The sequence below is a fragment of the Monodon monoceros genome, unplaced genomic scaffold, assembly GCF_005190385.1.
Source record: "Monodon monoceros isolate NGI ecotype Baffin Bay Population unplaced genomic scaffold, NGI_Narwhal_1 Super_Scaffold_19, whole genome shotgun sequence".
NCBI lineage: Eukaryota > Metazoa > Chordata > Mammalia > Artiodactyla > Monodontidae > Monodon > Monodon monoceros.
Genome location: NW_021703775.1, coordinates 33,938,694 through 34,075,692, shown reverse-complemented (window position 1 = coordinate 34,075,692; position 136,999 = coordinate 33,938,694). Strand labels below are relative to the sequence as shown.

Genomic DNA, 136,999 nt, shown 5'->3' with positions numbered 1-136,999 from the left:
CTCCACCTTTAGAGGGAAAAGAAAACATACATCAATCTCAGAAGTGTTCCTTCTTTGAAAAAATTTTTTCAGCTAGTGTCCTGAGGTCAGTAGAGATTCAGTGTCTCTTCACTTTTGAAAAAAATAATACCTTTATTGAGATATAATCCACAAACCATAAAATTCACCCCTTCAAAGTATACAATTCAGTGGTTTTTAGTATATTCACAGAGCTGTATAACCATCAACAATCTAATTCCAGATTTTCATCAGCCCAGAAAATAAACCCAGGACCTCTGACAACCACTTACCTACTTTCTGTCTCTATGGATTTGCCTATTCTGGACATTTTGTATATGTAACAAAATGCTTCTTTTATAGATACATCCCAGATAAAGAGAATTGGTGTTCAAAATGTAAACTGCCCACCTTCCCACTACTTCCATTCTCCCCCCCCCACACCCACAGGAGAGCCTGTAAGATCTTGTTAATCATCAAATACTGATTCAGTCATTTTAGCCTATTGGGGCAAAAAAAACGGGGGGTGTGGATTCCTGGATTAATAATGGATTAACGGACTTCCCTGGTGGCACAGTGGTTAAGAATCAGCCTGCCAATGCTCGACATGGGTTCAAGCCCTGGTCTGGGAAGATCCCACATGCCGCGGAGCCACTAAGCCCATGCGCCGCAACTACTGAGCCCGCGTGCCACAACTGCTGAGCCCGTGCGCCTAGAGCCCGTGCTCTGCAACAAGAGAAGCCACCGCAATGAGAAGCCCGTGCACCACAACAAAGAGTAGCCCCTGCTCGCCACAACTAGAGAAAACCTGCACACGGCAACGAAGACCCAACACAGCCAAAAATAAAGTAATTAATTAATTAATAATAATGGATGAACCAGAACACAACTAATTTGAAGAACTTTTCCCCAAATGTATAACTGATGAAGGTCTAGGTACCCAGACCACATGTTAAGTTACAGTGTGGTCTGGATCCAGGCAACTGAGTCTGCTGACATTCTGCTCCCTGCACTGTGTGGTTCCATGCCCAGCACCAGGCACATCATATTCTTTGTCAATGATGCCCCCTGGAGTTATGCAGTGTGCAGACTTCATGGTTATACATGGCAGCCCTGAACTCGGGAGGTGAGTTGCAGTTGAAAGATTTGACTCACGCTCAAACATAAAGCATGTGGAATATGTCTGCCCTGTAAAAATATTTTTTTTCCTTTTAATAAGTAGTGGTTAATGAGTCTCAGAGGCAATGAGGCTGAAGTTAAGAGGAACATCCTTAATCAACTTCCCTGGTCAGGTTGGTTTTCCTGTTAGCGTGCCTGTCACAAGGGTTTGTTGCCAGCTACTTTGTAGCATGAATGTACATTTTATCTCTAGGCCACAGAGCACCCTGGGCTGGTTGGCTGGGCTGCTCACAGGCCCTCCTGACCTCCAGCCAAGCCCATTTAAGAGAAGCAATCTCAGGACAAAAGGATCTTGTGAGTGGTGGCCCACTCCACTCCATCCTTCCAGAAACACAAGAGCAACAATGGCCAGGACTGAAAGAGGCCAGACACCAAAGCGTGCAATGCTCTGTGTGGTGTTATTCCATTTACACCAACAAAACTGACCTACAGAGTTAGAAGTCAGTTGAGTAGCCTGTTCAGGTGGAGAGAGGGGGTGGTGATTAGAGGGGGACTAGAGAGGCCTCCAGAAGTGCTGGCTATGTTCTTGATCTGGACGGGTGTTTGCTTTGTGATAATGAATTAAGTTGACCCCATATATTTTATATACTTTTCCATAAGTGAGTAATACTTCATTAGGAAAAATTAATAGGGGTGGGTAGCAGGACCCAGCAGGAGATCCAACTCTCTGTAGGGGTTCCCAGTTACTTTGGGTGACCATGTCTTTTCTTAGGTGTCCTGTGGCCCACGGGAAATGCTCTCAGCTAATTGCATCTTGGTCATCTAGAGCAGGGGTTCAGCCAACCGGCCCCCAAGTCAAATCCAGCCTGCTTCTTGCTTTTGCGTGGCCCTCAGGCACTGCTCCAACAGACAAGCATTGTGAGCCATGGAGACCAAGCTTGGGTGGCCCCATCCACTGGGTCGGGGCCAACTCACCCATTGGCACAGTACACACAGGGCCTAGGGCCCACAATATGTGTAGGAGCCCGCAAAGATAATTTATTTTAAAATCAGAAGGAAAGCATATAGCCCATCCTGGATTATATTCGTGTTTATAAAATATAATCACAGTTATAAAATATAATCTTTAATACGTGCTTTTGGTGGAAGGGTCCATGTGACAGAAAGGCATGTGTGGCCCTGGTCCCCATTCCTCCCTCCACTCCCAGCACCAGCCTCCCTGGTTGGTGGCTGCATCTTACCCCTGCCCAGGGTCCACACTGGTCACCACCTGCATGTTGGGGACTTCACTGTTGGCAAATGCTGGGGACCAGGCAGTAGAAGCCCAGTCCAGGTGTTGGCAGCTTGGCAAACTGCCTCCCTCTGGCCAGTGGCCCAAGTTGAGATGACTGGACTTATGCTCCAAAGCTCAGGTGACATTGGCAGAATGAAACAGACTGTGGCAGCCCAGCCTCCTGCCCCGTCTATCAAGCCTCTCCCCATCAGGCCAGTGGCTCTCTGTCCTGAAAATGTCTCCAAGATGATGGCACCTGGGCGTCAAGGTATCCACTCCTGGGAATGGCCCACCCCAGGCAAATGGGGTAGGATGGAGCAGGGCAGGAATTTTCTCTTCTGTTATATAAGAACCTCCACTATATCCTCTATTTGGCTTTTCTCCCAGAAAGCCTAAATAACTTACCATCTGGTCCTTTATGGAAAAAGTTTGTCAACCCCTGCTCTGAAGAAAATATGTTCCCTCTCTCCTGACCGATTTGCCACTGGTATGGTTTGGTGGAAATTGGAAAGTCATGTAAACTGTGCTGTAGTGTTCAGCCCAGGAAAGAGGGCCCAGCCATCCCAACCCTAGGACAATGGCCTGAGGCTTGTTGGTTGGCTGGTTGGAGGTTTTACTAGCTGGAAGACAAACAAAGGCACGTATCTCCGGGAGACTCCAAGATGGCCCCCAGCAATCCCTGTCTGCAAGTATTCATGCCCTGGTGGAGCTCCCATCCACACCAAGTAGGCCTCATCTGCGAACGAGTCTTCTAACGGTAAGTTGGCCTCCAGCCACAAATGCTACTTACTAGAAAAACTTAAATCCTCAGATGCCTATAGTGAGAAGAGAAAAAAGCCACATTCATGAGAATAAATGAGGCAAAGTAGAAAGTCCTACCCAGTGGTTCTCATTAGAATCACCTGAGCTTAATAAATCCTTAAGCCCCACCCTCGAAGAGTCTGATTCGATTGGTCTAGGTTTGGACCTGAATAATTTTCATTTTTTAAGTCCCAGGTGATTCTAATGTGCAGCCAAGGCTGTGAACTGCTGAGCTAGTGATTTATAATAAATATAGATTTGGTCATTCAGGTGACCAAAATCTACTTCTCATATAGAGTTGGTCTTCATCCACAGTTCCTGGCTCACAGCTCCCCAAACGCTTGGAATTCCCTGAGTGCTAGGAGCATGGCAGCATCTTTTGTCATGGTATTTGATCTCTTGTGCTGAGTTCCTGAAGTTGCTTCAGAGCCATGAGGGTGAAATGACCGTCCTGTTGTTCATAACCAGCCCCTTTCTACAACTTGGTTTATGTTAATGAGGTGACTTTTGGAAAGCACCTAAGGATGCGAGCTGGTTGCCAGGGGAATCAACCGATATTAGAGGTTGGAAATTTCAATCCCACCCCCTAACTTCAAGGAGGGGAGACGGGCTGGAGGTTGAATTGATCACCAGTGGCCAATGATTTAATCATTTTTCTTTAAATAAATGCCATTTATTGTATGTCAGTATCACAGTAAAGGTGTTAATGAAATCTAAACGTCTTCCTCTACAAAAATCATATCTGGCAAGGTAGTATGTGATGAAGCCTGTTTAAAAACCCAAAAGGACAGGGTTCGGAGAGCCTCCGGATTGGTGAACACATGGAGATTTTGGGGGAGAATGGCACATTCAGAGAGCACAGAAGCTCCACGCCCCTTCCCACGTATCTTGCTCTATGCATCTCTTTCATCTGGCTGTTCCTGAATTATATCCTTTTATAATAAACCTGTAATCTGGTAAGTATTTTCTGTGAGCCCTAGCAAATTAATCAAACCCAAGGAGGGGACAAAGGGGAGCCCTGATTTATAACCAATCAGTCAGAAGCACAGGTGACAACCTGGACTTGCAATTGGCATCTGAAGTGGGGGCAGGCTTGTGGGAGTGAGCCCTTAACCTGTGGGATCTGATGTTCTCTCCTGGTGGCTAGTGTCAGAATTGAGCTGAATTTTAGGACACCCAGATGGTGTTGGAGAATTGATTGGTGGTGTGAGAAACCCAACCCCCCTCCCACCTGCACACTGGGATTTGTTGTTAGAGTTGGAGCTAGCCACTTTAGTCCTGTCTTCGCACAGGTGCCTTCTCTCAGTGTCTAGTCAGTGCTATTGACATGAAACATCTCTAGGCTGCCTTCAGTCCCTATATTCGATTTTCCTGCCGTGTGTCTTTTTGTACAATAAAAGTATACTACGTTTAGCATTGTTCCACGCAAAGCTGTTAGTGCCATTCACATGAGGAATTACAGTTTTGAAGAATAGGGTTAACATATATATATATTTTAACAATACCCATTAGCAAGTAGATGGAGTATTATACGCCCTCGGCTGACAGCTGTCATGGCATCCTGTACTGTAAGCCCTGATCAATGAGCACTTTGCTGTGTTTCTTCATTTTGAGTCATGAAAGTCAATGTGTTCACTTCTCCGTGGTGTTTATGTTCTCATGGTAATAGCTGTCAAAAAACATCCAAGTGACAGTGCTGGAGGTGCCACAAATGTGCCAAGGAAGAGTGTCAGCTGGTTTTCAAAACGAACACCTTCAGGGAACTGGATGAGGAAACAGCAGAATCTGCAGTCAGGTAGGGAGTGCTAGAACCTTCCTGACTGATACGCATCAGAGCACATGGGAGGAAGAGCTCCAAACTGTGAACAGGAACTAGAAGAAAGGGTAACAGGAGATTTGTCACAACTTCAGGGGATTTAAAGAGAATGATGTCACATTTCCTTGAGCCAGTCTGAATAGCTTTGATTTAGACAGAGTAACCTACTGGTAAGAGTTCCGAGTTACAGACAACAGAATCCACTCTAGTTACGAGAAGCATCGATTACCGGGTATTAGTAAGAAGCAGAATTTCTGAGAATAATAGGGAAACAGGTTACTAATAGCCAGTAGCCAGGAACAATGCAGCTAAGAGTTCTGAGTTCTAGAAGAACTGTTCTAACAGAAGTTCCATTGCTGGCACTGCCCACTGCCGCACACCTTGGATACAAGGAACCAGGCAGTAGAACCCCGTCCCCAGCTACTGCATCTCGACGTCCCAATATAGCTCTACCCTGTATTCCTCACTTGCACCTACCCAGGTGCACCTTTTAAGTGTCACACAGGGGCCTCTGCTTGGCAGAGCTTCGAAGGAGTCTGGGAAAGGGGTTTCTAGGTTTTCAGGCTTTACTCCTGAGGGAGTTACATTGAGACTTGAGGGGCCAGTGGCCAGGGTCTGCTACAGCTCCCATTTACAGGATATATCTCCCTACTCCAGACAAGGTCTGGATTCCCCTAAATGCCTGCATTATGATGCCTGCAGATCTCCATAAGTGAACAAATACCGCAAACCCTCTCGTGATGCTGCTGCCCACTAGCCAGTGGGTCTGTCTCTGTGGTGTCACCATCTTCGTTCAGCAATATCTGTTTTACAGCTATTTGAAGCTTTACTTCCCCTTGTTCTTTTTTCTCTCAAATGAGTAGAAAACAGAGATATGAGAGTAATGATATTTGTGGTAAGAAACAAAGTTCTCATAAATTTAATAAAACTGAAACAAAGACTAAAGATCACCAGTAGTCCCCAAAGAGGTCCACCTATAGCCTCAGTGAGACCCTTTTATGTGACAAAAAGATCAACATATAAAGAACACATCCTTTCTGGGAATGGAAACCCCCTTGTAATGTGGAAGGCTGTTTTTTGGTTTTGGGGTTTTTTTTTGGAGTTCTGAGTATTTATTTAGATAATACTGTATAATTCTAAATTATATATTATACATAAAAATTAATTTATAAAAATATAAGTTATTTAATTATAAGTTTTTGTAATTTAATTTTTTGAATTTTATTTTATTTTTTTATACAGCAGATTCTTATTAGTTACCTATTTTATACATATTAGTGTATATATGTCAGGAAGGCTGTTTTTAACTTTTGCACATTATCACTTGGCTGCATTTTCCAGGCTCCATGAATGTATGAAATGTATGTATGTTTCAGTCTACAAAGAAAGAGAAGCAAGAGAACAGGTGTGCATGGGAGAAGAGGGAGAGCCATACACTGAGTCCTTGCATGCTGCCCCGCCCAGCACTCTCCACTTTGGTCCATCAGCTGCCAGCCCAGCCCCTCCGCTGGTACCAACACCTCGCCCAGGAAAGGGATAAGCCCTGTTCTCAATCCTCCGTCCTTTTCTCTGACTCCTGCTGGTCCAGGGCCCCCTTGGCTGGCTGGGAGTGAAGTGAAGACGCCGGGCAAGGGCAGGTGGCCGCTGAAGGAAAGGCGCCCTCCTCACCCACAGTAAGGAGGTAGGTGGAGGGGTGTGAGGGGTTGAGAGGCTGATCAGCCTATGCGACGTCTACTGTGTGCAGGGCGCCTTGGGCTACACAGAGCTGGACGTCTGTCCTGTGTGTGTTTCCTTCCTTGTAGGCTCCAGTGAAATCTCCTTTCATTTTCTGATACAGTGTCTTCTCACACTTACACACCTATTTTCCCCTGTGTCATTTCCATGTGAAGGACAGTGGTGATTTCTAACAGAGCACAGAAGCTTACATTGTTGAGGAGGCCACCAACACGCCCCCCATGAGACAGCCTTTTGTGAACAGCAAACGACTGGCCCTACAGCTAAATTCACCAAAAAAAAAAAGGAAGGAAGGGAGGAAGGGAGGGAGGGAGGGAGGAAGGAAGGAAGGAAAAGAAAGAAAAGAAATGGTTAGGAACTTCTCCAGATAACAAAAGCTGGTTTAATTGGGGGCCAGTGGAGTCATTACCGGAGCTAGGGGGCCACCTTGTGGCTAAGTATTAAAAAAAATGAGGTCCGGGTTTTTTTTTTTCCCCATGCCCGAACACCAGGACAAAATTTGCCAAAATTCTGCTCAGAATGTTCAATTGACCTTCCAGGCTGGAATATTTAAGCCCAAGTATGTGCCTGGGTCGGAATCATCAGCATCACCTGGGAAGTTATTAGAAATGCAGATTTTTAGACCCACCCCAGATCTACTGAATCTGAAACTCCTCTAGGGGTGGAGCCAATCACCTGAGTTTTAACAAGCCCTTCAGGTGATTCGGATGCCAGGTAAAGTCTGAGAACCACCAGTTTAGACCAGTTGGATAAAAAAAAGCATCTCCCTGGGCTGGGCTAGCGTAACAGCTTGTACTAATTGTTATATTGATTACAATTATTATAGAATTTAATTCACTAATTCATGCATTCAGCAACTATTGGATTTCATTCATTCAACACAGATTTATTGCATGTTTAAAGAGCAGCAAGAAAGCTCATGTGATGGGAGCAGAGCCGCCAACAGGGAGAATGGAAGAAATGAGTTTGGAGAGGCAGGCAGGGGCTGGCTGTGTAGATAGTCGACCATGATGAGACGTGGTGTGTAATGGGAGCCACTGGAGAGTACAGAGCCGGGAAGAGACAGGATAAGACTGTCTTCTCATAAACAATCACTCCAGGTATAGATAGAGAACGGACAGTGGTGGAAGTAGGGGACAGATAAGGAGCTAAAACAAAACTCAGGAGAGGGAGAGAGGAGGTGACCTGGACTGGGGTGTAGTGGCAGAGGTGTCAGCTCAATCCTGGATGGATTTTGAAGGTAGGGTCAGCAGGATTTACAGATGGATTGGATGTGAGATGAGACCAAGGGAAATCTAGGATGACTCCAAGGTTTTGTGCCTGAACAAAACTATATTTAGTGAGAAATAAGGTGCCTACTAAAGATACACTTAAGATATATCTCAAAAAAAATAATAAAAAAACAAACAAACAAACAAAAAGATATATCTCATAGTTAAAGATCAAACGTTTTAGTAGGAAAGACAAACTGGAGATTATGCGTTTTTCCTTCCACACAATTTACCTAATTCTTTGTTTTAGTCAAAATATTTCCTCATCTTTTATAAAAAAGTGTTTTAATTTCAACAAGTAGCCTGGAATTTCAGACAATACTTTCGTACACTGGTATCTACAATGAAGGTAGGGGCTGTACTTAAGGTAATCAAGGGCTGTTCTTCATATTAGAAGTGGAACTAGAACTTTTTTATCAATTTGCTACTGTTGTTCTTCCTGCGGTACAAGTCAGCAGCAGTTACGTGTGCCCGCAAACATACATTTTGATGCATACTAGAGCCGCATCCCCCATTTAATTCCGCAGCCAGACTCCTGGCTACCTCAGCCATTTGGAACTCAGGTATGAATTCCCAAACCTCACTCGGCGGCTTAAGGGATGTGTCTAAAATTAAAGTTAATGATTTAGTAAGCTTAATCATTTGATTTCCGGTGGCAAACTTCCATTCTTCCCAGGTTTAATCCAATGCAGTAAATGGTTATTGGGTGCTTACTGTGAGCAGGGCCCCCTATTAGGCTGCTATGAGGAGTGTAAGAGGGATAGAGAACAGACTACAGTTACAAGGTGGGGACGTGGGGAGCAGATATGCTGACTGCAGCAAGGAGGAGGAAACGGAAGATCACCATCTAGAAGAGAAGCAAAGTCTCAGGGCTTTTGAATTAACACTAATAACAACAGGTAATTACATAGCCCCTTAGGCTATATTACAGCCAGCTCAGTGCCTGAGGTTTCCTAACAATGATTCTGAGTCATAAAATGTTTTTTAAAAAGTTGTTAGTGACTCAATTTCCTATGACAGGCAGTGATACAAGACATTAAAAAAAGTTTAATCAAAATAATTAGCATTTAACATAAAGGGGTTATTTTTTAGTCGCCTGAATGATTAATTAAATCTATCTAGCTTTCATAAGAATCAATAGGGGGACTTCCCTGGTGGCGCAGTGGTTGAGAGTCCACCTGCCGATGCAGGGGACGCGGGTTCGTGCCCCGGTCTGGGAGGATCCCACATTGCCGCGGGGCGGCTGGGCCCGTGAGCCATGGCCGCTGGGCCTGCGCGTCCGGAGCCTGTGCTCCGCAACGGGAGAGGCCACAACAGTGAGAGGCCCCTGTACCGCAAAAAAAAAAAAAAAAAGAATCCACCTGCCAATGCAGGGGACAAGGGTTCGAGCCCTGGTCCGGGAAGATCCCACATGCCGCAGAGCAACTAAGCCCATGCACCACAACTGCTGAGCCCGCATGCTGCAACTACTGAAACCCACACACCTAGAGCCCGTGCTCTGCAACGAGAGAAACTACCCCAATGAGAAGCCCATGCAGCACAATGAAGAGTAGCCCCCCCTCACCGCAACTAGAGAAAAGCCCGAGTGCAGCAGCAAAGACCCAACGCAGCCAAAAGTAAATAAATTTATTTATTACAAAAAAAAAGAATAAGATGTTATTACAAATGTGCCTGGAAAGTTCTATTAAGGAAAAATTTGAAAACTGAAATCTTGACTGGCCAAATATCAATAGATGGCTAGTCTTTGGATCTTTTCACATTAATGGGCTACAGGCTAGCCAGAGGTGTAGGTCTGGGAATAGAGAGGGTAATTGATAACTTGTTGTTGTCACCTTGTGTTCTTTCCTTTAAAACCTTTTTATTATGGAAAATTTTAAATACACACAAAAGTAACAGAATAGCATAAAGAACCTTCACGTGCTCATTACCCACTGACCAATTCCATTTTATCTATACTCATTCACATCCCCCTCCTGCATTATTTTGAAGCAAATACCAGACATCATATAATTAGCCATAAATGTTTCAGTATATATTTCTAACAAGTAAGGACTCTGAAAAAAGTCCCCCAAATTCCATTATTGTATCTAAAAAATTAACAATTCTTTAATGTAATCAAACTTCTAGTCAGAGATCAAATTTCCAATCACTTTGTAAAATTATAACTTTTACAAGGTTTATTTGAATTAGGATCTGTATCAGGTCTGCACTGATACCGATTGATAGGTATCCTCACCCCCCTCGCCTCTGCCCCATTTAATACTTTTTCATTGAAATGAATTTGTTGAATACAACAGGGCTTTTGGCCTGGAGAATTTCCCATAGTCTGGATTTTGCTGATTACAACCCTGTGGCGGCATCATATATTGTGTTTCACCTCGCCTTTGAATTTCTTATAAATTGGTTGTAGGCTCGTTCAGATTCAGGTTCAATGTTTTTGTAAAACGGCTTCCTAAGTAGTAGTATATTCTAGCAGGAGGCTGTCTGGCTGTCTCTTTTTGTTCTGACAAGAGGTGTCGACACTCAATACTTAGAACCTTTAATATATTAGGGCTTATCAAATGGTGATAGTCTAATTCCACCATTCCTTATATAGCACTGAAACAAAGAAAACTCCCTTCATTTACTATTTGGTTACCCAGTGGCACAGTTCAGAAAAACAGGATAAATGCTTGATTCTTTTTCTTTATTTACTGGTTTTCAAAACACTGAGTTGACTTCCTAGCATCCTCCAATCAGGAACAATACACTTCCTTTTAGTAGCATTGTTAACTTGTAGCTTTAAATATATGTGCCGTTTTTTAATCCACTGCAGTTTTTATCTTCATTGAGGCTGAAATCGTCCCATCTTTGGCCAGTGGGAGGCATCTCAAGTTGGCTTTTGAGTCCTTTTGGGATGACTCAAGCCATCTTTGAAAGCTTCCTTACTTTCTGGTATGACAAGACCTTCCAGGCTCATCTCATATATTTCCTGGAGCCAACAATTTCTCCAAGGGTGACTGGTTCCTTTCAGGGGGAAATGGTATTTTGAGATGTATTAATCATGTTTTAAATTTATGTGTTTATTTTATTTTATTTTATTTTATTTATTTATTTTTGGCTGTGTTGGGTCTTCGTTTCTGTGCATGGGCTTTCTCTAGTTGCGGTGAGCCGGGCCCACTCTTCATCACGGTGCGCGGGCCTCTCACTGTCGCGGCCTCTCTTGTTGCGGAGCACAAGCTCCAGATGCGCAGGCTCAGTAGTTGTGGCTCACAGGCCTAGTTGTTCCGCGGCATGTGGGATCTTCCCAGACCAGGGCTCGAACCCGTGTCCCCTGCATTAGGCAGGCAGATTCTCAACCACTGCGCCACCAGGGAAGCCCCTATGATGTTTTGACATCTTGGGGAGCCTTGCTGACTGGAAGGACACTGCCTCTCGCAGAGCTAGCTAATTCCTAAAATAATAAACAACTCACCTGCACTGTACCTTTCATACGCAAACCAACAAACCCTTAGTCCATACTCCCAACCACAGCCTTTATCTAACTCTCACACACCAAGCCAATATTTCCCCAGCCCCAAATCAACACAGGGCCAGGTACCGGACAGCTAGAGACCATCCCAGAGCCCACCAACATCATGCAGACTATTCAGTCCTAAACTGTTTATCCTGCTCTGACTGGCCTTTAGCACAGAAAACACAGTAAAGGCTCTGGACCATGCTGTCTCCTCACTCCTTATGCCTTCTGTCGAAACCTGGTGCTTCCCCACATGGCCCAGTGTGGTGTGGCATGCTCCGCTCTTGGAAAATGTTAGTAATAAATTCTTTTAATGGCGTTACCTCTCTGTGTCATCGCTCAGTCACCTCCATAAATTAATATCCTAATATTAATATGATATCATAATATTAATATAAAATGGGTACATTTTAACACATGAAGCCACAATCTGGAGGCTAGGAGTGCTCATTATTGGTATGGGTTGGTCATTATTTCTAGGTCTTTTCCATGGACAGAGCTAAGAAATACATTCTGAATTCATCCCAATAGTTCCTATTCAAATTCAGGACCATAGGGATTTTACTTGACCTCTTCTGCCTTATACCTATATCACCTTTCTCCCACACTGAGAATTCTGGCTCTCATTTACCCTGGGAGTGACAGAGTTGCAGTGTCACATATTGTATTGCTTTATCATACCGCAACAAACACAACAATCTGAGAATAATACTTCTGCTAGCAAAAACATGATTACTTTACACATCTTAATACTTTCATTTTGGCTGTTCTTTTTTTGTCCTCAGGGTATATTGGACCGGGGATATACACTTAAGCTTACTGTGTTTTGCAGTAAGCTTAAGAAAAGAATCCACCTGCCAACTTAGTAGAGTTCCTTCTCTGGGTAGTTATCCCCAAAACTGATTTATTTTTTACTTTTAGGGGTGACTTTAAAATTTTAGAATGTTATTTTATATTTATGTAAGTTATTTACATGGCTCCAAAGTCATATCTACAAATGAAGTTATGTTCAGAGAAGCCTGGCTTCTCTGTCTTTCTCCTCCCACATGACCCTGTTCCCTCTCTCCCCATAGGTAACCATTTTTAAATTTTATTGATTATTCTCCCATTATTTGGTTTTTAAATATAAGTATATGCATAATTATAGGTATATATATTTAATATTTTATATATTTAATACGGTTGTACACTTTTCTCTACCTTGCTTTTCTCCCTTCACAATACATGCTGGAGACCACACCATGGTAGCATTTAGAGATATTCTTTATTCCTTTCATGTGGAGAGCTGTCAGCTGTGATTGAGTGCTTAGTTTACCATGTGCCAGGCACTGTGCTAAGTGGCTTACACAGATTATCCCATTTAATCCTCAGAACAGCCCAGTGAGTTTGGCACTATTGCCATTTTACAAACAAAAAATTGAAGGTTAAGTGATTTGTCCAAGGTCACCCAGCTGAAAAGCGGTGAATAATCTTTTAAGATAGAAACAGGAAATGGGTAAATTTTAGGCCTACATTATACATGTATTTCTTTCTCTCTAGTAAAACATAGAGTTAGAGAAGCCATTTATACCAGTGAATTGGTAGACATCAGTGCCCCAGAATACTCAGGAGTCCTGAATCGTTTGTAAACAAGGATTCATGGAGAAGTTTCCATGGATGCAGAGCAGAAAGCAGGCAGAAAATTTAAATAGACCCATAAAATAACTTGAAAACCATTTTTTAAAGTTATCCTGGCATGTGAAAAAGAGCAACCTACTGTGTAGATTAATTATATATATAAATAATGAGGTAACTTGGAATCAGTGAGAAATCAAAGTAGACAAAAGTCATCTTGGAACGGTCAATTCTTTGGACACAAAACCAGAGATGTGTCTACAGACATGCTGCACCTCGTTCTTCATTTTACTGTTGTTCTTTGTTTTCTCATAGGGGAGTCTCTTTCTGCCATCAGCTGTAGTTGGCCTCTACCCAAGGGCGGGTGGGCCAGACTGTAGAGAAAGGGGAATGAATGGCCGGTGGGGTGCAAAGATACCCCACATGGTATCTGTCTCAGGCCTTACAATGCTTTGTATCCTAGTTATTTGTATGCTTATTTTCACCTTTTGGAAAAATTGTTAGCAAATTTAGGCAGTCCCTCATACACTCACTCCCATATACCTTCCCCCATCTCAGCATAGCTAGTGGACCAGGGCGGGGCACTTGACCCAAAGGGAGCCAATCAGACTCTTGCCAGACTTTGTGGTTAGGACCTGAGATGTGGAACGGCCTTTGCTGGACACTCCTGATTCTCACCCCCATCACCACGACTCAGTATTCAGGCCAGCAACTGAGGAGTCCCTCTACTTTTCTTCCTCACTCACCTCCTACTCACCCGCTTCCCACCCATCGGTAAATCGATCATGCTGATTCTGCCTCTAAAATAGGTCTCAGATTTGCTCGGTTTCTCCATCCCACGGTTGGCACCTGTCGGGGTCTCTGCCATCTTTCACCTGGACAATTGCAGCAAGTTCCAAATTAGTGCCCCTTTTTCTCGAGTGATCTTAAGATGTGAATTGGAGTAAGGCTCACCCCTGCTTCAAATCCTTCGGTGGCTCCTCTCTGCACCCAGAATGGAATCCACACCCTGATTCAGGAAGCCCTGCTACCTCTCCTGTCTCATTCAGGCAGCTGTGCCCTTTGCCCACCTCACTCCAGCCACCTGGCCTTGTGTAGTTTCCTCACGCACCTGGCACTTACCCACTCACAAGCCTGTGCACATCAGGATGCCTGGAATTCCTGCCTTCCCCCTGCCCTTGCTGGCTCCTCAACGCTCCAGCCTCGGCTAATGTCACCTCCTCTGAGAAGCTTTCCCTGACCACACCATCTAAAGTAGGTCATCAATATTTTTCTTCTCTCAGCACCTCATTTGTTTCCTTTCTGGCACTTAGCATAATGTAAATTGTCTCCTAACTACACTGTAAGCTCCATGAGGGCAAGAACCACACCTATCATGCTGGCCATTACATCATATCCTCTTGGGGAAATAAGGACAAACTTTGTATTCGTCAGAGTTCTCCAGAGAAACAGAACCAATAGGAGATAAAAGAATGTGTATTACTCAGTCTACCTATTCAAATGCTGGTCTCTTCCATAAACACCCTCCTAGACACACACCCAGAAATAATGTTTTACTAGCTCTCTGGGCATCCCTCAGCCCAGTCAAGTTGACGTGTAAATTTTACCATCACAGGCTTCAAAGAAAGAGATGGCACTTGGGGCGAGTGTGCTGCATCCCCTCCTCTTTCCATTTAGGACAGCCGCACCTTTGTTTTGTTTTGAGGGCATCACCCCTCATCTATTTCAGGCACAGGGTTTGGGTTGAAATGACCTCAACCTCAGCACCAGGGAAGACTCTTATTCGTTTAGCTGGATCAGCACATTTCCGTTCTCATCACCATCACCACCACCACCACAGTGATTGGTTCATGAGTGGATGAGTATACAGTGGAAGCCAAAGAATATGAAGATATGTGCTGGGCTTCCAGGCAAGAAGCTTCATCTTCCTTTTATTGAAGCAGCTAAACGAGAACTGCTCCCTCCCTTGAACCATGCAGGGTGAAGATGTATGATGTGGGACTGCTGCAAATCATTTTGCTACCATGGAAGGGGAAAGCCTGCTATATCAGTCAAGATCCCAGCAGGAAATAGAAGGCACACTCAGTGGGGCAGTTTGAGGAGCAATTAATTAATGGCCTATTTACAAAGGTAGGAGCAAAGTGCAGGGAAAACTCAAGGAGTAGTAAAGTATCTTGGAGCCATTACTACTCTAGACCCACAGAGGATGGTTACTGGAATGCAGAGGCAGCGAGTACTGTGTAGAGACCGTCACCTCATCGGGGAGGGATGTGCCCCATGAAAGACAGAGGTGTGACAGACACCCCAACCATCTTCTGAGTCCTTGCTGGTGCTCTACACTGGCCAAGCCCAAGTGGAAGGCAGAGAATACAGGAGCCCACTAATGTAATCCAGGTCAGCCTCCAAAGACATGGAGGACACCTACCACTGCTAGGAGAGGAGAGAGGGGAGCCAACAGGGAAGAGACGGCGTGTGAAGACAAGCTGATCCTGCAAGAGGCAGAAAAGAAGGATAGAGCAAAACCACGTCACTTGTGGGGCTGAGTTGCTGGATCAGGCACCACCTGAAGCTATATATCTCTGTGTTTCTCAGTTATATGAGCCAATAGATTCCCTTTATTGTTTGAGTGTCACCTGAAACGTAAAGAGCCCTCCCAGATGCAATGAGTCTTTGAATATGATTGAGATTTCAACAGCAGACATGGGCAAAGAACTTTCCAGAAATAGGGAACAGGATAAGCAAGACAAAGGTAGGAAAATGAGGAACATGTTTAGGGATCTATGTTTGGGTAGGCAGCTGGCTAGAACCTATAGGTCGAGTAGAAAAGTATTAGGAGAAGATACCGGAAAGGTCAGTTGGGATGATAGAGTGAAAGCCCTAGAACTTCCAGGTCAAGGGTCTGGGAGCTCCTGCAATTGGCAATGGTGAGGCATGAAAAGTTTAAATGTGCTTATAATAATTATTTTCTTTATGGTTTCTTTGGGGTGCTGTGGAGAGGGGGGCACTGAGGCTGGTACATGTCATTGTGATTAACTTGATAGCTTGAAAGATCAGTCACCACAAGGCAGGAGAAAGGCTAGATGCGACTCACCTGCAGAAGTAGGCTGAGGGCTCTGTGGCAGCCGTGGAATCTGATCCTGCACCCTGCTAAGCCCCTCTCCTGCCCAGGTTAAGCCGTTCCCACTTACGGTGTCCTCCCATGAAGCACCAAATGGTTGCCCACCTGCCCACTGCAACAGTCAGCAGCACATCCGAGTGCTACTCCGTGTGCTGAGGAAGCTGGGTGCTCCTAACAGACTGTCATAGAGGTCTGGACATAACCTCATCTCACACTCCCTTTCTCCTGGCAGTGACTCAGCTATTCCAGGAGTGGAAGGAAACAGTCTGACCATCAAAATATGAGGGACATGAAATTAGCTGGGGACTACTAATGATGCCTTATTTCGAATACATTAATTCCCTTGGAAACCAATAAACTCAAGTTACATAATAAAACTATCAGTCCATGTTAGTCTACTCAGGCTGCTATAACAAAATAGCACAGACTGGGTGGCTTAAATAACAGAAATTTACTTTCCTGATTATGGAGGCTGGGAAGTCCAAGATCAAGGTACTGGTCAATTTGGTTTCTGGTAAGTGTTCTCTTTCTGGCTTGTAGACAGTCGCCTTCTTGTTGTGTGCTCATCTGGTCCTTCCTTAGTGCATCCAGAAAGAGAGAGAGAGGGAGAGGGAGAGGGGGAGGGGGGGAGGGGGAGGGGGAGGGGGGGGGAGGGGAGGGGGAGGGGGAGAGAGGGACAGAGCTCTCCAGTGTCTCTTCTTATAAGGACACTAATCCTATCAGATCATCCTTATTATCCCATTCAACTGTTATCACTTTCTTTCACCAAGTACAGCCACACTGAGGGGTAGGGCTTCAACATATGAATTGGGGGTGGGGGAACAGATACATTCAGTCTACAACACAATCAACATAGTGACTAAGACTGCAGGTTGTGGAACCAGGTTGCTTGGATTTGAACCTTGGCTCCATCACTTACTTATTGTATGGTCTTAGGCACGTTACTTAATCTCTGTGCGCCTCAGTTTCTTCATCTATAAGATGGGGATGAAAAAGTACATGAATATCAATAATAGTATTTAATGATAATAGTAAAACTGTTGGTGATTAAATGAGATTTATTAATATGTAAATTCCTTAGTGCTGCTTGGTACCTTGTAGATGCCTATGAAATGTTAGCTACTATTATTGTAATGGACATTAAATTAGAAGTTTCAGCGGAGGCACCAAGATACAATAGATTTTGGATACTAATGTGAGTTGTGAGTTAGAATAATCTGTAGGATTTTCAAAGTAGAGGACTGAGATCTATTAGACAAATTACCCAGATCAAGTGTATCAGAGAGTACTGGTGGTTGGAAATGAGAATAATTTCTGGAGCATTTCTTTAGAGTAACAAAGAAAGGATGTGGCAGTGTTTAAGCTAGGGTCTCTCAGCTTCAGACCCACCCTCTGCACTAGGCTTTGTGATTCCTGGTGGGGACTCTCCTTTGCCAGCTGCTCCTTTTAGGTTCTGCCACTAGGGGGCGTTAGAGGAGCTTGCAAGGCTGGAGTGGGAGGAAGGGCTCTTCCCCTCCCTCTGCTTATTGTTTCTGTTGCCATCACCCTAACGATGCTTCTTCACCTTGGCAGCAGTAGTTCGTTCCAGTAGCAGCAGTTGGTTCCAACATACAGTTTTTCTACCTCTGATCCAGCTAATCACACCCCCTTGGACATGCAGCACCAGCTGGCTGGCACCCCGTCCTCAGAGGTCTGAGTTTCAGCTCTGCTGGCCCCTCCAACAAGCTTCTCCTTGTAAATAATTCCAACGGCCTCTCTGTGCTTCCAGCCTTAGGCATGGTAGTGGCTTCCTGTCGTTGCCACCTCCATGATATCTTCACGCTCTTTTGCTTTTTCGGTTCTTCAATACCTCGTTAACAATTCTTCACGTTAAATTCTCTCGGTTAAAATAACAGATGTGGTTTCTGACTCCTGACTGGACCCTGACTGATGGGGTAGGGCAGTGCCTGCCTTTGCCCAGGCTAAGCGACAGGGGCTTCAACTAGAGCCCTTAGAAACCCGGATCCGTGTGCCCTGCAGCTACGGAGGCAGAGCGGATGAGTGTCTCGCCCTCACTCAGGAAATCTAGAGGCAAGAGGTGGGCTGATGAGCTGCTTTGGGAGGAGAATGAAGAAGAGTTGCCTCTGCCCTGGGATGGACCTGCATGCCCAGTTTCTCAGGCCATGTAGAGTGAGAGTGTGTCTCGTGGACCTGATGGTAGCAGAGAGAAAGAGAGCCACTGGGGTTGTCTTAGACCGCCACCAATGGGGCCGTCTAGAGGAACATTGGACCCTCAGCCAAAAGAAGACTGAAGTGGATTCTTAGGGACTGTGGAGGGAGCAAAGAAACTGCTGAATTCCCAGGTCAAGAGAATTCAGGTGAAACCAGCAGTGTTGGGATTCTTGAAAGAGAACCCCATGAGAAAATCAGCTTTAAACACCTCCAGACCTGAAGAGCAGGAAGCCATCCTACTACAGTACCAGTTGAGTAAAAATGTACCTGGCCCCTTCCCACCTCCTGTAATCCTGAGGATCCAAAAGCAGAGTTAGAAAGTTGGGGTGGAGGGGGTTTGCTTGGAGCTGGGGACAGGAGGAGACAGACGCCTCCGTCCTCGATACACACTGCGTAGCGCGCGCCCTTGTAGGGAGAGGGGAGAAGGCTTGAAACAATGTTTGGAGTTCTGATTATTTAGGACTGACATCTCAATGGCTAAACTGAGCCTGTTTATGATGTAGAGTGATGACCTCTTTTTACTTAAAGTAACTAGGATAATACTGGGGATTGCAGGGTTTAATGCAGATGAAGGGGGAAAATTACTTACACCCCACTCCCAAAAGGGATAATGGGATTTAAAACTAAAGTTGCTGTTTGGATTATAACTCATAAATCCATCTTCTTCAACATACAGTTAGACTAATAATGCTGATAACACTGTACTTCCTATTAATAAGGCATTTTATTTTCTCTAGATAGGAGAGGTTTACTGTCCCCCAACACTCTCTACAGGGAAGATCTGTGCCTTTGGTCAGATTTGCACTTTTCAAATGGGTCAGTGTCCTGGTTTTTTTTTTTGGTTTTTTTTTAAAGGACTGGAAGGTAGGGAAGAGCTTTGGTAGAAAGCCCCAGGAAATCTCTTGAGTTCTGTTAAATGTTATCTTTTTTCTAAGTGCATTGTCAGAAACAAAAAAGTACTTCAGGCTTAGGGAACTCAGTTTTGCAGTTCACTCTACACCTGGTCAGATATATCAGTGACCAACCTGGAAGGAAAATTTCCCTGATTAGGTAAAGGTCTAAAAGCCTACAGTGGTAAAAAGAGAAACTCACTGCCCTCCCACCAAACTGAAGCCCCCACTATACAAGTCAGGAAGCTTCTGGAAGGCAGAGTCCAGTACAGAGAACATCTCCATGGTTGTTTGGCAGATGAATATGGCGCTCCCACCCCACCAGTCAACAGTCTAAGGAGCTTTTTGCACAAAAGGGCCTCCACCTTGTGGTCATACTTGAGAACTGCACCATTGCCCAAGGGTAGCAGGATCACCACCCCCTCTTTTCTAGTCCTTCTCATACACGTGGGTCTCTTAAAATAGTATACCAAGATAAACTCTACTGCATGGAACCCCCTGCAGACATCTTAAACACAATTTCTCTCAAACCACGTATATTCTTTATTCTCAAGTGATTATATCCTCTTCTATCTATATAATCGGTTTTCTTTCATTTCTTCAAAGCCACAATAGGCCAGGTGCTTTAGAAACATTTTCATATCTAATCCTTACAGTAAGCCAGGAGACTAACATATGTTACTATGGCCACTTTACAAGTGAGGAAATCTAGGCATGTGGGCTTAGAGAGTTTCAGTAACTTGCCCAAGGCCACACAGCTAATTAGTGGGGGGTGGAGGGCTGGGATTTGAGCTAAGTCCATTAGATCCATGACACAGGCTCTTTCCACCAAAGCTCACTGCTTCCTGATTGATAGGATTTTCGTCTACCCAGTTTTGAAACTGGAAATTAGTAAGTTGCTCTTGATTACTCTCTCTCCTTCACCGATAGGCAGAGATGGTTTACTGACATCACCTCCTAAATGGCACTGGAATTTGTCCCTTCCTCTTTCCCCACTGCCATAATATTACTTTGGCCCTTCCTCATGTCTCATATGAAATACTGCAAGAGCCTCCCAACAGGTTTCCCGTCCCTTCCCACCCAACCTCACTGAGGAGAGGTCCTAGTTTTAAAATCTAAATCTGAAAAGTCACAAAGATTCCAGAGGACATTTAGGTCATATGTATCAAGAGCCTTAAAAATGTCTATACCCTTTCAATCAGTAATTCTTCTACTTCTGTGAATCTACCTTTCAAAAAGCATCCCATAGATAGAAAAAACTAAGTGCACAAAGATGGTCAGGGCAGTATTATTGATGTAGTGCATTAATCCCCTCCAAGTTTTTAAAAACTCCATTATGGAATAAATTATCTAAATCAAGTTAATTTCACCTCCAAACAACAGGAAAGTCTGTCTCAGGCCATCCTTGGGAGGCCCTTGGAACACCCTGCCATTATGGGTCATCCCTCATCACTGCCAAGGCCCCCAGTCTCAGTTTACCAGGTTCCCTCAGTTCGAGGAGCCACTAGCTTACATGTCACCCTTGGCGCATGTGGAGATTTGGTGAGGTTGGAAACCCCTCACTGTTCCCTCCGAGGTCACCCAGCCCCTGGGGTGTTGTCAGGGAGCAGGGCACAGGTCCTGGCTGTCGCAGGAGCCTGGACCCTTCCCCCAGCCAGAGGACATCTTTTTTTTTTTTTTTTTTTTTTCCGGTACGCGGGCCTCTCACTGTTGTGGCCTCTCCCGTTGCGGAGCACAGGCTCTGGACGCGCAGGCTCAGCGGCCATGGTTCACGGGCCCAGCCGCTCCGCGGCATGTGGGATCTTCCCCAACTGGGACACGAACCCTGCATCGGCAGGCGGACCCTCAACCACTGCGCCAACAGGGAAGCCCAAGAAACCCCACCAGTGCCTCTGCTCCCGCAAAGCCATTTCCTGTCTCCTCTCCCCACTGTGCACTAAATCACCTCAGGGGGGCTAGACTTTTGAAAACAAAGCCAGGAATGGAATGTTTCCTAGGCAACTTCTTTCATCTCACCACAAACCTCCCCTGAGGAAAGTAAACACAGAGCCTGCTACCTGCTTGAGGAAGGGGAAGAGGTAAAAATGGTTGAAGGAATAGATATTATTACAACAGTGGCCCTCTGCATTTTCAGCTTTCTAATCTCTTCCACGCCTGTGGAAGTCTCTTTCCTGTCTGTAGCTTTTGCTATATCACGTCTGTTGATCTAAAACAAATAGACTGTCAGATTTTTCTCCAGCAAAGATGGGTTTATTCAGGATCAGTCAAAATTTGCAAGTCAGGGTCTGCAAACCTGCCATGCAAGTTTCCCACGGCAAGGGAAGGAGAACACTTTTATAGAAGGGAAAAGGAAGTGGGGAGAGCTATAGTAAACAGAGCCCATGGCTTTTCCTTCCTAGGAAAGAAGAGTAGTTTTTCTTCTTCCTGTTGGGCTCCGCTATGGTTGCAGGGTGTGAGAGCTCCCCATTCTGGTCTCCAAATTATTTAATTGAGGTTTCTGCTTATTAATTTTTACATGTGTATATGACCAATTATCCCATCTTCACCTCCAGCCCTGACCTCCAGATAAGCTTTCCAGACAGTTGGGGAGCAGAAGGAAGTACAGGAGGTGTTTTCTCTTCTCCTCTCTCTCTCCTCCCCCCCACCCATCTTCTTTTTTCCCTCCTTTCTCCTTTTCTTTCTTTTCCCCTTTTTTTTCCTCCACCTCCCCGTCATTATTATTTTTTGGTCTACCCAGCATCTGAATAACTTTCCCGTCTGAGAGGAATCCCCCATTGTATGAGTCCTGGCAGAAGGCAGGAACACAGTTCCCACTGCGGAAGCTGAGAAAGCCAGGTCGTTTCTGGCCCTACACCTGGAAGCCTGAGCTTGGGCACGGGACGATCCTGCTAGTGAATCCGTTGAGAAATAATTTACTGCAGGAACATCAAATGTCAGCAGTGGCTGGATTCAGTATGCAGGGCCATGGTGCCAACAGCAGTGTGCAGGCCAAAGTGTCCCTGTGGTGAGAAAAACTGCAAATGCACAGAAATATTAAAAGAGTGCAATAGATGTATCCTTTACTTAGTGAATTAGTTCTCTATCACTGTGAAACAAATTACTCCAAAACAGCTACTTAAAGGAACAAATATTTATCATGTCACAGTTTCTGTGGGTCAGGGCCCCAGGCACTGCTTAGCTGGGTGTCTCTGGCTCAGGGTGTCTCACGAGGCTGCAGTCAAGGTCTTCAGACTCACGTGAAGGCTGGTCTGGGGAAAGGTCTGTATTCAAGCTCACTCATGTGGTTGTTGGTCGGATTCTGTTCCTCATGGGCTGTTGGACTGAGGGTCGCAGGTCCTCACTGGCTGTTGGCTGGAGGCCTCCCTAAGTTTCTTGTCACGTGGACTTCTCCATGGAGTGGTTCACAGCATGGCAGCCAGCTTCAATCCGAGCCAGTGAGGGAGAGAGAATGTCCAAGACAGAAGCTGCAGTCTTTTTGTGACCCAAGCATAGAAGTGACATCCTATCATTTCTGCCACATGCAGAAGCCAATCACTAACTCTAGCTCATACTCAAGGAAAGAGATTACACAGGGTGTGAATTTCACGGGGGAAGGACAGGATTCATTGCATGCCATCTTAAAGGCTGCCAACCACAGATTCATTGATTGTTAACAGTTGCTATTTTTATATAGATATAGGTACACACATATACTTTTTTTGTTAACCAAAAATAAGTTATAGACATCAAGACATTTACCTCTAATTACTTCAGCATGTGTCTCCTAACAAGGAGGACATTTTCCTATATAACTACAATCTTAATAATAGTGCTATAATATAATCTAATATCAGCCCAAATTCAACTCTCTCCAACTTTCCCCCTAAAATCTTTTATAGCTCTTTTTTCTTTTTGCTCCAGTTTTCAGTTGAGGTTCCCATATTGTTTTTTGGTTATTTAATCTATTTAGTCTCTTTTAATCTAGAACAGTTCATCCCGATACCATCTGTTTCTATTTTTTCATACCTTTGACATTTCTGGAGAGTCTAGGCCAATTGTTTTGTAGAACATCCCATATTCTGGAGACAGTTATTTCCTTATGGTGGTATTAAACTTGTCCGAGTATCCACTGTATTTCCTGTAGTGGGAAGTTAGGTTAAATATTTTTGGAAAAAATACTTCTTAGGAGGCACATATTTGGTAGTCCCATTGTTAGTGATTTTGGTCACTTGGGTATGATGATTGCTTGACTTATCCTTTATGAATGCATAATTTTCCTCTTGTAATTAATAAGTAATCTGTGGGGTGATGCTTGGAGTCTGTGTGAATATCCTGTTCCCCAACAACTTTTCCCAATAGCTTTAGCATGCATTAATAATCCTTGACTTGGTTAATTATTACATTTGGGGTTGCAAATGGTGATTGTCTATTTTCTTATTCCTTGTACACTTACCACTTTGTAAAGATGAACTTTTCTTTTTCTTCCCCTTTTTCTTATGTTTTATTTGTTCAAGAATTACAATGGACGTATTTTTAAAATTATTATAATTGATTAACATTATTCTTTTTGATGTGCAAATTGTCCTAAATTTGGCCAATGACAAACTCTTTGAAGCTGACTCCTGTATCCATTTTTTTTTTAAAGCTTTACTGAGATGTAATTCACCTACCATACAGCTCACCCATTTACAATGTACAATTCCATGGTTTTTAGTTTATTCACAGAGTTGTGCAATCATCACCACAATCACTTTTAGAATATTTCACCACTCCACAAAGAAACTTGTTACCCATTAGTGGTCACTTCTAATTCTCCACAATTTCCTTAGCCCTAGGCAACTATTACTCTATTCTCTGCCTCTATAGATTTGCCTATTCTGAGCATGTCATATGAACGGAATCATATAATATGTGGGTTTTTTTGGTGACTGGCTTCTTCCAACTATGTTTTCAGGGTTCATCCATGTTGTGCAGCATACATCAGCACTTCATGCTTTTTATTGCCAGATAACATTCCATTTTATGGATATACCACATTTTATTTACCCACTCATCAGTTGATGGACATTTGAGTTGTTTCCACTTTTTGACTATTATGGATAACGCTGCGATGAACATTCATGTACAGGTGTTTATGTGAACATATTGTAAGCTCTCTTGGGAACATACCTAAGAATGGAACAGCTGGATCATATGGTAAATCTGTGTTTAACCTTTTGAGGAGCTGCCAGACTGTTTTCCCAAGTGGCTGCACCATTTTACATTTCTACTAGCAAGGTATGAGAGTTCCATTTTTTCACATCCTTACCAACACTTGTTATTACCTGCCTTTTTTATTGTAGCCAACCTAGTGGATGTGAAGTGATATTTCCTTGTGATTTTGGTTTGCATTTCCCTGAGGCTAATGATATTGAGTCCATTTTTTCCCCAGGTCCCTTTGGTCCCTTGGAGGAATTCATGTCTTATTTTATTTCCAGAAAATTGTCTTGTATTATAGTTTCATGGGTGTTTTCGTTTGTTTGTTTTTCTTTTTTGGGGACCCTGATGATACATATGTTGGCTCTTCTTTGTCTATCTTCTGTGTTTCTCACTTTTTCTCTGATTGTTTACTTCTTTTCCAAATTTATTTTTGGTTCTCCTGTGTTAATTTTTTTCCTCAATGTTCCTTACTGAATTCTTAGTCTAACCCATTTGTCCTTAGACACCATCTAATTTAGTTTTCATATCTCAAGATTATTATTTATTTATTTATTTTGCAGTATGCGAGCCTCTCACTGTTGTGGCCTCTCCCGTTGCGGAGCACAGGCTCTGGACGCGCAGGCTCAGCGGCCATGGCTCACGGGCCCAGCCACTCCGCGGCATGTGGGATCTTCCTGGACCGGGGCACAAACCCGTGTCCCCTGCATCGGCAGGCGGACTCTCAACCACTGCACCACCAGGGAAGCCCAAGATTATTATTTTGTTCTTCTTTTTCTTTTCTGAATCAGTCAATCCTCATTTCTCCACTTTCTGGTTTGTGTCCATTTCTATCTTGAGCTTTTCAGTGTATGATTTTTTATGTTCTTTTTAGCTGCAGTTGCTTACCAAATGATATTTAATTCATGTTGAGTGCTGTGTTGCAGTTTCCCCCTATCTTTTGGTTATATTTTCATTAGCTGAAAAGGGTTGTTATTTTCTTCTTATAGTTGATTTACATGGATGGTGTTTGCTGTTTTCTGTTTATTTCAGAAAGTCTTGGATCTTCATGAACCAGAAATAACAAATTTTTCTAGTGAGGGGAGATTACAGTATAGGAGACCTAAGGTAAAATAATAGGTCAAGGTTGGAGCAAGAGGTTGGAAGTAAACAAGCAAGCAAGGAAGAGAGGAAGATTTCTTAGGAAGAAAATCTCTAGGGGAAAATGGCCATGGAAGAATATGTGATGAGTGTGAGCATTTTAAAACAATGGTAGAAATATGACACATTTGATGGAAAAAATAAGTAGAGATACAATGAAATCTATGCAGGGAAAAAATCATTAGCTCCGGGGAAAATAAAAGTTTTAAGATAAAGAAAATATAACCATGGTATAGAACTTGGCTCAGCAGTAAACAATATTTACAAAGTCATAATGATATAAGTGGTGTCTATTCAAATGGTGTCTATCTTAAATTATAAAGATTGTGATATAGCAAATAAAAGGTGGATGAGAGAAAATGGGAAAGGGCTAAATTCTCATATAACAAAAAGTCAACAGATCAGGTATCAAATTCATAAATCAATAATAACACAATGAGTATGTTATTTATAAATATGAAGATAATAGAAGAGAAAGCTAAAATTTTGAAAATGAAAGCCTCTAATAAAGGAGACTAAGGAGGCGGAATGGGCAGTGGACTCCTTTGTCTTATTAATCTTCTAGTATTACATGATTTTTAAAAAGAATACGTGCATATATTACTTTAATAACATAAGAATGTAATTTCAAAAAAAGATCAGTTCAAGTGCCAGCCAGGAGACAGTACTCTGAGAGTTTGTAGTACTGTCCTGCTAGGTGAAGTGTATGTTCCGAACCAAGGACGAATAGAGTTTTCTTCCTCAGCAAAATGCAAATGTCAGTGAACCAACTGGTTCACTGGTGAAAGTGGGTGTGGCACCTCTCAGATTATACCTAATGATTCTCCAAAATTCATGCTTCCCTTTTACTCAAGTCAGCTGATTTAGATATTCAAGTGCAATACTTTCACCAGAGCCTTACAGCAATGGCTCCCATTAACTGGAAACTGATGTGGTCTCCTCATGCCACTGGAGGTTACAGTGTTGGCTGGTACCTGGTCCTGACTATCAAGGGGATAGAGGCAGGAGGGGTATGACTGGAACCCAGTAGGTCTCCTGGGACGCCTCATCACCCCCACACCAGGGATACAAGTTAATGGAAAGGTACTGTACTACATATAGGCAGGCTCACCAAGTAGGATTCCTCAAGAATGAAAGTTTAGTTAACCCCACCAGGAAAGAATCCTGGGCAGCTTGAAGGTAACTGGAAACCTGGAATAGGTATTGAAGATGGGGAATCATAAATGCCAATAAAGCCTCATTACTAGTTTCAAAAATGAGGATTGTAGTCTCTACTTGTATTTCCTTTCTTGCTGCATTTATAAATGTAAAGTTTTTAGTGACTCTTTTTCTTTCATCTTCCTTCTCTTCATTATTGTATTTAAAGTTTATTAGTGATAGTTAATTCCAAAATTAGGCTACATATTACAACACTGAGACAGGATGATGATGAAAACTTAGAAGAAGGGTGTGTTACCAACCTGGGTCCTTGGACTCTTCAATCAATAGAAATTGATAAGAGAACAGACGAGGAATTCAGGCAAGGCTTTACTGGGACTCCTGCTGTAGCACAAGGGAGCAAAAACAAGCAAAAGATTCCCTTGCTCACTCCCTGAGGTGGGGCGACCTGGTTTCTTAAATGGGGTGAGGATTGGAGTCGGTCGGTGGGAGCCGGAGGTGTGGCTTAGGTGGCCTGGCCACCCCCTTGGTGGTGCTGTGTGCAGGAATCATGCGTGGTACCCTGCTTTTGCTCCTGGCACCTCAGAAGAGGCAGTTGGGTTTGGGCCTTTTTTGTATTTTGTTGTTCATAATTTGCCCCAACTACTCATGCACACAGTTATTTTTAGTCCCTTATAGTTTCTTTGTATTCTGTTGCTCAAGGAGATGTCTAGGTGCCAGCATTGCAGTAAAGGGTCCCAAGTCCCAGGTCCCAGCCTGTCTCAAATGGACCGTCACCTGCAGACTTGGACTTGGGGCCAGATAAAATGACTGATGAGACTTTGAACTGTTCTCCTTTGTGGAGGGCATGAGTGCATTTTTGTTGTTGTAGGAGAGATGGTTACATTGTGCGGCCTAAGAGATGGACTATAGTGGAGGTCCTTTTGGCTACCAGCACCTGAATATCCTTCTAATTTGGAGGGGACCCCCCTACTCTGAGTCTTGGAAGGAAATTGGGCCCCTCCTCCCACACTAGAAGCCAACTGATCCAGTACAAGCCACAGTAGAAACCAGAACTCTCCTTGCTTGTTGGCAGTTAGAATACAGGAACATGACCTACAGTTAGACAAGTCAATGGTCCTGCCCAAAACTTGAATCTGGAGTGAATACCTAACATCACAGAAGAGTTGAAAAATAATTCACGGTGGCATTAAAAGTACAGGCATACACCCTAACCAGAGCAGCTCAAGCAGCTTGACTTGGGCTGAGTATCTTGCTGCCTGACCTTCCTGGATTTCTACCATTTCCAGACCTGGTCCCCCAGGTTTTCTGATAATAAGGAATATAACCATACACAGCTCTAGGTTTACTCTGCTTAAGCTTAGAGGCACCTGAGGAAATAAACTCTCTGCCAGCCTCATTCTTTAAAATCCCAGGCAAGGGTTCAGACCATCTCAGGTTGGGTCTCTGTGGAGAAGAGGAAGGAGACTATAGTTGGCCAGGCCTGGGCTCCACGCCTGCTCACTCTCCACCTTTCCTGCCTTGGAAGGAGAAATGAGAGAAATGAGACGCTCCTAAAGAATCATCTGGTCCAGGGGATTTCGGACAATTCCTCAAAGGAAAGATCACTTGTCAGGCAAAAGCAAAAGATGCTCACAACACAAAAGTACAGAATGTCATAGCTGAAAGGAACCTCAGGAGCCATCCATCCTATGCCATCTTACAGATAAGGAAACCATACAGGGTAGAAAATTATAAAGGTTATGGGAAAGGTGAACACAGATGCTGCAGAGTTCAAAGGAGGGAGAGTGCACATCTGGTTGAGGAGATCAGGATGGGATCTGACCTGGGATCTGACATACAGCAGGTATACTGGGCTGCTTTTTTGCTAACTTCAGAATTACTTTTTTTTTTTTTTTTTATCAGCTCAGCTTTATTTATTTATTTACTTATTTTTGGCTGTGTTGGGTCTTCGTTTCTGTGCGAGGGCTTTCTCTAGTTGCGGTGAGGGGGGCCACTCTTCATCGCGGTGCGCGGGCCTCTCACTATCGCGGCCTCTCTTGTTGCGGAGCACAGGCTCCAGACCGCAGGCTCAGTAGTTGTGGCTCACGGGACTAGTTGCTCCGCGGCGTGTGGGATCTTCCCGGACCGGGGCACGAACTCGTGTCCCCTGCATTGGCAGGCAGATTCTCAACCACTGCGCCACCAGGGAAGCCCCCAGAATTACTTTTATGTTCATAGTCTGCTTATCTCAAATTCCACCACCCATAACTTCCCTGGGTTTTTGAGAGCTTATTCATTTGGGCTTGATTTTGTTTTCAAGTTCCCTTCACTTGGATTTGGTGCCCTGGTTCCATGCTTGACCTGGTTACCCATTTGGACTTGGCCCCATTCTCTGTCCAGCTCGTTGTCTTGTCTGGGAAAGACCCAAGTCTCAACCAGTGGGATTAGGTGACACCGCCAGAGGTCTTCTGTGTACTCAGAGAAGATCAGGGGTCACAAACGTAAACATCTTTCAGTGTCAGGCAGGTAATAAATGTGTGAAGTGGGTGGCTGTTACTTAATACAGAAGTAGTGCTTGTGGGATTTAAATTCTTAATAAGAAAACAAAAGCAAATAAAATCAACATGCTTTCCAAATAAAAATATCTGTGGGCTAGTTTCTGCTCTTGCTGTCAAAGTTTGTGACCCTTGGATTAGACAAAACCTCCAGCTGTCATGACAGGTTCTGGAAAACCCAACAAGTCTTTTATTTCCTAAACCAGGGGTCCCCAACCCCCAGGCCACGGACGGGTACCGCAGAGCAGGAGGTGAGCAGCGGGCGAGCGAGCGAAGCTTGATCTGTATTTACATCCGCTCCCCATCGCTCGAATTACTGCCTGAGCTGTGCCGCCTGTCATATCAGCAGCGGCATTAGATTCTCATAGGAGCGCGAACCCTACTGTGAACTGCGCATGCGAGGGATCTAGGCTGCGTGCTCCTTATGAGACTCTAATGTCTGATGATTTGAGGTGGAGCTGAGGCGGTGATGCTAGCGCTGGGGAGCAGCTGCAAATACAGATTATTATTAGCAGAGAGGTTTGACTGCACCACAGACCATAATAAATCAATTGCTTGCAGACTCATATCAAAACCCTATCAATGAGTCGCAAGTGAAAACAAGCTCAGGGCTCCCACTGATTCCGCATTGTGGTGAGTTGTCTAATTATTTCATTATATATTACAATGTAATAATAATAGAAATAAAGTGCACAATAAATGTAATGCGCTTGAATCATCCCGAAACCACCACCCTCCCCCCCGCCCCGGAAATACTGTCTTCCACAAAACCAGTCCCTGGTGCCAAAAAGATTGGGGACTGCTGTCCTAAACTCTCTGACGCCCGAGAGCTCCACGGTAACTAATTTGTACTCTGGAATTCAAGTTGCCCACAGCTGGGGTTCAGACATTTACGGACATGTTTTACGAACTGGCTAGGCATTCAACGTAACCCAGATTGCTGAAAGTGTTGCTAGGTAAAAGCATCAGAAGGCAGGACCGGTCTGAGAGGGGTTACCTTGTGATCCTTTCCCCATTCCAGCCCGGTGGGACTCCACTGAGTGGTACAAGCTAAAGAGCTGTGCCAGTAGGCTCCCAGGCTTCATGCTGGCGGGAGCGGAGGGGAGGAGAAGGTGGAGGAAGGAGATGTGCATCATAGCCTCTCACGAGCTGGATCCCGCTTCCCCTCAAATTCCATTACCGATTTCCCGTCGGACCAGGGTGCTCCGAGAGCCGCTAAGCAGCTCCTGGCTCATTTATCCACACCCCTCCCATCCTTTCCGAGCCTGCCTAAGTCCCACCTGCCCCTAAGGCTGTCTCTAGCCACCCGGCCTGATGACCTCGCCCTCCTCCGGTGCTTGTGCCCCGTGGCACCTGTTCAGGCCTCGGTTCACGCCTGGTTGTTTACATGCGAATGTAAACAGACGCACAAAGACTGTGGATCCGCCTCCCTGGCAGCGTCGCGCCAGGAACACTGCCCGGCGCTCTGCGCAAAGTGAATCAACGAACGCATGCCTCCGGCTGCGGCCTGCTCGCAAGGAGAGCGCCCCAAGTCACCCTCCCCTCCTCGCTGCTCGGGACTACGCGCCCTCTTGCGACCCCATTGGCTCCAAACACGCAAAGCGAGCGGCGAGCGCGGAAGGCGAGGGAGGACTGCAGATAGAATAAAGTCAGACCTCCCATAGGCCAAGACGGTGCCAGGGGTGGGCTCTTCTTGCAGGAGTGGGTCGTACATTGGTCGACCCTCCGGACTGACGGCTGGGATTGGTCGCGCGGCTCTAAAGGCGCCCTCCGCGCGGAGGCAGGGCGGGCCCGAAGGGCGTGGTCATCACTCGGTCCCGCCCCAGGCGTTCAGGACTCCGGCGGGAGGGCGGCGGTGTCCACCTGGGAATCCCGTTTCGGGGCCGCTGCGTGCGGTTGCTTTCGACCCCGGCTCGGTCCGGGAGTCCGAAGGGTTTGAGGCGCGGTATGTAGCTGTCGGCGTACGGGCGCGGGGTTTGGGGGTCCGCGGCGCAGGGGGCTTTGGCCCGGCCCCCTCTGCCCTGCGTTCTCGGGGTCTGCGGAGGCGGGCCGGGCTGGCCTCTGGGCCTGGCGTCCTCCGCCTGGAAGGGCGCAGAGGCCTCGCGGAGGCGGGGGCGCCTCGTGCCTGAGACTCCATTTTGCAGGCGAAACGGCGGGTGAGGTTAGCGGCCGGGAGTCTAGGCGCGGAGGTGGGAGGCCGGCGTTGGAAAAGCCTGAGCGCCGCGAGGCCGGGCCGCGGGAGCGCGCGTGTCCGCGCATCCTCCGGTCGAAGCAGCTGCGCCGCGGGGCTGCCTCGGCTGCTGGGGACTCACTTTCCCTCGCGGCCTCGCCCTGGGCGGTATCTTGTTTACACTGCGCGCTCGCCAGGCCCAGGTTCCCCGGGAGTTAGGGGCCCGCGCTGCTCCCGTACCTGGTCTACCGCAGAGACCCTCTCTCACCCGCTCAGGATCATTACCACTGTTAAGATGGAGACGAACGATGCCTTCTGGTCACCTTGAATGCAGCAGCCCCGCTGCCGAGGGGAAAAAGCAATTTGTCTCACTTTTTTTGCCTGGAGGGGCCACCCTTTCCAACTGTCATCGCTAGAACGGTTCTCAGCCCAGGGGCACAAGTCCAAAACCTGTTTCAAGGCCTTTTATAATTATTAGGTTGGGTTCGGTGTATTGTTTGTAATAAAAATGAGCGGAAACCTGCTAGTGCCAGAGCAAATTTGGACCTCACTGGGAATTCATTGGAGTGGGTGGGGGAAGGCAGGCACAAAGATAGATGGCATTCATAAATACCCTTACGTTCCTGGACCTAGGGTGTAAAGGGTGTTGTTAAAATGCATGACAAAATGTGTTGGGTCAAGGAGTCAACGATACAGGGCTTGGTTAAAAGAGGTAGAGGTCACCCCTTCTCATCCTTGTTCCCTCCACTACCTGGGTCGATCAGTTCTGGGCCACCCGGTACAGAAAAGAGCAAATAATTCAGGTTTTATGTCTTCTGGAAAGCTTTTGCTCTACCCCACAACTAATAATCGCTCCCTCCTTTGCACAGCCGCCTTCCATAGCCTCTGATTTTATACATCACACTGTATTGTGGTTTCCCCAGCCCGTAGCATAGTGCTTGGAGCATAGAAGGCACTCAGTGATTGAAGGAAGCCAAAAGAAAACAAAAAATCAGCAGTGTAACCAAAAGTTGACAAAATAAAAACTTTAATTCCTTTAACTCGGCCCGATTATTCTTACAGGCGAGGGAGACAGTTGAGCTCTGGCTCTCAAGTCAAATCAGACTTTAGCTCCGCCATGTTCCTAACCCTGGACAAGTTACTTAACTTCCGTATGCCTCAGTCTCTATAAAGTGGGAGTGACAATAGGTCCTACTCCATTATTTCTGAGGTTTAAGTAAAACATTGACATAAAGTGCTTAGCATAGTTCCTGGCACAAAGAAAATGTTCAGTAGCTGTTAGCAGTTGTTAGGATAAAAATAAACGTACTTGAACAGATTCACTAGTGCTCAGTATCTGTATAGTATTTGACCCTTCAGGTTCTGTCTGCCTCTTGGTCCTTATCTGTTCCTTGATTTTAAAAAATCCCTTAAGCCATTCCAGACTTTTCCCCCCACTGGAAGATTACTCGTTTATGCCTTTAGAGTACCTCTACCCAGTGGAGATTGATGGAGTGCCGAATAACAATTTGGCCAAGTAGTATTTGATGCACTCTTCATGTGGTCTGTTACTCAGAATGGTCATGAGAAAGCAGAGGAGATGGGGGCTGATATGGCTGACAAAAATGTTGGTTCAGTTGGAGGCGGACTTGAAGTGGCTTCTCTCCTTTTAACTTAAATCTGTTCTCTGTTAAAAACTGTCTCCTGTCTTTAAAGTTGTTCACAAAAATTGTGAAAAGTGGAAGAAGTCTTCTGGTAGCTCTCAATCTATTTGCCAGACCTTGAGGTGGCATATACATCCCCTAGGAGGATGTTGCCTCACTTCCAGGTTTTCCTGTACCACTTTCTGGTCACAGGAAACAGGCTAAGTTGTCCATTTCCTTCCAGCTGTAGGTCCCCTTGGCATGTCAGTTTCTCTAAAATTATTTGGAGTCCCCAAAACAGAGACCGTACCTCTTCTCACTTATAGCTGTCTCAGGAGAATTCTGGTCTCTGATTCTGCTTTTAGTGTAGTCACATGAATCTTGAATCCTTTCTAGGGAATACTGTTCTTTCTGAAGATGCCCTTCCAGTTGTGACATTCTATAATTAACCATTAAAAACCTGCCACAAGGTGTGAGCTTTTTCTAGTGTCCTGTTGGAAAGACCTTGAGGACAAGGACCATAAATTTTCTTCTTTTGTGTGCCTTGCATAAGTAGGTGCTTGATGAATGGTTCAGGGCGCTGAAACAGGCTTACTAACCTGGTGGTTCTGAAACATTACTGTGCTTACCAGCCACCTCGAGAGCTTGCTAAAATGCAGATTCTGATCCCAAAGCTCTGGGGTAGTGCCTGAGAATCTGCGTTCCCAACAGGCTCTGAGGTGCTGCATATGCTGCTTTTCCGTGGACTTTGAGTAGAAAGGTACTAACATAAGTATCTACATTTGCTTTTTAGATGTACTGGTAAACAGGCTTTGTTTCCTTCTGGTATTGAGATGAAGTCTTGGATTTAGGAGTTGTTTTTTTTTTTTCCTTCTGTTTTTAACAGTTCCTCTATTTTGTTCCAAAAATGATTTGAGGAATCTTTCCAAAATAGTTTCAGTGTAACAAGATTTTTAATAAAAAGTGATTGAGGCAGATAGGGTAAAAGAAAATTAAGAGAAGTCAAAGATAAGTACAAAAGGTGAGTTCCTCGCTGTGCTATACATTTTACTTGGGTGGGACTACTGATTGGGTTCTGAGCTTCCAAGCAGCAAGAGCAAAGAGGAGAATATTTTTTGGAACCAGTTTTGCCAGTACCTATATAAAGTAAAAACAAACTGGCTACTCAGTGAAACAGCTGTTTCTATTACTGAGACCTGAGAATTCTTCTCCAAAGAGAAGTGTTCTGAATAGTATCTCCAGAAAATCAGTAAGATTCTTATCAATCTTCATACGATGTAGCCCAACAGACTCACAGAAAACTGTCAGTACAGTAAAACCAGTGGCCTGTGGAACTGCAGCCATGTGGTCCAGGGCCAGCTTCTTCAGACAGTAGGAATGATTTTTGTTACAGGGCAGCTGTTTTTCGGTCTTGCTCTTTGGTGGGAACAGAGTGTCCAGTTGACTGACATGTTCAGTCCCCATCATCCTCATACTTCGAGCTTTGTTGGATGGCAACGATCTAGTGACTGCTGAGGAGGCCAGAGAGCTTGGGGTTGAGGGGAGGGGTGGCTGGAAGCTCAGTTAAGATCCTCGTAGATGTGACAGTTGCACCTCTTTATAGGTCATCTAAAGACCTCTCATGACAAGTTAGAAGACTGGCCTTTCTGTGAGGTTCTCTGTGGCCCCAGTCAGTCAGCCAGCTATTGAGTGAGAGTGTGAAAGTAGGGGAGAGCAGCCTGGTGGCAGCCTTCCCACCACTTTATTAGAGGGACCCAGTGTGCCTCCTAGGGCCCTGGAGGACTCTTTGTCTCCAAGCAAAAGGTAAGGAAGCTGCCCCAGTTGCGGGGGAGGAAAAGGGCTGCTGGGGCCAAGGATCCTGAAGACGGCGTCGACCTATTGCCAAGCTGTGGGAGACACGTCTACCCCTTCATAGCTTTGAGCCTGTTCTCCCTTTTCATTTTGCTTGCTTTCACCTGCAAAGGAGGGGGACAGAACACTTGGGGTGACCTGCCCCACAGGGAAAGACAGGGCCAGTGTGGAGGACTGAGGGGCTGCAGGGCTTGTACATCCAAGGAAGGAGCAGGTGGAACGGCGGTTGCTCTCCGCCGTCGGCCTCCCAGTCTCAAACCTCCCGCCACAGCGTTCCCGGCACCACCCCCCTTTGAGGCGGGCCTGGCCCTCTTGTGACTGCCCCTTTTGTTGGCCTCCCCCGCGTAAGTCTTTACCTGCTTTCATGCTGCCTCCCATGCCTGGACTGGCTTCTGCCGTTGAGCTCCTTTCTGCTGTCCATCTAGTTCCCCCAGAAGCCTTCCAGCAACCTGACAGTGCTGGGTCCTCCCCACTGGCCCCCTTTCCTTGTGGGTAGCTTTATGTTCCTAGAGAAAGAGTGGCATTGAGAGCCTCTTTGTCTGCTTCTCTGGCCAGATTCTTCCACTGTGTGTGCACGCCGTGACCACTTACACCTGTGGCCTCCTGCAAAAACAGCACGGAGCTTCAAGACTTTGGACCCTGAACAGGTAGGGCTGGCTCTGTCAGGCAGCACCTGGCCTTCGTGGCCTGTACAGGTGCCGTCTGTGCACTTGGCTACAGAGACAGGCCCTGATCAGAACCCAGCTTCCTGGGCAGAGTTGGTAGTAATGAGATTGTTTGGAAGGGGAGCTTGTGATTTACAGAATCGTGGGGAAAGTCTTTCTGATCAGAGGAGGATTGCTCCCTAAGTCGATCATTTGTACGTTTGACTGGTTTAGTTAAGGGAGGGGCATCACCCCCCCCCCCATACACACGCACACCTCCCTGTCCTCTGTTCTCCATCCTGGACAGGAGCAAGTGGGAGGAAGTCCTGGTAGCTGTGACAGGCCTGCGCGAGGGTGGTGCAGCAGATAGCAGGAAGCGTCAGGAGTCCAGGCTTACCCAGTTAGTGTGACCCCATACTTCTGTAGGGCAAGAGTAAGCCAAGCCTGCATAACTCCTCATTGTATCTGGTAGGTCATATGGTCTCTGCAGGTCGTAGAAACTAATGGAGAATTTTAATACCAAACTCCAGGTGGTCCCTAGAACATCCTGAAGCTTATGTGTCTTGTCGCTTGGTCTGGCCAAGCACAGGGGTGAACTGGTGTGTGCAGACCTTTTTCAGATGGGAGGCTTGAATTCATTGTTCATCGTCTGTGCTCAGAGCTCTCCAGTCACTCTGTCCAATCTCCTGTTGCTTCCCGGTTAGGAAGGAGGCTGACTGAGGCCTCTGCCCACCAAGAAGCTGCTAGCCTCCAGAAACACTGTAAACTGTGTGATCAGAGAGCAGGGAGGACCCACGTAGAGTAGTAGGTTGTTTGAAGCTGCTGACAGCATAGCAAGTTGTTTTCATCTGAGCAGTCCATTGGGTGTTTAGGAAAGGAGTAAGCTGTCTCACTGGAAGGGTTCAAGCAGAATCCCCATCTCCATCCTCACCCTCAGAGGGTTAGAAGGAATGATGATGTGTAAAATCTAGAATCTGTGGAAATGAGGACTGGACTTTCATGCAGTATTACAGATGCCCACCTGACAGATGTAGACAGAGTTGAGCCCTAGAAATCCAAAGCTTATACATTCGCTACGCTGATGTTTTCTTCGACATGATTGATGTATTTCAGCAGTCATTACTTCAAGAAGTTTCCCCTGATTATCTCACTCCGAGTTGATTTCTCTTTTCTTTGTATTCTGTAGTACTTTACATAGAATTTGGAATGGACACTCATGGACTTTTTTTCTTTCACATGAATCTGTCTTAGTTCTCACATAAAACCCTGTGGCGCAGGGAAAATACAGCATGATTTGTTAGGCAGATTAATAAGTAAGATTATGAAGAGACTGCGTATCCAGACTGAGAAAATAACCACCTATAATCTGTCTCTTCAGAAGTACCATTTCCATGAAAATCACTGAATTTCAGACCTTCTTTGCTGGTTGCTGAAGGGCCTCTGGCGACACTGTTAACCTAGTTCAAGTTTGTATGTATACTTGAAAGTTATCTAGAGGTATATCTCCTGCATAGCTTATAATTCTAGCTCACCACTCACCCCCAGAATGAATGGATACCTTCTTTTTTGAATAACGAGATCCAGACAAGACAAATCAAAAATACATCATTAAAACAAAGGCAGAGATCATTTGTTTGCACCCCTCTTTTGCCCCAGCATCATCTTATTCCAGTCCTGTCTTATGACCACACGCTTTAGTGGAGGGGGAGGGGACTAGGAGAGTAAAAGGGGTATTAGCCACCCATCATGGCCCAACTCTGGCCATTGAGAGAATTTCTAGAGGTGGAGCAAGAAGTAGAAATTGGAGGCTGCAGGCTAGGTTCAGCTGTCACCCTAATATTTCCAGCTTGTGGGCTCAGCTTATTCCTATAATTGTGAAAACACAGTTTGCCTGAATCGTCTTCATGTGCAGTTCCTTAAATAGCCACTAGGTGAGGATGTGGCTCCATGAAAATCGTTCTCAGCAGGACTTGGTCACTCATCTCTTTGTTCCTGTACCAGTCTCTCCCCTCTTCTACTTTGTGTGTCTGTCTGTTTTGTAACTTGTTCCCCAGTTCATAAAGAGGTTGGGTTGTGGGGTCACACAGGCCTGGATTTGACTCTCTCTGAGGTTTTCCCCTCTGTGAAATGAGGATAGGAGGACCTGCCTTGTGCGGGAAACTGGCACTCTCTCAGGCCACTGGTGGGAGTATAAATTGATGCTACCCGGTAGAGGTAGAACATATGCCAGAAGTACACATGCGGGTCCCCTTCGCCTCAGCACTTCTCCTTCTGACTGTTGGTGCTGTGGGTGTGCTAGCACACGAGCAGTGGTGTGTGTACGTGGTTGTTGATCACAGCGTTGTTTGTAGTAGCAAAAGTTTGGCTCTAACGAAAATATCCACCAGTAGGGGACCAGTGGAATACGCTGGCGTGCATCCTTACAGTGGAGCACGGTGCTGGGCAGTGGTTAAAAAAGAGAGAGTGCTGTCTGTTTATTGCTAAGGAAGGATCTCCAAGATATTTCATTTAAAAAAAAGAAAGAAAAGCAAGGTTCTGAACAGTGTGTCCTGTAGTTTGCTACTTTCATGTAAAAAGAGGGGGAAGGATGAAATAGATTTTTGTGTTTGTATATACAATCAAGAGGTGAGAAACACACGACTTTAATTAGCATATTTACCTGTTTTTGTGGGAGTATGTAGTGGTAAGCATTTTGCTTGATTTATATGAAAAAATAACCTGCTTTTTCTTCCTCTGTTGGACTCCTTCGTTCCTTGCAAGGTGACTTTCTGCACTGATTCCGCCCCTCCTCCCCAAAACACTAGCTGACACTCAGCATGCACTGTGCACAGGCGCTGTCGTCATGCCCCGCATGCCCTGGCTCGTTTTAGGAATGGGGACAGGGCTGGAGGGAGACTTACATGTGCAGTGTATTTTATATTTGAACCACGTGTGACCGGTTCAAGACTGTCATTCTTCTGATTAGTCCCTGCGCACGTGCTGCTGGCGGTGAGAAGGCAATGAGAGTGCGTGTGACGTGTGTTGTGCTCTAGGCTCGCCTCTGATTGCCTGGAGACTCGCCAGGCAGGCAGGGCAGGACACTCTTGTTTTCCAGGCACACGGTCCGCACCAGTGGTGGTTCCCAGCGTGAGGGCCCAGCAGGATGAGCCCGCAGCCCCAGCCCTCCACCCTCTCAGGCTTCCTTGCTGCCACCAGCGCCTCCTCTTGCCGTCACCCGCCTTCTCGTCTCTGAGGAACGGGGCTGTTTCTGGCCAGGTTTTAGCTTTGAGGTTGACCCAGTGCATTCCAGGCGGCCGCCCAAATCCTGGGTGCTTGTGCTTCTCTCGCCTCCGTGTCCAGATCCTCCTGGAGTTCTCTTCCTGCCCGCTTTTTGTCCCACCCCATCCAGCCAGGGCTCCTGGTAGAGCCCCTGCCTGCACACTCAGGCTGGTGGGGGGGTCTCCCTCTGTGGTCCCTGAAGCTCCTGTTGGAACAGTTCTGTTTTCAGATCCAGCTCCCAGATTGTTCCTTCTCTTGCCCCGAGTGCTCACCCTGGTCCCCTGCCCCACCTGCCCGCCGCCTGCCCGCCGCCTGGCCGGTGTGCTTCTCTCTCACTGTCACGTGCATGCACACGGCGTGACCGTTGCTGTTGTTACCAGCCGGATTTCCACGGTTCCCTCAGTCGCCGGTTACCTGTAACCCAGTCAGCAGGAGGAGAGCTGCCTCTCCCTCCGGTCACGGGCCATCTTGGAGCCCCCCAGGCCGGGTGTGGGTACGAGGCTGCCTCTCGGCCGCCGGGTGTGTTGCGACGACAACTGCTGCAGGCTGGCACAGGGAGGGCCCAGGCCGGGCCCCTTACCCAGCGGGGCTAGGCCAAAGCGACAGGGGCGGAAAGGAGACTTGAGGCAGGACAGACCTTGACTCTAATTGGGGCCTGCACTGAGCCTCCTGGCACCTGCTGCTGGGACTGCTGCCAGCCACACAACAGCAGAGGACACAGTGACGTGCTCCCGTGTCCCCTGTGGAAGGGTCTGGAGCTGAGGAAAAGCCAGACCTCTCTGTTTTCCTTCGAGGAGGGAGCCATCATTTGCTCTTTTGGCCAAAAAAGTGTTTGTCTTAATCATTAAAAGGTAAAAAACAAGGTTTCTTAGCCGTAGATGCAGAAGGCTTCTCTTCTCTCCCCTTCCCATTTTGTAGGGAGCTGAAGCTTCAGCAGCCCTGATCTAGGGACATCTCAATGGCCCTGGGAGAAGAAAAGGCAGAGGCAGCCGCGGCCGCAAAGGCCTCGTGCCCTGGGGGGTGGAGCTGCCCGGATCAGGAGCTGGACCCCGCAGGGCCTGCGCGTGGGGAGCAGCCGCCCCACCTGCAAGCCGAGGGGGGCCTGCCTCCCCTGTCAGGGGTGCCCAGGGGCTTCCTGCCCCTGCCTGCCACGGTGGGACTGGCCCTGGCCCCTCGGGAGCCGGCAGTGGGTGGGTCTAAGCCGGCTCTCAGTTCCCTGCTTCCCCCTGCCAGCCTGGGGACTGGAGATTGGCACTCCGTGAGAAGCCAGGTAGGGGCTGAGGCAAGTGGGGCTGTAGCGTCACCTAAAGCTGTCCTGTGAGAGTACCTTCCAGCACTGTCTCAGCATCTGACACGCTTTCCCAGCCCCCGTACGAGGTGGGGAAGTCGGGGAGCTTGGGTGTGATGATTTCTGTTTTACAGGTTCACATGGAGAGTTGGGCCTTGGGGCCAGCAGGGGGCTCTGTCCACAGCATCTCCTCTTCCTCAGGAGTGTGACTGGTGACCTTTTGAGGATCAGGGAAGCTATGGCCAAGACCTGCTGTCCAGAGGGCTAGGCCAGGGGAGCCCTGACAGGGGGAGCCATGTCCTGTTTTTGACTCGGTGATGTGTAGGCTTTACGGGGCCCCTGAGGAGACGTGCGAAAGGAGGGTCCGGGGCTGTGGGCTCCTGAGGGCTCTGAGACTGTATCTCCTTGGGACCCAGGGAACCTGGCGGTACCTTAGAGCCCCTGTGGTGGGCAGCACCATCTCTGGGCAAGGAGAATTTTGGGGGCCTCCCTGATTACAGGGCAGCCTCGCCTAATGGGAGTCACGTGGAGCAGGGAGTCCTGCCTGTGTCTGTGACCTCAGGCAAGTCACCGGATCTTTCAGGCCCTCAGTATAGTTGGGAAGATTATCTGATGGACCCGCCCTTCCCATCTCTACGTCCTGTTGCGTTCTGCTTGCCAAGGCCTTTCACGGGAACGGCTTTGATCTCTTCCACGGCACTGTGGCATTGAGTGCCACATGCTGCCCCCAGAGCCCCATCCTGTGAGGAGGTGCTGAGCTGACTGGGAGAAAACAGGCTAGGCCCACCTGCCTGGGGGCTAGGGGCGGTGCCAGGCTCGGGTACCTGAGTCAGATTCAGTGAGGCCGGCAGCACGTGAGCCAACACAGAAATGGGCTGTTTCCTGAGTGCGAGTCTGGTGCTGTTATAACTCTGCTGTTTGTTGAGCTCTCACCCTGTGCTTTTCACCCTTGAGCTCATTTAATCCACATGTCCTGAGGAAGCGGTCCTGTCACTACCCCCATTTTACAGGTGAGAGAAGTGAGGCTCAAAGTCGTACATCTGCAAGCTGGCAGCTAGGGGCTGGCCTCAGGTCTGTCTGGTTCCAAAGCCCATGCCCTTAACCTCTGTGCTGTCCTGCCCGCCTTGGGGGCAGCCTCTTCATCGAGCATGTTAAAAACTTGAAGTGAAGAGGCTGAAGTGAATGACTCATTTTGCCACGCGTCACCGCTGGGTGTGAGCTGAGCCAGGTGGGCTGCCTGACTGCCAGGTTTGGATGTGAGTCAGCGACAGAATGGTTGAGGTTCTGCCTGCCCAGGACACGCTTCTCAAAGGTTAGGCAGTGTGTTCCAGCTTCAGCACGACAGAGCTATTTGAGTTCTGCTCACGAACTAGGCATCTGCGGAGGAAGAACTTTGGAAAGGACGGGGGTTAGGATCAGTTCGGGGCAGGCAGTCTGCTCCCCGGAACAGGCTGCGTCTCCAGTCACCAGCAGCACACTCTGTCTGATTCTTGCACCAGGTAGCAGGCTCTTCCTTTCAAGACCTTTCCTCAGTATCATCTGGGTCCCCAGAGAAAAGTGCCAACTTGTCATTGAGGAAAGAAATTTGGCGTGCTTATTTTCACCTTTTCCTTCCCTCCTGTCACTGCAGATGGAGGAGACTAGGCTTTCTGCCTCAGAGGAGCTACCTCAGACTCACACCGTTCCCAGAACCGCTGCCCTTTGCTCAGGACATGATGCTGACACTGAAGATGACCCGTCCCCAGTGGAGTCGCCACAGGCGCTAGACCACAGCCCACAGTCTCACGTCTCAGGGTTCCCGTTCCCGTCAAGGTGGAGGTCTGCGGTGAGCCCAGGTGCCACTGCGCCTCAGTCTTCCAGCTGCAGCGTCTGTGCCTCATCCCCGGGCAGCAGCCTCCAGGGTCACCAGGAAAAGGTGGAGCCTCAGAGTTGCTCCCTTGCCAAGGTCTCCTCCTCCCTGGAGCTGGCTGTCCCGCCGTCGGCCCCCTCGGTGGTGGGGCTGGGGCCTCGGCTCCAGTGGTCGCCCCAGCCGGTGTCCTCAGGGGGCGATGCTCCCGGGCTGGGCAGGAGGCGCCTCTCCTTCCAGGCTGAGTACTGGGCCTGCGTGCTGCCGGATTCCCTGCCTCCCTCCCCTGACCGCCACTCCCCACTCTGGAGCCCGAATAAAGAGTATGAAGACCTGCTGGACTATACTTACCCCCTCAGGCCCGGGCCTCAGCTCCCAAAACACCTTGACAGCCACCTGCTGGCTGAGCCCGTCCTGCAGGACTCAGGCATAGACCTGGATAGCTTCTCCGTCTCCCCAGCAAGCACCCTGAAGTCACCCACTAATGTTTCGCACAGTTGCCCACCAGCAGAGGCCGCTGCCCTGCCATTCTCAGGGCCCAGAGAGCCGCCGATCCTTAAGCGGTGGCCCTCTGGAGTACCCCAGAAGCAGGGCAGTGTGGGGTTGGCATGTTGTAGCCCCATTGCCTCTACCCCCAGAGCCCCAGGCAGTAGGGACACTCCTTGGGAGAGCAGAGAGCCAGCCCTGAGGGGCATGAAGCACTGGCCACCTGTGGGCAAGCACCTTGAGCTGGGCTCTCTCCACCTGAGAACACGGGACAGAGGGTGGCCCTCACCCAGGCTGGAAAGGGAGAAGGGGGCCAGCCAGGGTATCGAGCGCTTCGCCTGCACGGAGTCTGGATGGAAACCACAAGAGGAGGCAGAAAGTGATGACGAGTATCTGGCCCTGCCCTCTCGACTGACGCAGGTTTCTAGCTTGGTTTCGTATCTGGGTTGCATTCCCACCTTGGTCCCCCTGCCCACTGATGCTGCCGAAGGGCAGAGATCCCTGGATGTGTCAGACAGTGATGGGCCAGCTTCCCTCCCGTCAGACTCCAGCCAAAGCCAGCTTCCCTCTGGGGCTGCCCTCAGAGGGTCTCGAAGCCCTGAGGACCACAACCACCGTTTGCTATGCTCCTTCGTCCGCGCAAGGGGCTCAGCGGGAGAGGGCAGTCTGCTGAGCAGCCAGGCCCTGGGGGCCTCCTCTGGACCACTGAGAACACACGCCTCCGTGCCGGCGATGTTGGACCAGCGGGCATCCTCGGATCCAGATGCCGAAGGGCAGCCTCCCAGGAAAGGAGGAGAGCAGGGAAAAGAGTCGCTTGTGCAGTGTGTGAAGGTAAACTCAGCATTTCAGAGGAGTCTTTCTTCTTCCCCCAGTCCACTAGCCTCATAATAAAACCTAGTGACACTGAGTACTTATGCACCAGGCACGGTATTGCACCTTCTCCTGTCTAACCCTCATGACTTTTCTACTGGCGTTCTCATGTCACAGTTGGAGAAAAAGGCAGTCAGAGATGAGGTAACCTACCCGTTCACAGTTAGCAAGGCCTGGAGCCTGAGCTGCTAACCACTACCCAGGCTGTTCCCCAAGGCACTTGACCTTGAGGATTAACAGGTACTCTGCACAGGAAGGACCGGTGCTCAGATGCCTTCAGGAAATATGGGCTCAGTGAAAGTGCTTCTTGGCCGAAGGACTTCTCAGAGCTTCAGTTTGATAAAGCGGTGTAACTGCAGGGTTGGAGGTATCAGATGCGCCGTTTCCTGGGCTTCTCGGTCACTGAACCTTCTCTTGTGGACCACCTAAGACCACCAGGAGATGGAGCTAATACTCCGAGGAATCGGGTTGTCAGTGTCAGGCAGATGTGAACTTTGGCTCAGTCTCTTTAGTTTTGCTCGTTTGTAGAATGGGGAGCTTTGCCTCTGTGGGACTGTCTTGTGGATTAAATTAAGTAATTCATGCCGAGGGCTCTGCGTAGTCCCTGACACAAGGATGTTTGGAGTGTGGCTGTACACACACTTGGAGAGCTCACGGCCTGCCTTCCGGCTGAGCGCCCAGGTGCTGTGTCCACACGGCAGCAGGGCAGCCAGCCCGAGGGCTGTGTCCCCAGGCGCGACATCACAGAAATTTTCTAGCTCTCAAGGAGGGCTTTAACCTGCTCCCTGATGTCCCGTGGATGACTTCATTTGTACGGTGGAGCAGGTAGGACAGGTGTTAGCGTGTGCCCTTCTTTGTGATGAAAGACTGAGAGAGACCGTGGGGTGAAATGCTTGGGTCACGGCCACCCCTGATGAGTGAGTGGCAGGAGTCTAGGTCCCCAGCTCCCTGGGCGGGTGGGAGCAGAACAGGGACAAGCAGTTTTAATTCAGTCGTTTTCAGGCATAGGATCAGGTCAGTCACAATCACGGTCACGTATTTTACATCCACGTCTTCCCCAGGAGCAGCTCTAGAGTTGGCGGTAGTGCTGACCCAGGAACTGGTCTCTGTGCCAGGCAGGCCCCTTCTGGGCTGTCCCCGTCCCTGCCCTCACCTGAGCTCCTCTGTCCCTACCTGCGGGGCTGGATTTTCTCAGACTGAGGGGGCAACAGAACCGGGTGCGCTCTTCTTACTGCCCTGGCGGAGGTCTGGAGTCACGGGGTGGGCACAGGCATGGAGGAGAGAGGAGACAGCGCCTCAGTGGGGAATGCTCTCGAAAGGTGCACAGTCTGTATCCTGGGATTCCCCCAGGTATCTTTAGCCTTTGAAAATGTAAACAGCGGTTCCATGGGTAACACCACATGTTAATTTGTCTACACAGACATTTTGCTGTCAGCTGGAAGAACTGATCCGCTGGCTGTATGATGTAGCAGACGCTGCTGACCACCTGACTGCATCCAGGTCCAGCCTTACAGGCCTCAAGTCTTCTCTGCAGCTTTACCGGGTAATGTGTGGTCCTGGCATCTGACTGTTCACTCACGAGAGTGGTGGCTAAATTACTTGATTAGAAAGTAGAAGTTCAGAGAACTGACACTGTGTGTGTTGTGGTCCATTGACTTTTACCTGAAATCTAATCAGAGGTTCTTTTCAAATTCTTAGAGCTGAAAAACTGTTAACATGTATGAGTTATTTCCCAGACCAAATAGAATTTGAAGAAAGTGCATTTTATTTATCCTCAATCAAAAATACTTCAGGGTTATTTGTGATGTGATTTCCCAAATATCTCAGGGATTGATAGGCATAGATCTGCACTCTTCGGAAGTCATGAGTCACACGTGGCTATTGAAATTAAGTAAAATTAAAGATCAGATTTTTCAGTTATCTGGCCACGTTCCCAGTGTTCAGTCATCACATCTGTCTGGTGGCTACCACGTTGATTGAACAGAGCATTCAGAACCTTTCCAGCATCACAGAAAGCTCTTTTGGACAACACTGACTGGATTTAAGGATCTGAGCTGCAATTGTACTGACTCCAGAATATACACGAGGCATTTTGATGGTATTTAAACAAAAATAGGATCCAGTTTGCTTCTCAAGGTATTTTTTGGGGGTGGAGTTTGCCTCTTTTTAGATTTTGTTATTTTAAAAATCTCTTTGTGGGTTCCGGTTAACTTGACTTTAGAACAGGTGTATTTTGGGTGACAGTTTGTGCTGTTCTGGCGTAATTATCAGTAGGTCCCCCTTCATTCTCAAAAGTGTTCTGAATTGGATGATAATCAGTTACCCTAAGTATAAACATTAACTGTGACTGAAGTACCCACTGACTTCTGGCATGTCTGGTTGGCCAAGCCTTTCTCACCTCTTCTGAAGGAGCAGAGGTGGTATTTGTGGTCTGAACCTGATGCTAGTCTAGAAAGGGTTTTCTGGGACAGTTCTTTGAGTAGGAGAGCGTGTGATTTGCTTGTGCCTGAGCCAGGGCCGTACCACCCCACTCAGAGCTCGCACCACACCCAGGCAGGAGGGAGGGCCTTTGTTTTACAACTTGGAGCCTACTAAGGTTTAGGGGAGGGGGCTTGCCTGGGTGGGCCAGCTGCCCTACCCTAGTGGGAATGCTGTTTCCTGCTGTATGGAGAGAGGCTGCCAGAGTTCCTTTCCCAGAGTACGCTTGAGGAAGGAGAGGAAGGCCCGAGTGCAAGGGTCCTCTGTGTGGGACCCCCGGAGAGTATGTGCAGAGCTGGGCAGGGCCCACCCCCGGGAGGCCCAGGGGCAGCACCACTGTGAGGAGAGGACAGTGCCTGGAAATTGCCCTAGTTGGATCTACCTGGGTGGCCTTTCTGGAGTGCCCCAGCCCCGCTCCTGTCAGAGCAGGTGTCACGTAGAACAGCTCCATGCCCTCCGTTTTATCCCGCATTCTGTCCTCCTGCACCTCCACTTCCAGGGTGGTCGTAAGCAACTATCTTGCCCTGTGGGTAGAGCTGAGATCTGAGCTGGGAGTTACCCCTGCAGGTCAGCGAAGCCTAGCCCACTTGTGTCATCCACACAACTGTGTCACAGAGTGGGACCACACTGTCAATCCCTCCCTACACAGAATGGGGCTTGGCTCAGGCATATGTATGAGCTACCTTGACCTAATATAAGCACGCGTGCTTGTGTTCATGTATTTTCACTCGTGACTCTGTTTTATATACTTTCTCTTAATAACACGGTGGGTTCCTGGCAGCATATAAACTGCAGAGAGTGCTAAAGAATAAAATAATAAGTACAGGTAATAGGGAAAAGGAAAACTGAAGACAGGAATACAGTAAATCCAAAAGTAAAATTGTAACTTCAAAATTAAACTGCCAGTTTCTGCACCTTGTACTGAAGGTGGTCACGGATTTGACTTTACATCTTAGCAGCTAAAGGAAAAACCAGAAACGGCTACAAGGCTTGATGCTGCGAGGGGAAAAGAAATCAGCTGCCTAGGAGACCGTCAGCTTCCCTGACGCCTTCCCATGTCCTGAGGTCCACAGAAAGCAGGACCTTGAGGGGAGGACGTGGGGCGAGGCAGCAGCTCCCTGTGGTCATGTGAAAGGCGTTGCCCTTGTGGCTCTTACTTACCAGGTCCGTGTTTTGAGACTCTCACAGGCCTGTGAGTTTAAAGAGAACCCTGTGAGGTGTGGCACAAGCAGGAAACCCTGACTCCAGGCTGTTCGTGAGCCAGGCTCTGCCAGGGAAAAGAAAGCTTTTCTTTTGTCAAACTGTAAACAGAAAAAAGGATTGACTCTGTGTTTGCCTTGGGCTCAGAGAAGGTGAAGTTAAACTATCGTACTGTTTACTTGGATTCTGAAGACTGGGTGGGTTAAAAGGGGAATCCAGCTACTGAACGAGGGATCATTTTTAATAACTTCTATGAAATGGTAGTAATGAAACTTTTTTTTTTTTATATGCTTTAAGCAATTTAAGAAAGATATAGATGAACACCAGTCCCTGACGGAGAGCGTCTTACAGAAAGGGGAGATTCTACTTCAGTGCCTGTTGGATAATACCCCAGGTGAGACGCTTGAGGTTTTGAATTAAGCCAGGGCTTAATACCTCTCAGTGTAAGTCCGGGACCCACACTGTCACTGGGAAGGAGCCTAGTGCCAGAGTCCCTCCCATCCATACCCGTTGCCTTCGACTCCCACAGCCATCTGCCAGCCCGTCGAATCATCACGGCCCCGCAAACACATGATGAGGCAGTCACAGCCCTGCAGGTGCTAAGAAGTTAGGCACTGAACCTGCAAGAACCGTGCTCTCTAGTTTCTGCTTTTATCTTTCCTTGATGGTGTCCTGGATGGGAATGCTGGCTTTAGTCCTGTCCTTGGCTTTCGGCTAGGGTGCTCACAGCGGGGAGCCCCTAGGGTTCCCATCCTTTCGCAGTGCAGGCTGGACCCCTCTCAGGTTATCTGTTTGGGGAGGGATTTGTTCCAGGATCTGAGAGCAGTCAGTCTATTCTACAGGAAGAGACTGAAGGAAGAAGTGAACTGATGAGAGGGGACAAGTGGACAGCAGTGCACAAACTAAGCTCGAGCCCCTTTTGCAGGATGGGGTCCCAGATTAGAAAGGTGTGAAAATCACAGACTTCGAGAGTACATCTCAGCGGGCAGGGGTTTACGATTGGCCTTGACCTTGCTGGGGGCAGGTATGATAGGATGAGCTAGGAGAACGCTAGGTTAAAACAGTGAACCGATGGACCACCCCCGCCCCACCCCCGCCAAGAGCAGCCACTATTTTCCTGTAAGACTGAACCGCCAACTGCTGAAAGAGCCTGTCTATGTCTTGCCTCAGTTTTGGAGTGAAATGGGGTTTACGCTGGAAGCAAACAGCATAAGCAGAAGTGGGCAGGACCCACTGGCTTGAGATGGGAAGAGGTGGCGCTTTCCTGACCAGAAGCGGTGGGCGGTGGGCGGTAGGGAGGTGGTGGAGACCGGAGTTTCTCAGCCTGAGCACCGCTGACGCTCTGGGCCATGCGATGCTTTGCTGTGAGGGGGCCGTCCTATCGTTGCAGGGTGTTCAGCAGCGTCCCTGGCCTCTACCCATTAGACGCCAGCAGCACCTCCCCAGTTGTGACAACCCTGAACGTCTCCAGACATTGCCAAAAGTCCCCTGGGAAGAAAAAACCGAGATTGAAAACTGTGACTGGGCAGAGGGGTTTTGATGGGATGAGCAGCCACTGAAGGGTTTTCAGCAGGGCATGGCTTATCCAGTGTGAATTATGTGAGCCCTTGGTGATTCCCTGCCTGCGGGAGGCCTTTGTCTTGGCTCTTCTGATGTTCTCTTGCACTAGGGTTTTTAGGGATTTTTGGTTTTTATTGGGGCAGGAATTCAGTATGCCAGGCTCCTTTGCCACTTGTAATTACACCAGTATTTTCTGGAATACTGTGTGCTGAAGCAGTTGACATACCAGTTTTTTCATTCCATCACAGCCCTGTGAGATGGATACTATTATTACTCTTATTTCACAGAGCTGTGCATCTGCCTTGGGCCACACAAGGAGTGGCAGCCTGGCTCCAGCCCCTGTGTGCTGACCCTCCGGCTCAGGCTCCTGCACCTCCAGACTCAGCCGCACAGAAGAGCTCAATACCAGGACACTTCCTGGAGGCCACGTGTAACAGTGGGCTTCTTACAAGCTTCAGGTTCTTGGACCTTCATTTAACAAGTGATTCAGTAATACTTCTCAGCACTTAATCTGTAATAACAACCCACTTTGCCCTCCTCTCCAAAGGAGTCTAGAGGTATTTTACTGCCCAAATAAGGGCTTTCAGGGAATTCCCTGGTGGTCCAGTGGTTAAGACTTGGCCTTTTCGTTGCTGTGGGCCTGGGTTTGATCCCTGATTGGGGAACTAAGATCCCACAAGCTGCACAGCGCAGCCAAAAAAAAAGAGGCTTTTGGGTATTCTATGGTTTCAGAGTGACACCCTGCCCCTCCCGACCCTCTGCTTAGAATAATCAGAAACTTGGCTGTTTTGTGAAAATCACAACTTTCCCTAGACATTCACAGGGTCTCTCCAGCTAGGTGCACAACTCTTCTTTCCAGAGCATGCTGTCAGAGACAGTGGAGCCTGAGCACGGACACCTCCTATCCCGTCCCCTGCCCCCACCCCCCTCAAGCTTCTTCAGAGCCTGCTTTCTTCCTCAGCCACAAGTATAACTTTAGGGACAGGTCGTCAAATTAATTCCTTCAAAACCTGCCCATCTCGGCCTCCAGCCAAAGGCCTCCCCAATGGCTATCTGGCAGGTTTTCACACCATTTTGACCCAGTTACTTTGGTGCATGAGTTGATGGTCCTGTCTTACACCCTAATTTCTCGTTATACTGGATCAAATAACTAGAACCCATTGGCATCAAGCTGAACCAGGCCCCTGTATGCATGTATTCAATTAAAACATCAAAGTCTCAACTGAGAAAGATAATTTCGTCACTGTTCCCAGCTTTCCTTTTATTTGGAGCCAACCAGATGTTCTAACATTGTAAAATAAAAGTTCAAAAAATAAAGGTCCCCTGAATTCCACTGACCACTCACAGGAGGACTGGGCAAAGGTCTGGTGAATGTGGGAGGGGAGAACCCACCCTTTCCAGGTGAGCTGTGCCGCGTGCCCTGGCTGCATTCCTCGGCCTGCCTTGCTGGCTCTCATAAAAGTTGTCAGGTCGGCACTTTGCCCCGATGATGCTGCACTGACGTGGCTTCCCCAGGGGCTGATCTCAACACAGCCAGCCCCTGTTCCTTCTTCCACCCATCTGTCAGTATCCTTTGCAGATACGCAGCTTCCCCTTTCCCTTCCTCTGTTAGCAGATGTTGCAGCTGTGGCAGGAAACTAGGGAGAGTGTGAACACAGCTGATAAAGGCGCAGGAAGCAAAAGCAGCTTTTGTGTTTAACAAAGGAAGTAAAGTTTTTAAGAGAAAGAAACAAGCCTGCTGTGGGTGATGCGCTCTGAACCTAGCCCATCCCTTCCTCAAATGAACACTTGACCTGTAGGGGAGGGAATCTTGGCCTCACTAACCATCTTGTCTTAGCCTGCTTTCAGGTAATTTTCTTTTGAAGTCTGTTCATTTAGGACCCACAAAAAAGGGTTCACAAGCATTCCCATGTTACATTACCAGATCACCCATATATGTGCTAAATGACAGTCCCACAGCCAACAAGCTGATAGGACCTGGTAGCAGGACCCAGAGTCCTAATCTTGGCATGTTGTTTTGGTTCATTTCAGACTTCTGCCCCACAGGATCTGGGTGTGTGCCCTGGGTCTTATCTCTAAAAGTCAGATAATTCCTGTCACCAGACACCTATGTCTCTGTGCCTTTTTGTGGATTACGTTAACTCCAAAGTGGAGCCAGTGAAATAATTCTCTCAGCTTTAATCAGAAGCTAACAGCATAGATCCTCCAGTGCAATACAGTCCCTGGAGAGTCACTGTCAAAAAAAAAAGTGGACATTGTGAAACTATTGCCATGTTCCTGTCTTGTATAAAGTGCTACACCCTTATATGTTCTTTTGAAAACACACTTGCATTGTCTCTTTGGCCTGACTGCTTTAAACCTCATTTGTTAGTGTTAAAGGACATCCTCGGGAGGATCTCCAGGCAGCCCAGCGAGCTGGAGAGCCATGCAGATCACCTGTATGACACTATCTTAGCCTCTCTGGACACACTGGCTGGCTGCACCCTCATCCCCGAGAACACACCAATGGCACACAGGAACACCAGTGTGAAGGGGATTAGCCTGGTAAGTAGAGCAACCCAAGAGAACATCTGTCCTCGTGCCCAATTAGGGTACAGAGCTCCTGCTGTAACAGTTGGCTGTTTCTTAGAAGCTTGTCGAGCGAAGAGCTGATGAAACAAATAAGAGGCTGGGAGAAGCCCCTGAAACTGAAAAACGGAGATGCTGCCATTGCCAGGAAGGGTGGGGGGGTGTCTTCCAGTGATGATGAAAGCTCACTCTGGTGCTTCCCATTACTCAGTTTCAGCCCTGCACCTGCTGAGGACTAGGGTGCTCTAGCTTCCGTTGTCTATGCAGACCCGACACTGCCCCCACCCCCCACGAGAACAACTGCAAAATTTACCTGTACCTACTTTTTTATGTCTGCACATGTACACTTCTCCAGTACAAGCTGCCTCTGTTCTGCAGACTCTTCTCACCCAACTCATTTGGTGCCCCATCTCTAAGCAACTCTTAACAGCACCAAGTACCCACAGGGATCCAGAATTGCTGACCACTCTCCATACCTCCTTTTCCTGAAAAGGCTCCCTTCCAAAAAAGGCTAGGGGGATAAGATGGGAGTTCATGCCTTGGAGACTTAACAGTACAACTTCTTATCTCTGGAAAAGTCAAGCGGGAGTCATAGGGAAGGGAGGCCAAGAGAACAGAGGGATCACTGCTGGCTGTGGGGTTGCCGCTGCCCAACATGATGTTTCCACAACTGGAGCATACTTCCTCTGAAACTTACTGTCCTACAGCCAAAATCTGGCATTTAACTCATAGATTTTCTGGGTGAGAATTCACTGTAGACAAAAAGAAGGTAAAGGATAAATCCAGGTATATCAAGAGCAGGGGAGTCCCTTTATTTGCCTCAAAATAAATCTGAGCAGTAGTCATTTTAATTCTAAAGTGAATGCAGGTTGACTGCCCTGTCATTTCTTCCTCTGCAGCATTCTGCCTGTAACAGATGCTTCTCTTTCTCTTTCAGGCATCTTCTCAGGAAGAGATGTGATCTGTTAGCCCAAATATGGCTATTGGGAAACTTTCAGAAGTCCTTGTTAAGAGCCATTCAGTACTGAAATCAAGGGGGAAACTTTCATGTACTAGCTTTAAAATGCCTTTCTCTTCCCTGAAGTAAGGGCTGTTGAGTTAACTATTTTTATTTAAAATGAATCCTTCCAAATTAAGGTTTTCCTTTGGTGCTTCTCTACAAAGAGCATGTAGCTTTGCGGTTGTTGATAAAATAATGCAAATAAGGCTTACAGGTCTTTCCTCTGTCCCTTTAAAAAGAGGAGAGAGCGCTCCTAAACTAGTCCACCTGCTGAGATCATTTAAAGAAGGTACAAGAAAGCAGGTACCCGATACTTGGTATTCTCAGGCATAAAAGAGGATCCAAGAGACTGGTGGGCCAGGAACTTCGGTCTTTTCATAAAATGAAGCATAGGCTTATAAATCCCTCCTCTTTGAAGAGACTTTTAACTCTCCCAGTTAATAGAAGGTTCTGAACAAACAGAATCTCTGTCAGTTATTTTGGGCTGTTGTTAGGATATCTTTTATCATCCTAAGTGCCCAGGCCTCCATCTGCCTGCCTAACTAACATCTTAAAGGAGAATGTGTTAGGGACTTGGGGAACTGCCATTGAGCTTCAGCAGGACTATGGACTCATTATCTGCTTTAAGGGTACCTCCGGGAGGAGCCTTCCTCCATTCCTGCTCTCCCTTGTAAGAGTAGTCCAGGGTCAGAGAAGGGCATGGACAGGATCACACAGCCTGGTTAACTACAGAAGCTAAGGCTGTCGATAGTGAGGGGAAAAGGTAATTCTTCGTTGCTTTGGGAGTTGACATGTAAGTAAGTATCTTGTAGAGAAAAAAAAAAAAAAAAGTATGGATCAGCCATGTAAAGCCAATTCTATGGCTTCTTAAAGCAAAATGATCAGCTACTGCTGGTAACCACAGATTCTGCAAAAATAAAAAAGCACTTAAAAAAAAGTTTTATTGGGCTGTGAATGAACATAGAAGGAGGAAAGAAAGCACTTTCCCCGTTGACTTTTAGTGTTACCGTGGGCTAAGACTTGAGGAAAGGTTCTTCACACTTAAACATGTGAGATAAACACTTACAGATCTTTTTTTCAAACTGCAGATTCTCATTTGAGGAGGGTGCTTAAGAAAGGAAGATCTTTTAAGTTTATAAAGCAATGAACAAGTCACCTGAACCCAGAGAAGGTAACATTAGAAGTTATTCTCATAGAGCAGACTTCTGATATCCCCTCAGAATAAAACATTTAATACAAAATTAGCCTCTTTAAGAGAAGTTGTGGACTTTAGTTTTGGGGGCTGAGCCACATAATCTTAACACCATCTCGTCCACCTAGGTGTGAACTAAGATCCTATGAACGTGACTTTTCTGCTTCAAAATTTCTCAGACTTTATGCTGGAAAATGAGCTATAAGTTCTAATATTTAAAGATTAACTATGAAGTAAAACTATATATAATTCAATAGTAGCTATATAAAATGCAGTATTTCAAGTGCCTCTGTTACTCTGGTATGATTTGTCATAATGCTTAAGGGCATGATCAGAACTAAACTGTGTATTATGATTCTGCCATCTCTATTTTAATCTTGGTTCCACACATAGTGAGATTTTAAAAAGACAAAACACCTTCCTAGCAGATCATTATATATGTAAAGTATTTTTAAAAGCCTAGAATTGGTTAAAAAGGCCTATCTAATGGCCTCTGTTCTTAAATTGATACATTTCACCTTCTCTCTGTGGCTATAAATTGGTACATGCCTTTCCAATGAGTGTGTTACTAGACAGCCCTTGGGAGTTAAACCATTTATTTACTAACATTTGATCGGCATGAAAATAAGTCTTACTAGTCAGCAAAAAAATTGAAGATGACAACCCTATAGAAACTAACTGGCTGATGGTATTTTATAGCAGTTGAATGCTGAACATGCCATTCTACCATTCAACCTAATAATTATAACCAGCTTCAGCTGACAGGAATTTTCACAGAATATTTTATTTCAGAGTACCCTGTTTCCCAACAAAGTACTGCTTTTAACTAGAGATGATCTAAGATATTTTTGTTCACCTCCTTTGAAGTAAGGTGTGACTGAAGGGTGCCTACTCTGGACCTAGTTGTGAATGCCACTGAAGAGTATCAACACAACTGTTAATGATGTCTTCGGCAGTGCTATAAGAAGTTTGTTTAAGGCCTCCCTTACAACTCAAGCTGAAATTGTTTCTGACTAGGAAGACGCTGCCAGCAGCATTCCATCAGCAAATACAGCCAGGTTAGATTCAAGTGGCCTGGCTAGCCGGTGCACTGTGGTACATATTACCTTAAGGACAGCAGTGCCTTACAGTGACATATCATGTAGTTCCAAAATCCCAAGTTTACCTGTATTATAATTTCCTAGTAGTCCCCTTAAATGAGTAGAACTTAAGTCCACAGGGAAGTGGCAGTACTAGGAGCTGGATTGGCAGTTTCAAAACCTGGGTTCTTGTTGAAGCTCCATGGCTAAGTTCATCTGCAAATAGGAGACAGTGTCAATACAGGGCTGTTTTGAAGCTTAAATGGGAACATAAAGAAGGGCCGATGAAAAATATGCTGCAATGGCGACATACATGCCAAAGGAAATTTTGGTCCAAGGTCAAAGAACAGGAAGTTACTGCTCATACCAGAATGGCTATCATCATTCTGTAAGGATTCCCAGAGACTGTGACTGCTGAGGTTTAGAATACTCTTCACTTCTGTAAGCTAATTCATGGCAGCCACTTATTTAAAATACGGCGAGCATTAATTCCCGTTACTGAGTTGAACGGATTATTAAAAGCCCATTAGTAGCTCGAAATATTTGTACCTGAAAATGGGGGTAGGAATGGGAATTTCCCCCCCCCCCACCAAACTGCATTTATTGGCAAATTTAAAATAGCCAAGCAGTGAAGCATGCTGAAATATCTGCAGTAAGCCCCAGTCTGGACTGCCATGGAGGAAAAAGAACACTAGAATTTTCCAAACTGAATAAGTATGTAAATATGCTTACATCTCAAATTCATGTAATGTTTTTTGCTAACTCACCAAGAATAAGCTGACAGTTTGAACAACTTGCTGTATAAAACTGAACTGCATCACACTTCTGACATTTGTATCATCTACTTTAAAACAGTTTCTGAATTCTTTCCCCCTGTATACTGTATTGATAAGGCAAAAAAACAAACCTGAAGCATTAAAAAAAATCTTCACCCAAATAACTACTGGTAACTTGAGGAATTTTTCAGTTGCCTTATGTGAGGATGAATAGATCCAACAAGCACATCTATAATACAAAGTAAACTGTGATTTTATTGTGAAATTCTCATAGATGGAAAATTAAATTGAATATTTATTCTGTCCATTTCATTTTACAATAATCTTACCACTTATTTTTGTACCGTGTATTTCAGTTGCCTGTTTAGTGAAAATAAAGAAACCTATAATTTTTGGCTTGTTTTAGCTTAAATTTTACCATTGAATTAAAGACCCCACCATGAAATGCGGTGCCAACAGCCACATCCCAAGCCCCTAAGTAAAGAATGTTTTGGCTGCTAGTTCAACCCCAAGGAAACAATCTTTCTTTGACTTCTATCACCTTAAAATGCCAGTGTTATTAGCAAAAGATTTTTGTTCCCCACAATAAAAACCAACCCTAGGATCTTTAAGGTCCTAGTTAACAAAATTTTCACGTGTGCAAAATTCGACTGAAATAAATATATTTCTCTCATTTATCATTCCCACCCAGCATTCCTGTTTTCAGCTAATTTTAAGGGATATAATTTCTAAAATTAGGGCGAAGAGTAAATTTCCCGCGTTCTACTTCAATGCTTTAACGCTCCTCCAGCCTACACAGCTGTGGAGGATAAGAGCTGACCTCTGACTCCAAGCACGGCAGAGACAATATCAGCACACGTCAGTCTAATCATCTGCCACTTAGGAAAGGTGCTGCTTCCCACCCCTCCTACCACAGAATTCAAAAGTGTTGCCCAATGAAGCCATTTCACATGGTTAAGAGAAGGATCAGACATAACAGGCTAGATAGCATACATCTCCCTGAACCACTAAACTTGATTAAATCCCTGTGCAGCACGGAAGCCTCCCTAGGTCATTTATTAGTTATATTATCTGGAAAGCATATTGGATGCTGCTCTAAGATAGGTCTACAATGCCCTGGTTGCACACACAAATGGCTGTTTTGAGTATAATGCAAGGCTCTATTTCCCTTTAGCCATAAGAATTAAAACAATACTTATCACCATACATTTGATATTACTTCCAATAAGTACAATATTTATTAAACATATCTTCAGTTGTTTTGTTACATAGTGTGCAACAAATTACAATATTCTGCAGCCACAAATTATATGCAGAGTATGAAGAAACTATTAATCAGATAGTGTAATCTTTCCGTTTATAACTCTACGAGGAAGAACTAGCAAATCAGATCTTACATATAACATCTCACTAAACTTTATGCATGGAAAGTGACAGACACTGGTTGTGCTGTTTGATACAAAATGGCTGAACTTCATCTTCAGAAGACTAAACCTGACATCTAAACATGCCAATATAAACATCAAAACAAAATATATTCTAACCAACCACGGGAAACAGTCTGGTATCAGGAAAGCAACAAGGATTACACACATTATTTTATAAACCAGCACACAAAGGTTTAAAACAGTTCTGAAAATGAAGTTAGCTGTCTTGAGTCAAGGGAATAAAAAAAAAGTCAGTATTGACCATTTACAATCTCTGACCTTTGTGGAGACGGTAAGAATCTGTTGTAGTGCAGCTACATACAGTACAATTCAGGCAATTTTGTTTTTTTCACTTGGGTTCAGATTGCAAATTCATTGCTGTGAGAAAAGGACGGAGGCAAATTTTAGCAGCAACCTCCACCTGACTGCTTGACCGGAGTGCTCTGAATTTTAACATTGGACTTCTCTGCACCACCAGCTGTTGCTCCAGGACCCATTCGCTTTTTAATCTCAGCTGCCATTGTCATGAAAGACTGTTCTACATTCGTTGCATTCTTAGCACTGGTTTCCAAAAATGGAATTCCAAGGGAATCAGCAAATTCCTAAGAGAATATATAAGGCACAATTAATTGAAAAATCTTTTTCACTTAGTGCATTTCATCATCTGAAATGGGGATTGATGAAGGACTAAGTTCACTGAATCCAAGCAGACACTGCACAAATTATTACTGTCAAAGTATTCTGGCGCATGTATTTTTAAAAGCTAAGGCGGTTGCGGCCATTGTGTGACTCCATACCCATATATAATTCAAATTCAGCACCTTCCAATTCAGTTTGAAAATCAAACTTTAAACATACCTTTGCTGTTGTGTAGTCTACTACTTTCTTTGTGGTCAGATCACATTTGTTCCCTACCAACAACTTGTTGACGTTTTCACTGGCATAACGGTCTATTTCCTGCAGCCACTGTTTAACATTATTGAAGGACTCCTAAAAAGATAGACATTTTAAAGAATGATAATATAGTTCTGGACACAACTGTTCTAATGAAGCAAGTGATAAACAGACGCATCTCTCCTGACCTAAGACGAGCTAGTGAGACAATCTAGCTACAAAAAAAGAACTCTTAATGCTGGGAAAGAAGTGAACTGACATATTAAAATGATACACACGTACATGAATAAGAAAACAGAATTTTAAGGCTTGAGGATGAAAATGCCTTATCTGAGAGGGAAATACAGCTCAGCATTAAACTACAGCTCAGGCAAATCGAATTGTTTCGGAGTATGCCATTTATATGCACTACAAAACCTGGTTTTTGAAACGTGACAAAATTTTGGTTTATGAGTAAGCCTACTAAATGTGAACTACCAGAGATGTCAAAAATCATTAAATAAACGGGTCCAAAGTAAAGATGCTTGTTTTCTTTTCCATAGTCATATTTAAGGGAGGAAATTTTCCATTTTTAAATATTACAAGTCATTACTTGAGATTTTTAAAACTAGCAACATTTTTTTCCTCATGTTGATATCACTCACCCAATACTCCTAATGGTGCTGAATCTAGTCTGTAATTCTAGCTATCTCCTAATTAGCTATGATTTCATAGTTGAGGTGAGATTTAACATCTCCTACAAGAATTATATATTCTAATTTTCAAAGTTCATCTTTCATTCTTTTCTTTGATGGGCAAAATAAAAGGACCCTGAAATTTTCTAACTTTCTGATCAAAAGAACAATTATGGCCCTCAGACCACATTCTTCACACTACCTCCACATCCCCCTACCTTCTTTCAACAGCTCACCTTTAGCTACTCACTCTCCTCTTAAAATCTTCCTCAAAGTTCATCCTATTTCTGAACCACATACTCCACAGGCAGAAGCCTCTAATCTTACTTTTGGCAATTCCGACAGGTCTAATTACCAGGCAAATTCCTGTTAACACTCGGCACCCAAAACACAGTATAAGCCAAACAATCCCAGTTCCCTACACACTCTTGACAAAACGATCAGTTATTTAGTTGATAATAAATATAACTTGGGTCCCTTGAAAGCAAATGCAAAACCAATTACTAAATTTCCTATTTACTAAAGGAAAATATTAGGAAATTTTGGTTGACCCATTCATTAGGTGTTCAAATGATGTAGGAGAGAAAAATAACAATGTACCTGTCCTTAAAAAATAACATTGGTTTAAAACGTTTTTTATGTCATTCACTTCCTTAGGGGTGGACAAAGTTTTCTGCCATATAAATGATACTAATGGCTTATATGTAAAGTAAAATAGTCTGCTATTTATCAAATAGTAACTTACTACTTTGTCAGTATAACACAATTTTTCCTGGAGCTTACCTGATCTGTAACATCATACACAACTATGATGCCATGGGCTCCTCTGTAATAACTGGAGGTGATTGTTCTAAATCTTTCTTGGCCTGCTGTGTCCCACTGTTATAAAACAATCAAGAAATCCAAACAATTCCATTAAAACAGAGTTGGGGAAAAGGAGGGAGGCGGGAGAACAGTTTAGTTTACATAGTTGTGGATTACCAGGATTTGATATAAAACATTAGCTCTCTGTGCTCACACTACTAAATTGCAGGGTAACTGCCAAATACCCGAAGGTTCAGAAAAGAAGGTAGTATCTAATTTAGCTTGCAGTAATGCTACCAATACTATAATTATAAGCTCTTTGAGATCAGAAACTGTCATACTTTTCATATTCTCTACAGCCTTTAGCATTGTGCCAGGCTAGTATGAATGCAAAGACAGGCTGACTTGGTTTTAGGAAAGCTACTGGTCTACTAACACCCCTGTAACACAGTACAACTCTCACACATAAGACAGAATTACTTGCTGGCACAATTTATCATCACGGAAAGCGCTGACAGGACCTAATGCAGATAACCACCCGTCAAGACAGCACTTTAGCCATCTCTGGAACAATTATTTTAATCCCAGGGAAAACAATGTAGTTAACATGATTCCAAATACTTTTATAAAATTCATTTTAAAAGCACTTTACCACACTTCGTTCAGGCTCCAACACTGGAAACAAATAACATTGCTACATTAAAGTTCTGGGTTAAAAAAAAAACTATTAAAAATACCAAGGGACTCCCTGGTGGCACAGTGGTTAAGAATCCACCTGCCAATGCAGGGGACACAGATTCGAGTCCTGGTCCGGGAAGATCCCATATGCCACAGAGCAACTAAGCCCGTGCGCCACAACTACTGAGCCCGTGTGCCACAACTACTGAGCCCATGCACCCAGAGCCCGTGCTCCGCAGTAAGAGAAGCGACCGCACCTCAACGAAGAGTAGCCTCTGCTCGCAACAACTAGAGAGAGCCCGCGCGCAGCAATGAAGGCCCAATGCAGACAAAAAAAAAAAAAAAAAAAAAAAAAAAAATCAAGAAACAGATTTTTAAAGCCACAATTTTAACGAGGGCAATGAGAATTTTGTTTAAATTGCTCCTAGACAATGTCCTTTTCTTAAAAAAAATTCTTTAGAAAAGCTACCTGCCCCACTAAAAAATACCAGTGAAAGATAACATCTTGATTGATGGGGAAATAACAGAATGGTTAGTTAATGGTTACCATTAAGGAAACAAAAACAAAAAGTGGACTTAAAGCCTAAGACAAGTGGAGATTAAGATGCAACAGCCTTTAGTGGGAAGGAATTGTAAAGTTTTGGAATATATCTGTGAACTTGACATTGATCCCCACTAGTCCTAGATGGCAAAAAAAAAAAGTTCAGGAGCACTCAGTGAAATCACTTCCTTTTCTAAGACCCAGCCAACATAGAGCTGTTAAAAATAAGCTTTAATTTTGGGGAAATTTAAATACAAACTGGATATTAGATAACATTAAGACATTAGTGTCAGTTTTGTTAAATGTAATAATGGTGGTTACATAGTAAAATAGAGATGCATAATTAGTACTTCTGGAGTAAAGTATCATATCTATAATTTAACATACTGAGGGGGGAGGGCGGGGAGAAGTAATAATGAAGCAAATAAGGTAGTATGTTAACAACTGTTAACTTAGAACAAACAAAACCCACCATAGCTTCATTACCTTTTTCGTCCAAAGTACTAGCCTATGAGAGTCAGGAGACTATCTAGATCTACTGTATCAGTAAGGAGCCTCAAGTCTTTCAGGATATCCTTGGAGAAGCACGACCTCTGGAGCCAAGCCAACGTGACTTCAAAACATCTTCTTTAGCTTCCGGGATATTTAACTCCAGGGAGAGTCACCTAACAGTTTCTTTGTCTATAAATCCCAGATACCGCTCACTTTATAGAACTGCTAAGTTTAAATGAACTAATGCTTGTAAAATGCCTAGCACAACGCCTGATTATAGATGCTGCTCAATAAAATGTTAGTTCCCTTCTCTTCTCTGCCCACCAACCCCTTTAACAAAGATAGCACAACAACAGGAAGAAAATGTTTCTGAATAAATGTTAACAAAGAATTGTAGCTGACTAAGCAATGGCATCCAAAGAGCAAAACTTCCGAGGTCTCCTTGCCACTCTGAAAACTCTGCTGGCTCTATATCCTAACAGTACCTTCCTCTGTAATTGATCACCCTTTATGTACATAATCCTCATTACCCCTCATAATCACAGGGTAACTGATTTTCCCATGTTTGTCTCTCCCACTGAAATGGGATCTCCTCCTATGGGGCTGTGTTTCATTCATCCCTGCAACCTTGAATCTACCTGAATGTCTGTGTAACGTATGCATTTCCATAAAGCTTTGAAAATGAATAAACCATCACAGAAAGAGGCCTTTCATGGTATGGGACTACACTCTGTACATGCCCCGCACTGCTGAAAGTTCTGTAATCACCAACTCTGATAAAGACGCAGATGGCACACTTGAACAGGAAAAGCAGAAAAGATAATTAAAATATAGATAAACCCAATCATTTTGAAAGATCCAGAAAACTTGGAAGGGTAATTCAAACCAGGCAAGATGAAATGTAACAGGGTTAAAAGTAAAATCCTGCATTTAGATTTTTAATGCCCTAGTCACAAAATATAAGACTTAAAATCAAACAAAAAAAAACAATCAAAAACTTTAAGATCCAAACTAGTAGGTAAAATGGTTATTGAGGCAGCAAATGTAGTAAACGCAGGTTTTCTTTTTATGTCCTTGAATGGGCCAATGATGAGAAAATGGCATGAGTCCCTGAAGTGTGAAAGAAAAAAAAGAAATTCAGAGTCCGAATCAATAGAGAATTTACCCCGTGTAGTCACACAGGCTGGATTATATCTTTGTATTTGATTTTAGGAATCATATTTTAATAAATGACACGTATAAAATTAAGAGCAACCCAAACCCAAATTGTAAAAGGTTCTGAAAACATGCTTCCAGAAGGGAATGACCGACTTCAGAGGTAGAAGGTGTGGTAAGATCAATCTAAATGGCAGGCTGCCAACAGAAAAGAAATTAATCTCTATCAGGCAGCTACAAGAGGCTGAGTAGTAAGAGACAGAAGTTAAAGGAAACTGGCTTTGGCTCAAAATAAAGAATTAATAACTAAGAGGTTATTTATAAATGGAACTAGCTGCTTTGAAAAATGGTGAGCTTCTCAGAAATGTTCAAAAAAGGCACCGGATAGGGAAAGGAAGTTCCTACTGAAGATGAAAGAAGACTGAGTGAGTGACCTATAAGATCCCTTCCAGCCAGAGGAAGTAGCAATATATAAGTGTTTCACAAATATATACCCAAATGTTATGAAGACCAATGATCACACATAACACAGTCATTTCACATCAGTAGTTACAGGCTTGGGTGCTTCTTTCTGAAATATTCTTTATGGTGCCAAGCTGGCACTCTACATATAATGGGAAAAATCAATATGGAAGATGCTCTGTTCATTGGTTGAAAGTATTTCAAGGTATCTCTGATAACGACATCCTTGCAAGTCCTAATTTGGGATATCAAGGGTGTTGGTCACTTGTATCAAAATCCACAATTCTTTTGTAATGTACCTTTCTTTTCCTTATCAGAGTCACATAAGAGAACAAAGAAAAAAAATAATAACCTATCAAATATCCACTTGTCTGGGTGTGTCGCATCATCGGTCACAACTGAATACTGCCTAGAAGTTTACAAAGGGCTTTCACATACATTATCATACACACATACACAGGGCTATAGATCTGGTTCTCACAACTACCTTATTAGTTAGTAAATCAAGCATTATCACACTCATTTTAGAGGTAAGAAACTGAGTCTCAGGAAAAAAAATGAAGTAAGTTAAACCCATGACTCTCTAATAAACAGCAGAATGAAGAAAACAAATCCAAGTTTTCTGACTCCAAATTCAGAACTCCTTCCAGTTCAGGGTGTTATCAATTCTATATAAAGAACAGTCACTTGTTTTCTATGTTACCTCATACTAATAGCCAACTCTAAAAGATACCCAGAGATTTTTTTTTTTTATGACCATAGGTATGTCCACACTGGTAGTAGCCAGACCCATATTAAGTTTCTACTACAACTGCCTACTTCTAATTCAGGGTTGAGGATATAAGGATGGATAAGGGAGTGAGGACGGCACAGAGACACAAAATATTGAAAACAGAGAGCTATGGGTTACTTGGTTCTGCTAGTAACTGTAGGCAAGTCACTGAATCTTTTAGCATCCATCTTCTGAGCTGTAAAATATGTAAGAAAAGCTAAGTTCCCTTCCAATGAAATTCTACTCTTCTACAAAGTTGGTACATACTATCTAATAAATACTCTTCAACTAAACCACATATGAAGAACCTCTCCTAGGTTTCTTCGAATGTTCCATAGTATTCAGCACAATAAAAGACATACGAAAATTGCTCAATATACTTCTGCTATAAGACAAGGTAAACCTCAACTTAGACCCCTTAGACCACACTGATAAAAGCACAAGAAAAAGAACTAGGACCAAGTTTGACTTAAAAACATGTATTTCTCTGCTTTATGAATAGAAAATTCAACGAGGAAGGTAATCATATCATTTTTAATCTAAACAATTCTTATTCTACCACTGTCATTAGATGAATGATTCTTAAGATACTTTAATTTTGTTAACATATTAGTAACAAATACACTCTAAATTTACCAAAATAATTTCCAAAAAAATTTCTAGTCCAAAAATTACTTACTATTTGAAGTTTGATTGTTTTCCCATCTAACTCTATAGTTCTTATTTTGAAATCCACACCAATTGTGCTGATATAGCTTTCTGTATATGTATCATCCTGAAGGGAAGGAAAGCTAACAATTAAAATGAATGTTCAATAGAGTAAATAAGAAAATATAATAAAGTTAATTTTTATCTACAAAGCTGATAAACAAAGTTTATAAGGCATAACACGTTGAGAACAGCCACTCCATCCTCTCCTGCACTCTGTTCACGTTCTGAAGACAAAGTGCTATTTAACAATGGTTTCTTCTTAAAACATTTTTTTTCAATAGCTATTCTTTAATTTTTCCAAACATCTCTTGGCAGATTCTTTACATACATCACATAGAGAAAGGTTTTATATTTTCAATGATTATGAAAGATTTTTCTAATTTTCTAATCAGTGGAACTCTTGCTCCTCCCCATCCACTTATTCACCACAAAGCTATGATCATGTCACTCTCCTGAAATTTTTTAGAAGTCAATTTTATTTCTTAGTTACGACTTTTTAAACAGATATAACTCACATACATGAAATTCACCCTTTTAAAATGTACAATTCAGTGGTTTTTAGTATATTCAGAAGGTCGTGCAACCATCAGCACTATTTAATTCCAAAATTAATGGCTTCATTCCTTTTCATGGCTGAAAAATAGTACCCTGTATGGATATACCACATTTTGTTTATCCATTCATCAGTTCGTGGACATTTGGGTGGTTTCTACATTTTGGCTATTATGAACAATGCTGCTGTGAACATTTGTGTACAAGTTTTTATGTGAACAATAAACTTTTAAACTTTTTAGATTACACCTTTTTTTTTAAATTGAAGTATAGCTGATTTACAATGTTGTGTTAATTTCTGCTGTTCAGCAAAGTGATTCAATTATACGTATATACAAATTCTTTTTTTTATTCTTCTCCATTATGGTTTATCACAGGAAACTGAATATAGTTCCCTGTGCTATACAGTAGGACGTTGTTGTTTTTCCATTCTATATATAATAGTTTCCGTTTGCTAACCCCAAACTCCCACTCCATCCCACCCCATCCTCCCCTCCCCTTGGCAACAACTGTCTATGTCTATGAGTCTGTGTGAACCATGTTTTGAATCGTGAATCAAACCAACTATAACACCACACTTCTTAGACAACTAGGGAAATTTATTTTGTTAAGTCCACAAATGTATTTTATAGGAAAATGTCCAGTTCTTAGAAATACATATTGAAGTATATAAGGGGAAAATGACACATTTGGGATCTGCATTTGTGGCACTCCCAACAAAGAGAAGGGGAAAAAGGATTAAATGAAGCCAGTGTGGGGAAGTCTTGATAATGCTGAACCTGATGTGTACATGAGACTGAAACAAAGATCACTAAAGAATAAAATGTGATCAAAGAGAGTTCCAAGTGGCTAGAGGTAGCTATGCTGACTTATCCTCCACATATATTCACATTAATGCATACACAGAATCACTGGATAAAAGGATACTCTTGAAGCATTGACTGCAATTTGACAAAATGCTCATCATTAAATTCAAATTTTTTACTTGTCTAATAAGCATCAGGTACTATAGAAAGTGGATAGAGAACAAAATGAATGCAATAAACATTCATTCAGCACTCGTACATGCCACTTACTTTGTTAGAAATACTTACAAATGCTGTTAGAATTCTTATAAACCCCTAAATGACCCTCACTTGTGTGCCTCTGAACCATTGCACATGCCCTTCCTACTGTCCAAATTCTCAGTATCTCCTTCTCCCCACTCCCAAGCTTTATCCCCCTACTCCCCAGTCCCTGGGTCACATGACAATTTTTATTCATTTTTCAATTCTGAGCTCAGGCAATACTGACTGTCCAAACATTCCCCAACTATTCAGCCAATAGTTAAGAGATTCTTCCCTCTGTACTCCCAAAGCTTATACATTTATCACACCTTTCACAGCTTGTCTCTACTTCAGGGGTGTGAGAATCAGTATTTTCAAAATGCATCCTAGGTGATTCTACTGTGTAGGTAGTATGAAAACCTATGACTTAGGTGAATAGGCATCCTGGAAAGAATTTTCTTTGAAGCAAAAATACCTCAGGCTATAGCCATTTTCCTCAAGAGAGGCCAGCTTCTTCCCACCTACCTAGAATTGCTGATTTTTTTTTGAATTGCTGATTTAATACTAGGAATTATTCTTAATTTTAATTAATTTTTAATATTTGCCAATTTAATAAAAGTTAATATCTAATTTTAAAGTCCTTTAAATACAAATAAAATTGAACATTTTTTTTCATATTTATTGGCAATTTGTATTTCTCCTTTTGTGAACTGCCCACTCATGTATTTGCTCATATTTCCATCAGGGCAAACATCCTTTTATTATTAATGTGTAAGTGTGCTTTATATATTGAGAATATCACCCCTTCCTCATATATATTTTTTTCCTAGTACCATTTGTTTTCCAACATTTTTATGTGCTCAGCATTAATCTTAATGCAATCAAATTTAACAATCTTTTCTTTCCTGATTTTTTTTCTGTGTTAGAAAATACTTTCACACAAGATTAAAGAGCCACCTAGGTTTTATTCTGGTACTTCCATGGTCTCATTTTTTAACTATTATATATAGTGAAGTTTTATACGTATATATATATATATATATATATATATATGGAATTCATTAATATCACTTATATCATCAGAAAAGTCATATTAAGTATTTGAGATGCTGTCAAGCTTGCAGTGGTGAATTTTAAGTTTTCTAAAATTCTAATTTTCCTTTGAAAAGCTTGAATTTATTACAGGCAGCAAATGCTGTTAGATATTTTCCTTGAAGTGATAATGTCTGTTCATCTGATAAAATGTGTACCCAATACTCAATTCTACATAATTACAGTTTGTTAGTTGTTCTTTCAAGTAAAAAAAAAAAAAATGTTCAATGAAAAAAGCAGCTAGTTTAGCTCAAAATGGAAACAACTATACAAGTGCTTTTCTTTCCCTTGAGACAACCAACATACTCCAGTCTTCAGTAAAACTACTTTATGCAAACTCATTTCTTCACACAGAATATTTAAAAAAAGAATACTCGAGGATCAAGATTCTATTAATTAATCATTTTTAGAAGCAACCTAAGTGTCCATCAACAGATTGAATGAATAAAGGTGTGTACATATACATATACATACAATGGAATACTACTCAGGCATAAAAAAACAATAAAATTTTGCCATTTGCAACAACATGGATGGACTTGGAGGGTATTATCGTAACTGAAATAAGTCAGACAAAGACAAGTACTGTATGATATCACTTACATGTGGAATCTAAAAAAAATAAACTAATGACTATAACAAAAAAGAAACAGACTCACAGTTTGTTCATAGAGAACAAACTGGTGGTTACCACTGGGGAGAGGGAAAGAGGGAGGAGCAAGATAGGGGTAGGGGATTTAGAGGTACAACCTACTATATATAAAATAAAAAGCTACAAGGACATATTGTACAACACAGGGAATAGAGCCAATATTTTATAATAACTATAAATGGAGTAAAACCTTTAAAAATTGTGAATCACTATGTTGCACACCTGAAACATATAATATTGTATATCAACTATACCTCAATTTAAAAAAATATGAAAAAAATTAATCATTTTTACTGTTTCATCAAAGACACTCTTAAATGAAAATGGTGTTTTTCCCCACTGTGAGTGAACAGAGGTAAACACCAGGACTGTGAGTATAATCTGGGGCTTAGCACTACTCCAACATGGTGCTAATAAGGCACCGGCAGTTTTACCCACCACTGCTTTTGCATCATCAGAGCAAAGATCAATAGAGTGAAAAAAGGCAAATGTATTTTGCCTTAGTACTAAGTAATTATTTACTTAGTAAATACTAATGGTTTAGTGTTATTAGGAAAGTAGTTTTGATCTCCTGGACCCCAAGACGGTCTTGATAATCCCCACTGGTCCATACTCTTAAGAACCAATGATCTAGACAGTGAGAAGGAAAACATGCTAAATTTAAAGGCAGCTGATAAGACTATGAATAAGACTGTAGATTTTATTTATTAGGTTGAAAGTTACTTATCAGTTTGTAAATTTCAGCATATAGAACACTATGCCATTTTCAAAAAAATTTTGTACCAGGCCCTGCTTTTTCTTTTTATTCTACTAAAGTTTTACTTGAAGATTTGTTTTCCATCAAGTCACTTTCAACACAGACCTATTATTTTCCCCTTACCTCACTACTTATGTTGGAATGAAACACTGATCTCCAAGAAGAGTATTAGACACTCTGACTTTATAACTACACTTTGCTTGAATTTCTTTGAAGAGCAACAGCATTTCTTCTATTTAAGAGTCTAGATATCACTGGGGATGTACACCTGGAGGCTTTATATATAATATATAAATTCTGGAAGAGTTAATATTCTGAATAAAACTGTTTAATCTTTTGTCTCCCTAGAAAACATAAACAGCATTAATTTCTTTAAAAGCATTTTGATTTCAACTTACTGCAAACCTAAGAAGGAGGCAAGACTTTCCAACTCCAGAGTCGCCGATCAGAAGTAACTTGAATAAATAATCACTGCAAAGAGAAAAAGAAAATCACGTTAATAAAAAGCATATTGTATTTTAAGTTCTACAACAACAAAAATATAGCCAAGAATAACAGCTCACTGAGGAAGACTACAGCTCCTGAAAAGCCCATGAACGGCCTAACAGAAGACCGAACGGCCTAACAGAAGACCAAACTGCAACAAACAGCAGGAGCCCTTTTGATGAATCACTGAACATGACAGAATTATGTAAAAATAAGACAGGCAATGCCACCCATGATCTCTAATATCAGCTGAACTTCCACTGCCAAGCAATGAATGAAAGAAAACATAAGTGATATGCATTCTTGGAGGGCCGAAGACCTATGCTAGAAAAATCCCACTCTTCTGCAATATTAGAATACCGGGAGTTAACTTTTCATTGTTCTTGCCAATGAAACGTATCTCTCCTTCAAATTCCAATCTAAAGTCATTATTTCATAAGAATCCTCCAACGAAGGGCTTTTATGATCCTTCCCTAGCATCCACCTGGAATTCTCTCTCTTTAAAATGGATCATTTAACTTCTGAAAGTCTGTATTATAAATATCTTAAACTGGAGATGCAGTAAAATCAAAGGCTGTGTAAATGCACAACTTTCCCAACATTCTAAGCTTGTATTAAAGCATTCTTTGGAAAACACTGAAAGCTAGGCTATGTTTATGCACCTTTACCACTGCCAAACCTAACAAAAAACCATTCCCAGGCACAGACATATATACACTACCAAATGTAAAACAGATAGCTAGTGGGAAGCAGCCGCATAGCACAGGGAGATCAGCTCGGTGCTTTGTGTCCACCTAGAGGGGTGGGATAGGGAGGGTGGGAGGGAGATGCAAGAGGGAGGAGATATGGGGATATATGTATATGTATAGCTGATTCACTTTGTTATACAGCAGAAACTAACACACCATTGTAAAGCAATTATACTCCAATAAAGATGTTAAAAAACAAAACAAAACAAAACATTCCCAGGGATTCTTTCATGAACCTGAAGACAACAGACGGTCAGCCAACAGTCTCCAAAGGAATCTCTCATAGATTGTTTCCAACTCTGACCAATTCTGTATGTTCTTCTTTTTTTTTTTTGTGGGTACGCGGGCCTCTCACTGCTGTGGCCTCTCCCGTTGCGGAGCACAGACCCCAGACGCGCAGGCTCAGCGGCCATGGCTCACGGCCCAGCCACTCCGCGGCATGTGGGATCTTCCTGGACCAGGGCACGAACCCGTGTCCCCTGCATCGGCAGGGGAACTTTCAACCACTGTGCCACCAGGGAAGCCCTCTGTATGTTCTTTTAAAGCAATGTCAAAAAATCCAGAATTTACAGATTTTTTTTCCAGAAGATATACATGATTCTTAATTTTCTTCCTTGTGATTTAGTTTAAAAAAAAAAATGCTACGTACTTAAAGTGAACCCCAAGTATCACTTGCAAATGAAGTGTAGATTACAATTATCAGATTTACATGTAAGCAAGATGTTTAGAAGTGATTATCTCTGTGAATATTAATTAACTGTTGTTACCTAGGTTTATACAGTGATATGTATTACTTAAAACATAGCTTTCTGGTTTTACCGAATTACCATAGTACGCTTATTGTTCCTAATTATACCTAAAGGAAAGAATTTTTTTGAAAATCCAAAGTGCCCTAGTCAGCAGCAAAATAAAGGTCACAGAAGGAAGTAAGCTTTTAAATAAGTATTAGGAAGAGTTGATTGAAACATAGGATGAACTTAACAACTAACATCCTTTCCAGTTGAGATCCTAAGGAAAAAAGGGGGTAGTGGGGATAATGATTATAAAAATTTACCCTTAATAAATTATTGGTACCTAATACCAAACAACTTTTATTTTAGTCAATACAGTTGCTGTGCTGACCCACTTCAGTACTACTGATAGCTTTCTCTTTAATTAGACCAAATGAATTCTTAAGAATGCTGAACACTGAACATTAGCAATGAATTTACATTTCAGTCAGCAAGAAAATAAATCACACCACCGATACTACTACAATTACTTAGTTTTTAACAAAAATTTTGATACAACAAATGCCCTGAATTTACCAGTTTCCCTCAGGACAGTGCCAGGCATCCAGTAAACACTCAATAAACATCCTCTGAATCAGTGGTACTGGACCTCTTTACAGTAAAAGACAGCACTGGGCCCACATATGCTGCCTGTGGTATCATTCATTACCTTAAAGATCAATTTCTCTCTTTCAGAATAACCATAAGGCTGTAAAAAACATGAAAGCTTCCTAACTGTGCTACAAGTTACATTATGATTTCAAGGAAATTAGTAGTCAATTTTTTTAAAATTACTTTTTAATTATCATTCTTTTTAAATTTTACAAGCGGCATTATTTTGAAACATTATTTATGAGTTCCTGATAATTTAAGGCTCAGAGCCATGGTAAATAACATGAAGAGTTGAGCACTCTGTTCCAAAATGAATCTTGTCAAAGAAGGCTATTTTGTTCTCTCCCAAACCATCAGCTTCACTAACACCACAAGAAACGTGGAGGAGAATGGCAAACAAAATCAACTAACAAACTTCTTGCCTTATTGAGTTCACACACCAGGAGACTGTGATCAACAGCATGTTACCTGCACTGGAACGTTTTAAATTACCTACTCCTATAGTACCTTATTTCTAAACTATTAATACACAGGATGTACAAGAGAATTCATATTTGAGATCACTTAAAGACATTTCTGTAACTATATTTACAAAACAGAACACAGTAAAAATGTTGATAGGAAATATACAAATCTAAAGTTAGAAAGCTCAATATCAGAATTTTGGTACAAAGAGTCAAGAATAATTTAGCAAATAGTAAGACTTTAAATGTATTTTTCTTTTATTCTCAAGAATTTGGATTAAGTTTTCAGTCTGCATTACCATTTTGACTTAGGTGAAAAAACTGAATTATATCAGTTGAGAAATCTTTATGTACAACTGTAATCACCACTCAGCTAAATCAGATAGTTCTAGTAAATCCTATCCACTGTTCCCAATCACAATTTCCTCAGGTTCTTTTCATGTCTAATTTACTATGACAACGACACTTCATATTTTCTCCCCATAAGTAGTCTGGAGTCTGTTTTTCCCCACTCTTATGTTTAACATACCTATCTGTGTGAAGGTAAACTGACTTATTCATCCAAAATATAACACGGTGCCTTTTACAAAGCACTGTGCTGAGAGATCAGAGAACATTTTAATTTTGCGTTTTTAATCAGGTCTCTTTCATTGTGAGAAACACCTAAAGAATATCTATAGCCATCCTTGAGTAACATTTTGGGCAAAATGCTAGAGAAAAAAATTTACAGGGACATGGCATGTTAAAAGGACAGACACCAACCTCAATGGCCAAGGCAACAATCTGAGCCACAAAGTAAACAATCATGTACTGGATTATAACCCCAAGAATAAAATAAATATCCATGAGTCCATAAGTGTATACATCATTAACTAAATAAATAGGAGAGGAGAGACAACACTTCCTTACATGAGGATTCCAACTAATGCATGTAGAAGGGATGAGAGAAATAGAAAACCACTGGTAGATTAACTATTACAGGCAAGATCCACCGATGAATGCTAAAATTAGTGGGTGAAACTTCAAGGAGACTTAGGATATTTTTTGCATGGCCTCAAAATTTGTCCCCCCCAAATATTTATTACTGCAGTGGTTTTAACATATGCCCACAAATTCTTTGAACACTCCTCCCTCCAGGAAGTGGAGCTTAGTTCCCTTCCCCTGAGTGTGGGTTCTTAACGACTGGTTTCTAACAGAGTGTAGAAAGGGAAAAATAGTAATTTTACACTGGAGAAACCTGACAGATGCCACCTTTACTAAGTGATCAACGTGAACATCACCAGCAATAAGTCATATTGATATTATGTACCTTCTGATATGATGTAATGAGTAGAGTGCTTCACCTCTATGGTATTTCTCTCCAAATCCATAACCCCAGTCTAATCATGAGAAAACATCAGACAAATGCATACTGAGGGAAATTTACAAAGTACCTAAACTCTTCAAAACTGTCAAGGTCATGAAAAATAAGACTGAGAAACTCACAGACTGAAGGAGGCTAACATGACATAACAATTAAATACAATATGGTATCTTGGATTAGGTTCTGGAACAGAAGAATGACATTAGTGGAAAAACTGGAGAAATTGGAATAAAAGTCTATAGTTTAGTTCATAGTTTACCAGTGTTAATATCTTAATTTTGATAAATGTACCATGGTATATAAGATGTTAATATTAGGGGAAGCTGGGTGAAGGGTATACAGGAATTCTCTGTACTACTTTTGCAACTCTTCTGTAAATCTAAATTTATTTCAAAATAAAAAGGTTTTAGAAAAACAAACTATGAGGACATTAGTGAAATAGGTACAATCTCGTTGAAAAGCTAGCCCCTGATACTTTTTAAACATGAGAGACATATTTTGTGTTTTCTCGAGTTAAATCAACAATCATAAATCATGCTGGATTCTGTAAAATAAAAACTTTGCTTTTGAGGCACAAGTATGTTTTGAGAATATTAATTTAAAGTGGAAATAATTCAGTGAGAAAGTAAGACAGTTAAGACTGACATAGATTAAGGCTCGATGGAAAGGGGCAGATTCAACCTTTTAATAATTGGATGGTGGGATGTCAAATATGGTAGCAAGTGAAAAATTATTTTTGCTATCAGTTTCTCCTTAAGTCTACTCCTGGTCTACTTCAGCAATACTCTAGATCCTCTATTTCCATTATTTATGATCTGAACATAATCGTGATACTCATGCCATTTTTGCATGTAAGCATTAACATTTTCTATACCTTAAAAAACATCACTATTGAGCGAGCATGAAACAATATTTATAAAAAGTTACCAAAACCCATTTTGACTCAAAATTCTATTTAGGTAAAATGTTTTCCTTTTTAATGAAGTTACCAAACTACATCTATAAAATATGAAATAGGAGATGAATCTGCTTGTTGCTGAATCTAAAATACTACTCGGAATTCTATAATCTCAGAAGAGACTACTACATGATACTGATATGTAAAAAGATTATAGACTATGTTTGTCTAGTATAACCCATTTTTGTTAAAAAAAATTTGTACACACAAAAGATTTGGGGAAAAAATGGACACTTCTAAATTGTACGATTACACTCGATCTTTTCTTTATATTTTTAAAAAACAGTCTGCAGTCAGACTGTATTACTTTTCTAACCAGAAAAGAAAAAGTCATTTGAGGGGAGCAAAAACTTTTAATCAATGATTTATTCAATGACTGAACAACCTTACAAGTTCTTTCAGCATACCTGTCCGAACACAAATGACATCTAAGTAGGTAGAGTAGGTCAAGGTTGTAAGCAGACAGCACTGGCACATTCCCAATATAGCCACAAAGATATGAAGTCAACTTTTTGGATTAAATAAGAATAAACATTTTTTTCTTCTTTTATGAAACAAAATTTGGATTACCAGACAGAGTTTCACCTGTCAATGAATGTAAGAGATAGCTGACTGACATTAACACAAGTTTCAACTACCCTTTGGAAACACACCAAGGAAGACAAAAGTAAACAGTGGCGAACTATATAATTGTTTTTATCCAAACAGTACCCCCAAAATACAAATTTCACAGTGTCAGCTATAAGTATACCTTAGAAAAGGCCTGCTATATTAAAAAGTTCAATGGAACCTAAATTTGTTCTCTTTCACCTAGAACAAGTTCACCTGCACGATAGGAATCATTAAGTTTTTATCTTTTTATAAAATCATACTTGAAAACACCCTAAAACTAAGCTCACATAACAAATTTAAAACAAAATCATGGTTATGATATTATGATATAGTGGCCAAATAAACTTGAATTCACTTTTAAACTATACACTAGTCTATTAGTCTTTGGGGTATGGAATGATTAATAAAACTTGAGCTGCAATAATTGTGCTTGACATCTACTTTTCTTCTTCGCTCACTTTAAGTATGCTCCACAGAACACAATTCAAAACTGACCATCAGGGGACTTCCCTGGTGGTCCAGTGGTTAAGATTCTGCACTTTCACTGCAGGGGCCATGGGTTCTGGGCAGGGAACTAAGATCCCACATGCCATGTGGTGTGGTGGCAACAACAACAAAACTGCCCATCAGGCTGGATAAAAGAGGTAAGAAATTTTAGTTACTTCATATGCTTCTATATCATTTGAATTTTACAGAGTACATATTACTTTTGTGATTAAATTAATAAAAAAAACTAAATAAACCTTCAGCTATGGACAAAAGCAGCCTGTTAGTCAAATAAACAATTACCAAGAATCTGAGAGGGCAACAGTCTTTCCTCCATATTTAAGAAAATAGCCAAGCAATTTTTTTAAAAACTCTCCCCATAACTGACCCCTAAAACTACATTTAAAAAAAATATTTAGAGACAATAGATTAATTTTCCAGGTTCCACTTTATCTCTGTTTAAAACAGTGTTCCAAAAATCCAAAGCTGGAATTCTGAAAATGAGGGAAACTTTGGTTGTTCTGAAGAAGTAGTAAGCCATACAAGAGGACAAGAGAGTAAACGGTCTTACCACGTAGATAACAGCAAATATTTAGTGAAAAACGCACCAAGGAGGGGCTGTAAGTGTCCATACCTCCTTACCTTTCAAAGCCTGCATGGGTTTTAGACCTGGAAAGAACTGTATTTGAATTCAGGCTTCATCACATACTAGCTACAAGATCTTGAGGTAAGGTACTTAATCTATCACCATGAGGCTCTATTTCCTCATCTGTAAAAAGGTTCAATTAGCACTCTCTACCACCCAATTAGGCTCTGGTCAAGATTATAAATATTGCCTCTAAAGCATTTAGCACAGTGTCTGGTACAGGGGCACAATAAGTGGCAATTATTATTATTTTTCCTTCCTCCCTCCAAATCAGGATGCAACCTAATGAAAAATCTCAAGAGCTACAGACAAAAACTTTGAAGCTATTTATCCAAAGTTTCAGTACAGATGATGGGTGACAAAGTATCACAGGAGTTTACCAGTATAATCTACAGTAAAAGTGTAAAAATTACCAGCTAACAGTTATAAGTACTATGATCACAACTCCCAAAGTCTAGCAACACATGAAACAGTAACACGGTCTGCAGCAAATGTGCCTGCCTCTCCAGCAAGAGACAGGCATTCTCTGCTTTACTTGCTTTTCTCACAGAAAGACATCCATGACTTTAAGGCCCCAAGTATAAGTATTCAAGAATAGTCATGAGGGTAGAAAAACTGAGAATGGATAAGATAATTAACTTCAAGCCTAGAGAAGCTTTAAATATCAACCCAACACAAGATGTGAAGAAAGTCAAAGGGCCATTCACAATACATACCTCACAAGCCCTTCTTAACATTTTTAAAAAGGCCTCTCCAATCACGAATTTTAGACATAATTGACCACAAAAATGCTAGTCGCCTAATTAACTGGCTTAATTTTAAATTCCTAGAAGTTAACCACACACACTAAACTGGAAACAGCATACTTGGACTGTAAAATCACAGGCCCTTGAGTTAAAATTCCAATTCTACTGCTTCCTCTGAATGCCCCTGGGCAAGCCATTTAACTCTTCTCTGGCTCTGACTGCTGTAAAATTAGGACACTATTTCTTCATACTATTAGGGGAAATAATGGACATACATAAAATTTCTGAGTAGTGGTGGGAACTCAAATTGTTATTTGTTGACCTTATCCCAAGACTAGTGTCAGGGCTTCTGGAAAGTCCTCCTCAGTGCTCTGTTCCTCTCCAGCTAAAGCAATATAACTAAAACTTTGTGTTAATAATAGAAATCCTAGGCCCCTTCTTCAAATCTTTTGCACTATTATGCCATCTTATTCTTTAAAAATATCACAAGATTTAATTTCTGCTAATACTGTTAAATCGATTATGCTTGTTTGAGCCTGAGTCATCTTAACTGGTAAGCACCTGGGAGCAAAGTCCATGTTTTATAATTATATATAAAATAATAAAAAATAAAAACCCCTCAACTCCTAGCACAGTCTAACTGATAAAAGACAAAGAAAAGGGTTGGCTATTTTCTTTACCAAGCTTTTTTTCCAGGGAAATCAGATTGTGTGTGCATGTGTGTGTGTGTGTGTGTGTGTGTGTGTGTGTGTGTGTGTGTGTGTACATTCACTGGAAGATTTTAAGTATCTGTATTGAAAACATTTTTCAAATAGACAAGGTCAGAGATCAATGTGTAATTATTAAATGTGTTAGAAAAACATTAAAATTGAAACCACCTGCATATATATATATTACATATATTCTTACATATATTCTAACATCCCTTACTGGAATACACGTGTCAACTCCTGCATAGCACTGTACAGTTTACTCTTGAGACTCACAACTGAGGCAGTACTAATCACGTTATAAAGAGGCTCAGGGCTTCCGTGGTGGCGCAGTGGTTGAGAGTCCGCCTGCCGATGGAGGGGACACGGGTTCGTGGCCCGGTCCGGGAAGATCCCACATGCCACGGAGCGGCTGGGCCCGTGAACCATGGCCGCTGAGCCTGCGCATCCAGAGCCTGTGCTCCGCAACGGGAGAGGCCACAGCAGTGAGAGGCCCGCGTACCGCAAAAAAAAAAAAAAAAGGAATAAATGCCCTAAATCAAGTTACTGGAAAACATCTATGGGCAGAGTAGCAAGGACAAAGAACAATTCCACTTAAGTAGTATTGTTATTCAAAGAAAATACATTCAGACAAGTTAAATCCATCACTGTTCCTAGAAAACTTCAATTATATAATTCACTCAATTTCCTTTGTAAAGATCACCAGTTTGAGATGCAGACTGCATAAAATATCCTGGGTAAAGACCCTAGCCAAGTAGCTGGCACAAAGAGTAAGCACTTGTTAAATAGTAGCTATTATTATTAAAAATAATGTTTCCAAAGAGTGGTCACCTTTGTGAGCAAAGGTAACACTACCTGTCAGAATTGGGAATCTATAAACATGGAACAGAGTAAACAATGGAACCTATCAACAATCTTGGATTTAATAAAGTGGGGTGTTCTGACCAACTGAGCCATCAGTCACAAAAGTACCAAGGAATATTTCATTTCCTACCTCTCCTTTGTACCCTATTTCTTCACATGTTTAAGTCAGTAAACAAACCAACAAACACTTGTTCTCTTGTTTCCTAAGGCCTCAGGATTATTTTTTTCCCCAAAATATCATTACACCATTACCCTTTTATAATCTGAAACATCACAGGGTGGTTCCAAAGAAAAGCCAAGACTTTGGTTTTTTTCCCTAAATTCTATTCCAGATATCAAAGAAGCAATCTCTTCTCAGCCCCACCTAATACAAGAAAACAGTGGAATAGTCTGACTGTTCCCCTCTCCCTGTAAGATTAAAAAACAAAAGTGGGGGGGACATTTTCGGTTTCTCTTCATCTTAAAACACTCAAAGTATTTTTTAGCAAATCTTTAAAAATCTCAAAATCTTAAAAAGCATTTTATTTAACCCTGTTTTTATATATTAGGAAAGAGACAAGAGTAGGTAACATTAGCAAAAGGAAGCTATTCTTAACTATCAAAAATGAAACTTAGCTATTACAACTACAAATAGTAAAACCATCATATATGTCCAATCAAAAGTTACCAAGGAGAGAAAACACACACGGCCAAAGGACTGCTGATAGGATATGAATCCAGCAAGATGCTTAGCACTTGTTAATCATAATCACTTAGATAAATCACTAAGATTGCTTCTAGAATAAAAACTGAAATATTAAAGAGATTGCTCAGAAAACAAAATTCTCTTTAAAAGTCAACTAAACAGCCGGCAAGAGAACACTTGATTCTGAAGCTCTTCCATCTTTAAGACAAAAAAAAAAAAAAAAAACCTTGAATATGTAAGAAACCGTCAACATCTTATACTTTAACCTAATTATGATGAAAAGGAAGAAGAAAATTTTAAATGCAAAATTTCAGTTTCTTTCAATGATCCTTGAAGATCATCCATTCACACAAAACTCTTAAGATGGAAAGTCTATATAGCTACTGGTAACTTACATTACCCAAAGAATTACATACATTGATTCTCTACGGACATTAAATAATCATATTCTGAATAGTGAGAATACCTCTTCTTTAAACTTCTTTGAATTTCTCAAATCATTACCAACACTACGAAAAAGTCATCAAGGCAACCTACAAAAAGAAAATCTATTTTTAGTTGATTTCTGCTTCTTTTCTAATAAAAAAACTCTAACTAAAAATTATGTAAAAGGCAGTAATGATATACTTATTAATGAAATTACACTCTGTCAGACAGATAACAGAACTGATTAACTTTTTACCTTTAAACCCTTAAGTTAAAAGACAGATTTATTCAAAGCAGAGTGCTGACAAAAAAAAAAAAAAAAGTCAGATGTTCCTTGAGTCTACCATAACAGAAAACAAAGTTTAAGAGACTAAAACTTAAGCCATGATATTTTAAAAAGTTAAAAACAAGGTAAGTTTTTTTTTTAAACAAATTTTTTCTGCATTAACCGATGGATCTAGCCGATCCAAAGAGACTACTACATATAGTTCTTCCTACCGTGGTTAACTGGTATATTCATGATAGGTACACCTACTTTATTCTTAACACACTCCTTGATGAAACGGCCAAAATTATTTTCTTGACACTAAAAAAAAAATCTGCTAGAAGCTAATGGATTTGGAAAAATGCTTCTGATATGAGAATAGTGTTAAGTACTTCTTAAGCAGTGTGCTGAAATAATCACTGCCTGCTTTACCACCTAGCTCAGGAAAATCAAAATCTTTCCTCAAATCTCCAGAAAAAAAAAGAAAGCTCTGATCCTCTCCATCTACTTTTTCCACCGCTCAGATTCCACTTCAGTTGCATTTTGTTTTTGTTTGTAGCATTTGTAATTCAAGTGAGTCAGTCATTACCCTTAATTTCTACCATAAAGATAACCCAGGGCCATCATTTCTCCCAAATCAGCCAAATAACATAGAAAGTAGTAAAAGAAAAAGCTTAAAATTTAATCATTGATTGACATATTTCTTATTCTCCTCACTCCCAAACCAAAAGCTTACAACTTAAAGATCATAAAGTAAAAGCATTCCGTAATAAAGCTACCATCAGATAATCGTATGTCAACCTATATAAATCTAAAATCCTGTTCATTCTGAGAGAACCAAACTTTTTCTTTTGTCAAGAACACATCATCAGTACCAAATTCAGCAGCACCCATAAAGCAGATTTTGAAAGTTTCTAAAAGGATTAAGATAAATAGTAGATGATAAACCAAAACAAGGAACATTTGGGGGTGCACCTGTAAACATTACCTAGTATACTATTATTTCAAATTAGTATATAAAGTGTACGCTATAATATACATGTATTATAATGTACAATATTGTACCTGGCATATAATAAGTGGCCATAAATGTTAGCTATTAGGATAACACTGTGGAATCATGAAAGGCATTCATCCATTAAAAGTTTTAACTTAAGAAAAAAACATGCGACTTTAAAGTTTAGAACAAGGTTTAAAGCAAATGGACTTGTGTTTGGGTGATTAAACTGTAAGAATTTCCTTCTTTTCTCTATTTTCCAATTTTTCTCTACTTTTATGATGGTAACAAACTTTATTAAAGATAAAAAGAAGAAACCGCTGAACTCAGATTTCTAAAAATCTGCTTGCTGGTTGCCTTTGTGACCTTCTGTAATAAAATACCACCTCCTCTCACCTTAGTACTTTTCACTAGTGCTTTTCCAAACATTTTTCCAAACTCCTAGGTTATTTTACTTAAGAGACAGTCTAGAATATAAATAGAGTAACCCAGGTACAGGCACACTCAAGGCCATAAAAATATACAAATGATTTCTGGGACTGATTCTGTTGAGGTCATTAATCTAGAGTCCTCAAAAGAAAGAATGGTTTGGCACTCTATTTACTTAAGAATTACTACCCTTGCCATTTATTAACCATTCTTCTTTCTTCTTCTCTCTTGAACAATCCTTCTCACTCCCACTGCTTCTCCAAATCTAATGCTAGTAACTCCCTTACTGGTTTGTTTTCTATAAAGTCTTTCTAAACCCTACTAGCCAACCACAATCCCATACCTTCTTTTAAAATCTTGTGGCTCCAATCCATGCCACACATCTGGAACTTGCCATACGTACTGGTATTTAACATATATAAAATCTATTTTTTATATTCCATTATAAGTTCCTTGCAGGTAAGGATTATATTCCTAAATCCCAGCACTACTGGAATGCCTCACATAATGATGTACACCACCTACAGTGCTCTTACAGTTTACCAAATTGTTCTATATATACTTGAGCCTCACAACTACCCGGATAGGAATAAAGATGACTCCTATTTTACAAAAGGAGAAACAAATTCAGAGTCTAAATCATTTGTCATGCTTCTGTCCAACTAATCTTCAAGATCTATTTACAGTACTAAATATATGTAGCAAATTTAAGAAACTCCTGAACAGAAGACAAACCTCCATAAAATGGAAAATCCATGTACTTTACTGTTGCCAGGAACTACTAAATTAGGGACCCCAAGTTCAACTCTGCCCAACTATGCATAACCAACTTTGTCCTTGGAGCCCTTGATAAAAAACTGCCAACACAGCAAATATGACACTATTAGAACACTTTCTTCAACTTCTTAAGGTATATAAAATTTTAATAAAATACTATGGCTTCTATTTAGAACAAAAAAAAGGGACATTTCAGCATCAAACCACAGTATTACAAAACTTGAAGTCAGAATGCATTTTGCAAGAGCCATGTGACACACACATGACAGTCAGCTAAACCCATGGGCGGACCTTTTAGGGGAAATGTTTGGCAGTAACTGACCAAAGCAGCAAATAAATTCAACATTTAGGTCAAATACTGATCTTTGCTTTAAAAAATTCCTCAAAGCCTTCTGACACTATAGAGGAATACCAATTAAATCTCCTTCAATTATTCCTTAATTTCAATATGCAAACTGTAGAAGGATGTTTTTAAGGGCCATTAAGGAGAACCCAAGAAAGTCTTCCCAAGGAAAGTGAACACCAGTTCCCAGGAAAGGTGCCAGGTGTGTCACATCTGCTGTGGTGACTTACTGAGTAAGCAAGAAAAAGAAATGCATTAACTTTTCATGACACGTCATGGAACCTCATTCCCTATCTGCAAGCATTCGAGTAGGTAATCCAAACCCTACAGATCTATCATAGGGCCCATTCGTTTCTCTTTCAACTTGAAAGCAAAGTCTTCCTTTTAGTTGGTAATATCACAAAGATGTCCCTAGGTTTTAGTGCTGGTGTTTTGTTTTTCCCTTGACCTACACATGGCAAAAAGACTGTAGTGTCCTCAAAAAAATAAAAAATTCTCACAAATGCCCAGGTTTTTGGGAAGGCAATGGGACCGCTGAGTTCGTAAAGAACTCCAGGAAAAAACTAAAAGAGAACTAAAAATTTTAAATCTCTTCTCGCCATCTACCCATTCCCCTAAATCCCACGCAATCCTGAAAAGCATCCATATTACCTACAACCTGGCGCGGAGGATGGAAGAGAGAGCCAACAAGCTCAAGATTTGCAAGTAACGCTGGTTTCCACCCCGACGGCTCTGACAGCTCCGCAGACCGCGGGCGCAGGGTCTAACAGTGTCCTCTAGGAGAGTTCTCCCACCCCATCCCCTCCCTCCCCTTAAAAACAGGCCCTCCTTCAAAAGTCACTGCCTCCAAGACAAGCTACCCCTTCCCACGACCCCACCACCAACTCCCCGACACCCCAACCCCCTTACCAGACTGCTCCTCCGCACGGGCCTGGCACTCAGGCCAGAACTCCAACCAGACCGGGTCCAGGCCCGGACGGCTCACCCCTCCGACCCGATCCCTCCCCCCGACCGCCCCTCCTCCGTCAGACAATGGGGCCCGACTCCCCGCCGCCAACCTCTCCTGCCCCATCACCCCCACCTCACCTCGGCCGAGGCCCCCGCCTCCGCCCTCCTCGCACCCTCTAAGCTTTCCCAAGCTGGCCCACGGACCCAGCCGACCGGCGCTCTCCTGCACTCACTATTCGGGATTCATGCTGGACATGTCACTGCAGCTGCCGCCGCCGCCACCGCCGCCCTTGCTGCTGCAGCCGCCGCCCTGACTCTCCGCGCCACGCGTAGTCGAAGGGAGAGGAATGAGATACGCTGTTCCGAGAGAGCAATCGTCTTCCCTCCACTCCGTCCCCTTAGAACACAATCAGCAGCCGCCACCACTCAGCTATCGCTTCCACCCAAAATGGCCGCCGGCGAACCAGGAAATAGGAAAGCCTTAGACCAAGGGGCCTTTACACATCCCAAAGGGCGGCCGCACCGCGTGGCATGCCGGGAAAGAGAGTTGCGAGCGTCGCTGCGGGCGCTGGGGAACGACGGTACGGCGCCGCGACCCGGACTCAGCTTCCCGCCAAGCCCCGCGTTTCTGGCGCACGCGTACTTGAGGGGTTGTCGCCCGCCCTATTTCCCCCCCCTCTCCCAACACCCCCCGCTCCGCCCCTCCCTGCTCCCCTCCCCTCGGACTCGCTGGCTAGGACTTCGCTAGGACTCCCCCTAGCGGATTGGCTAAGGCCGAGCGGCCCTGGTGATGTCATCAGTGAGACGTGGCAGCCAGGCGAGTCAGCGCCCCACGGGGGAGGGGAGGGACTGAGGGCTGTGCTGGCCGCTGGCGGAAGAAGGGGGTGGGGATCAGGGGACCCTGAGCGGCGGGGAGAGAGGGGATGGAACCCGAGGGACCGCCTGAGTGCCTAGGCGGAGGGAAGGTCTTGCCTCCTGTGCGCCTTCTTGAGGCTTGAGCTTCCCGGCCGGTCCCAGGACCTCCGCTCTAAGGATGGAAGAAGAGTCCAGGGGCCTCTGCGGAAAACTTTGGGTCTTTGGAAAACACGAAGCCGTTCTTTCAGTTCTCTTCCTCACTCACCCAACCCCACTGGATCTGGTCATCGACCAGTGTTGGCCGCAAGCACTACCATTTTCTTTTTTGATCTCTTACCATTCCCTTTCCAGCCCCTCTCTGATCACATCAGCCTGGATATTGCAGCAGCCTCCGTCAGAGTGGACTATCTGCCTCTGTCTCTTCTCTGCCCCATGCCATTTGCACCCATATCTAGACGTATCTTCCTGAAACATTTCCATCCCTAACCCCACATCTTTCAGTGCCTCCACGTTGCGTGGATGGAGCACACCCTGGAGCCAGACAAAAATCGTGATCTTCCTGCCCTGGTTCCAGCCTTCATGTTGAGTTATACTTATTTTTAGTTGTTATTTAATTCTGAGCCATTCTACAAGATTGACAAGTAATAAGCAATAGCGCAGATCATCACTATACAATATCTGGAAACTTCAGGAGTAATATTAACACTACATTTTTTAAAAAGCTTATTGTCTTAACAGCTCTCTTTAATCAGCTCAGGAATTTAAATCTCCACTAAACTTTAACACATTATCTCGGGTTACTTAATTACACAGGGCATAGTGTAATACATTGGCCAAAGTTTATCTTCCAACTTGTTCTAAGAACCGAGAAAATTATCTCAAAAGTGTGGTTGCATGATCACTTTAAATTCCCATGACATCAAAATATGGAAAGAAGGCAGTTCTTATTTCTACCCATTTACTAACTACACCCCTTTAACGCACAAATTTAACGCATGCGCTTTAGTTGACCACCTCATCAAACAGTACACTAGAATTCCTCCTCATCATGTTGGCTTCTGAAACGAACGTGGTCAACACGTCAGAAGTACCCTGAATGGATCAATGATAGACGTCAAAAAGTGTTTATTACCCTAGACTCTCGTCCCTTCCTGCTTATTGTGATTCCACAGAAGAAAAACTCAGAAAATCTCTAAAGAATTCATCTTGAGGGACTTCCCTGGTGGTGCAGTGGTTAAGAATCCGCCTGCCAATGCAGGGGACACGGGTTTGATCCTGCCACGCAGCACCTAAGCCTGTGCGCCACAACTACTGAGCCTGCTCTCTAGACCCCGCATGCCACAACTACTGAAGCCCGTGCACCTAGAGCCCGTGCTCAGCAGCAAGAGAAGCCACTGCAATGAGAAGCCCGTGCACCTCAACGAAGAGTAGCCCCTGCTAGCCACAACTAGAGAAAGCCCGCATGCAGCAATGAAGACCCAACGCAGCCATAAATAAATAAATAAATTTATTTATTTATTTATTTATTTAAAAAAAAAAAGAATTCATCTTGAGCCAAAGATAAAAATTCTAACCTGTTCCTTCCCTTGGGTATAACCCTATACTTCCTTTAATTACTTATTTCCTTTCCCAAGAAATAACTAGTAACTTTAACCTAAGCGAGAGTAGTTGTTAGATTTAAATGAAACATGAAAAAGCATGTAGTACAATGACTTTGGGAGCACTTAGTAAATGGTAATTACCTTCCTGAAAGTTTTTTTTTTTGGCTGTGTTGCGTCTTCGTTGCTGCGCACGCGCTTTCTCTAGTTGCACGAGCGGGGGCTACTCTTCGTTGCAGTGCGCGGGCTTCTCATCTTGGCGGCTTTTCTCACTGTGGAGCACGGGCTCTAGGCGCGCGGGCTTCAGTAGTTGCGGCTCATGGGCTCTAGAGTGCAGGCTCAGTAGTTGTGGCGCACAGACTTAGTTGCTCCGTGTCCCCTGTAATGGCAGGCGGATTCTCAACCACTGCACCACCAGGGAAGCCCCCTTCCTGAAAGTTTTAAGTGTACCTGATGTATACCAAGGACAGAATGCCTCATATCATAGTTGTGATGTTGTAGTATGCAAGGAGATCAGAGGCAGTGGTGGGTGGGTGTTTCCCACCCCGTACTACACCTTATATGTCATTTACATTAACTTCCTTCCCCAAAAAAGTGACAGTTTTGCTGATTCAAACTTTAATATATTTCATATTAGGTGTTTGATTAGCTACTTTTATAGTTCAGATTAATAACTCTATAATTCATTAAACTAGCATGAGCCCTGTTGATTGCCCTATTGTTAAATCAGAACTCTCCTAAGGCCATTTGGCTATTTGTTCTCTGGCTCATTCTTTTCTTTCTTTCTTTCTTCATTCCTTCTTTTCCTTTTCTTCCCTTTTTCTTTTATTAAATATTTATGACCTGGCATGTAATAAATGTGCTTGGAACTTGTGCTTGGAACGATGAGGAATACAAAGGGGAATGATTACAGCTCTCTAGCTGCAAGATAACAACCTATTGAGAGAAAGATGTGTACACAAATAAGGCTTAGAGGGGAAAATGCAAAAATAAATTTAAATAATACAATGTGTATAGAGACAGAAATCAGATCAGTGACTGCTAGGACCTAGGAATGGGAGGAGGGAATTGTCCACAAACAGACACAAGGGAACTTTTGGGTTTGATGGAAATACTCTTTTTTTGTGTGTGTGTGGTACGCAGGCCTCTCACTGTCACGGCCTCTCTTGTTGCGGAGCACAAGCTCCAGATGCGCAGGCTCAGTAGTTGTGGCTCACAGGCCTAGTTGCTCCACGGCATGTGGGATCTTCCCAGACCAGGGCTTGAACCCGTGTCCCCTGCATTAGCAGGCAGATTCTCAACCACTACGCCACCAGGGAAGCCCTGTGGGGATTTTTTTGATGAAGTTTTAAATGGGATTTTTTTTTAACTTTCTCTTTCTGATATTTCAGTATTAGTATATAGAAACACAATGCATTTCTGTATATTAATCTTGCAACCTTGCTGAATTCATTGATTAGTTCTAATTGTTTTGGGGTGGAGACTTTAGGGTTCTCTATATAAAGTATCATGTCATCTGCAAATAGTGACAGTTTTACTTCTTCCCTTCCAATTTGGATACCTTTTATTTCTTTTTCTTGTCTGATTGCTGTGACTAGGATTTCCAATACTATGTTAAATAGAAGCAGCAAGAGTGTGCATCCTTGTCTTGTTCCTGAATTTAGTAGGAAGGCTTTTAGCTTTTTACTGTTGAGCATTATGTTGGCTGTGCGTTTGTTGTAAATGGTCTTTATTATGTTAAGATATGTTCCCTTTACCCACTTTGATGAGAGTTTTTATGATGAATGGATGCTGAATTTTGCAGAAGACAAACTTTTTGCATCTTTATCACAGGAGGCCGTGGAGCAAGTTAGAGTAAGTTGTCCACTGAGCTGGGAGTAAGAGTTATCTCTTTGAATGTTTGCATCTCAAAGATATAGGAAGCAGAAAAGGATTTATAATTGCAAGCTTTCTAAAGTAACTGCTCTAAGAGGGGGTCCTGTGGCCTGTCTGGCTGTCACCAAGTTTTGGCTGGAATAAACAGTAAATTCTCCAGGCAGTATTGCACTTTCTCAGGCAGGCATTTTAAGGCGGGCTGGGGTCATCCTAAGAATGTGGCCTCGAGCTGTTAGACACTATCCTGGTGTTTGTTCAAATCTCTTGGTGTGTAGGGGTGAGTGGGTGGGTGGGTGGTGTAGATAAAATCATTTGTGCTGAAAGTCCATAATATTTATAGGCCAAGGTTGAGACCTAGTTGAGAAGAGGGCTCAAAGGAAGTTGACCAGATTTTGGCCAAAGAGAGAGTTTTTGTCAAGACAGAACTCTGGCTTTAAGATGTCCAACAATTGTGTGAGAACCATCCCTTTATTTCAGTGACTCTAAAGTACCACATTTGATACAGAAAGTAGGCAGCAATGGTGAAAAATCTTAGTAAAGTTGGAAAAGGTTTCCAGGACTTGAATTTCTGTCATCACCTGCCCCTTCCTCCAGATACCCCCTCCCCATACCCAACTTTACCCTAAAAGTATACCCACAACACACATTCAGCTCATCCCCAATTCAGTTTAAGGGGTTTTCCACTCCTCCTCTACTTTTCCTCACCTCTCCCAACATACAGAACATCTCCTCTTGCCTTAGGGCTGAGAGAGAGTTTCAAGGCGAGGTTACCACTTCACCTCTGCATTCTCCCTCCAAAACAGGAAGGTGGACAGGATGTAGACTCTTGCTTCCCTACATCCCCCCCATTGAGTCTTCTCAACCTTGCGCAAGACTTGAAGCTGGATGGCATTGGCTGAACCATCCTGTTTCACTAAAATGTGGTGGGAATCAGGGAACACTGGTACGGGAGAGAACCTTGGAGAATATTTACTAAAGAACACTTGATTAATTTTAGGCAAGAAAACTAAATCCTGTGGGTGAGTTAACGACACAGGAGGAGTAGAACCCATCCCTCCCAACTCGCATTCTAGTGCTCTTCCCATTGAGCTTAGGATTATGTGCTGAGGCCCCTGGAAAGGAAGTGTCAGAGGGCACTTAAAAAAAAGAGAACTGTCTCATCAAACCCAACCATTTTTTTTTAACACAATAGATGAAATGAAAACCAGAAGAGGACTCTACTCTGTTCAATATTTACTCTCTAGTACCCCCAACAGGGCTCTGAAAATTCCCAGAAGTTGGTACTATCTTCTACTTATTCTCCCGTCAGAATTCCACATATTCCTAGGACCCAACTATAATCACACCCCTTCCTGGAAGCCTTTCCTGTCCACATCAACCTGAAGTGGGCTACCTTTGCCCTCTTGTTTACCTCAGCTCTTGTTTTAGTGCTCACATAATTCCTCATACAAAGCTGTCCAATTCAGAAGCCATGATCAACATATGGTTATTTAAAATAATTAAAAGTAAGTTAAAAATTGCACTATCCACAATTCAGATGCTCAACAGTCACATGTGGCTAATGCCTACTTTATTAGACAATGCACATTATAGAACCTTTCCATCATCACGGAAAGTTCTATTAGACTACATACCATTAGTTATAATGTTTTATGTATATATTTTATTTTTTCCAGCTAGACTATGAGCTCCATGAGGGCAGGGACCACACCTTACCAAACTCTGTATCCCTTCCCACCGGCACTTAACACAGTGATTTATACCTAATAAATATCCAACATATTCATTGATTGGGTCCTCAGGAAAGCATTGCCTTATTAGTAAGCTCTAGGATTACTTAAATCTTTTTGCTTTTTCCTCAGCCAAAAATAAATCTCAGTCCATCTTCCCAGAAAGAGGAACAATGCATCAAAGCCTAACAGATAAGAAACTGCTGTCCACCCAGGCATGGTCAGCAGGAAGAAAGGGCAAAGGAAGAGATTGGCTACAGTGTATTATGGCTGGCACGGATATCAAACTCCAGGCCTTTGACCCTCTGAAAAGAGCTCTCTCTGAATGCCTAGTTCCTTGACTTCCACCTCCTGTGGAGTTGTCTCCAATCTGCAATATTTCTGTGTTGCCAAGACCACTACAGTGTTCAGCAATCAGTAGGGCAGGCCACAGGTGTGTCGAATAAAATCAGATTGAATATTCCCTAAATAGCTCTCAGAACCATTCCAGACACCCCAGATCCAGAGTGACAAAGGGCTCAGCTAGTGAACTTGGACCTCCAACAGAGCATACCTCCAACAGCCTGACTTTCCCCAGCTCTCAGGTACCAACCTGATCTCAATCAGTCGGGCTTCTGGACTCAGTTACTAAAACCTAATCTCTCCCAGAAATCCACTAGCAAGTAAGAGTTGAACCATGCTTGATTATATTCAGTCCAGTATTTTCTCCTCTAAGAGCTTCTTTATTTTCTAATTGTTTTAAGCGTAATACTTGTACCCTTGAGAGCAGAGACCTCATTGCCATCACTGTACTCCACATTTTTTGAGGTGATTAAATGAAGGCAATGTTTGTGAAAGTGCCTGCCACAGACGAGACCTCAAAAATGTCAACTCCCTCTGCTGTTGTCTCCCTCTCTGGCATCTAGCCCAGAGCTACACCTCCTTTCCTTGTTCCTCTAAGTCTCACCCATTCTAAAGATGCAATTTAAAGTCCCCTTTCTCTCCAGGAAGTCCCTCTTGACCACCCAGTGGGAAATGATCTCTCTCTCCACTGAACTTCCAGTACCAACACCAGTGAGTCCTTCACGACTCTGCTGGCCTGGGTATTTTGTTAGTTACCCTCCTGTGTATGCTTCTTTTTTTTTTTTTTCTGTGGTATCATTTTATTTTTTTTGACATCTTTACTGGAGTATTATTGCTTTACAATGGTGTGCTAGTTTCTGCTTTATAACAAAGTGAATCAGCTATACATATACATATATTCCCATAACCCCTCCCTCTTGCATCTCCCTCCTACCCTCCTTATCCCACCCCTCTAGGTGGTCACAAAACACTGAGCTGATCTCCCTGTGCTATGCAGCTGCTTCCCACTAGCTATCTATTTTACATTTGGTAGTGTATATATGTCCATGCCACTCTCTCACTTTGTGTCAGCTTACCCTTCCCCCTCCCTGTGTCCTCAAGTCCATTCTCTAGTAGGTCTGAGTCTTTTTTCCTGTCCTGCCCCTAAGTTCTTCATGACCATTTTTGTTTTTTTAGATTCCATATATATGTATCAACATACAGTATTTTTTTTCTCTTTCTGACTTACTTCATTCTGTATGACAGACTCTAGGTCTATCCACCTCACTACAAATAACTCAATTTCATTTCTTTTTATGGCTAATATTCCATTGTATATATGTGCCACATGTTCTTTACCCATTCATCTGTCGATGGACACTTAGGTTGCTTCCATGTCCTGGCTATTGTAAATAGAGCTGCAGTGAACATTGTGGTACATGACTCTTTCTGAATTATGGTTTTCTCAGGGTATATCCCCAGTAGTGGGATTGCAGGGTCGCACGGTAGTTCTATTTTTAGTTTTTTAAGGAACCTCCATACTGTTCTCCATAGTAGCTGTATCAATTTACATTCCCACCCATGTATGTTTCTTGAGGATTGTAAACTTCTTTATGTCTCCAGGGCTTAGCCCATAACAGATCTTCTGTAAATATCTAGTGTTTGACTTGTTTGTAAAATCAACAAATATATTTTAACAAATGTTCAATTATATTGAACACACAGGTGCTGGTATCTTTCTCCACGAGAGACTATATTCAGGACACAGGCTGAATGTATAACACATAACAGTGACCGGCTTTTATCAACCACACCATTGATTGACAAACCTCAGTGATGGCTCTTCTTATGCGGCATGTCCCAGTGATGTTGCCATGGCACCACCTATGGGCATAGCACCATAAACTTCTGCACAGGATCACGCAAATTTCAGCTGATGCTCTTGTAGAGGGAAACTATCTTTTTCCTCTACTCATTTTAGCTTCATTGGCTAGTGCCCCATAAATTAGACTGATAAAAGACATTAACAAGAGAAAAACAAACAGAAGTTTATTAACATGTGCATTGCACATACACATGGGCGCATTCAGAGAAAGTAACTCAGAGATGAGTTACTCACATAGGTGTTAGCACTTTAACAAAAGAATAATAAACTTTTAGAGAAGTGTCAAGAGGAAGGGAAAGGACTTTGAGTTTCTAGCAGCAGCAAATTGTGGAAAGGTATATATATGGGGGAACCAATGGAAGAAAAGGGCTAATTAGTGAGATTTGTTATGTAGATTCCTCTGGTGCCATCTCTGGGCTGATAAGGGTCTAGAATTGTCTCTGATGATTAACTTCTGTCCTTCCAGGTAGAGAGGAGAGAGTGGTACATCTTTACAAATGTATGTCCTGCTTTTAGGCAACTATGGGAGGGTAGAGAAGTTTTCTTACATCTGCTTCTTCTCTATTGCCTTCAGCTGAAAATAATCCTTATGCCAATGTGGCATATTTTGGGATGGCATATTCTGTTCCCTTTCATTCTTCAATCAGCCAAGCCACAATGACATATCATATGCAAGGAACTCATTTTTACTCACTTTTCAAACAATGGCAACCTGTGTGGACAACTTCTATTTCATATAACAGCAATACTATGTAAGTAGGCTGAGCAAATAAAAATTATGATCTAGCAGATAAGCAGCTGTAGGACAATATGAGATCATCACTGCATGATGTTCTCTGGAATTGGGCTAGAGTGGAAAGGTAAGAAAGTGGAGTTATCTTTTCTGAGTCACTTTGCCACAAGAGTCTCAGTCAGGAAGTCTCATCACTAAGAGTTGCCTTTGCACGCCATGAAATCTGTCTTGGTCTCTCATCTACTCTTTGATCCACTCATTTATTCAACAGTTGTATATTAAGCACCTATTCTGCTCTGACACAGAGATAAACCAATGAACAAAATTGACCAGGTCTATGTCCTTACAAAGAATGTAAATTCTCCTGAGAGGTCTATCATCAATGAACTACTGTATTTCCTCAAAGCTAAGGCATCATTGATTTCCATCATGGATTTAATAGCAGTTTTTCAAGAAAAAAAAGTGCTAAACATGTATACTGATTGGATGTTAGCATCAAAAATGCCTCCCATGGGCTTCCCTGGTGGCTCAGTGGTTGAGAGTCCGCCTGCTGATGCAGGGGACATGGGTTCGTGCCCCGGTCCGGGAAGATCTCACATGCCGCGGAGCGGCTGGTCCCGTGGGCCATGGCCGCTGAGCCTGCGCGTCCGGAGCCTGTGCTCGGCAACGAGAGAGGCCCCAGCAGTGAGAGGCCCGCGTAGCGCAAAAAAAAAAAAAAAAAAAGCCTACCTGCCAATATCACCAAGGCAACGAGTTGCTGTGACAAAACTCAGTTTATTGCTTACCAAAGTAAGGGAGAACACTAGACAGCCTTCATAGCATCTCAAAGAGGAGTAAGGGCAAATTGGGCTATTTATTGAACTTTAAAAGTCTGGTTTAAGGTGAGTCTTTCACCGAGGAAAGAGGGAAGTCTTGGTTAGCACTGGATAAGGATCATGATAAAATAGTTTTGCATTGGTAGACACAGAAATTGAGGCAATGGGCTCAAAGAGTCTTGGAGTATAAATTGTCATTTGATGCTTTATTCTGAAGAGTTTATGGGTTTTTCAAGAAGGCCCTGGAATCAACAATAAAGTAATTTGTAACTTTTATCTTCCTGGTCAAGAGTTTCCTAGAATAGTAAAATTATGTTGATGACAGCAGAGGAATAGTAAAGTCATGTTAATGTATGGAGTAAGCTATGTAGGTGGGCTTATAAACGTGAAAAATATGCATCTTAAGAGAAATAAAGTGATTACACAATTAATTATAATTGCAAAATATGTTGTGATGGACAAATATACGGTGTTATGGGAGCATGTAACTCGGGCACCTCGCCTACCCTGCAAAGGTCAGGAAAAGCATCTTTAAGGAACTTGTGTTTAAACTGATGCAAAATGATGAGTTTGGCTAGAGGAAGAAATGGAAAAGTGGGGTTGGGAGGATAATATAGCATGTGCAAAAGTCCCATGGCAGGAAGGAACATGGTGTATTAGAGGACTTGTTGAAAGGTCAGCAAGGCTGGAGCACAAGGATTGAGAGGATAGATGCACGTAGATAAGCTAATTGGCTGTGGCGTGAGGAAGAGATTGCTGTCCACTGCTTCAGAATGATTTTTTTTTTTTTTTGAGACAAAAAACACTTTGTGCTCTTAGATCTGAAGATTGTATCCCCAGAATCTCAATCTAACATTCTCAAAGCTTTAAAAGGGGTGACGAATGAGCCTCCATGCTAGGCTCATAACATCAGATTCAAACTGTTGCCCAACAATAGCAAAACCAGTTCTAGTATATCCTCCTACATGAACTCAAACTTGTGATCAAACAGGTTGTCTTGATACTGGTCTGGAGATCTGGCCATGCCTAGGAAGGCAGATAAATTAAGGAAGAAGAGTAATTCTCATGTGTTTGATTTGTAAATGAGCTAGTCAACATTCTTTTTAAAAATCTGGGATTAATCATTCATTAATTCATAAAAATACTTCACTAATGTCTGCTAGGTACCAGCTGCTATGCTAGTTCTTGAATAAAACCTGCTTCCTGTTTTTAAAGATTCTAAGCAATTGAGGATGGGTTTAGAACTACATGGTCAAGTGAAGTTCTTTATTCAGGGCCTCTTTGTTCCAATTCTTTATGGCTGTGTAACAAGCTACCCTCAAACAACAAGTTATTATTATCTTTTGTGGGTTTGTGGGTTGACTGGGTTCAGATCAGCAGTTCTTGCTTGGTGTCTCTGATGCAATTGCAGCTGTAGGTCAACTGGGACTGCAGTCATCTAACTGCTCAACTAAGTTAGATAACCCAGATGGCTCACTTACCTGGCTGGCGGTTGGTGTTGAATGTTGGTCAGGAGCGCACAGCTGAGGCTGTCACCCAGAGCACCTACATCTGGCTTCTCCTCATGGCCTGGACTTCTCACCGCATGAAGGCTGAATTATGAGAGGAAGCAGCCCAAATGTAACCTTCCAAGAGACAGGAGCAGAAGCTGTTGGGCCAGTAAAGGACAATGGGTGGAACTTCCCCAGTGTTACTTCTGCCATGTTCTATTGGTCAGAGAAGCCACAGGGCCTTCTCAGATTCATGGAGATAGAGAAATAGACTCCATCTCTTGATGAGGGAGGGAAAAGGTCACATTGCACAAGAGCAAGGGGGTGGGGTGGGAGATATCGCTGCAGCAACCTTTGAAAAGTACGATCTACCATATTAGAATAGTGATAATATTTGGGCAGAAGCTTGTGCCAAACCTTATAAGAAGGAGGAGAGGCGTGCAAAAGAATAACGTGCATGGCTCTCGCCTCTGAGGTGGTTGTTGGCAACGCTAAACACTTGAGAGAATGAGTTAAGGCACTTCCAAAACTACATACCTGTCAGTATAGAGAAATGCACAGGCAGCTTCCACTCAGGAGCAGAAAAGCTCTTTTGAAAAGTGGAAACTCTGTGTAAAAACCCCAACTGGGAGCCCAGTTTGTATTATTTAAAGGGGAAAAAGTATAATCAGTTACACATCAACTCCAAACTCCTGATCAATCTTCTCAGTCAAAATTAAAACACTGTAATGCACCCATATATGAGCGACAGTCAATTATTTTAGGGTGTAAAATGCTTAAAACATTTCTTCCTGATCATCGGACAATTAATATGAATGTTTATAAACAGCTGCTTTGTGTCAAGAACTGTGAAGGATTCGAGATTTTTATCCCACTTACAAGCTAACAAGTTAGTCTGCCACAGTTTTGTGGAGGCTGACCAAAGACAACTCTCCTGGGTTAGTGACAAAGGACACTTCAGCACTCAGAGCAATAGAGAACTATCATTTTCTTGCATCAGTTCTCTGACTCCAGTTCCTACAGGTGTCCCAAAGGAAGACACTATCTTTATTATACTGCATAGCAAACAAACTTTCTGCTCTGGAGGGAGACCCTATCTCCATCTTCCCATGCTACACTATCCTTGAAAAAATAGTGTGGAACAAAAGCCTGTTGGTGCCTTTGCTCACAAGACATGAAGAAACATGAGAGATCCATGGAGAATTGTCTCCCAACGTTTTGTGGGCAATCAAATGCTATTTCCTGCGTGCTGCAACTACGGAAGCCCGTGTGCCTAGAGCCCGTGCTCCACAACAAGAGACGCCACCGCACTGAGAAGCCCGCGCACCGCAACGAAGAGTAGCCCCCGTTCACCGCAGCTAGAGGAAGCCTGCGTGCAGCGGTGAAGACACAACGCAGACAAAAAAATAACAGTAAGTTAAAAAAAAAAATCAAATCCTATTTCCTAGATCAAACAATCGCTGAATCGTGTGCCCCCTTTGTTGGCATTTGGCATTTTCAAAATACCTGCATGGAATTCTGATGTTCTAGCACTTGTTTTAGAATATAATAAGAGACTTTCCCTGAATATCATTTTATTATTCAGTTTCAAAAGAGAAAGAGAATGGGCAAGATACATTTTTTTTTCAGTCACCAATATACTGAAAACTGAGGCCATGAAAGGGGATGATGAGATCACCATCAAACCACTTGTTTATTTCTCCATTCACGCACTCATTCATTTATTCAACAAGTAATTATTTAGGCTCTGAGGATTTTGGAAGTAGAAAAGATCATCATGTTTCCTGCTGCCATGGAGCTTATGGTCTAGTGGAAGAGACAGACATTAAACAACTAATTACACAATGAATTGTTGTTAGAATTGTGGTAAGTGCTCTCAAAGAGGGAAAGCTGATCCTACCTGGGGAATCGGGGAAGGCTTATTGTAGAGAGAGGCAGGTTAACGGATGAGTGGTAGTTAATTAGGCAGCAATGGGGGAGGACTGAGAGCAGTGAAAAGAGAGACAGCTGAGGACAATCCCTGGAGATAAAACCTTGAAGAACACCCTTATTTAAGGGGAGGTAGAGGAAAAGAAGCTCACAAAGAAGATTAAAAAGTAGGAGCTAGAGAGGTTGGAGGAAAATGAGTATTTAGAAAAATTGTCCAAAACTTTGGAAATGAGGTGAAGAGGGTGACTGCATCTTCTTTATTTTTTTTAATTTTTTTGGGGGGGGGCCTCACTGTGCAGCACGGAGGATCTTAGTTCCCCCACCAGTGATCGAACCCTGGCCCCCTGCAGTGGAAGCGCAGAGTCTTAACTACTGGATCCCCAGGGAAGTCCTTGCATGTTCTTTCAATATTATGGTGAAGACTATTTTAACAGGCCCACCCAAGGATGATTCAATTTTTGAGGAGAATGTGCCATGTTTGGCTTTGCTCTTTATTACTAATTAAGGACTGAAACTCTGTAAAATTACTAACTGACATGTCAATTTGTGTCTGGTAGAGATTTGAATAATTTATTTCCACTAGAAATGGCATACTGATAAACTGGCTGAGGGACGAGGGACTGGCTTACAAAGTTCCTGAATATTTAACAATCAGCTGGTATGACCCAGCTCCAGCACAACACGTGGCGACCTCAAAAGTTATGGTTTATTATCCTGTAAGACATTAACCAATTTTGTCTCTAACCTAGCAATGTTACTCTAAAATTCTTTTTTTAAAAGGATTATATAAACTCTGGTTTCTCAAAATACTTTTTGAGCCAGCGCTACCATCTTACTTGTTTACTCATTAATTAATGAATTGATTACATTTTGACACATTTTCATTTTAGATTTGCATAAGGGTTATGTTTTTAAGCTCTTTTGAAAATTATATTTTGATCCTAAGAGTGTAGCTTCATGGAAACCAAGGTAAACATTTATAGTGAAGAATAATGGGGGATTTCCCTGGCAGTCCAGTGGTTAGGACTCCACGTTTTCATTGCTGAGGGCCCGCATTCGATCCTTGGTCCGGGAAGTGGGATCCTGCAAGCCATGCTGTTCAGCCAAAAAAAAAAAGGAATAATGGTGTGTCACAATGGAAACCACTTCACACCCACTAGGATGACTAGATCAAAAAGTCAGATATTAACAAGAGTTGTCAAGGAAATCAGAACCCTCATACAGCGCTGATGGGAATATAAAGTGGCTGCTTCAGAAAACAGCATGGCAGTTCTTCAAATGATTCAACAGTGTTACCATATGACCCAGATATTCCACTTCTGGGTATATACCCAAGAGAAATGAAAACATATGCCCACACAAAAACTTGTACACAGATGTTTATAGAAACATTACTTATAATAGGTAAAATGTGTACACAACCCAAATGCCCATCAACTAATGAATGGATAAACAAATGTGATATATCCATACAATGGAATATTATTCATTGATAAAATGGAATTAAGTACCCATACGTGCTGTAACTCAGATGAATTTTGAAACCATCATGCTAAGTGAAGGAAGCCAATCACAAAAGTTCACATATTATGTGATTCCATTCATATGAAAGTCCAGAATAGGCAAATGTAAAGAGATAAAAAGTAGATTAATGACTGCCTAGGGAAGGGAGTGGAGGATAGTGAGAAAGGGGAGTGACAGCTAAAGGGTACTAGGTTTCTTTGTGAGTTGATGAAAAGCTGACCGTGGTGATGGTTGTACATATCTGTGAATATACTTAAAACCACTGAATTGTACACTTTAAATGGGTGAATTATATCTCAATTTTTTTAAAAAAAGAAGAATGGTCGAGTTCATAGTATTAAATGCTCAGAGGAATCAAACAGAAAAAGAACAGTGAAGTAGGAGGTGAAGAAAGAGATGACCGTTTCAGGAAGTTTGGCTGTGAAAGGCAAGGTCTAAGGTGGATGTAGTATTGAGGAAATATTTTTTTAAGATTGAAGATGAGAAACTATGTTTAAAGATGTCAGTAGAGGGGAGAAGTTGGAGAGAGGTTTATTGATAGATAGAGGTCCCTGAAATGGCAGCAGTAGGAAAATCCAGGGGACAGGCGACAGGCACAATCGTGGGGAACACTTCTTTTGGTGGAATGGTGGAGATGGAGAGAGGCAGGTGGGTGTGTAGGTTGGGTCACAGGAAAGTGAAGAAGTTCTATGATGGCTTCTGTTCTTGCTGTGAAGTAGACTGGACCATCTGAGGGAGAGAGAAAGACGGTGATAGGATCGAAGACGGAGGAGTGGAGTAAGTTTGAAATGGTTGCTTCCGAGAATGGGAGGGTGGGTTTGCAGTGTTGCAGGAAGAACTGTAGTTGGAAGAATCTTATTTGGTTCCTACCCAGCAAGTTCAGAAGAAGTTTAATTCATAAATATATCCACCAAGCTGAGCAGGAGAATGATGGGCCCAGGGTTAGGGTGGCCTGTTGGAGATTCCTTTGGGGATAAATGATTCTGGGTTTGAGTCTAGAGACCTGAGTTCTAATTTCAGATAAACCGCTTATCTGTTGTGTGATCCTAAGCAATCAGTTAACCTCTCAGTGCTTCAGTCGTTTTTTTTGATTGAAATTATATTTTTAATCTTTTATCTTGAAATAATTTTAAATGTATAGAAAATCCAAAGATGATAGAGTTCTCATACACCTTTCACCGAGCTTTCCTTAATGTTAATATTGCCCATAATTACTGCACATTTATCAAAGCTAAGAAATTAACATTGGTACAATATTAAATTACAAGTTTTATTTGGATTTTACCAGTTCTTCCACTAACATCCAGGTTCTGCTCCAGAATCTAATTCAGGATACCACATTCCATTTACTCATCATGTTTCCTCCCGTCTATGACAGCTTCTTAGTCTCTTCCTGTTTTTCATGAACTTGACACTTTTGAAGAGTACTGGTGAAGTATTTTGTACAGTTTCCCTCCATTTGGGATTTGTCTGATGTTTTATCATGATTAGACTGGGGTTATGGATTTGGGGGGAAAGTACTACAGAGGTGATGTACCCTTCTCATAGTATCAGGGGGTTCATGATATCAGCATGACATTACTGGTGATGTTTGTTTGATTCCTTGGTTAAGACGGTGTCTGCCAGATTTTTCCATTATAAAATTATTACTCCCCCCCCATACTCCATTTATTAGAAGTCAGTCACTAATTCCAGCCCATATTCATGAGGAGGGGAATTCTCTGTTTCCGTTTTTTTTTTTAACTTTAAAAAATATATATTTATTTATTTGGTTGTGCCAGGTCTTAGTTGTGGCAGGCGGGCTCCTTAGTTGTGGCTCATGGGCTCCTTAGTTGTGGCATGTGAACTCTTAGTTGTGGCATGCATGTGGGATCTAGTTCCCGGACCAGGGATTGAACCCGGGGCCCCTGCCTTGGGAGCGTGGAGTCCTAACCACTGCGCGACCAGGGAAGTCTCTGTGTTTCTGTTTTTAATCTTTGCAATGAAGTTTAGCCCCCAAATTCTATGCTTCTAGGCTGTTTTCTATAGTTATACAATTTGAGGGGAACCAAGAAGTTTCCTAAAACCAATCATCTACCTATCTTAGCCTATGATTGAAATTCTGAAATTAATGAGGCATTCCTTGGCGTTTTGTGTTGCTTATATCTTTCAAAATGCAGTCCTTTCTGGGAGAATCAGTATTGTGAATGGGTTGGAGTTTTGGATTTAGAAGGATGCTTGGAGACTAGATAGTGCAACCTTCCATACAAAATGCAAACATTCCTATTGTGTGTATGCATATGTAACCTGAAATTGCCTATGTGGTTAGACCTTTTTTTGTCCTTTGCCCTGCCTTGAGACCAGACATTTATTTCCTTATACATATACCCCCCAAAATTGTTCCCAAAGCATTGTTGAGTCATATTGATCTCACTGACATTTTCATGGGGAGACTGAGCCAAACAACAGAAAGTTCCCATTAGACATCTCTGTTCTCTTTCTCAAACCACTCCTACCTCAACTGACTATTCCTAATCTCCTTCCACAGTCTGTCCCTTACCTTACTCCCCAAGCCCTCTATTATCCCCATCAATAAACTCTCAGCATCTTCCACTAGTAAAACAAAACCCCAAAGCTGGTGAAATGGCCCCTGGGGTGGATCTCAAGCCTGCTTGTCTCAGCTGGGTCATACCTCTTTGAGACAAAAAGCTAAGAACTCTGTTCCCAAAGAACCAGCAGCTTGCCAACATCTCCAGGGGCATCACTGGACTCCCAAAGTCCATCCTTAACCCCACTCTCCAGATTCCCAATGCTCCACTTCATCCCTGAAAGCTGGCCGTTCACCTCTGCTTGACCATGTCTGGGAGATGGAGTCCTTAAGTAAATCTGTTCTCTGGAGTGACAGATAGTAACTCAAGTTCCCTTCCATATCACTGCTTTTCCTATATTTGAGGACTGTCATCATAACCCTTTTGGTTTTCTGATTTTTCTAAGTAGCCTCGTTTTCTTCAGTTATTTCTTAATGTGATATGTTTGCATAATTTTCATCAACCTCAACACTCCTCACTGGATATAAGACCAGTTTTCAGAGGCTTTTTAAAACGTGATACCCCTAATGAGATTCTACTTCACACCCATCAGATTGGCAAATCTGACAGTACTAAGTGTGGCAAACTGCTACTGGGTAAATAAATTGAAGGATATATCCAACAATGGAACACACGATTGGAATGGAATGGAATCCAACACACGATTAAAAGTCAATGAACCTGAGTTACATGTATCAATATAGATAAATCTCACAAATGTAATGTTGATCAGTGTCAGAAGGAGGGACTCCTCTGGCAGTCCAGTGGTTGAGACTTCACCTTCCATTACAGGGGGGTGTGGGTTCGACCCCTGGTTGGGGAGCTAAGATGCCTTGCGGCCAAAAAACCAAAAAACATAAAACAGAAGCAATATTGTAACAAATTCAATAAAGACTCTAAAAAAAGGTCCACATCAAAAAAATCTTTTAAAAAACGTGGCAGAAGGATACATATAGTATGATTTAGTTTATATAAAATATGAATACATGGAAAGCATCTCTATATGTGCAGATTAATTTTTTATATGAATATAAAAATATATGGGAATAACAAATACCAATTTGGCATAGTGGGGTCCTCTGGAAAGAGGGAGGGGATGAAATGGGAAGTACGTACAGAAGGCTTCGACTGTTGGCATTGTTTTACTTAAGTTGGGTGAGGGATACATGTGTGTTTCTGGTACTGATCATAATGTAAAAATAAACAAAAGTGGACCCAAGATCGGCGATTTGTATTAAAAGCCTTAAAGTTGTTTATACCCTTTATCTGCTCATTCCTCTTACAAGGAATTTTCCTAAGGAAATAATAAAAATGTACACAAATACTTATAAATATGGATGGCTGTGGTGGCTTTATTTATAACAGGGGAAAAATTACAAACCACCTAAAGTTCCAACTCTAAGGGTTTAGTCAAAGATTATGTTCCATTTGTATGATAGATGGATAGCATGTAGCCACTAAAATTTTTGTGTGTGGAGAGTATTTGGTGGCATGGGAAAGTGCTGACCATTTACTGTAGTTTTTTTAAAAGGATGTCACAAAGTAATACATACTATATAATTTCAATTAGAAAATGAAGATATATGGACATGGAGAATGAACAAATTGTGATATATTCCTGCAATGCCATACAAAATAGCGATTAAAAAATGAATTAACACTCATGTATCAACTACACAGAGCTCAAAACTATAAAGCTGAGCAAAAAAGGATACAAAATGATACATAACATATGCTACCATTTATTAAAAGACTAAAAACAGACAAAATAGTATCACATCTTGACTGTGGAGATGTACAATTTGTAAAACACTTAAAATAGTACCTGGCACATAATAAGCGCTTGCAGTAGGTTGCATTTTCCAAGATAGCCACAGCAAGACTTCACATCCTACATTGTGACATTTACATTCTTCCTATCAAGAAGTGGGAGGGTCTATGTTCCCTCTTCTTGAATCTGGATGGGCCTATGACTGTGGTGGAAATAATGCCACGTGCTTCCAAAGACAGATCATAAGAGGTGTTACAACTTCTACCTGCTCCTCTTGAAATCCAGCCACCGTGCTGTGAAGAAGCCCAGGCCACACGAAGAGATCCCATGTAGGTGTTCCAGCTGATGGCCCTAGTTGAGGTCTTAACCAAGAGCCAGCATCAGCCACCAGATCTGTGAGTGAGGAAGCCTTCAGCGTAACTCCAGCCCCAGCCACCATCTGACTGCAGCTTTATGAGAGAACCACCCAGCTAAGTCCAGTCAATTCACAGAACCGTGAGAGATAATCATACAATTATTGTTGTTACTTTGTGCCAGAGAGTTTGGGGGTGATATGTAATGCAGCAACAGATAACTGTATGGTGTATATATGTGCTTATTAAAATAAATAAAACAGTAAAAGTATAAAAACAGAGACAGGAAGTGTACCTGCCAACTTCATGATAGTAAATACATCTGGGAAGGGAGGGAAGAAGATTTAGACTGGGGAGAACTTAATGTGTTCGTTTTCTTAATACAAACAAAAAAATATCTGGAAGAAAGATAAAATTGGCATTTTTTCAATTCTAGGTTTGAAAGTTTTTTTTTTGCCGTACGCGGGCCTCTCACCGCTGGGGCCTCTCCCGCTGCGGAGCGCAGGCTCCGGATGCGCAGGCCCAGTGGCGATGGCCCACGGGCCCAGCCGCTCTGCGGCATGTGGGATCCTCCCAGACCGGGTCACGAACCCGTGTCCCCTGCATCGGCAGGTGGACTCTCAACCACTGCGCCACCAGGGAAGCCCGGTTTGAAAGTTTTTAATGAAAAAATTGTCCATTTTCCCCCTACCCTGCAATACACACATACTCCTCCAAAAAGCAGATATAGGTCTACAAAAGGGACCCTAAACCTATCAGTTTTAATCAGATGCTATGTCTCCTGCCAGATGAACCCTGAAGCTATGAGAGGCTCTTGTCTGTGCTTCTCAGGGTGGGGAAGGGCTTGCGGGCTGAAAGGATAACAAAGAGGCTAGGAGGGCACCGAAGTCAGCGCAGCTTCCTTCACAATCTATGATGGAATGTGGGAAGGTCATCTCATCTCCCATTACAGGTTACGTCACATCTCAGCTAACCTAACTTGTCTCTGATACGAGAATGATAATAACACACAACTCCTCCTGGAATGGGACGGAGGAATGCAGAGGCACCAGAGAGAAGAGATATTCCTCAGCACCCTCTAAGCACAGGGGCCCGGCCAGTGTATCACACACACATTACAAAGGGCGCACTTTTGTACTGCGTAAGTTCTGGAAGGAAATGATTAAGGAGACTACCGGGAAAGGATTAAGGAGGCTAGCAGGGCAGAAGGAACGGAAACTGGTTCTCCATCAAAGAGCTGGTATTTTCTCCAATGAAAACACCAGATGTTGTATGTCTTCACACTTTGAAGTAGAACAGCTCAGAAGGACAAAGCAGTATTATTCTGTAGCCTACGAAAAATTTATGTAGACAGTTATGCTTGGAGAAGATAGCATAGTGCTGAAAGATTCCCTACAACAGCACTTCTCAAACTATCTTCAGTGAAGGACCAGATTTTTAAAATTTCCAGTCCAACATCTACTGACACTTTTGCCAAATGAAATGAAAATAAAGTACTAGAAAAATAATCACGTGCTTAGATTGCTGTAAAACTTCCTAGATACTTACTCTCAATTTCTGTGCTCACGTTGTCACGGACAAGCAACGAATAGTTTGCCAACTGGTCGCAGTCAGTGGATTCCACTTTGAACAGCAATGCCCTACAAAGCTGTCTTAAGAAGCAAATCTCCTACTTTCGAGTTTCACAATAAATAGGTCTCTTGTAAGTGAACTACTTATAGAAAGATGGGAATTCAACATCTATGTTTCTTTTTCATTGCTGCATCGAAGGAAGTTGGCTCATTCTAAGCAAATATATTTTAAATGGTTTTGGTGGAAGAAATTAGGACAGGCTGGCATTTTGTAAAACTCCATCTCAAGCGTTAAATATAGAATATGACAGATATGCAGAGTCTCAGGAGGTAAACTACTTGTCTTATCTGGCAATTTTTATTAATTGACCCACCAGTTAATTAAGAGAGAGAGAGAGCGCACCTTGATAGTTGATCTACAGCATGGATTGTCAAAATTGATGAGCATAAAATTTCACTGACATATCTCATACCTGCCTAACTCTGAACCAGGTGCATCTGTTTCCCAAGACAACCTCAAAGATAATACATCTAGTCAGGGTGGCAAGGAGAGCAATGAGTTTCATTTGGGGCTTAATGAGGCACATAGGACTATTATTTATAACACAATCACCATACGCAATTTACAAAGTGATTAAATCTTGTCCCAGAAGGTCTCACATGGATCCATGCCATGAAGACCCGATTATTTAGAAGATTTTTTTCTATTCTGTCATAATTTGCTCTCCTGTGACCAAAAAAAGGATTTGAACTACTCTGAGATAAAGTTCAAGGCCACAGCAGCCTTTGTTTTCCCAAAGTTAAATGGTAACAGAAACAAAGACTCAGCTTAAAAAGCAAAACAAATTTAAAATAACCTCATCCTGAACCCCCAGATGTGGCCATGCACATTTTGATCTTTGGGTTTTCCTCCTTGGTAATTTAATATCCTTTCATTCCCTAAGGCCTTACATTTATATGATTGTTATTCTTTGAAAGTATTTTTAGTTACTGTACAAGATCATTCCAAACTCTTTGGGGTGGGTGGTATAGTTATTATATCCACTTTCTGTGGCAATAGTAAAAATATTTGGCTTGGGCACCACGGGTCTAAATGAGGTACGAACCCATAAGAAGTGACACCGGCAGTGAACTCTCATTGCAGTTGGAGCAGAGCCCATGAGGAAAATTGGCTCTACCCATTTGTGAGAGGAGGAAATAGTCAGGAAAACTGTACCTTATGGTCACACAGTCAATATTTTCCACTTCAAGGTGGTAGGACTGGTTCCAGGCTGCCTGACTTCCAATCCAAACCCCATCCATCCCACCACATTTCTTACCACTTTAAAATAATACTGAAAGTCCAAAATGAGTGGAGAAGATGGTAGATAAGTTTCTTTCATGTCACTAAACAAAGAAAGGAAGAAAGGAAAGTTGAAGGGGAAGTGAGAGGGAGAGAGAAAAGGAAATATCAGAGCCCCATAATCAGCATTTTTTATGAGAAGTGGAAATATAGCCTCATTGTGATCAACTATTTTCAAACCTCAATTCTGTTTGAGTTGATTGTAATTGTACGATATATTTTGTCTGTTTAGTGCCAGGTTTTTCAACAGTGGTTCTATTGATATTTGACATGTTGGGCCACATAATTCTTTCTTGTGGGAGCTGTCCTGTGCACTGTAGGATGTTTAGCACCATCCTGGCTTCTACCCACTAGATGTCAATAGCACCCCTGGAGCTGTGGCAACCAAAACTGTCTTCAGACACTGGCAAGCATCTCAGACCATTCTCCAATTGAGAACCATTAGTTTAGTCGGTTTGTTCTAAATATGTTTTCATGCTCAATTCATTTTATACCCAAGGATCAAAAAGTTGCAGCCGAGAACTGGAATGTGTATAGAAAAGAAAATACAAGATTCTTGCATTAAAAGAACTCTATAATTTGATCAAAATTTTCCCCCATGATCTTCTCTGACTGGATTTTGAATGCAAATTGAATTATTAAAGCAGACAGGCAGCCAAGAGTAGGTAACTATCTTGTTTTTCGGTACGCGGGCCTCTCACTGCCGTGGCCTCTCCCGTTGCGGAGCACAGGCTCCGGACGCGCAGGCTCAGCGGCCATGGCTCACGGGCCCAGCCGCTCCGCGGCATGTGGGATCTTCCCGGCCCAGGGCACGAACCCGCGTCCCCTGCATCGGCAGGCGGACTCTCAACCACTGCGCCACCAGGGAAGCCCAGGTAACTATCTTTGAACTGTATGGTTCATACACCTAACAACAGGTTTGCATTCATCTACCTATTATGATACATAGAATGTCATTTCTTGATATTTTTCTAATATTTTCAATAATTTCTTATGTTTGTTTTAGATTTATAACATACTTTCCTTCATTTTTTCTTAAGTATAATAACTATATTATCTGAGGAAGTTACACAAATTCTTTTTAATTTTTTCATGCAAAAGTAACTATACTTTGATATCAATACTTTGTATCTATCAAAGTATCAATACTTTGATAGAATTAAAAAGTGCTCAGTAAGAAATATACCTTTCAGGGACTTCCCTCGTGGTGCAGTGGTTAAGAATCTGCCTGCCAAAGCAGGGGTTATGGGTTCGATCCCTGGTCCTGAAGATCCCACATGCTGCAGAGCAACTAAGCCTATGGGCCACAACTGCTGAGTCTGTGCTCTAGAGCCCACGAGCCACAATTACTGAAGCCCATAAGCTCTAGGGCCCTCATGCTGCAACTACTGAGCCTGCGTGCTGCAACTACTGAAGCCCTCCTGCCTAGAGCCTGTGCTCTGCAACAAGAGAAGCCACCACAATAAGAAGCCCATGCACCGCAAGGAAGAGTAGCCCCGGCTCGCTGCAACTAGAGAAAGCCCGCATGCAACAACAAAGACCCAACGCAGCCAAAAAAAAAAAAAAAATGCTCATCAACGGATGGACAAAATGGATAAACAAAATGTGAAATATAAATACAATGGAATATTAATCAGCCTTAAAAAGGAAAGAAACACATGCAACAACATGCATGAACTTGAGGACATTATGCTAAGTGAAATAAGCCAGTCACAAAAGGACAAATATTGTACAATTCCACTTATAAGAGGTACCTGGAATAGTCAAATTCTTAGAGACATAAAGTAGGATGGCGATTACCAGTAGCTAGAGGAAGGAGGAATTGACAGTTCTTATTTAATAGGTACAGGGTTTCTCTTTGGGACAATAAAAAAAGGTCTGGAGATGGATAGTGGTGATGATTTGCACAACAATGCACTTAATGCCAATAAACTGTATACTTCAAGTGATAAAAATGATAAGTTTTATGTGATGTGTATTTTGTCACAATAAAAAATTAAATTGTAGCATTCAGCAATATAAAAAGACTATGTACATAAAGAATGTGCAAACATAATACTTCATTCACAAAAAGCCCTTTTCTCTGGAGCAAAGGGCATGACATTACTGTGATATACAGGGACACACGCACTGTTCCTTGGAATTTGGTTGAGTGTGTCTCCAGCTGTTCTGCTGAATGGCCCTGTGGCCAATTCAGCCATTTCAGTCATCCCTGAAATCCAGTTGCTAGGCAAGTCAACCCCATATAAACTCACTAAGCTCATGTGGACAATTCAAAAAAAGGAACTGCCCTCTCTATGCTTTTTTCTGAGTGCCAACCTTGGATTCAGTTCACTAGCCTCAAAAACCATTCAGATCATTAAGAGTTGAGAATGAATCTTGTTTCTCTCACCCACTGGGAAAACAAGGGAAGCAGCACCCCATTTCTTTTCATTGCCCCAAACCCTATTCATAAATATCTGACACTGTGGAATTGATTTTTTCCGTCAGTAATAGAAAAAAAATTAGTGTCTGTCTCTAGCAGAGTGCATTGTGTACAAAATGATACTCTACACTTGTCAATGAAATTAAAAGTTGGAAAAGAGAGTTGTCATATGTGGGATGAAGTGCAATCACTGTCCAAACACTTCTGTGTAAAACAGGGCATTTATTGTCTGGCTACTGTCAACATAGACACCCTACTTCCATCACCAATCCTACACCCAGGTTCATATCAGTTAGCATATACACATTCATATGTAAGGAGTTCTTATTTTGTAACAGGATGTGGAGAGGAAGTCTGGGGACAGGGAGAGGCTGAGGTTAAGGAACTGGGGAATGGAAGGAAATAGAAGGGCTTCCAGTATCCACCTAGTTCCTTGGACTGGTTTTGAGCTCACTAGTGAGAGAGAGTTAGAAGCAGAAGTTGATGGAACTATTCAAGAGGGGCTTTGGGAGACCTGTCAATAACAGGGAAGAAAGAGGAGGAAGCTCCTTCCTCCCCCTTCTGTTTGCTTCAGCACTGCTTTTGGGCTCTGAGAACTTGGAAATGTCAAGAAAACCCAGAGACCACAGCTTAGGTATGGGAATCAGAGGGTACCACCATGAGGCTACAGACAGCAGCAGTGGATGAGGTGATTCAAATATGGAGAAGAAGATGGGGAAGGATGTCATGACAGGTTCTACTGAAACACTCCTATTAGTGATGCTGGGTCACTGGGCGGGGAGGAGATGGGAGTATTGTGATTTGTGAGTATAGTAAGTACAGTGTGATTCATAAAAGTCAGAGTATTGAATTATATACAGGTTTTTAAAGTTAACCCCTATAATAATTCTGTGCGGGTGGTGTTTTTATTATTCCCATTTTACTGATGAGGAGATTGAGGCTCAGGAAGGTTGGGTAACTTTCTCCAGGCCACATGCTCCCAAGAGGAAGAGCTGGGATTAGAACCCAAGTATGTTTGACTCTAAAACTTACGTCCATAACTGCTATGCTTCACTGCTTCCTAAAGCAGAAAACAAGGACAGGTTGGGAACATCAGAATTGCAAATGTTGCTAATTGCTCCATTTTATGCTTTAACTATTGCTTTATAAAACACTTAAGAATGCTGCAGGTTGCATATATGCATGATTTTGTCATTTTGCTACTAAATGCTGTAGAAAGAGACTCATCGTCTTTCTCTCGAGTTTACACATTCAATATAAGTGACTGCCTTTCTTTTGTAGCTTATATAGTACTTTTAAAACGTTTAGCATAAAAGCGAGGCCAAGTGCCTATCCTAAACCATTTTCAGATCCAGTTGTTTAAAAACAAATGCTCTCTAAAGTACAGTTTGGAAAAATTAAAGGGTGACTGCATGTACCTCCCACTATCTTTGTAATGAGCGCATATATACTTCATACGTTGACAGTTAAGATTCCATCATACTTTATTGTGTCTGATCCTTCTAAAATGTGTTCACACTTTTGGCTTACACAGTCTCCTCCATAACAAGCTCCCTTGACGTAGTTAAACACATTCCAAGAGTTTAACAGAACGTGACAGAGCGACCCTGGATGCCCTTTGGTGGGATTCCTCTTGCATTTAGCTCTCCTGTTTGGTTGCAAGAAGTCTTCCCCTAGAATCAAACTCCCTGAGAACAGAGGCCTCAGTTTGTTCTCTGCTGTAGCTCTGGAATCCGGAACTGTGCCTGGAGTTGAGTAGGTACTCGGAACATACTTGTTGAACAAACAGTGAGTGAGTGAATGCCTCCAGGCTCATTGAAGGAAAGGGAGGGGTGTTATAGATACACATGGAATGGAACTCTAGTGCCTATCTGGCTCTTTGGGAACTACAGGTACTGCCTTTGGGACCTGGCCTTTGCTTTGGTGCGAATTCCTAGTCTGAGTGGCTCAGCTAATGACCAAGCCCCCTTACACTCTGCCATCTTATATTTTGAAGCCCTCCCTGTGGATAAGACCTTCTTGGGTCAGAGGCCCATCGCAGGTCCAATCAGTATCCTCCTCTCCCCAACCCTCACAAAAGTCCTGAATGGAAGACGATGGAGGAGGGTGGTCAGTTTTGGCAGATACCAAGGCTAGCAGACGTGTCCTCTGCTTTACTCTTTGACGTGTGGTCCCTCGACCAGCAGCATCAGCATCACCTAGAGCTTGTTAGAAATGCAGATTCTCAGGTATACCTCAGATTTACTGAATCAGAGTCTGCATCCTAACACAATCCCCAGGTGATTTGTAGGAACATTAAAATGTGCAAAGCACTGTTATTGCAACACCATCCTTGCAACATCCCAGCCAGACACAGTGCTAACCAGACATATTACGTTCAAAGCAGCTCTTCAGTAGCATATTTGACCTCGGTAGTACCATTTTCAAGCTCTCATTTTGCCTCTTATTTTATTTTTATTTATTTATTTTTTTTTTTTTTTGTGGTACACGGGCCTCTCACTGTTGTGGCCTCACCCGTTGCGGAGCACAGGCTCCAGGCGCGCAGGCTCAGCGGCCATGGCTCACGGGCCCAGCCGCTCCGCGGCATGTGGGATCTTCCTGGACCGGGGCACGAACCCGCGTCCCGTGCATCGGCAGGAGGACTCTCAACCACTGCACCATCAGGGAAGACCTATTTTTATTTTTTAAACAATGGAAGAGTTGCTATTTATTGAGCTCTATGAGATTTTAATTCTCTTTTTTTATACTTGAGGAAACTGAGGCTAAGAGATGTTATACTGCCTGCTCAAGAGTGTCATACAATTCCTAAGCACTCCTTGCCACACTCAAGGGATAAGTCCTTAAAAAGTATGCACAGGGGGGCTTCCCTGGTGGTGCAGTGGTTAAGGATTCACCTGCCAACACAGAAGACACGGGTTTGAGCCCTGGTCCGGGAAGATCCCACATGCCGCAGAGCAACGAAGCCTGTGCACCACAGCTACTGAGCCCGTGTGCCACAACTACTGAAGCCTGCGTGCCTAGAGCCTGTGCTCCGCAACGAGAGAAGCCATCACAATGAGAAGCATGCACACTGCAACAAAGAGTAGCCCCTGCTCACCACAACTAGAGAAAGCCTGCGCGCAGCAACAAAGACCCAACACAGCCAAAAATAAATTTTTATATATATATATTAAAAAAAGCCTGCATAGGTCAAACAATTTCCTCAGAAGGAAAACAATCAAAAGATCTTGTTGCTTCATTTCCAAACTCTCAGAGTTGAAGTGAGGTGACCTGGGTTTCTCTGGCTTGGCCCTATCTAGAGGAACTATCTTAATAAGATCTGGAGAAGCCCCCAAAACTTCAGCTAGTCACTTCCCTCCAGTAGCCCCTGAGTCAGGGCTGTTACCCCTGCTGTGCTTTAGAATCACCACAGGACCTTAAAAAAAATACCACTGCCTGTGCTCCATCCCCAGATATTCTGAATTAATTAGTCTGGAGTGAGGACTGAGGACAAGCTTTTGTTTTTCTTTATTTTTAAGTTTTAGATAATCCTCATGGCAGTCAGGGTTCAGAGCCCATGCCCTAAAACCAGAGAAACCAGTGACTCCCAGGAACGACCAGAAGATATGTGTCTAAATATGGCTCTGCTGAAGGCCCTTTAGTGGCTTCCTGGTGCCACAGCTTTCCAATGAACTAGATTACGAGAAGGGCTTTTCCTGATGGGACATAAGGCCAATCCACGAGTAGTTTTTGTAATTAGAGTTTATTTTGTGGTGCAGATAAACAAAAAGAGCACAAGAATAGTATGATGGAAACCACACTGGAGGTTTGCATTAGCTGGTGACTAGCTCCTCCCAGAGTTATTGCTGGATAACTCTGGTGTTCCCAAGGCACAGTCCGCCACAACTCCTCTCAGGGCCAGTAGGTCATGTCAGTGGTGTCTCTGGGTTATTAAAAGATCTAAGGAGAAAGTTCAGGCCATTCTAAACTTTGAAAGTCTACTAAGAAATGAAAAGCATATTTTATCCATGGAACTGGATTAAGCCTGAGTGCTTGAGTCAGGAATGACAAATAGCAACTGGCATAAAACCTATTAATTTCATTCCCAGAGTTCCAGGGAAAGATAGTAAATACTTTTGCCCAGTAAGACAATAGTAATACATTTTAAAGGGACTTTTTTTTTAAGGTATAAACTCACAAGGACAGGAAGAATGGGAGAAGAGACAATAGCATCACAGTTTTGGAAGCTGGAAAGCAGGGGGCAAGGGATTTAGCAGAACAGAGAAACCTAAAGGTAATAACACTGAAGGTCACCCAACCAACTGGCTCAGCCAGATCAACTACAGAGAATTTCAGTCAGTAAGGTCCATGTTTGCACTCAAAGCTTCAAATCAGACTTTCCATCTACCCACATGCTCAAACAAGAGTACTATAAGATTGGGGCATGACAAGAATGCCTACTTTCACGACTTCTATTCAGTATTACACTGGAAGTTCTAGCCAGAGTAATTAGGTAAGAAAAAGAAATATACGGCATTCAAACTGTAAAGGAAGAGATAAAATTATCTGTGTTTTCAGATGACATGACCATATATATAGAAAATTCTAAGGAAACCACACACACACACACCCAAACACACACACACACACACACACACAACCATTAGCGCTAATAAATGAATGCAGCAAAGTTATAAGATATAAGATCAACACACAAAAATTAGTCATATTTCTATACACTAGCAATGAACAATTCAACAATGAAATTAAGAAAATAATTCCATTTGCAATAAAATCAGAAAGAATAAAATACTTAGGAACATATTTAACCAGGGAAATATAAGAATTGTACACTGAAAACTAAAAAAAAAAATTGCTGAAAGAAACTAAAGAACTAAGTAAGTAGTAAGACACCCTATGATTATGATTTAGAAAAAAATATTGTTAACATGACAATACTACCCAAAGTGATCTACAGATTCAATATCGAAATCTCAGCAGCGTTTTTTGCAAAAATGGATAAGCTGACCCTAAAATTCATATGGAATTGTAAGAGACCCTGAATAACCAAAACAATCTTGAAAAAGAAAACAAAAACTTTGAGGACTCACACTTTCTGGTTCTAAAACTTTCTACAAAGCTACGATAATCAAGGTGGTATAGTAGTGGCATACCAACAGACATATAGATCAACAGAATAAAATCAAAGTCCAGAAGTAAATCCATACAGCTAAGGTCAATTGAGTCTCAACAAGTGTGCCTGATTCCCAACAGTGGGAAAAAAAATAATTACTTCAACAAATGGTGCTAGGCCAACTGGATATTCACACATAAAAGAAAAATGTTAGATCCCTACCTCACATCATATTTTAAAAAGTAACTCAGAATGGGCTTCCCTGGTGGCGCAGTGGTTATGAATACTCCTGCCAATGCAGGGGACACAGGGTCGAGCCCTGGTCTGGGGAGATCCCACATGCCACAGAGCAACTAAGCCTGTGCACCGCAAATACTGAGCCTGCGCTCTATAGCCCGCGAACCACAACTACTGAGCCCGCGTGCCTTGAAGCTCGTGCTCTGCAACAAGAGAAGCCACCGCAATGAGAAGGTCACACACTGCAACGAAGAGTAGCCCCTGCTCGCTGCAATGAAAGCCTGCGCACAGCAACGAAGACCCAACACAGCCAAAAATAAATTAATTAATTAAATTTTTAAAAAGTAACTCAGAATGAATCAAAGATTTAAATGTAACAGCTAAAAGTATAAAATTCTTAGAAGAAAACAGGAAAATCTGCATGACCATGGATTAGGCAATGGTTTCTTAGATATGACACCAAAAGCATAAGCTACAAAATAAAAAATAGATAAATTAGACTTTGTCAAATTTTAAAACATCTCTGTATTAAAAAAAACACTATCAAGAAAGTGAAAAGGCAACCTACAGAATGGGAGAGAATATTTGCAAATCACGTATCTGATAAGGGTCCAGTATCCATAGTATTTAATAAAGTCACAACTCAACAAGAAAGCAAAGAATTCAATTTAAAAAAAAGCAGACAGCTGAGGATTAATAGACATCAGAAGAAAGCTTCTAGTGTCAAAGATGTGGACCAGGACAAGCAAACAGGAAAAAGAAACTGTTGGAAACAGCGATGATGCAGGGTGAAGACAATCAGTAGCTATGAAACAAGAACAGTATGCTACTAGGGAAAAAAGAAAATATTCAGAGAACGGTCTTGGAAATTAAAAATAAAAAAACTCTATAGAAGGTTTGGAAAATGAACCAGAGTAACAAAGCTGTCATTTAAGCCCAAGTTAGCCTGACCCCAAGGCCCACGAAAATAAAAGATAGATATCTTACATTTGTTAACATGATCTAACCTGAATTATAAACTTGTATTTCCCTGTGATGGATAATAGGTCATTTTATATTGCTAGGTTTATTAGAGTCTGCTCGAGACTATAGTTGTTTTGGAATCTACTAGATCATCTGTAGAACTAGAGGCAACCTACTGCTTTTATTTGTCCTGGAAATATAAAAAATAACAATAATTTCTTGTTTCAATCTCTTTATGGAGTCATCGTGTGCAAATTATGGGACACCATTCATACAACTTGCTACTGGCTAAGCTCTTACAATATATATAGGGTTTTGTTGTTTGTCTGTTTGTTTTTGCTTGGAGAATCTCACTTTGGAAAAAATATGCAATGTTTTAGAATTATGGAATTTTGGAGCTAGGAGGAACACTAGATGTCACCTAGCCTTGTTCAAATTTGTGAAAAACTAAGCTAGCTAGTGACTAAATTGGGATTAGAATTTAAGTACGGTAGCTCTGAGTCCACTGCTGTCTCTGCTCTATAGAGCTATTAGAAGTTAAAATAGCAATAGCACAAATGCCTGCATATAATTACTTCAAAATCAGGAAACAGTAACTAGGTCATCTGCTTCAACCACGGAGTAAAATGAAAATGAGGACAGAAACATATAATTTGGTCTCCAAACTGTAGTGCTGATGGAAAAGAAAAAGCAAACCTTCTAACTTCACTTTTCCTTCACATAATCATCAACAAGTATTTATTGAATTATCACCAAATACATAACAATGAATAAAGCCACTGGAATATAAATTGAAGCACAAATAATTGCTGTGCATAAGCTGTCTGTACACTATTAAACATCATTTGTTGCAACATTCATTAATTTCAATAAATAACTAACTCAAGAGTGTTATATGTGAAGTTGAATTCCCCTCACAATTAAACCAATTAAACATTGTCTTTTTGCATGGCAGTATTATTTTTTATAGTGAATAAACTGTGAGAAATCACAGGGAGAGGAAATGGAGCTGGGTCCAACCTATTGAAGTAAAAAAAATATTTTCTAGCATTTAAAAAATGACCTCATTATTACAGATGTAGTATAGATGGAGTGGAAAAATTGAAATGCAGATAAGCAAAAATCAAAACCAGAGACCATCACATTAGCTCATATTCAAAATCTTTATCTTTATAATTATTCACTACATAATAAATTGGATTATATTTTACATACTGCTTTGTAACCTAATTCTTTTTTCAGTCAATGCTTTCTATCTTTTCATTTTAGTAAATTTTATTTCAATATCCAGATCCCTAACTGTCTTTTTTTTTTTTTAATGATTTTATTTTTTTTAAACATCTTTATTGGAGTATAATTGTTTTACAATGTGTGTTAGTTTCTGCTGTGTAACAAAGTGAATCAGCTATATGTATTCATATAACCCATGTCCCCTCCCTCTTGCATCTCCGTCCCACCCTCCCTATCCCACCCCTCTAGGTGGTCACAAAGCACCAAGCTGATCTCCTTGTGCTATGCAGCTGCTTCTGACCAGCTATCTATTTTACATTTGGTAGTGTATAAATGTCCATGTCACTCTCTCACTTCGTCCCAGCTTACCCTTCCCCCTCCCCATGTCTTCAAGTCCATTCTCTACGTCTGCGTCTTTATTCCTGTCCTGCCCCTAGGTTCATCAGAACCATTGTTTTTTTTAAAGATTCCATATATATGTGTTAGCATATGGTATTTGTTTTTCTCTTTCTGACTTACTTCCCTCTGTATGACAGACTCTAGGTCCATCCACCCTACTACAAATAGCTCAATTTCATTTCTTTTTATGGCTGAGTAACATTCCATTGTATATATGTGCCACATCTTCATTATCCATTCATCTGTCGATGGACACTTAGGTTGCTTCCATGTCCTCCCTATTGTAAATAGCGCTGCAATGAACATTGTGGTACATGACTCTTTTTGAATTATGGTTTTATCAGGGTATATGCCCAGTAGTGGGATTGCTGTGTCGTATGGCAGTTCTATTTTTAGTTTCTTAAGGAACCTCTATACTGTTCTCCAGAGTGGCTGTATCAATTTACATTCCCACCAACAGTGCAAGAAGGTTCCCTTTTCTCCACAACCTCTCCAGCATTTATTGTTTGTAGATTCTTTGATGATGGCTATTCTGACCAGTATGAGGTGATACCTCAATGTAGTTTTGATTTGCATTTCTCCCATACACCATGATCAAGAGGGGTTTATCCCAGGAATGCAAGGATTCTTCAATATATGCAAATCAATCAATGTGATAAACCATATTAACAAATTGAAGGAGAAAAACCATATGATCATCTCAATAGATGCAGAAAAAGCTTTTGACAAAATTCAACACCCATTTATGATAAAAACCCTCCAGAAAGTAGGCATAGAGGGAACCTACCTCAACATAATAAAGGCCATATATGACAAACTCACAACCAACATCATTCTCAGTGGTGAAAAACTGAAACCATTTTCTCTAAGATCAGGAAAAAGACAAGGTTGCCAACTCTCACCACTGTTATTCAACATAATTTTGGAAGTTTTAACCATGGCAATCAGAGAAGAAAAAGAAATAAAAGGAATCTAAATTGGAAATGAAGAAGTAAAATTGTCATTTTTGCAGATGACATGATACTATACATAGAGAATCCTAAAGATGCTACCAGAAAACTACTAGAGCTACTCAATGAATTTGGTAAAGTAGCTACCAGAAAACTAAAGATGCTACCAGAAAACTACTAGACCTAATCAATGAATTTGTTAAAGTAGCAGGATACAAAATTAATGCACAGAAATCTCTGGCATTCCTATACATTAATGATGAAAAATCTGAAAGAGAAATCAAGAAAACACTCCCATTTACCACTGCAACAAAAAGAATAAAATACCTAGGGATAAACCTACCTAAGGAGACAAAAGACCTGTATGCAGAAAACTATAAGACACTGATGAAAGAAATTAAAGACGATACAAACAGGTGGAGCAATATACCATGTTTTTGGATTGGAAGAATCAACACTGTGAAAATGACTACACTACCCAGAGCAATCTACAGATTCAATGCAATCCCTATCAAACTACCAATGGCATTTATCACAGAACTAGAACAAAACATTTCACAATTTGTATGGAAACACAAAAGACCCCGAATAGCCAAAGCAATCTTGAGAAAGAAAAACCAAGCTGGAGGAATCAGGCTCCTGGACTTCAGACTATACTACAAAGCTACAGTAATCAAGAGAGTATGGTACTGGCACAAAAACATAAATATAGATCAATGGAACAGAATAGAAAGCCCAGAGATAAACCCATGCACTTTTGGTTACCTTATCTTTGATAAAGGAGGCAAGAATATACAATGGAGAAAAGACAGCCTCTTCAATAAGTGGTGCTGGGAAAACTGGACAGCTACATGTAAAAGAATGAAATTAGAACACTTCCTAACACCATACACAAAAATAAACACAAAATGGATTAAAGACCTAAATGTAAGGCTAGACACTATAAAACTCTTAGAGGAAAACATAGGCAGAACATTCTATAACATAAATCACAACAAGATCCTTTTTGACCCACCTCCTAGAGAAATAGAAATAAAAACAAAAATAAACCAATGGGACTTAATGAAACTTAAAAGCTTTTGCACAACAAAGGAAACCATAAACAAGACCAAAAGACAACCCTCAGAATGGGAGAAAATATTTGCAAATGAAGCAACTGACAAAGGATTAATCTGCAAAATATACAAACAGCTCATGCAGCTCAATATCAAAAAAACAAACAACCCAATCCAAAAATGGGCAGAAGACCTAAATAGACATTTCTCCAAAGAAGATATACAGATTGCCAACAAACACATGAAAGGATGCTCAACATCCCTAACTGTCTTTATCACTTATCTTGTTTAAGAAGATTCAGTCCAGGATTTCCATCCCATCTGGTTATTTTGCCCCTTAAGTCTCTTTTAATGTAGCCTAGTCTGCTGCAGTATTGCACTGACTTAGTGAAGAGACTCGGCCAGGTTTCCCACCTCCTGGTTTTTGTCTGATTGCTTGCTTGTGTATATTAGCTTGATCCTCTATCCCCTGTATTTCCTACAAACTATAAATTAGATTGAAATATTTCATGTGTTCCAATTAAACATTTTTGGCTAGACTGTGTCATAGGTGATATTGGTACTTCCTTGCGTTACATCAGAAGACACAGTAATATCTGGTTGCCCAAAAGAGTAGTTATTAATTGCCTCCTGTGTGCCTAGTCCCTAGTAGAACATTAGCAAGTGCCCAGGGAGAAAACAAGAGATGTGTGTCCAACACAGTTTACCTGGTCTTCTTCCCTGTTTTTTCCTTTCAGCTTCTGGATTTTCTATGTTCTACCTTTGTTATTATTAGGTGGCTTGAGAATTTAGGTGGGTTTTCTAGTGAGGAGTGATTATTAGAAGACAGGATGAAATAATGCCGGGGGCTCTGATAAGACTCCATTTGACTCCATTATCCCCTTTCCTGTGTGCACTGCATTGCAGCAATAACTTCCCTACTGGTCTCCCTGTCGCTGGCCTCACCCGCCCAGTGGGACATTTTTCATTCTTTGTCACTAGAGTCTCTGTTTAAAATATGACCTAATTGAATCACGTAACTCTCTTGTTTCAAAGTCTTTGCAGGCTCTGTTCTACGTGCTACAGGATACAACGCAAACTCCCCAACATGTTATACGCGGCTTTCAAAGCCTGCCCCATCCTTACCAGAACATTCATTCCCCACCTTGCAATCACACACCCTTCACTGTGGCCATATTCTGCTTGCTGCCATCCTCTGAACACACCATGTCTCGTCACAATCCTGCCTCAGATCATGATGATTTCTTCCATCTGCAGTGTCATCCCCCACTTCTGGCCTAGAAACACCTAGTTAACTTTCCAGACCCAAAACAAATAGCCCATTGTGTAAACCATTCTTAACTCCCCTGCATGAGTTGTTCTCTGTTTTGAGCAGATATCATCCTTTGTTGCTATCTTATGCCCTTAGTGTCACATGTTTAACTTGCCTGTTGAACCAGGAGGTTGAGCAAGCATCATACATAGTGATCAAAATCTAACTTTCTTTCTTCCGCTCTTCTTTTTCTTTAACTTTATATAATGGAATCTTCACATGTATAGAAGTAGAATAGTTGCCATCACCCAGCTTCAACAATTATCACCTCATGACCAAAACTGTTCATCTATGCCTGCACTCATTTCCTCCCCTCAACAGTATTATTCAGAAGCAAATACCAGACTTCATATCATTTCTTTTTTAAAAAGTTTAATTAATTTATTTATTTTTGGCTGTGTTCTGTCTTCGCTGCTGCGTGCGGGCTCTCCCTAGTTGGGGCGAGCGGGGGCTGCTCTTCGTTGTGGTGCGTGGGCTTCTCTTGTTATGGAGCACAGGCTCTAGGTGCACGGGCTTCAGTAGTTGTGGCTCGCGGGCTTAGTTGCTCCGCGGAATGTGGGATTTTTCCAGACCAGGATTCAAACCCGTGTCCCCTGCATTGGCAGGAGGACTCTCAACCACTGCGCCACCAGGGAAGCCCCCAGACTTCATATCATTTCATCTATAAGTGCCTCAGGATGTATCTCTAAATGACAAGAAATCTTTTAAAAAACATAATAATGATATTAATACCACTCTTTAAAAAATTAACCATAATTTCTTGATAATATCAATGTTCATACAAACGCTGTCATTTTTTATTCAGTGGAGTTCCTCTTCTCCTGGCACTAGTTGAAAATTCCAGTTGGCCTTTGATGCTTCTGCTCAGTCTTAGAAAATAGATAGACTTATGCTCGCTTTTCCTACAGTCAACTTAAGTAGCAAATACAGTCTCATTTCAGAAATCGGAGTGTCCACTTTCTTGTAATAATCAAAACTCAGAGCCTCAGCTAGGGTATATCTTCCTACTGCACTAGGATGGAGAACTTAGATCTTCTTTATTTTCTCTCTGTGCTCACTTCCTTCCCTACTACTGCCAGGGTTGGGGTCTGGGGGAGAGGTGAATGGGCCGCTTCCTTGCCATTTCCCTGCCCAGGGGGATGAGCTGCTCCTCTGGAGAGTCACTTGTGCCTCCATCCTCAGCCCCTTGGCCTCTGGGGCCCCTTCCAGCCTCTTCTGTTCTAGGCAGTCAGTCCTACTGGACAGGACAGAGGAAGTGCAGGACGATTCCAATGCCGGGCAGTCTCCTGACCCTACCACCAAAGCAGCAACCCCCTCTCTCAAACCCTGTTCTGTGGTCTGTTTGAAATGTCTCAGGCTTGAGCTCTGCAACTGTCAACTGGAAGAAACACATTCTAGCACACCTGTATGGTTATATTTGAAGTGAGCTCCTTGTGGACAGCATCCAGTTGGGTCATGTGTTTTATTGACTCCACCAAGCCCTCTGTTTCAATCGGTTTATTTAGACCATTTATGTTAACAGTGTGTTAGGGCTTAAGTCTGCCATTTGGGTTTTTGTTTTCTGTTTATTCCCTCTGGAAAAATACATTTGAAAGCCCTCCAAGGTATCCGCTCAGAGTACCCCTCAAGCATGAGATTAAGAAAGTCGTATTCCAACTCTCTTCTCTCAGGGATTGGCCCTCTACCATTTTTATAGCCTTGAACTGACTAAGAAGTCTAGGACTTCATTATTTCTCATTTCCTGTGTAAATTCTGCATGGGGAGAGATGAGTCTTACCATCAACTTTCTTTATTACACTGATATCTATTCACTGGTACCTCAGTTGAAGCTGAGACAGAGATACCCCACTTTATTATCCTGCGACATTTATTTACATGTTTCTCTCCCCTTCTGGACTGCGAACAATATGTGGACAAGATCTGAATGCTATTCATCTTTATGTATCCCCAGCAAGACTGCTAAATGCTTAATACATGCTGATGCCTTATTTACTAATACGTAGCCCAAAAGGATCAAACCTTTAAAAAAAATTGTTTATTTTGAAATAATTCCACACTTAGAGAAAAGCTGCAAGAATTGTGTAAAGGACTCCCAGACACCCTTTGCCCAGATTCACCAATTGGATTTTGGTGAGGATTTTGCCACATGAATTGCCACATTTTCTCTCTCAGGGATCAGATCTTTTTAAAAACCTCTGTTCAACTTACTGCTGTAAAATTCATTTCCATTTAGTGCTTTTATTAGCTGTCTTTTCTCTCTGAATTCACCAATTTTCATGTCTAATAGAAAGGGAAGAGATGAAGTAGAAAGGATAAGATGAACTTATTCTGTTCAGTAGCCATTGGGCTTTCATCCATTTAAAACTATAAGATTTAGTTTGAGAAACCAAGAAAGGCATTTAAAATGTCTATGAATACGGTCAAGCTAGAAAAAAGTGGGGCCATCTTCTAGAATAGACTATTTTTAGTAGCAGAATTACTATAGAAAAGAACAATGTTGTATTACGTATATAGCCCTTTCTGGGAGCATAATGATAATTCTGCATTAGTTCAAGGGACTAATAACATTTAGGAAGAACATGGCTTGTCATTGGATGTAGAGGTGGGAGTGAGTTTTAGGGAGAATAGATATCAAAGGTGCATCTTCATATCCCATGGGACACTTGTTTAATTTCTTCCAGTTCAAAGGGAAATTATTCTTATTAGGACTTTAACTCACACTTAACTCACACTGATTCTCACCTATTGAGTAGTTTCGTTTCACCTTAAGGAAGTACTAAGTGAAATCAATGAAACAGCTGAATTGATACGAGTTCCAAGAATAGCAACATAACGAATAAAAAGAACAATGAAATCATTCATAGAAGAGGCCATTCACAGACAGCTTTGCACCACTGTGGTAAGAAAATAAAGAACAAACTGGAGTGGCAGGAGAGTGTAGCTCAGGGTTCTGAACTTAAAAGAGTTTTGACTTAAGTTTAATTTATGGCCTATTAAAGTTCACAGTATAGGTTTTTGGCTCAAGAAATACAACCAAAGTGTCACCGTTCATTGAATTCATTTATTCTACAAATATTTACTGCCTTCCAGGCTCCATAATTGGCCCAGGCAGTATTCTTGGACAGGCAAAACATCCTTAGCCTCACCAAGCTGATATTCAAGTGGGAGAGACGGTGATCAATACACAAGTGAAATAGCGAGTGTGTTAGAATGTGGCGAGTGCTGTAGGGAAATGAGAGCAGGATTAGATGGATCTAGCCTGTGTGGAGAGCAGGCTGCAGTCACAGGGGGAGGCCTTGTTAAGAAGTAACTGTAAGCAAAGACTTGGAAAGGTGTAAATGTTTAGAGGAGGAGGCTTCCAGGAAAGGGTGGCAGCCAGTACAGAGTCCCAAGAAGGCAGGAGCATTTTGGCTTCTCCCAGAAACAGTGAGGGGTCTAGGGTGACTGGAGCAGAGCGGGCCAGGAGGGAAGTGGAAGTAGACCATGTAGAGCCCAGGGCTGTAGAAGGATTTCAGCTTCCACTCTTTCCTTGTTTACTCTGGCTGAGACTCTGCTTTTGAGCAGAGAGGGAACACAATTAGACTTCATTTTTAAAGAGTCTCTCTGGCTTCTCAGTTGAGAAAAGACGTGGGGGGACAAGGCAGAAACAGGGCAACCAGTTGGGAGACCGCTGCAGTGATCCAAGGAAGGGCTGGGAGTGGTTTAGATGGAGGTGCAGAGAGGTGCTGGGGAAAGTGACCATCTCCACAATACACTCTGCAGACAGAAGCGACAGGACTTCCTGCAGGATGGGGTGTGGGCTGGGAGGGAAAGAGGAGTCAATGTGCCTCCAAGGTTTTTGGCCTGAACAGCTACAAAAAACGGAGCTCTTATCAACCGAGGTGGGGAAGCTACTGATGGAGCGGCCTCGCAAAGAGGAGGGCAGATCAGTTCAGTTTGGGGTATGTTACTCTGACCCCCAAATGGGGAAGTCAGGGGGCAGTTGGAGTCTGGAGTTCAGGAGAAAGGTCTGGGCAGGAGACATGATTCGGGAGTCGTCAGTATATATCATCTATATTATAGACGATATTTATTTACCTATTTCCATTCTTTTAACATGTATGCTTATAAACGCAGAATTGTACATATATTTAGTACATATACTTTCTATTTCCATTCAATAATTATTAACGGGCTTCCCTGGTGGCGCAGTGGTTGAGAGTCCGCCTGCCGATGCAGGGGACACTGGTTCTTGCCCCGGTCCGGGAAGATCCCACATGCCGCGGAGCGGCTGGGCCCGTGAGCCATGGCCGCTGAGCCTGCGCGTCCGGAGCCTGTGCTCCGCAACGGGAGAGGCCACAACAGTGAGAGGCCCGCGTACAGCAAAAAAAAAAAAAAAAAAATTATTAACACTTTGCCCCATTTGCCTTATGTTTCTCTATTTATATCCGCTGTGTTTTCTTTGTTTAAAGGAACCATTTGAGAGTTGTGGGCATCTTGTCGCTGCAAGTTTGCACACTCCTGAATTCCCGAGTGGAATGTAAAGTCTCAAGACTGAATGAGATAACAGGGTAATGAAAGCAGATGGTGACTAGGGCCAAGAAAAGAGCCCTGGGGCTCCCCAAGGGTAAGAGTTCTGGGAGAAGAGGAAGAACCAGAAGGAACAGCCACAGAGGGAGGAAAAAAACAAGAAAGATGTCGAGCTGCAGTATAGTAGCAGACCTTCTCTTTTGACTGCTTACATTTACTGAAAAGTAAAGAGACAGAAAAGCCATTCATGGGACCCGTCCTTCTAACTTCAGAGTTTCTCTCCTTCACACTTGTGGAACTGATAATTTAGTTTTTCCTTGGTCTACTTAAGACAGGAGTAATTATGCGAGGAATCTGGTAACTCCCTTGGATTGTTTTAAATGAGTGACCTAATAAGCCCCGGGTCATAAACTCTGTGAAGGGTCAAAATGTAGCAGAATATGCCACCTCAAAACTCTGGTATGTTGATTATTTTGAGCTGAAGCACTTGAAAAACAGCAAATGCTGGGATAGACTTTTCTTATCTGCCTGAAGACAGGCCCTCCAAAAGGAGCTCAGTTCTCATAAATCTCCTGCCCCAGGAGTTTCATCAACCAGAGGAGACTGACTCTTATCACAGGAAAGGAGACTAGAAGTCGACATCAAGCTATCCTGTCTCCCATCTGTTCTTCTAAGGGCCCGTTCATCTTTCCTAAAAATAGTTTACTCTCCCTAAGGGACTTACTCCCTTTTCCCTACTAAGATGGAATTTAATCCTGAATTCTAAGCCACCTCGGAGTGTCACTCATTTTTCCCCGGGTGTCTCCCATGTGTAGATGAGGTATACATGTGAATCAACTTCTGTTTGCTTTTCTCTCACTAATCTGTCTTTCATCACAGGGGTCTCAACCAAGAACTAAGAAGAGTAGAGGAAAAATTACTTTTCCTCCTTTATAGGAGCAGGAGGCCAAGTCTCAACATGGCTGTCTGAACTGGTAAAATATCAATTCAGTTTTCAGAACTAACTCAAATCAATCAACCAAATCAAAAGACTAATTTAAAGGGGAAAAGAAAAAAGAAGTTGGATGGCAACTTGATTTTTTGTTTTAATCACACAGCTTTCCTTTTTTTTTTTCCAAAGGTGCTATTCACATCTACCTACACAAAATATACTGTGGTTAAAAACTAAAAATATTTTCTTTCCCTTGAAATACTGTTCATAGTCTAACCATAACTGAGATAAATAGGTTATCTGTAGGTTAAGAGCAAAATTCCACCCTGTATTTGGTCCTTGGGCATATCTCTGAAAAGATTCATTTTTAGACAGAGTTTCCTAAACAGTCAAGCACATCTCATCCATTCTTGGGCTTCCTGAACACTGGAACCCCTCCCTTCATGACTCAGGAAATAATAACCAACAAAATAAATCATATGTGGATCCAAGACGCGACAGTCACTTTACAATAAATAATAAAACAGTTGATGTCATCTACAGCCTGAAACCCAGAGATAAAAGACACTGGTTTGAAGTCCAGGGGAACACTTGGGTCCAGCATGATGCATTTTCCTCCAAGTCTAAGAGAAACTAAGTCTGGCCATCCTGGGAAGCTGGAGAGTGATTGCTCCGAAAACGAACTAATCAGCTCCCAGAATGTCTGTTCCCTGGAGTAGGTTGCTTCTCTCTCCAGCTCTGATTCTTTATCCAAGAACCTCTCATCTCTCCTTTTTCAGAAAAGCACCAAGTTCAGAAAAGAAAGTACTGTTACCTAGACTATCATCTATCTGGTTCAGAACAATATCAAGTCCAGGACAATATCAGCTCCATCCTGAGAAGTTCAAGGGAACAAAGAGCAAAGACGATAAAAGAGGAAGAAAAGAGACTCAGAAGAAAAGGGTTGGGACGGAGGAGGGAAGAAAATGGGAGAAAAAACTATGATGACTCTATTTTTCCACTTAGTTCCCTGAATTCTAAATGCAGAAGGACCAAAGGAAAAAAGGATTCTATTTTAAAAAAGCTGCTTGCACATACTAGGAGGGCTGCCAAGGGAGGAATCTTGTTGGAAAGGCACTGCAATGGGCTTTGTTAGGCAGAGGTAGGCTCCTGGGCCAAGTCTAGAAGCAGGAAGTTGAGAAAACAGGAATGAAATCACTCTGCATAATAACCTCAGAGGTTATCCACAGTGGGACCACGCAAACATTTGCAGATTTGTCCCTTTGATGCAAATTTCCTTTTTCCACTCATTATGAATTTGGGCTGTTGTCCCTAGGAGTTGTTAAGTCACTGAGTATGTTGAGTTTTGCCTGAGAGCTACCCACGGGTCACCAGGAATAGAGCTGCAGAGGAAGACAGAGAGCTGAGCAGACCTGCCTTGATGTCACAGTGGCAGAGGGCTCCCCAGATTGCGCTTTCAGCTAACATGGAGTGTTTATTATGTTTGAGGTGCTGCTGGAATGCTTTGTCCATATTATGAATACGGCCTTAGGAAATAGCAATATTCCTCCAACGTTATGATTGGGAAAACAGGTACACAGAGTGTTCGAGGATGTGTCTCAGGTGGCTCAGGTGGCAAGCGGAAAAGCCCAGGCTCCAACCTCCAGGCAACTTGGACCTCCAGGCACCAGATTTTACCCATTTCACTACACTGCGCTTTTAGAAGACAGAAACTAGAGGGTTCTTCTCCTCCCTCCCACCCTGCCCTATACACCCCCTCTCTTGGCTTCTTCCAGTCCTGTGTACCACTCCTGCTTCACCCCGACATGCTTATTTGAAAAATGCAGCCTGGGAAATGGACTGTTTGGGATCATTATGGTTTAAGGATTATCCTGGGACTTGGGAGAGGGGAGGAGCCATGCTCTGCGGGAAGAAGATAGGGGTGGAGGCCCTCAGAGAACTGAAGAGGACAGGGCCAGCAGCAGGCAGACACGGAGGAACACAGCCTTCTCAGCCCACCCTTCCTCTGAGGGGCAGCACCCAACCAAGGGAGGACCTGGCCAGGGAGGTGGCTTGCGTTAGGGGCTCCATGCATCCTTCAGAGCTATATTCTTGACCCCCTGCACAATGCCTGGAGCTTATACTTGTTGAATGATTGAGTAAATGAATGAACTAACTCTATAATACACACTTTTCTACAAGTTTTTTTTTTCCCCCACTTAGGTCACATATAGAGTTTCCCTTATTGCCATTGCATGGATACATTTCTCTTTTTCTCAAGCTCTTCCCTAGTAACAGAACATCTAGAGTAGATGTGAAAGCATCTGTTTTTTATTTTGTTTTGTTTTGTTTTTAAAGCCACAAGTCCATTCTGTGAGCATCCCTGCAAGGACTGGCCATCCATCCTTGATTGATGAGCCCCACCCCCTTTGCTCCTTTCCTACCAACCTCACTAGCCTTTCCTGCCTTGGCATCACAATCCTTGTGAATTGAATGACTTCTGACTTCACTTGATTAATACGTTTTGTACCGTTAGCTCTTTAGAAATTATCAGTCCTCCTTAAATATTCTTTTAAAATTATTTAAAAATTTTTAATGTTGGAGATCTTGAACTCAAAACCCAACAAACCCAACAAGTCTAAAATGCCTTTATTAAAGCAGCATAAGGTTGCCTGCCACATGATCTAAATGCTCAATTAAATATTTCTTGAATAAAAAATGAGGCAAGTGGATCACCATCTGGGGAATTAAAACATCTGTGTCCTCCCTCAGCCCTGTCACTTACTTGCTATATGATCTTAAAGCTACTCATACATTGATGTAAACTACTAAAAAACATTTGTATTATGATTCAAAGTTTGTGACGGGGAATGTGGTAGGCAGAATAATGGTCCGCCCCTCCCCAAGAAAAGATGTCTGCATCCTTATCCCCAGAACCTGTGAATAAATTAGCAAAGGGGAATTAGGTTGCAGTTCGAATTAAGGTTGCAATTTAGATGACCTTAAAATAAGATTATTCTGGAGTATCCAAGTGGGTCAATGTAATTACAAGGGTCCTTAAATGTAGAAGAGGGAAGCAGAAGAGAGTCAGAAGGAGATGTGTCTACAGAGCGGTCAAAGAGATGCAATGCTGCTGGCTTTGAAGCAGACAGAAGGGGTGAGCCAAGGAATATGGACAAAAAGCTGAACAAAGAAACAGATTCTCCTCTAGAACTTCCAGAAAAGAATTCAGCCCTGCTCACCCTTTGATTTAAGCCTAGTGAGACCCATGTCAGACTTATAACCTACAGATATGTAAGATAATAAATTGTTTTTGTGTTAAGCCACTGAGTTTGTGGTAATTTGTTTCAGCAGCAAAAGAAAACTAATACCTGGATTAATAAAATTTAAAACAATAAAGTCCCCAGAGAGAGCTTTAATAAGTCCTTTGATGTTACATGACTAAATTCAATCAAATATATATATTTTTAATCAGTTTCTTTTTAAAAATTACCCAGATAGGGCTTCCCTGGGGGCGCAGTGGTTGAGAGTCCGCCTGCCGATGCAGGGGACACGGGTTCGTGCCCCTGTCCGGGAAGATCCCACATGCCGCGGAGCAGCTGGGCCCGTGAGCCATGGCCGCTGGGCCTGCGCGTCCGGAGCCTGTGCTCCGCAACGGGAGAGGCCACAGCAGTGAGAGGCCCGCGTACCGCAAAAAAATAAAAATAAAAATTACCTAGATAGTAGTCAAGACATGTGCTGCTGGCATAAGGATAGACCTATAGATCAATGGAGTAGCATTGAGTCCAAAAATAAACCCATATGTTTATGACCAATTAATTTTCAACAAGCATAGCAAAACAATTCAAGGTGGGGGAAAGAATAGACTTTTCAACAAATGAAGCTGGGGAAAACTGGATATCCACATGTAAAAGAATGAAGGTAGACTCCTATTTCACACCACATACAAAAATTAACTCAAAATGGATCGGAGACCAATATTTAAGAGATAAAACTATAAAACTCTTAGAAGAAAATATAGGTGTATATTTTTAGGACCTTGGATTAGACAATAATTTCTTAAATATGACATTGAAATCACAAGCGATCAAAGAAAAAATAGATAAATTGGTCTTTATCAAAATTAAAATATTTTATGCTTTAAAGGACATTAATCCAGAAAATGAAAAGATAACTCACAAAATGGGAGAAAATATTTGCAAATCATATATCTGACAAGGAACTTTTATACAGAATATATAAGGAACACTCACAGCTCAACAATAAGTCAACCAAATTGAAAAATAGGCAAAGGATTTGAATATACATATTTTTTCAAAGAAGATATACACATGGTCAATAAGCCCATGAAAAGATGTTCAATGTCATTAGCCATCAGGGGAAATCAAATCAAAACAAACATGATACACTTCATACTTACCATAATGGCTATATTAGAAAACACAGGTAATAACAAGTGTCATAGAGAATATGGAGAAATTAGTACCCTTGCACATTGATAGTAAAAATGTAAAGTGATGCAGCTGCTTTAAAAAGTGGTTTGGCAGTTCCTCAAAAGGTTAAACACAGGGTTACTATATGATCCAGCAATTCCACTCCTGTGTGTATACCTAAGAAAGTTGGAAAACTATGTGCACATTAAAACTTGTACACAGTGTTCATGGTGGCATTATTCGTAAGAGGCAAAAAGTGGAAACAATGTAAATGATCACCTGGGGAATGGATAAATAAATGTGTTATATCCATACAATGGAATATTATTCAACCATAAAGAGGAATGAATTAGTGATACACACTACGACATGGTTGAACCTCAGAAACATTATGCTAAGTGAAAGAAGCCAGACACAAAAAGGCACATATATATTATACGATTCCATTTATATGAAATGTGCAGAATAGGTAATTCATAGAGACAGAAGGTAGATTGGCAGTTTTGAGGGCTAAAGGCAGGAGGAATAGAGAGTGACTGTTAATGGGTACAAGGTTTGGAGGAGATTCAGGGAGTGATTAAAATGTTCGGAATTAGATAGCAGTAGCGTTTGTGCAACTTTGTGAATATACTAAACATTGCTGAATTATATACCTTAAATTGGTGAATTTTATCATATGTGAATTATTTCTCAAACAAAAGTACCTAGAAAAAAATCTGGTAACAACCAGATTAAAAAATGTGCAGAAGACCTGAATAGACATTTTTCCAAAGAAGACATAGAGATGGCCAACAGGCACATAAAAAGATGCTCAACATCGTTAACCATCAGAGAAATGCAAATTAAAACCACAAAGAGGTATCCTCTCACACCTGTCAGAATGGCTATTGACAAAAAGTACACAGATAACAAATGTTGGCGAGGATTTGGAGAAAAGGGAACCCTCATACACCGTTGGTGGGAATGTAAATTGGTGCAGTCACTATGGAAAACATTATGGAGGTTCCTCAAAAAACTAAAAATAGAACTACTAAATGACCCAACAATTCCAATCCTGGGTATATATCTGAAATAGATGAAAACAGTAATTTGAAAAGATACATGCACCCCAATGATCATAGCAGCATTATTTACAATTGCCAAGATAAGGAAGCAACCTAAGCGTCCATCAACAGATGAATGTATAAAGAAGATGTGAGATTATATATATATATATATATGGAATACTAAGCCATAAAAAAGAATAAAATTTTGCTGTTTATGACAACATGGATGGACTTGGAGGGTATTATGCTAAGTGAAATAAGTCACACAGAGAAAGACAAATACTGTATTATATCATTTATATGTGGAATCTAAAAAATAAAACTAACTAGTGAATATAACAAAAAGGAAACAGACTCACAGATATAGAGAACTAGTGGTTACCAGTGGGGAGAGGGAAGGGAGGAGGGGCAAGATAGGGGTGGGAGATTAAGCAGTACAAACTACTATATATAAAATAAATAAGCTACAAGGATATATAGTAAAACACAGGGATTATAACTAATATTTTATAACTATGAATGGAATATAACCTTTAAAAATTGTGAATTACTATGTTGTACACCTGAAACTTTTATAATATTGTACAGCGACTATACCTCGATAAAAAAAAGTCAGTAGAAGGGCGTTCTAAATACGCAAAGAGGATTGATGTACCTTTGTGAAAATACACTTGAGGATATAATCTAACTCAGCAAGAGATGATGTCCTGGATCACAGACTTAAATAAAATCTTAAAACCTTAAAGAATAAAAAAGTGTAAAAACAATACTTAGAAACAATTCTGGTTTTAGTAATTCGGACCATACAGAGCTGACTAAAGAAAAGCTAATTATCTCTCTTTTCATTCCTCTTTTAATCTTACCCTTCCATAATAAAATTTAGATCTATTGCAGTCTTTTCTTCTGGCTTATACATACACAAATGCACATAAAAGGAGTTTTATCTTTGTTCTTTATTTTTACAAAAATGAGGTCAGTCTATATACAGCTTGCTTTCTTCACTTAGCTCCTCAGGGACATCCCACCAAGTCAATATATATTGATTTAATTTGTATAAGGTTCATACCTTTGATCTCTCATAATTTATTTTTCCCCCAATCTGATGGTTTAAAAATGGTATCACACATAGGAAAAAATGGTATCACAATATACCAAAACATCAAGTTGTATACCTTAAATATATACAATTTTTATATGTCAAAGTTATCTCAATAAAGTTGTTAAACTTTACTTTTTGTTATTTTTGTTGTTTAACTTTTTATTGAAGTGCACATATCAGGATATATCTCAGTGAATTTTCGTAATCTGAGCACACCCTGTAACCAGCACCTCAGATTAAGAAACAGGACATTACTGGAACATATGCATTTCCTATGACCTAGCAATTCTACTCCTAGGCATATACCCAAGAAATGCAAATGTATGTTCACAGAAAGACAGAACTTAAATTTGATAACTGTTACCATTTGTCACATTCCTCTTAAATCTTAATATATTTTAATAAAAGAAATAAAGCATTGCAGTTAAAGATGAAATCCCTTTTGACTTCAAATCCCAGGTCTATTACCCTCCCCTAGGCCCCTGGGCCCTGAGACAACCACTCACAGATTGGGTATTTTTAGGCTTTTCTTGCATATTTATATTCATGAATTCATTGCATTTTCCTGACTCCCACTGAGACTAAGCATCTTCTCCTATTTCCTCTTCTATGAATTGCTTCTTCATACACTGGCTCACTTTTCTATTGTGTTGTCTTTTGTTTATTAACCTGTAGGAAGCCAGTTTATTAAGATATTTTCTATTTTCTGTCATTTTTATTACAAACATTTTCCCTCACTTTTTCTTTTCATTTTCTTTATGATATCTTTTGCCTTGCAAAGAAATATTAATTTTTATGTAGTCAAACATGTCTATTTTTTTTCTTTAATTTCTCTGGGTTTCCTGTCCTGCTTAAGAAGACCTCCCTATCCCCAAGGTTATACAAATATTACCTCATATTTTCTTCTGTTTATTAGTTTATTTTTTCTATCTACATTTATTTGCAAAGCACCATATTCCAGATATCACATGGGACACATATGGATATTCTGGACTGGACGGGGAGAGAGTTTGAAAAACTCTCTTGGAAAGCTAAATTGGAGCCACTTTTGTCTTCAAACGTTTCCTATATGGTTGAGAAAGCAATATATACAACTAAAAATAATTAGTCCAGCTGCTAACCTAGCATTTGATATTCTGTTAGCAGGAAGTTGAGAAATATTAACCATTTGATAAAATGAAATCAGGTGAGGGTTTTTTAATCTGTGACTTTTTTCCGGTGGTACTTGAAAAATGTGGTAGTCCTGAAACTATTGTAGTTTCTTTACAGGTAATGACAAGGCCCAGGTTTGAGTATTGAGAATAGCTGAAAATAATTGCTTAAATTTGAATACCAGAGAAAGCCATTTTGGGCGTTTGCTATTTCTTTACCAATGCTGGCTCTCTGCTCTGTTGTCCCTCAAGAACAATGGACTTTTTAACACCAAAGGGGGATGGAAGAAGTGAGGAGGCTAAACAAAATTGTCACTGATCCCACTACCCAGACTCCTACAATATGCTGTATTTGATTTCATACTTTCCCAGCAAGGACCAAAATGCACCAGCACCTTTCACTGAAACAGTCACCCTGAACGAACTTTGAAGAATACAGAGTTTGCGCTTAGTTTGTTAAGCGGTGGTGAGCTGTTCCGAGTTTCTGAGGCAGCTTCACCCTAGCTCGTTCAGATAGTTTGATCAGGCAGCCACCCTGGAATATAAACAGAAACTGATTTAATTGAAATCCTCGGTAACGTCCCTGCGCGCCCCCTTCCGGCTGAGTAAGCGCACATCCCTGCATGATCCATATTCATTGCAGCTGCCACTAATCGAGACGTTGACGGAGAAATTGCTATCCGCAAGGGCGGGGGAAGTTCGTTTTGGAAAGAGGTAAATCGTGTAAACTTTCCTTAGATTATTTTTCAACAGTTTGTAGTAGATAAATCGACAACCCATTCAACTCCCCCAGAAAGTTTCCCGTGAATTAATTGAGGGGGGGAAAGGGATGTTTTGTTTGAACTTTACAGCCTTTTAAAAACCTTTTTTTTAATTTAATTTTTTATTGAAGTGTAGTTGATTTACAATGTTGTGCCACTCTCTGCTGTACAGCAGAGTGACTCATTATACACATATAGACTTTTTTTTTTTTTTTTTTCGGTTATGCGGGCCTCTCACTGCTGGGGCCCCTCCCGTTGCGGAGCACAGGCTCTGGACGCGCAGGCTCAGCGGCCATGGCCCACGGGCCCAGCCGCTCCGCGGCATGTGGGATCTTCCCGGATCGGGGCATGAACCCGTGCCCCCTGCATCGGCAGGCGGACTCTCAACAACTGCGCCACCAGGGAAGCCCCTAAAAGGCTTTCTTGAAGGTGTTTTTTCCCCTTAAAGATCAGAGGGAAGCATATTTAGTGAGAGAACCAACAGCTGGACTGAGACAGCAGGTGCTTGGAACTCCTCACCAGATAAGTTCTCTTCCCTGGTTCCCTGAGAGAGGAAGGTGCCACAGTGTCCTTACTTTTGCTCCCTGACTTGGTTTGCAAGCTTAGTCACATACCCTGTACCACAGAGCACCGGGTTAATGATTTATCTAACGGGGGTAGATACCATATGCCACTTCAACGCTGCATTTTTTTCTGTTTTTCCAAACTAGTCAGCTATTATACATTGATGACATAGCTTAATGCTGTGTCACTAGACTGTTCTAGAACACAAGTATATATTATGTTCACAGTGTTGCAAGGAGCAAAAGAACTTCTCTTTTTGAAAGTACGATGTTTCTGGTAACACTGAAAGGAAAAAAGAAAAAATGACCCAAAGAGACAAGATAGCATGTGAGTAGGGTTAGATCCAATTGGATCTCAGATCTGAGGGCATTTTTAAAGTAGATTTTCATTGAAGTGTAATATACATACAGAAAAGTACACAGCCCAGGCCGTTAATGCTCAGCTTGGTGAATTTCCACAAACTTCACACTCTTGTGTAATGTTCATAGATCATAAAACAGAACATTTTCACAACGACAAGAGACCTCACGTCTCTGCGAACCAGTCACAAAGGCCCCTAAGTTAATCATATGTTCCTTCTGACATCATAGATTAGTTTTGCCTATTTTTGAACTTTATATAGATGGAATCATATGTTTTGATATCTGGGTTCTCAACTTTAAGTTTGTGAAGTTCATCTATGTTGTTGCATGCAACTGGAGTTTGTTCACTCTCATTGATACATAGCATTTGGTGGTGTGTGCATACCACAATTTATTTATCCTTTCTATCATTGATGAGTATTGGGGCGGTTTCTAGCTTTGGATTATTATGGACACTGCTGCTTTGAACAGTCTTAAGCCATATATATGTGTGTGTGTGTACACATATATGTACACACCCATAATATGTGTATATATATATATACACACATATATGTGTACACACACACATTTCTTTTTGGCATGTATACCTAGGAATGGAATTGCTGGGTGATATACATATAATTGCATATACACATATGTATACATATTTTTAGCATTATTAGATACTGCCAGTTTCCCAAAGGAATTGTACAACCATTCTTTTTTTTTAATTAATTAATTAATTTTTATTTTTGGCTGAGTTGGGTCTTTGTTGCTGCACGTGGGCTTTCTCTAGTTGCAGCAAGCGGGGGCTACTCTTTTGTTTCAGTGCGTGGGCTTCTCATTGAGGTGGCTTCTCTTGTTGAGGAACATGGGCTCTAGGCACACAGGTTTCAGTAGTTTGTGGCATGAGGGCTCAGTAGTTGTGCTGCACGGCCTTAGTTGACCCACGGCATGTGGGATCTTCCTGGACCGGGGCCCGAAACGATGTCCCCTGCATTGGCAGGTAGATTCTTAACCACTGCGCCACCAGGGAAGTCCCCTGTACAGCCATTCTTGTTGCTGTACATCTTTGCCAACTTAGTCTTTTCTTTTTAATTTTAGCCATTCTGGTGGGTATGTCGTGGTATTGTATTGTACTCTGTTTGGTTGTCTTTTTAAACTTTTTATTGAATTATACTATACATACCGGCATACCTTGTTTTATTGCACTTCACTTTGTTGCACTTTGCAGGTATTGTGCTTCTTACAAATTGAAGGTTTGTGGCAACCCTGTGCCAAGCAAGTCTATTAGGAGTATTTTTCCAACAGCATGTGCTTACTTTGTGTCTCTGTGTCACATGTTGGTAATTCTTGCAATATTTCAAACTTTTTCTTTATTATTATATTTATTATGGTGATCTGTCATCAGTGATCTTTGATGTTACTACTGTGATTTGCTGAAGGGTCAGGTGATGATTAGCATTTTTAGCAATGAATTATTTTTAAATTAAGGGATGTATATTTTTAAAAATTATTTATTTATTTACTTTTGCTGTGCCAGGTCTTAGTTGTGGCACGTGGGATCTTCATTGTGGCACACGGGATCTTTAGTTGCAGTGTGCAGACTTCTTAGTTGTGGCATGCAGACTCTTAGTTGTGGCACGCACGCGGGATCTAGTTCCTGGACCAGGGATCGAACCTGGGCCCCCTGCGTTGGGAGCGCAGAGTCTTACCCACTGGACCACCAGAGAAGTCCCATGTATGTTGCTTTTTAGACATAATTCTATTGCACACTTAACAGTATAAATATAACTTTTATACGCACTGAGAAACCAAAAAAATTCATGTAACTCACTTTTTTTTTTTACATCTTTATTGGAGTATAATTGCTTTACAATGGTGTGTTAGTTTCTGCTTTATAACAAAGTGAATCAGTTATACATATACATATGTTCCCATATCTCTTCCCTCTTGCGTCTCCCTCCCTCCCACCCTCCCTATCCCACCCCTCTAGGTGGTGACAAAGCACCTAGCTGATCTCCCTGTGCTATGCGGCTGTTTCCCACTAGCTATCCGTTTCACGTTTGGTAGTGTATATATGTCCATGCCACTCTCTCGCTTTGTCACAGCTTACCCTTCCCGCTCCCCTGTAGCTCACTTTTTATTTTGATTTTTGCTTTATTGCTGTGGTCTGGAATGAGATATGCAATATCTCCCAAAAAATGCATGTATAATAAGTGTAGAGTTCATTGAATTTTCATGAACTGAACACAACTATGTCATCAGTACCCAGATCCAGAAACAGCACATTACCACTTCCAAAAAATTCCTCATGTTCCCTTTCAGGCACTACCATAACTCCCACAGAGGGATAATTTCTATGCTGACCTCAAACTCAGATTAATTTTGACTGGGTTTGTACTTTGTGTAAATAAAATCATAAAGAAAGTATCTTTGTGTGTCTGATTTCTGTCATTCAACACCAGCAGTGTATGAGAGTTCTTTCTAGTCATTCCATCTCCTCACTAATACTTGGTATTTTCCATCTTTTTAACTTAATCACTCTGGTGGATGTATAATGTATTGCATTATGATTTTGTAGAATATCACGCTATAATTTTAAATTGTTTTCCCATGATAACTGATAAAATTGAACATCTTTTCATATATTTATTGGCCATTTGGATCTCTTCTTTTGTAAAATCTAAGTCTTTCTCCTATTCTTCTATATGATTGTTTGTCTTTTTCTTATTTGTCAGAGTTAATCATATTCTCATAAAGTTAAACATACACCTACCACATGGCCCAACTATTTATGCTTCTAGGAATTTACTCAAAAGAAATAAAGACACAATATGTTTTGTCTGTGAATGTTCATAGTAGCTTTACTCATAAGAGCTGAACATTGGAAGCAACCTAAATGTTTATTAACAGGAGAATGGATAAATAAAGTAAAGTATATTCATAAAGTGAAATACTATCCAGCAATAAAGAGGAAGGGACTACTGATAACATACAATGATATGAATGAATTTCAAAAAGATGCTGAGCCAAAGAGGCAAACACAAGTGTACTTACTGAATGATTGTACTTTTGTAAAGTTCTACAACATAGTTAATCCATGATGAAAGAAATCAGAACAGTGATTGTTTCTGGGAGATGAGGCGAGAAGGAGAGGATTGATGAGAAGGAGGCACAAGTAGCTTTCTGAGTTTTGGGGTATGGTTTATGCAGGTTTATGTGTTTGTCAAAACTGATTAAAGGGCTTCCCTGGTGGCGCAGTGGTTGAGAGTCTGCCTGCCGATGCAGGGGACGGGGAGTCGTGTCCTGGTCTGGGAAGATCCCACATGCTGCGGAGCGGCTGGGCCCGTGAGCCATGGCCGCTGAGCCTGCGTGTCCGGAGCCTGTGCTCTGCAACGGGAGGGGCCACAACAGTGAGAGGCCCGCGTACCGCAAAAAAAAAAAAAAAAAAGACACAGGTCTTCATTCTGCCATAGTGAAAATCCAGGCAATCTGATTCCAATACCTGCCGCCTTAGGAATTATGCCACAACAGGCTCCTTGAAGAAATCATATGTTCTCAAAATCATTTTTTTAAATTTATTTATTTTATCTTTGGCTGCATTGGGTCTTCATTGCTGCGTGTGGGCTTTTGTGTGTGTGTGTGTGTTTCGAGCAGGGGCTACTCTTCATTGCCGTGAGCAGCCTACTTATCGTGGTGGCTTCTCTTGTTGTGGACCACGGGCTCTAGGCGTGCAGGCTTCAGTAGTTGTGGCACGTGGGCTCAGTATTTGTGGCTCATGGGCTCTAGAGTGCAGGCTCAGTAGTTGTGGTGTGTGGGCTCAGTAGTTATGTCATACGGGCTTACTTGCTCT

At 42.3% G+C, this 136,999-nt stretch overlaps 2 protein-coding genes across 2 annotated transcripts; one reads left to right on the top strand and one right to left on the bottom strand.

Annotated features, from left to right (window-relative positions):
- Positions 1-30,664: 30,664 nt before the first annotated feature.
- On the top strand, positions 30,665-53,047 carry CEP68 (centrosomal protein 68). The gene is made up of 8 exons (XM_029231609.1): positions 30,665-30,971; positions 31,131-31,295; positions 35,549-35,640; positions 41,814-43,346; positions 44,806-44,928; positions 47,361-47,457; positions 50,995-51,167; positions 52,129-53,047. The coding sequence occupies exons 1-8, from the start codon at positions 30,665-30,667 to the stop codon at positions 52,150-52,152; spliced, it is 2,514 nt and encodes an 837-aa protein (XP_029087442.1). The 3' UTR covers positions 52,153-53,047.
- A 3,399-nt stretch (positions 53,048-56,446) lies between these two features.
- On the bottom strand, positions 56,447-82,754 carry RAB1A (RAB1A, member RAS oncogene family). The gene is made up of 6 exons (XM_029231715.1): positions 82,517-82,754; positions 68,346-68,418; positions 63,817-63,912; positions 59,017-59,112; positions 57,524-57,655; positions 56,447-57,267 (listed from the first exon to the last, which is right to left on the bottom strand). Exons 1-6 carry the CDS (start codon positions 82,537-82,539, stop codon positions 57,070-57,072), a joined length of 618 nt encoding a protein of 205 aa, XP_029087548.1. The 5' UTR covers positions 82,540-82,754; the 3' UTR covers positions 56,447-57,069.
- Between the last annotated feature and the right edge of the window lie 54,245 nt (positions 82,755-136,999).

Excerpts from the sequence above, each read along its gene's own strand:
- RAB1A (XM_029231715.1), bottom strand. The coding sequence starts at position 82,539 with ATGTCCAGCATGAATCCCGAATA. Across the intron at positions 68,419-82,516 it reads TCCAGCATGAATCCCGAATA|TGATTATTTATTCAAGTTAC; the intron begins GTGAGTGCAGGA and ends TTCTCTTTGCAG. Across the intron at positions 57,656-59,016 it reads TGTATGATGTTACAGATCAG|GAGTCCTTCAATAATGTTAA; the intron begins GTAAGCTCCAGG and ends CTATCTTTTTAG.
- CEP68 (XM_029231609.1), top strand. The coding sequence starts at position 30,665 with ATGACCTCGCCCTCCTCCGGTGCTTGTGCCCCGTGGCACCTGTTCAGG. Across the intron at positions 44,929-47,360 it reads CTTCTCTGCAGCTTTACCGG|CAATTTAAGAAAGATATAGA; the intron begins GTAATGTGTGGT and ends ATATGCTTTAAG. Across the intron at positions 51,168-52,128 it reads GTGTGAAGGGGATTAGCCTG|GCATCTTCTCAGGAAGAGAT; the intron begins GTAAGTAGAGCA and ends TTTCTCTTTCAG.